Below are 117,978 nucleotides of genomic sequence, written 5' to 3'. Positions count from 1 at the left end.
CTGTCTATATTTGGGGAGTTCGTGGGTCAGATTACCTTTGTTAAAGTCACCAACGACGATTACTAAGGAGTCCGGGTTGGTCCGCTCCACACTCAGTATCTGGTCGGCGAGCATGCGCTGTGCGACCTGCACGTTAGCTTGCGGCGGGATGTAAACACCGACCAGGATGAACGAAGCGAACTCACGGGGGGAATAGAAAGGCTTACAGTTTATGATGAAGGATTCCAGGTCTGGAGAACAGTGCTGCTGAATCACTGTCACGTCGTTGCACCAACCACTGTTGAGGTAGAAACAGATTCCTCCACCTTTCGCTTTGCCGGAGAGTTCCGTGTCTCTGTCCGCTCTGTAGAGCTGGAATCCTGCCAGCTGCAGCGCAGAGTCCGGTATTAATCCACACAGCCACGTCTCCGTGAAGCACAAAACTGCCGATGAATAAAAGTCCCTGTTTTTCCCCAACAACAGTTGTAGTTCCTCCATTTTGTTGGGAAGTGAGCGCACGTTAGAGAGAAATATTCCAGGTAGGAGATGTTTTTTACATAATTTGAACCAGGTAAAGCTAAAACTATGCCAGTTGAGTTCTGGATAGAGCCTATTTACAGACAAAAGGTTTTTCATCTTGAATGCAAACATATATTTTTGTACAATTTTGGCCTAATTATTGCTCTGAGTGGGTTGTTCTTTCAGCAAAATGCATATTTTAGAGTCTGTATTCTACAGTTAACAATTATTCAATTTCTAAATTTGTTGACAATTCAGTAATCGATTTAATCAAGGTTAATTGTTTCAGCCCTAATTAAAAGTTCCAACTTTAGAGGTTAATGGATCACATCATGGGCTTCACAAATTCAAATTTGTGAAGCTTAAACACATTTGAGAAAAGATCTAAACTAAAGATATGCTCTCATTATCTTTCAATCATTCTTTAGTTTACATAAAAACTAATAACTAAACAGCTGAAGTAAATTTCCAACCTAGAAAGTCAGTGGTTCCGCCTTAAGACTGATTTTAAAACACAACATGGTTGCCATCCATGGTTCATAATATTTACCCCAGAACGACGATGAAGGAGTGACATCATCCCCAACATAACTTTGTTAGAGTTGCAGGTTGGAAACACATGTGGATTTGATAATTGTCTTTGCCTCAGCAAAATAAGTTTATGATAGGATATTTTTCAGCATTTAAACACTCCAAGAGCTTGTTACGTCACTTCTTTAATAACCGCAAACAGAATTACAAATGAACAGTTTATTTCCGAAAACTTTTCAGACATTTTGACTTTTAAGCACAAATGAACCTACCATACTAAGTCAGTGACACATAGTACTGTACAACATCCATTTGTGAATATGTTCCTTTAATGTTTGAATGCTTAAAATACAGAGAAATAAATAGTTACTGGCGTATTCTGCTAGCATGTCATAATAATCAGATTTTCCAGTTTGGAATAAAGAACATGTATATGTTGGGTGTCTGACCCATTTGAGCTCCAACATCTGGATGCAGCATATAATCCGGATTTACATTTTAGTCGGCAGGGTTGTCATTTTTAACTATGTTTATAAACTTTAGTTTTAAGTAAACACCATAATCTGAATACCAGCCCTGTGTTGTTTAAAACATTTTTTAAAAAGTGAAATGCACAGGATCGTACACCCCCTGAATTATTGTTAATGGAAAACATTAACAAAAGGAATGAATACAAAATTAATATTTAACTTTACTATTGTAACACTGAGTCATGCTGGCTTGTATTTTCAGTGTGTTTTTCCTCCTGTTGAACCAGTTCCTCAGTCTCTACATGCTGGCTGCAGATCCTTTCCCTCTGTTTCCCTTCTGTCACTGAACCCAGCAACAGCAATTGTGCTGCTACATAAAATGTTGAGCCTTCTGTTGGTTGTTTCGTCCCAAACGATTCCAGATTTAGTTGTAAAATGTTTCAAATTGTCTGCAGTTATACTTCTCCAGCCTCTTTAATGCTACTCTGAGATTTTTTTTCAGCCTATTTCTAATACATGCAAATGTTAATGATGAAGCTACAATAACCCCAACCTATAGTTATATTATTCAAGCATAAAATTAGTACCTGACCTAATCATTACCAGCCTTTTTTATGTCTATCAATAACAGACAACCAAGCAAAGAAGATATTATTTAAAATTAACAATATTGACATTTGGCATATATAGCGGTAGCATCCTTTCTCAAAGAGATAATTTTTCGCATCTCCAAAATTGTCATAGATGGTACAGTTTGTAAGGCATAAAACAGCACAGTGAAAATCACCGCTGTTTTAAATCACACAATAATATAATCTGATGGGTAAATTAGTCTCATATATTTAACCATTATTTAAACCATTCTAATTATGAATCTGAAGTGAATTATTTTTTTCTTTCCCATTTAAGTCTCAATTATGTAATGATTTTCCATCTATATTTGTTGAAATTTCCGGAAGAGAAACTCTCCTCGGCTCTGTGTGGGAAAGTCTACTTCTCTTTTCACTTTAGCTCGCAACGGAAGGGGAAGAGGGTAAAAAGTATTTGACCATCAAACAACAGCAAACTGAAACATGAAAGCTGTCAAAGAAAAGAAATATTATGGTATGAAGATTTTTTTTAATTGCTTGGTTCAAAATCATATAATTATATGAAACATCACAATAATTTGCTTAAACCTGTCAAAAAAGTAACGGTTTCACATTCTAAATTTGTCAGCAAGCAATAAAGGATAGATAGATAGATAGATAGATAGATAGATAGATAGATAGATAGATAGATAGATAGATAGATAGATAGATAGATAGATAGATAGATAGATAGATAGATAGATAGATTGATTTTCGGATTTGAACAGAAACGCGACACCTGGTATACGTCATGACGTCTCGGTCTATGCGTAAACTCCAAAGTGTATGATGTAGCAGGACGTGGCTAGCAAGGAGCTAGTGACGGCACGTCGTTCTAAACACTCAAAAATCTTGATAAGAATTAGATGTACTGAATGTCGGAGTAAGTACTTCAGTCGTTTTTTAGATTAGCTTCAACATGATTGACTATAAACAGCCGCTTTTTCTGTGTATGTTTTCCAAACTGAGCTCAGGTTGCTTAGCTCGCATGCTAATTTCGTAATTGCTAGTAAGGCTAGCTAGTTAGCTGACGGTTCGGGACAACCAAGCTTTTTGGTGTCTCACCTCAAACTTTTTTTAATTTAATTTCATTCATTTTTTTCAGCAAGTCCCCGTTTTTAGTGGCATAAATCCTTCAGCCATTTGATTTATTGTTGGAAACAAATAACCATCCACGTAGATAACATTAGCCTCGGCGTTTAGCTAACTTGTGTTGGGTATGCTGGGAAAGAAGGTGGAAAAATCTCTGTAAATGGCATCCTGGCCGGGGTGTGCTGTTTCTTCCCAAACTGGGTCGGTTACCAGTAAACTAGGACAGTACAGAACATGATGGGGATGTCCTTGAGGAGATGCACATATGGAGGAGAGTGTCACACGACCACGTACCTTTGGTTCAAGGGTGTCGTGTGAATGTGACAACGTTGCCATTGCAGGATTTTTGAGATTGTGCAGAATTTTAGCTCCTACAGTTTACTTTTAAAAGTACTTATACCGTGTTACAGAATAAAATACTACTTAAAGTGACAGCGGTTTTAGCATGTTTCTGTAAATATACGTTTTTGCAAAAGTACAACAGCTTATTTTGCTTTTTGCTTTTTAATGCTTCTAGGTTCAGAAAATTTGATTTTAGACTGCGATAACCAGAGTAAATGGAAAAAAACTGTTTTCATATTAAGGGAATAAAGCAATCCAAACCAGCGTGGCCATATGTTAAACATTTAATTGCCCCTTTGCTTCATCAAGATGTTTCAGTGTTTAACAACTAAAGATCAGTTCAATTTCACTTGCAATAATCATTGCAAGACTTTTAGAATCAGGAAATCTCTTCAATAGAACCTGTCTGACAACATGAAGTAGACTAAACAACTCCAGAAGCAATTAATTGTTCTCCAATCCAAAGATATTCTAAGACATATGACCAACAAAATCTATTACTCTAGGATTGCAAAGCTGAGGTTGCAAAGCTGTTTTCTAAGGCATTAGTGAACCACAGTGACAGTGAGTATCCACAAATGGAGAAGACATGGGACATTCATAAATCTTCCCAGGAGTGGCAGGCCCACCAGAATTACTAAAGAAGAACCCAAAATGACATCCAAATTACTACAGCCCTCAGTTGCCTTAGTTGAGGTTCACAATTCAACGCTAAATAAGAAACTGGGGATTAAAATGGCAAAGGTAAACAGCAAATTTAAATTTAAACGCTGCCTTTCATATATCAAACCTCATTTTCAGGTTTCTTTGCGCACAGCAATAACAAGCTACCCTGCTGTTTAAGGAAGCGCCTGTCAGTAGAATCCTTCTTTCTGGAGTGCTTTTGAAGCACGAGTTGAAAATAAATGCGTGACGTAGTCAGGAATTGACGTGTAGGGTCGTTCTGTGGGGGTGGAGTGGGGTCAGTCCATGTAGCAGATGTTTCCTGCTCAGGTGTTGCCACATTGAGGACGTTTTATTTTGGAATTCTAATTCAGTATTGCAGTACACGCACTGCTCTGTTTTCTTTTCTGTAAAGTTTAAAGTGATCCCACCCTTCGACACTGCCGTTTTCTATGCGCTTCTTTTGGCCACTCGCCGTCTTCCTCCATAGCTGAAAACCGTATTTGCATCCACGTAACAGCAGTGTAGGCTATCATTAGTGGACCTGATGGCGAACACAAACAACTAACTGGCCAGAACACAGTACGCTGAATAGTTAAACGAAATTTAACAAAGCCTCGAGACAGATAATTAGCCTCAAGGAATTTTAGTAATCGAGTTACTCGAATTTTCCAGTATGAAAACGTTATTTTAAACATTGTAAGTCCAAAATCTGACTACAAGCCTTAAAAGTGACAGTAGGGCCTTTTTATATTTACTCAGGTTATCTTTGGCTGATATTAGAAATTCGTTTTTTCCTTCTGAAACATGTGCGACACAAAAGCAAAATCCAAAGGAAGAAAAAAAAATATTTTTCTGTACTGTATGTGTCTTTTTTTAGGAGATAAATTGCTTTTGCCAGATGTGAGGCATCAGCAAAAGAAGCAAAAGCTGAATGGAAACATTTGAGGCCTTCTGTGTGTGAGGTAGGTACAAGCAGTTGTTGTGCCAGTTCCTTAGGGCTGAAGCAATCGGATTAATCGTGATTAATCGATTATAGAAATAATAATTTAGGAAACGGATAATCGTTAACTAGAGTATAGACACCAAAACATGCGGTTTCCTGAAAGAACAACCCACTCAGAGCAGAAATTAAGCCAAAATTGTACAAAAAATGTATACACTTTGCATTTAAGATGAAAAGCCTTCTTTGTCTGTAAATATGCTCAGTCCAGAACTCATTAAATGGTTTTAGCTTTATCTGTTTCAAATTCTGTAAAAAAAAAAAAATCTCCTATTTAGAACCTTTTGCTATCCGATCATTGATGGATTAATAAATTAGCAAAATAATCGTTAGTTGCAGCCCTACAGTTCATCCTTAACAAGACCTAGTTCTAAATTCGGTTCAGCCAAGTTATTGAATGAATGAATGAACATCTTCCACAGTCAAAATAACACAGTAATACTGAATAACTGACAGATACTCGAAGTTGAAGGAAAAAGGGGCAGAAGCTTTTACTCGGGGCACATTTATAAAGGTTTTTACAGCCAAATAAATCTCAGTGGCCAATGTGATATTTTGACAAGATAAGAGGTAAACACCACAATGTTTCTCTTATAATCCTGAGTCTATTTAAACACATTAGCCTCAAAATCGTGTAAAAGAATTAAGTGCTACTTACCTGTATGAATGTCTGTGAGGAAAGAGCCTCTCTGGTGGTCTGTTTCTCCCACCTGTAAACAAAAAATTGAAAACTGCACTCATGATGTACAAGATGTTTGTATGTACAGCAATATTATTGTACTGCTTATGGTAATAAGAAATGGTAGAGCTCTTTTGTTTTTGTTAAACGTGTAAACGGTTTAACATTATTTTATCTAAGTCTTTGCTGTGTGAGTCTTGTTTTCAGCTAAATTTGTGACGCTCTTTGGCCCTTCATTCACCTGCAGTTTTGGTCTCCTTCCTCCATACTTTTGTGGGGACAAAAAGGAGCGTCCTGCTACAGGTGGTGCATCTTTTCTTAGAAGCTGTTGGGCTTCTTTGTGCTCACTTTGACAGATGAGATAAAATAATCTACAGTAATAAAATCTACAGCTTGGAAATAGGGTTTGTGCCTCTAATAAATATTAATAACCAGCAGCAGATTGCTTGCAGTTATTTAAGTTAAATCAGGGTTAAGGTTGTACAATACTAGAAATGCTGTTGCAATAGCATCGTTGAATATTGCAACAAGGATATCGGTTGCAATAAAAGACATTTCCCTTAGTCTTCTTTATCTTAATTCCCGTTTCTTTATGACCTTGTTCACCTCTGTCCCTTAAATCTGTATAGGGAGGGCAGCCAGGCCCAGGGAAGGTCCATCCAACTGGCCAAATATATTATTGGTTTGTAGAGAGTAAACCCTTGGTACTTTGACTTTATAGCCGATCAAATATTGAATCCAAGGATTCCTTTGCAGCTTTGCTCATATTGATGGTGTGCTGACGAATGTGATTCGGTGTATTGTGCAGCTCTGATCACCTGTCATAATCTGTCATTTGGCCCAAATGAGAAGAACCACAGTGGAAATGAGCTTTAGGCAAAATACAATAAAATAAATATTAAAATGCGTTTACATCTCAGTGATAAATGTTGGGGCTTGTAATTTGTTGTTTCACATGACATCACAACATTACATAAAGACTTACTCATAAAGTACCTGAGGCCAAAACCGAGGATTTAAAAGAAAGCAGTAATTTGGTTGGGGACACGGAGGAACACGATCCTACAGATTTAACAGATAAAAGACAGCAAATCATCATTTCTGTCCACTTTATCTGAACCGTTACTGGTGTTTTAAACTTACCTAAAAACTATTCTTTGATTAATTTCCATTTTTGTTTGCTTGTTCAGGAGGTTGTGGGTAGTGTACCATGGGGTACGACGTTACGAGGTTCCAGGGTGAGGTGGATGAAGACCTCCTTTGTCCCATATGTAGTGGAGTACTAGAGGAACCGGTGCAGGTAAGTCTTTGTGTCAAAGATCACCCATTTATAAAGCTGAAAGTATTGTTAGTCACTGTATAAGATAAAGCTTTCCCTGTTGTAGGTGAGTTAAACGGCAGAATGAGAATTTCTTTAAATTCAGACGTTTATGTAGATTGAGATTAACGTCACTACACAATTTGGAACATTTAAATTAAATGGACTCATGAAAAAGGTTGTGGACCTCCACTTGTAAGGTTCATCCTTAGGTACAATTTCCAGATACCTACCGCGGCCACATTCATCTCTTCAAACAACTATATGCACGTATAAACGGCATTTGGATGTCCAGCCATTATACCGTTCAAGAAGGAGACGGGTTTCGTGTGCAAAATGTGTACCAGCCCCAGAACAAAGCAAAAGACCTGTTGAAGATGCTTGGTACGGCAGATTGGAGAGTATTGGCATCCAAAGTGAAACCAGTGCTGTACCGACATGAGCTGAAAGGCAACTTAGAGGCCAAGAGGTCATTACTCCAAGAGAAATAAAAAAAAATAAATAAATAGATTTCAGTTTGCAAATCCCCTCACTGATGTCTTAAACTTGTAGAGACCTGTCCTGTGGGCTAAAGTAGAACTGTTTGGCTATCATGACCATTTTTACATTTGGACAAAAAGGAAGAATCTTATAGGCCTGAGAACACAGCCCCCTCTGTGAAGCACGGAAGTGGCAGGGTCATGTTGTGTGGATGTTTTTTACTACAGGAGGGACTGGTGCATTCTAGAAAATAGATGGCCTCATGAGGAAAGAACCTAATGTGGAAATATTGAGGGAGCATCTCAGAAGCTCAGCCAGGAAGGTGAAGCCTGAATACAAATCGGTCTTCTGAATCGATTTTCCTTTAGCGTATGACTCAATATGTTGCAGACTCAAAGTTAAAGTTAAGGACAACCAAGAGAATAGTTTGGATCGCAAAGTCTTGATCTCAAACCTGAAAAAGTGTGTGTGAGCAAGGCAGCCTACAAACTTCTCCCAGTTACCCCAGTTCTGTGGGGAGGAATGGGCCAAAATTCTGGAAAATGATTGTGAGCAGCCTTTGGAGGGATACCCAAAATGTTTGACCCAAGTATGTAAAGGCAATATACAGAGGAAATGTGTGTAAAGAGAGTAATATAAAGAAGTTATCTAACTTTTTGTTATCATTATTCTGGTATTTGGCAAATAGGAAAAATGTTGATAATCTTAATTTAGCTGAAAAAGAAAATATTTGGTTTCAACTGTATTTCTTAATCTGCAATTTTGAAATTAGTTTTAAGTTCTGTTGTAATTTAGCATTAAAATGTGCTCTATAGATAAAGTTGCCAGGGCACACACTTATTTATTTTTGCTTTGTATATTTTCAACTTAGGCTCCACACTGTGAACACGCCTTCTGTAATGCCTGCATAACCCAGTGGTTTGCCCAGCAACAGATTTGTCCTGTTGACCGCACAGTAGTGACACTAGCGCACCTCCGGCCTGTGCCTCGCATCATGCGCAACATGCTGTCCAAACTTCAGATCAACTGTGACAATGCCAGCTTTGGCTGCACAGCTACACTGAGGTTGGACCAGCTGCAGTCACACCTCAAGGACTGTGAGCACAACCCGAAAAGGCCGGTCAGCTGCGAGGAGGGATGTGGGTGAGTAGCTGCCGCTAACCAGATAATGGGTGTTGTTTTCTATTAGTTGAGAGCATCTGTCAATCATTTGGAAACCATGAACAAAGTGACAAATCAAGGAAAACAAAACAGAGTAAAACAATTGTTGTATTAAAATGTTTTTTTGGAATAACAGTACTGGTGTATGAATGCTTGTAAGTATAAAACCCTGTTTTTCTGCTCTGTTAGGCTGGAAATGCCCAAGGATGAGCTGCCCAATCATAACTGCATCAAACACTTACGGAGCGTCGTCCAGCAGCAGCAGACCAAGATTTCAGAGCTGGAGAAAACTGTGGTAGAACATAAGCACCAGTTGGGGGAACAAGTGAGAGCCGTTTACTGACACATTAACACAAAGACCAGAGAACCTTTGACCTAGATAACATTGACCCAGTACAGATTAAATATGTTTGAAAAATCTGCTGAAATTGGGTAATATTAACTAATAATTACAGTTCCTTGCAAAACGTAAATAAACAAGTTGAACTTTTCCACGTTTTGATCCATCAAAGCTACAAATGCATCTTATTGGGATTTTTTGTGATAGACGAACACAAAGAAGGAAAAAGATGCATTGTTTTGAAAATATTTTTAGGAAAGGTGAACCTCTGTCCCAGTCTCAAGTTATTTGCAGCCTCTAACAGGTTTTCATCCAGGATTGCCCTGAGGTAGACCGTCCCCACAGCATGATGCTACCATGTTTCAGAGTGCAGATTGTGTGTTTAGAGCTGTGTGCAGTGCAAATTCTGTCTAGACCAGAGAACCTTCTTACAACCGTGTCGTGTCCCTTATATATACTTCTTATGGCTTTCTTTCAATAATAGACTTTTTTACCAACTCTTCCATAAAGGCTTTGTGGAGTGCATGACTAATAGTTGTGCTGTCCACAGATTCTCCTACCTGAGCTTTGGATCCCTGCAGTTCACCCAGAGTTGCCTGTTTGCCCTGTCGGTTTAGGTGGAAGGACTGTTTTGCTCGAGATTAAATTACACTCAGGTGGACCATTTACTTGTAAGGTCACTTCAGAAGTCTGTTTCTTGCACTGAATTTTATTTAGGCATTTCAAAGTATCTGAATACAAATGTGCAAAATAGTATTCAGATTTTTGTAAAATATTTTTGAAATTATGTCTAATGTCCTCCTTTCCTCTTTGTGTTGTTCTGTCACATTGACTCCAAAATATAATCCTGGAAATGTGTTGTTGTAATGTGACAAATGTGAAAAAGTTCAAGGTGTGTGAACATTTTTGTAAGGTTATGTGTATCTGAGCAACCTGGATGCATGCACATAATGCTTCAGCAATACTGTGTTAATCATGGTTTTTAAAAGTGTGTTTATTGGGGCTCTTTTTTGTCCAGAAACGAGACATTCAGCTGCTAAAAGCGTACATGAGAGCAATCCGCAGTGCAAACCCAAACCTGCAAAACCTCGAAGAGAGCATAGAGTACAATGAGATCCTGGAGTAAGTGAAGTTTCTGTTTTCCTCCAGCTGGTCATGTAAAACCCAACCAGTTTCTTATTTTCTCACGGTTTTCACCTCATTCATCTCTTCAGGTGGGTAAACTCCATGCAGCCAGCCAGAGTGACCCGCTGGGGCGGCATGATCTCCACACCCGATGCCGTGCTACAGGCGGTCATCAAGCGCTCCCTCATCGACAGCGGCTGTCCCCTCTCGATCGTGAACGACCTGATCGAGAACGCCCACGAGCGGAACTGGCCGCAGGGACTGGCCACTCTCGAGACGCGGCAGATGAACAGGCGCTACTATGAAAACTACGTTGCCAAGCGCATTCCTGGCAAGCAGGCGGTGGTGGTGATGGCCTGCGAAAATCAGCATATGGGGGAGGATATGATCCTGGAGCCTGGCCTGGTTATGATCTTTGCACACGGAGTGGAGGAGATCTTATAACCCTGCAGCTCGCTGCACCCATCCAGAGACAAGTGGGGATGTTTTGCTTTCACTCAGAGGGAGTGGTAGAGGGGATTTTTTTTATCCTCTTTAAAGTGAAACCTACAAAAATCTGGCTTATTTAAAACAAAATCTTAGGCTCACTCCTAAGCTTGATACTAATGCCTTAAAGTAAGGACAAATACTTTATGAACCTGGCAAATATAAACATAATCTGAGGTCTAAGATGAAAGGTGAGATATGTTTACAAGGTTTATATTTAGTGCATTATATGATCTGATTGTTCTGCTACTAATATAGTAATAAGCTTAAACCCCCATTTAATGCCCTCGCTTGTACAAATGCTTGTAAATACAAAAACTATATTGAATTCTAATTGTAATACTCACCACTGTAATTAGGTTGTGATTTGTTTGTCTCGGTTCTGTTTGAGCCCGTGTTGCCATCTGGAGGGACGTCGCCTCTGAAGATTTTTGTGCGCTTGCTTTATTGTTTAGTTTCCTGTGAATATTTCACAAGACGTCGTGCTCTCCAGATTAGATTGTTCAGACCTTCTGTGCCATTTGTTTTATTTATTGTGTTGCCTTCTTCTTGCAAACATGATTGAAGATGTTACCATTTAATGTGTGGGAAACTGCCTTCGGTGAATTTGAAGTTTGTTGCTGGAAGTTTTTAAAAAATTGTCGTTTTCTTTGTTGCCTCTGTTGTACATATGGTCTGTGTTAAGTCCGGTTGAGGTGTTTAATTTGCAGTTATCATTTGAAACGTCACTCAGTGCTATCATTTTGAAATATTAAAAAGTTTCACTTGATGCTTTGTGATTTATTTTCATTTTGAAATGTAAAAATGTAGGTTTTTACAGTTGGCGGCCATCTTTTAGTGACACACTGCAGCAAAACAGAATTTGGAGATTGTATAAATATTTGTGAAGTCCATCTTAATGCTTTTGAAAATTTACTTACTGCTGTAGTAAAAGGAACCAAACTTAAGATGATGGTTTAAAAGCTCTTACAGGCAGACTGTGCCCTTCGCTCTCTTCCTTGTTAATGTTTTAATTTTGTCTGTAATGTACGGTGTTGTACAGACAAGTAATAAAACTTTAAACCTAATGGTTGTTTTTATTTTAATCGTATGAATTTGCATTTAATGCTTAATGTAATGCTAACCTTTACCACAGCATGTCCTCAGAGAACTGTTAGTTCCTTAAGAGGACGTGAGATGAAAAATATTTATTTTAGTCAGTAGACTGAGAGCGTTGAGGAGAGGCAGTGTGAGGTTAAGTGGTGCTGGCTGGATTATAAAACTAAAGAGGACAGTTGAACTCTGAGAGGTCTGACCTAACTCGTTCTCCTCTTCGCTGTCTATCCCAGACACCCACACGATTCCGGTCTGTCATCCTCTTCTGCCAGCTTCGTCCTCATTGTGGAGCCTAATCCCTCTATTGTGATCACTGGAATGAGAAATCATGTGCTTTACCAAACACCGAGGCTCCGTTGTTCTCTACCGGCATTGTTAACATTGTTCATCAGCACAGTTCTCGCTTGTGCTGATGAACATGTTGCCTTGCAAAAATTTCAGCACAATATTCAAAAGTAGCAGCTGTTGGCAGTAAATCAAACAAGGTACAATTGATATACTTCAACACAACTAATATTGCAAGTGGTTTCTCGAAATTAATAGCAAAATACTCCTTACAATGACGACTGCAGTTTGAAAATTATACAACACGTTTCTAAGAAGCATCTTCAGGTCAAAAGACCTGCTGTAAACATGGTTCATAGTCAGACACCAGTTTCTGGAGAATCTTAGCCTTGTTCTCATGGAAAAAGCCCTCCAGTTCACTAACATTGGATTTGTGTGCTTCAACCACCTTTTTCAAACCCCATCAGAGACTTTCAAGAGAGTTTAAAAGTAAAATTTTATTTCTGCAGTTAAAAATAGGGCCTATAAATTGAATTCATATAGCAACCACAGAAATGTATTTATTTACTAACCATTTACTAACCATTACTATTTACAATGACAGAAACTAGAAACACTCTGTAAAAAGTTTGCAGTTTTGTTTTTCAGTTAATTAGTTTATTTCAAACATGATTGGAAAACGAGTAAAAGGGAAAAAAATGAAATGTATAGTGTTAAATAACACATAATCAACAGAGATTTCACACCATTTCCAGTATAACACCTCAACGTTATGTTCAAAACGGAGTATAGGAAGAGGTATAAACGTATTAAATTCTAACCCCGAGTACCTCAAAGTCACAACTGTCCTTTGATCCGGTTGGTGGATCCGTCAGAAGCCATGAGGCAGTAGTCTTTAACTTATGTCAAAATGGTTTTATTATGATGGATATTCATCCATCCATCCATTGACTATGCCCACTAGTCCTTGCAGGGTCGCAGGGCGAGCTAGTGCCTATCTCCAGCGGTGATTGGGCAAGAGACAGGGTTCAACCTAGAAAGGTCACATTTTTATCACAGGGCAACACAAAGACACACAGGACAATCATGCAAACACACATTCATATGTAAGGGCAATTTAGAGTTAACAATTAACCATTATGCTTTTGGGCTGTGGCAGGAAGCCAGAATACCCAGAGAGAACCCACACATGCATGGGGAGAACATGCACACTCCATGCAGAAAGATCCCCGGCCCGGATTTGAATCCAGGACCTTCTTGCTACAAGGCAAGAAGGCAAGTGCTCAGTTATGTTAAAAAAATTAGAATATGCGTTTCAATGTGACTCGTTTGTCAGATTATAAGTATCTTTGGAAAACTAACAACCTCTAAGGAGGTATTAAACATTCTTTTCATTAAGTCCACATTCCTATATAATATGTTAATTTGTCTTATTATTGGTCTGATGTAATATTCTAATCTTAAATGTCATGTTTTCATCAACTATAAGCGGAAAATCATAATTAAGAGAATTGAAGGCTTGGGTCTAATTAATCTACAAAATCTATTAAAATCTATATATATATATATATATATATATATATATATATATATATAGGAGTTGGACAATGAAACTGAAACACCTGTCATTTTAGTGTGGGAGGTTTCATGGCTAAATTGGACCAGCCTGGTAGCCAGTCTTCATTGATTGCACATTGCACCAGTAAGAGCAGAGTGTGAAGGTTCAATTAGCAGGGTAAGAGCACAGTTTTGCTCAAAATATTGAAATGCACACAACATTATGGTTGACATACCAGAGTTCAAAAGAGGACAAATTGTTGGTGCACGTCTTGCTGGCACATCTGTGACCAAGACAGCAAGTCTTTGTGATGTATCAAGAGCCACGGTATCCAGGGTAATGTCAGCATACCACCAAGAAGGACGAACCACATCCAACAGGATTAACTGTGGACGCAAGAGGAAGCTGTCTGAAAGATACGTTCGAGTGCTAACCCAGATTGTATCCAAAAAACATAAAACCACAGCTGCCCAAATTACGACAGAATTAAATGTGCACCTCAACTCTCCTGTTTCCACCAGAACTGTCCGTCGGGAGCTCCACAGGGTCAATATACACGGCCGGGCTGCTATAGCCAAACCTTTCGTCACTCATGCCAATGCCAAACGTCGGTTTCACTGGCGCAAGGAGCACAAATCTTGGGCTTTGGACAATGTGAAACATGTATTGTTCTCTGATGAGTTCACCTTTACTGTGGAGAAGCCCCAGAGAAGCGTACCACCAGACTGTTGCATGCCCTCACTCGTGAACAAGATCCCGAGATACTTAAACTCCTCCACTTGAGGCAGGAACTCCCCTCCAACCTGAAGAGGACAAGCCAACCTTTTCCGGTCGAGAACCATGGCCTCAGACTTGGAGGCGCTGATCTTCATCCCAGCTGCTTCACACTCGGCTGTGAACCGCCCCAATGCATGCTGTAAGTCTTGGCTAGAGGGGGCCAGCAGGACCACATCATCTGCAAAAAGAAGAGACGAAATCCTCTTGTCCCTAAACCAGACCCCTCCGGCCCTTGGCTGCGCCTAGAAATCCTGTCCATAAAAGTTATGAACAGGACCAGTGACAAAGGGCAGCCCTGCCAGAGCCCAACATGCACCAGGAACAGGTCCGACTTAGTGCCGGCAATGCGAACCAAACTCCTGCTCTGCTTGTACAGATGGCCCCTAGTAAAGGGCCCCCGATTCCATACTCCTGGAGCACCCCCCACAGGGCATCACAAGCGACACAGTCGAATGCCTTCTCCAGGTCCACAAAACACATGTGGACTGGTTGGGCAAACTCCCATGAACCCTCGAGTACCCTGTAGGGGGTATAGAGCTGGTCCAGTGTTCCACGGCCGGGACAAAAACCACACTGCTCCTCCTGAAGCCAGGGTTCGACTATCGGCCGGATTCTGCTCTCCAATACCCTGGCGTAGGCCTTACCAGGGAGGCTGAGGAGTGTGATCCCCCTGTAGTTGGAACACACCTTCCGGTCACCCTTCATATGTAGGGGGACCACCACCCCAGTCTGCCAGTCCAGAGGCACTGTCCCCATCCGCCACGCAATGTTGAAGAGGCGTGTCAACCATGACAGCCCCACAACATCCAAAGATTTGAGGTACTCAGGGCGGATCTCATCCAACCCCAAAGCCCTGCCACTGCGGAGCTTTTTACCCACCTCGGTGACTTCAGCCCGGGTGATGAAACAGTCCAACCCTGAGTCCCCACCCTCTGTTTCCACCAGGAAATGCGTGATGGCAGGATTGAGGAGATCCTCGAAGTACTCCTTCCACCGCCCGATAATGTCCCCAGTCGAGGTCAGCAGCTCCCCACCCCCACTGTAAACAGTGTTGGTGAAGCACTGCTTCCCCCTCCTGAGGCGCCGGACGGTTTGCCAGAATCGCTTCGGGGCCAACCGGTAGTCCTTCTCCATGGCCTCACCGAACTCCTCCCAGGTCCGAGTTTTGCCTCTGCCACCACCCGGGCCGTGGCACGCTTGGCCCCACGGTACCGGTCAGCCGCCTCAGGAGTCCCAAAAGCCAATATGACTCCTTCAGCTTGACGGCGTCCCTTACTGCCGGTGTCCACCACCGGGTTCGGGTATTGATGATACGACAACAAAGTCGATCATTGACCTCCTGCCTAGGGTATCCTGGTGCCAAGTGCACTGATGGACACCCTTATGTTTGAACATGGTGTTCATTATGGACAATCCGTGACTAGCACAGAAGTCCGATAACAAAACACCACTCGGATTCAGATCGGGGAAGCCATTCCTCCCGATCACGCCTCTCCAGGTGCCACTGTCGTTTCCCACGTGGGCGTTGAAGTCCCCCAGCAGAATAATGGAGTCCCCGGGAGGGGCACTATCCAGCACCCCCGACAGGGACGCTAAGAAGGCCGGGTACTCCGCACTACCACTCGGCCCGTAGGCTGAAATGATAGACAGAGACCTCTCCCCAACCTGAAGGCGCAGGGATGCGACCCTCTCATCTACTGGGGTAAACCACAACACGAGACGGCTGAGCTGGGGGGCGACAAGCAAACCCACCCCAGCCCGCTGCCTCTCCCCGTGGGTGACTCCAGAGTAGAAGAGAGTCCAGCCCCTCTCAAGGAGATGGGTTCCAGAGCCCACGCTGTGCATGGAGGTGAGCCCGACTATTTCTAGTCAATATCTCTCGACCTCCCGCACAAGCTCAGGCTCCTTCCACCCTAGCGAGGTGACATTCCACGTCCCTAGAGTCAGCCTAAGCATCCGGGGATCGGGCCGCCGAGGTCTCCACCTTTGTCCGCCGCCCAATCCTCTTTGCACCGGTCCCTCATGGTTCCCCCTGCAGGTGGTGGGCCCACTGGGGGATGGTCTCGCGTCTTTCGTTTGGGCTTGGCCCAGCCGGGTCCCGCAAGGAGCAACCCAGCTACCAGGCGCTCTCTGACGAGTCCCGACCCCAGGCCTGGCTCCAGGATGGGAACCCCGGCTCCGTCGTACCAGGCGACGTCACGTGCCTCGATTTTGTAGTCGTCATCAGGGGTTCTTGAACCGCTCTTTGTCTGACCCGTCACCTAGAGCTTTTTTGCCATGGGAGACCCTACCAGGGGCATTTAAGCCCCAGACAACATAGCCTCTAGGATCATTCGAGCACTCAAACCCCTCCACCACATTAAGGTGGCAGTTCAAGGAGGGGTGGCTACTTTGAAGAACGTAGAATATAAGACATATCTTCAGTTGTTTCACACTTTTTTGTTCAGTATATAATTCCACATGTGTTAATTCATAGTTTTGATGCCTTCAGTGTGAAGCTACAATATTCATAGTTATGAAAATAAAGAAAACTCTTTGAATGAGAAGGTGTGTCCAGACTTTTGGCCTGTACTGTATATATACAGGGGTTGGTCAATGAAACTGAAAGACCTGTCATTTTAGTGTGGGAGGTTTCATGGCTAAATTGGTAGCCAGTCTTCATTGATTGCACATTGCACCAGTAAGAGCAGAGTGTGAAGGTTCAATTAGCAGGGTAAGAGCACAGTTTTGCTCAAAATATTGAAATGCACACAACATTATGGTTGACATACCAGAGTTCAAAAGAGGACAAATTGTTGGTGCACGTCTTGCTGGCACATCTGTGACCAAGACAGCAAGTATTTGTGATGTATCAAGAACCACGGTATCCAGGGTAATGTCAGCAAACCACAAAGAAGGACAAACCACATCCAACAGGATTAACTGTGGACGCAAGAGGAAGCTGTCTGAAAGGGACGTTCGGGTTTTAACCTGGATTGTATCCAAAAAACATAAAACCACGGCTGCCCAAATCACGGCAGAATTAAATGTGCAACTCAACTCTCCTGTTTCCACCAGAACTGTCCGTCGGGAGCTCCACAGGGTCAATATACACGGCCGGGCTGCTATAGCCAAACCTTTGGTCACTCATGCCAATGCCAAACGTTGATTTCAATGGTGCAAGGAGCACAAATCTTGGGCTGTGGACAATGTGAAACATGTATTGTTCTCTGATGAGTCCACCTTTACTCTTTTCCCCACATCTGCGAGAGTTACGGTGTGGAGAAGCCCCAAAGAAGCGTACCACCCAGACTGTTGCATGCCCAGAGTGAAGCATGGGGGTGGATCAGTGATGGTTTGGGCTGCCATATCATGGCATTCCCTTGACCCAATACTTGTGATAGATGGGTGGGTCACTGCCAAGGACTACCAAACCATTCTTGAGGACCATGTGCATCCAATGGTTCAAACATTGTATCCTGAAGGCGGTGCCGTGTATCAGGATGACAATGAAAGATTGGTTTGATGAACATGAAAATTGAAGTTGAACATCTCCCATGGCCTGCACAGTCACCACATCTAAATATTATTGAGCCACTTTGGGGTGTTTTGGAGGAGCGAGTCAGAAAACGTTTTCCTCCACCAGTATCACGTAGTGACCTGGCCACTATCCTGCAAGAAGAATCGCTTAAAATCCCTCTGACCACTGTGCAGGATTTGTATATGTCCTTCCCAAGACGAATTGACGCTGTATTGGTCGCAAAAGGAGGCCCTACACCATACTTATAAATGATTGTGGTCTAAAACCAGGTGTTTCAGTTTCATTGTCCAACCCCATGCCCCAATATATATATATATATATATATATATATATATATATATAATATCTCCCATCACCCAAAGAGTCGAGGGAAAGACAGATGGGGCTAAAAACATGGATATTCTTGAGCAAAACGTGACAGTGTACCTGTGATTTGAGACTGGGACTGAGGTTCATCTTCCAGCAGGACCTGAAGCATACTGCTAACACAACACTCAAGTGGTTTAAGGGGAAGCATTTAAATGTGTTGGAATGGCCTAGTCAAGGTCCAAACCTCAATCCAATTGATAATTTGTGGTTAGATTTGAAGATTGAAGTGAAAACCATCCAATAAGAAGGAGCGGAGGCAGTTTTGCCTTGAGGAATGGGAAAAAATCCCAGTGGCAAGATGTGGCAAGCTCTTAGAGACTTATTCAAAGCAACTTGCAACTGTTATTGCCAAAAAAGGTGGCTCTACAAAGTGCTGAATGTAGAGGGGTGCGAACAGTTATGCACGCTGAGGGTTTCTGTTTTGTCCTATTTGTTGTTTGCTTCACAATAGAAAAATACATCTTCAAAGTTGCAGGCATGTTCTGTAATGGAAATGGTGAAAACTGTCAAACAATCCATGTAAATTCCTGGTTGTGATGCAACTAAACATGAAAAATGCCAAGGAGAGAGAGAGAGAGAGAAAAGAGGGGGTTGGGTGAATACTTAATGGCACTGTACCATAGTTGTTTTCCAAAGATATTTGATAACTACAAGCATTAAATTTATTGATTTTCCTACGTGATCTAATGGTTGTTTTAGCGAGCGTTACTTGACGGTTTGAGTGTGTGTTGATTCCTGAGGAGGGGTGTGCATGCAGGGAGCAGCCGAGGCGGTGCTTATGGAGGGATATTCTCACTCACTCTCTGCCCTGCACTAGTTCACCGCTTTCACTCCCCCGACCTGCAGCCTCCGTTTGAAGCTGGCTGGCCGCTCTGCTCCTCGTCTGAAAGAAAGCAGAAAAGATAAATCCCAGGATTTGGACCCGGCTGCAGGGCTGCACCACGACGGGCTCGAAAACAACGGAGCGTCGACAGAAAGGTAAACTACCCGCTACCGACTGTACACGTCCGGACTTGCGCTGATTGAAGTTTTCGCTGCGGCAATGTGTGCGTTTTTATAGCGGCAACACCAGCCACGCACCGGAGGTTTATTTGAACAGAAAATGTTCTGCTGTACCGTCAGGAGCTGCATATAGATCAGTTCTGCACAAAATCATGTGGTGACAACAGAACAACAAGCATCAGAGCAGACTTACTGTATATGAATGCACTGTTCTGAGCCTCATTAAATGAGCAAAAACAGCCATTATTTCAGTTCCTTTTTCAGGCTGTCATGTCTACTTGAGTTACATTTGGTCTTCTCTGCTCATGTGCTCTGACATGTCTGATTTCCCTGGGACTCAACTGTAGGTGTTGATCTGAAACCTGTCAGTGTGATTTACACCGCAATATGTCACTGGCCCACTAAGCAAACAGGTTATTTTCCCCATGTGATGGGATCCTCATACGTGTCTGTTGCAGGATATGGTGCTATACTAGCTGCAATACTGAAACCTCAACCTAAACACTCATGAAACACCCCGGGGGGGGGGTGTTTGTCAGAACTGAGGTGGTAAAACCCTTCATGGTGGTAAGGGGGCGTTTGTGCGTATTGCCACTTCTGTGAGGTCATTGTTTACTCAGAGCTCCCTTTTCAGTGTCTTTTAACAGTAAACGGTGAGTGTAAGTTTCAGTCCTCGCATTAACTGGAAAAGATAGACATTTAATCTGGTTTGCCCCAACCCCCTTGCCTTTTTTAAGTTTTTATGTCCCGAGCAGACAATAACAAAGATAGTCTAGTTGCTTTTCTTTATGAGAGTGCCTTGTGTGAGCTGACAGCTCAACCGTTGTATTTTATATTACTCCATTTGAGGTTATATGGCTTAAAATGTTGCTTATTTTGTGACGTGGTCCTTTGTAAACAGTTAGAGATGTGAAACAGACGCGATCTGAGAGATATCAGTAGTAGCTATGTATATGGATTAATTCACCTCTAAAAATAGCAGGTCTATGTTACTTTTAGGCCTATTCCTCACTTATTATATCATATCACCATTCAGTTTGAATTATGTGTTGATTAGTAACAAAGATTTAGGCCTTTACGAGCTGGGCCAGATTGAGAGGGGCAGTAGCTCATGGCTACACGTTTTGGAGGATTCCCAAAGATTAATAAATTTTTTAAATGAATGTATGTTTTGCAAATATTGTACTTTATATGAAACTCATAGGCCCGTGACGGATGCGGTGTTTGAATATCGTTGGATTTTTATAAATATAAACAATTCTCAATTATTTAAAAATTGTGAAGTTATAGCCTGTTGTTGACCAAACCCCAGGGACAATAAATGAAACAACAGCAGGATTTAAGAGCAAATTCCACATCTCCTTGGCATTTGGTGCTTTTCAGTGATTGCACTGCATCAACACAAACAGGCCTGGGTTAACCTTTTGGGTCATGTATATGCATGGATTAAGATATTTCAAGAAAGGGTTCTGCTGGTCCATTTTTGCTATGAAGGGTACATCTGCTAGGGGAATGTTTAAACTGACCACGCATCAATTCTTAGCCGCTGATGTGTGGTCCTACCTCGCTATTACTTTGCTTTACTTTACTTTGGATGAGTAAAATAAATTTGTTTGGGTAGGGCATCAAAACTGACTCCAGCTCAGACACGTTTTCACACTGTTTTTCTCAAGGGGTTTCTTTTTAAACAGCTGCTTTTTAGCAAGGTCTTGTTTGTAATAATGTAATAAGTTTTCTTCTCACACGATTGCATTTCTGATTAATTAAAAAAGACTTTAAATGTTTTGTTTTCACTTAGTGGATTTCTGAGAAAACCGGTTAAACCCAATAAAAAAGCTGTGTTGTGGTTGTATGACACCATGTTACCTCTCAAGTCTGGTCAGGTCTTGTTTTTTTTTTCCCTTTTTTTTTTATATCTGTGAGCAGCTTGCTGTTCTACAAGGCTGCCTCCACAGAAAAGCGATTATATAAGTCACATTCAAGTCTGAACTCAGAGTGATGGGCAGTCCTTACTTTGAAGCTGTGGAGTGAGTAAAGCCTCGCCTACATTTTCTAAGAAATCTGTGATTCATACTGCCGTGGACGTCGTCTTTTTTCTGTTTTGGTTTGTTTTAGAATCTATTTCTGTGGCGTTTCACTTTATCTGTTGTTTCTACTAGGTTGAGCTTGTAGTTTGCATAACATTGAATTCCTCAGATAAAACCATGCAGTAACAAACATGAGGAAGTCTTGTTTATTACGTTATACTCAGCTTTGACTGCACAGTATTGATATATTTAAATGTAACTATTTAGATTATTCCAAAACTGTATTATTTGTAAATATGAGCTGAAACCTTAAATAAAAATGCCATGATTTCATTATATCATGGTATTAGCAAGCAAATGTGGTAATTGTGCAGAATAATATCCCCTTTGCTGATAATTTAACTTGGCTGCGTAGCCAGTTGCAAATTTTCATGAACTAGTTCATGAAAATTTCATGAACTATAGTTTTAAAAAAAGCATTATCCTTATTAGATTGATAGGTGGCACTCCTGTCACTCTAGCATCTCATTAAAATAACTTTTGACTATAGAAATGGTATGATGGGAAAATCTTAGAAACCATACCTTTCTTAAAACCCCTGCATACCTTGATGCTGGTAATTTATCCATGTTTATTTATAAATAAAGTGTGCTATTTTTTTAAATAAAAAATGTGCTTATCCAGGCATCATTTAAGACAATTAAGCAATTTGAATCAACAATAAAAATAGGGCCAACATTACATTTGGCAGTATTACAGTAATTAAAGCAATTAAAGATATTAAAAACAGCACAACTAGTGGTTCCCCAGAGCTTCTAGGAGTAGCTCATATAAAGGTATAGAAGTGTATATTTTTCTCTTCTGGGTTAGTAGCTTCTGGTTTAACCTGTAAAGTGACCCACTGAGTAAGCAGACCATTTATAGTAAAGGAGTTTTCCCATGTTAGTGCAGTGACTCACAGTAGCCTCTGCAAGCTGTATGCAGTTTAGAGCATGGACTCCATTTTTGAAGGTCTCTGGCATGGGAGGTTGCGTAGTTGGAAGGGAAAGACTCAAAGCTAACCATTGGGCCCCCCTCTCCCTCCCTGAGCTGGCTACCTCCCTTCCAGCCTGTGGATCCTCCTACCTGTTAGTGACCCGTGGCAGTGCTTTGACGAAGAGCAGCTGATGGAGGGAAACACTTTCCATAGCAACCGTGCATGTTGGTCCTTCCCCTCTATTAATCTGATGCAATCTGCGCACACTTCACTGGAGAGAAGTGTTGTAGTTTCAGGACAGAAACAAAAGCCCAAGACTATTTCTAGACGGCATTTTTTTCTTTTTTTCAGAAAACCCAAAACAGTCTTTTCCAACCACAGGTTGACAAGGGTGATGAGTTACACCCTGCAAGAGTTGCAAAAAGGCAGATTTCCTTGACAAAAAGCGTGGGGGTTGTGCAAACTTGCACAAACAGTCACCCCCGTTGGAAAAAAGGTTGTCCCCAAGTGAAGGGAACTGTTTTTTTTTTGTTGTTGTTGATCATTTAACAACCAAGTTTAATTATTGTGTTGCATAAGTTTTTATAAGCGTTGCTCCTCAGGGTGTTTGCAGCTGAACATTCAGATACATGTCAGGTTTTTCACAGTAATGAGTTGCTGTCATGAGCTGTTGCGTACTGCTATAATATCTAGATGTTGCTGCTCTTCTGTACCGATTACCTGGGGCAACAACATGTTTGAACAAAATCACATCTCAGATCGTCTGTCAGCAGAGAGAAACAAACTACATGACAGACTTAGAAGGCATCTAGATCTTTGACGTCTAGAGAAACCTTTCCACATAAATGTTTCTATAAAGGAACATAAACAGTTCCCTCATAAAGTGTCTGCCATTTAACTTTCAGTCCAACAGTGTGCCCGTACTGAGAGAGTCGGTCTAACACTCCGTATTTAGTCTTATCAAGCTTTGGCCTTCTTGAAAACTCCTGAAATATTTAGCTTGCCTCAGTGTACTAATTTAGTTGATGTTTTCAGAAGTCTCTTCTGTGTTTGTGAGTGCAGACAACCAGCTCTGAATATATTACTCTGTTCATTTCTCCTCTAAGTACATGGAACGCTTCTTCCTGTGCTCCGTGTTCTGACCGGTCCTGATTCCCCCCAGCATCGAGCATGCAAATCATTATCTAATCAGGAAGGGAGGAATTGAATTACTCAGATAGGATCAAGATTGTGTTGAAGTAGACAAAAATGATGATGATGCTCGGTCGGTCGGTAAGGAGAAACCACATATTTACAGACACTGTATAAAAATCTACCTTTTCTTCTCACAATCTGATATCAAGTCAAAGTTCTCCATTTTTCCTTATTTTCTCTAAAATCAAAAGTTCACATACACTTTGAATGCTATGCCTTTAAACAATTTAGGAAAGTCAAGATGTTGATGTTTTAGCTTTAAATGCATCTGATTGAATCTTTTTCAACATTGCCGTTAATTTGACGCACAATTGTCGATGTCTTTTAAGGCAACACCTGAAACACACCAGTTTCCTGTGTGACATAATGGAAAATGAAAAGAAAACAGGCAAGATATCATGCAGAGAAGTGTGGACCTCCATGAGTCTGGTTCATATCTAAGGAACAACTTCCAGATGTCTGTAGATGTCCCGTTCATCTGTTCAAACTAATTTATGCAAGTATAAGAACCAGGGATTAATGTGTTTTCAGACAAAATGTTTGTTTCAGCCCTAGAACAAAAACCAGTAGAGCTGAAGTAACTGAAGTATGGCATTGGCTGAAATATCACTCAGACAGGAAGAAGCCATAACTCCAGAAGCAACATCAAAAGAGAAATTAGAGCTTGGAAATGCACAGTGACAAAGCTTAGGTTTTGGAGAAATGTCCCATGGTCTGATGAAACTCTAAAATTGTAAAGTCTTTGGCCATATTCATCGTTGTTACATTTGGAGGAGGAAGGAGAAGCTTGCAAATCATCCCAAATGAGAAGTATGGGGTTGGCAGCATCATATTGTGGGGGTGTTTTGCTCCAGGAAGAACTGGTTTACTTCTGCAAATAAATGCATCATGAGAACCTATGTGGAAATACTGTAGATACCTCAAAATGTCAGCCAGGAAGTTGAAGCTTGGGCCTCCCCGAAGACGTGTGTGTGATCAATGCGGCCTACAAACTGGACCGGGTTACACCAGCTCTGAGGGAAGGAGTGGGCCAAAATTCAAGCAAACTGTTGTTAAGCTTATGAAAAAATACTCAAACATTTGACCAATGTAATATGGTTTAAAAAGCAGTTCTAACAAATACTAAAGAAATGTATGGAAGCTTCTGAATTAGAAAAAGACTTTCTGTCTCATTACTCTAGCATTTAGCAAATAGAAATAATTTCTGTAAGCCTAACTGACCTAAAACAGGGAAGTTTAGTCTGGTTTATGATGACAAAAACTCCATGTGCCTTTTTTATACAGTGTATGTAAATATATGGTTTTAGCAGTAAATCCAGTTTTGCTCTTGGGAGAAACAGAAAAGGAAGATCATGCAGATGTTCCTAAAACAAGAAATCCACAGTAAACCTGGAGGTCTATTTTTAGTTCATTTATGAGTTTGTTTTTGACGATGGAGTCTGGAGCACGTTTTCAGGGATTAGCAGTCTCAGGCTATGATCAGAAGCAATTTGATTTTCATGATTCCTACACGTGTCCTGCTGTCAACACAAGGCCCAGCCCACCTCATCGGGCCAGAACAGAAATGCTAGGCAACGCCTCTGACCTTTTGAGGGAATTAAGTGAGGACAGTGTGAACCTTTCAGAGTCCGAAGAGAGTAAATGGATCCAAATAACCAGGTATTCCACATTATTTCATTGCTTTCTCAGTACATTCTTTGTCCTTTGAGTAGTCTGATTGTGTGTTCAGTGCAGGCACCCATCACTGATTCGTGCACCAGGTGCAGTTGAATGTATGATAAAACCTGGGGACAAAAGTGTGAACGAAAGCTTTACAGTGAGTTTCTTTTCATGAGCCTGGACTTAAAAACATCATGCACTTTGCTTTCATTTTGTACCTCTGATGTTGGCTATATTGATATATGCAGAGATAATAGATTTATACAAAAGGTTGTTTTCATTCCAGTTGTTACAGTTGTCGTATAAAGAGTTTGTCATGTTTCTTTTATGAACAGTCTCATTGATTTGTGTAAATGTCGTGGAACTGATACTGGTCATTAGCCTGTAGGCAAACAGAAGGTTGATTATAGCTTTATAAACTTTACATTACTTTAAATATTTTTAGACCAGCTTTAGAGTTCTGTACTCTGGATCTGTCTTTAAATTTGTCTTCCATGCTTCTAAGTGTCTGTTGCCGTTTTGCTTTATGCAAGAATTTATGAATATTATCGTTATTATTTAGATTTAGTTTATCTTCATTACATGGTATGCCTAAAGAGACTTTTTGCTGTTTTTGCTGCTATAATTGTCTATTTCCCGTTTATGGTGAGTCTAAAGTTTTGATTGGTTTGAAATATTGTAGTTTAATGCTTTTAGTGCTAATATAATACAGACAGATTCTCATGCAGTTTTGTTTTAATTGCATAAATAAACTAACCTTTAACCACAACCGAGCTTCACAGCAACATCCACACCTGCAGTTAAAAAGGATCCACTAGAAGATGCTAAGCATACAGAGGAGAAATGTTGTTGTTTATCTTAAAATATTTAATTTTCTCCTAGTGCACATTTTAAAACTAATATTAGCTCATTAATTTCTCATTGTGCATATATAGCCCTGGTGAAAGATCACATTCCTTCAGCAACTTAATTGTATTTTAACTCCATTATGTATCCCATCAGTTCTGTGATGACTATATTTTTCATACTGATCTGTTTTTATGTTTCTTCTATGACAACAGCATGATGCAGGATGTTGTTAGCTGTCCATTAATTCGTTTCATCTTTTCTTAATCATTAATGATGTGTATGTTTTACTGCCTCCTTTCCTGCTATTATAGTTTCCTTCCATTAGGGTTTAAATGCACACCTAATGCTGGTGAAAGCATTCGTAACAAACATCCAAGTGCTCATCTATTCTTCGTGCTCCCACCTTGTAAACTTTTAGGTCAGTTCATGTTGCACTCATGAGTCCTTCACTGTGTCATATTCAAATGTGTTGTACACTCATGACTTTGTGACATTTAAGTTTCTTCCTTTTCAAATACAAGGGGAGGCCCCTCTACCACCCAGATTGGTTTTTGTAGCCTGCGACTGATAAGTTATTGTTTATCTCTTAATTCTCACAGACCCCACCACTGCTTGACACTTACTAAACCAACTGCATCTGATGTTCAATGTTTGTTTGAAGCTGATTTAGGCCAGAGAGCGTATGAAACAGATTTTGGGTGCAGAGAATCCCTAGAGTGAAAGTATCATGGGTACTGTTCGGCTGAAATAATTTCTGCCTGACCCAGTTTTAACTAGCTAGCTGCTTGTTTTGATGGTGTGGGGTCCAACAAAGACATTTTATTGGCATCCGTATGCGTATTTTTTTTAAATTTGTTGTGAGGCTCCATTATCTGTGGAAAAATACACAAATACATACAGTCACTTTCAAAAAGTATTCATACCCCATTAACTTATTGATATTTTTTACTTTGTAACCACAAACCTCAATGCATTATATCAGTGGAAAGATGAATAGCTTTCAAAATGTTTTACAAATACAGAACATCTGAATAGTGTGTAGTGCATAAGTATTCAGCCCCTCTAAGTCAATACTTTGTATAACCACCTTTTACTGCCTTTCCAGCTGCAGATGTTTTGTTGTACATCTCTACCAGCTTTGCACATCTAGATGTTGAAACGTTTGTCCCATTCTTCTTCACAAAATTGCTCAAGCTTGATCTAATTGGATGGAAAGCATCTGTGAACATAACTTTGTCAATGTTGTCACAGAATCTCAATTATATTTAGGTCCGGACTTTGACTGGGCCATTCAAACACATGATCATGCTTTGATCCAAACCACTCCATTGTAGCTCTGGCTTTATGCTTATGGCCATTGTCTACTGGTGAAGAAGAACCGTGTAGCCTCTAATAGGTTTCCCTCCAGTATTGTCATGTATTTAGCTCAATCCATCATCCCATCAGCTCTGGTTAAATTCCAAGTCTCTGCTGAAGAATAGCTTTACCACCCGATGATGCTTCCACCACCATGTTTGGCTGCAGGGATGGCCATTCAGGGTGATGTGCAGTATAAGTTTTCCACCACACATACTGTAGCAATGTGCATGTAGGCCTAAAAGTTTTGTTATCATCTGACCAGATAACATTTTTCCTCATTTGCTGTGTTCCCTATGTGGCTTGTGACAAACTGTGAATGGGACCTCTTTCTGTCAGCAGATTCTTACACCTGAGTTGTGGATATCTGTAGCTCCTCCAGAATTAATATGGGCTTCTTGGCTGCCTCTTGTTTAATGCTTTCCTTGCCCACCCTGTTTAGGTGGTCAGCCATGACTTTATAGGTTTGAGGTTGCGCCAGACTCTCTCCATTCTTGGATGATGGGTGAACGGTGCTCTGTGAGATGGTCATAGCTTGGGGTATTGTTTTATAACCCAACTCTGCTTTAAACTTCTCCTCACCTTTCTCCCTGTCTGCTGTGTTCCTTGGTCTTCATAATGTTGTTTGTTCTCTAATGTTCTCTGTCAAACTTATGAAGCCTTCACAGAACAGCTGGGGATACGTATAGGATGTCTTCTAAAGACAATTGGGTGCATTGGACTTTATTTAGGGGTACCAGGGTAAAAGTGGTTCAATTTGAACACATGCAACAATTTCATTTTTTTCCCCATCTTATGTGTAAAAACTTATTTTGTTCATAACCAAAATTGCTGTATATACATTGCTGTATATGTGAAAAGGTCTGAAGTAATACTACAATAATTACTTATTATAACAGATATGTTTGTGTGTGCAAACCTTTCTTGCAAAGTTTGGAGGTAAATTGTCTGTTGGGCTGGAGTTCTGGATTTCAACATTGTGAGGTGAGGAAGATGCTATCTCTTCCTTGCAGCCATGCTTTTATGTTTTACAAAGAAGCAGTCTGCTGTTCACCCACCTTCTCTTTTCTCTCCGTCTACATCTAACTGTTTCTCTCGCCTGTGTCTACACAGGCAGGCAGTTAGTGCAGAAGTAGACACCATGTCCGCCCCCACAGACCCAGAGGTGAAGGAACTGAACCCTGTCGACTTCATCCAGCTTCAGCAGTATATTGAATGTGAGTACAGACAGACAGGCAAGCAGGCGGCTTCTGCAGCGCTTAACATCCCTCCCTGCACACACTTCCACCCACACACACTCATTTACCCTCGCTCATGGTTTCTCATATCTAGCGGCAGCAGTAGTCTACAATCTTCTTTTTTTGCAACTTAAAATATGCACTTGTACTCTACTTAAATGTATTTCAATGTATTATTTAAATAAAGAGCCACAGAGGATTCAAGCTTTCATCAGTAATTACAGTGTACATGCAGCCCTGTGTGACCTCTGTGTTTCTGCTTCCAGACTGCAGCTTGAAGGTGAAAGACGTGCTGAGGGAATTTGATAAAGACGGCCGGCTGGCCCAGCACAGACATGGAGAGGTGAGGGGACGGTGTGTCCTCTTGCACTCAGTCGAGTCCTCACAGTGGACTCACTCACAGAGATGTTAGCTGCATGAGGAACAAAATGATTGCGCTAAGCGCAGCTGTTTAGTGTGAAAAGGCACTATGATTCATGTATCATGTCAGTTATTATTAATCATGTGCTGCTTAATTAGAATTCCAACCTATCGATCAAGTCGTTAAGCTGTTGCAGTTGAGATTTGCCCACACAGCAAGGCCCCGTGAAACACTGAGCTGGTTTTCCTCATGCTGTGCGAGCACAAACGTAAATGATAAAAGATCCTTACAATAATATACATTCATGTTTTTTTGCTCTTAACTAATCTATGCAAAAAGCAAAAGGGGTCATTGCTTATGACTTACATTTAAATGTGGGTTTTACAATAATGGTAAACCTAGAATCAGTTAATATATGTTAGGGAAAACAATAATAAACTTATTTATTAGATATGGATGGAGTGCTAATTTTTTTTTTTCTTTTTGTGATTTAACTGCCTTGATGGAGCTTTAAGTATTACTGGGGCATCCCTGCAGGAAAAATATTAATGTGAAAGGGATTTTTGGTTCACCGTCATCAAGGGAACACAGCTTGTTTGCCCTGCAGCAAAATATTGTGTGATTCCAGTCCATCTGTCAGGTCAAACAGATGGACCACAATCTTGAATTAGGAGCTACTTTTTGCTTTTTTATGTCATTGAAACATAAAAACAGTGCAGTAACTCCAGTTTTTATTAGATGTTTCTCTTTAGGAATAATGTTATAAAAATTACAAAAGCATTTACATCCAATGACTATGGTATTTTATTGGCATTTTATGGCATATACTAAAAAAAGGAGTGCATTCTTGCAAGCAAGGAGAGCATTAATTTAAAAAAGCAGCTAAGAGGCCCATAGTAACTCTAAGGGAGTTTTATTGTCTGGTGACAGATTCTTAAGAAGAAAGTCATATTGGGAGCAAAGCAAATGTGGTAAAATGTCAATACGGCTCAGGTGACACCAAATTTGAACCTTTTAGCCTACATGCAGACCCCTTGGTCTTTAGGAAAACTAAGAATGCACATCACCCTGAACACAACACCACCACACCCCATTTTCCACTGGCTCTGTTTATCCCAGCTTCACTCCACTTGGCCTGCTTTGCGAGCGTTTCCATTACTGTTTTTTCTATGCCGGTATCTAGTTTTTTGGTCTCTGCTCCTGAGCAGTTATGACTGGGGCTGAGTAGGGACTACAGACTGCTGTTCACTGATTGATGGGACCAAGACGTAGTCTAGGTAAAGTTAATAAAACTCATGAACAACACCAAAATATTTGACTGCCTGCATTCTCCTGCCACACCCCCCTCACCTCAGAACCCCTTAGCCTGTTTTTATAAGTTCTGGCTGGGTTGTGGTCCAGATAATTATCCCAGTTTATTTGAAAAGGAAGAAACTTAAAACATATATAAGACATTCTTGCATGTACAATGATACAAACATTATTAGTATTTAGTTGTATCGGTATTTCGTTTATTTGTTTTTATTTTCTATTTATTTTCTATTTACTTATTATTTTTATCGTTTCATGCAGATAAATGTTACAATGTCACACAATAACGTTAATAGCACCACAGCGAACTACAATGAAGGCTGGAGGTGAGGCTTCTAGCCATAGCTCATCAGTGGGTCAGTGGAAACACAACAGGGTCCGTGCTGAGTAGAGAGAGACCGAGTGGAGTAGAGCCGTGAAACCTAAGCAGAGCCAGTGGAAAAGGGGCAACAGTGGTGGCAGCATGATGCTGTGGGGATGGTTTTATTCAGCAGAGAGAGAGAAGCTGGTCAGAGTTGATGGGAAGATAGATGGAGCTAAATGCAGAACTATACTGGAAGGAAATCTGTAAGAGGCTGCAAAAGACTTACTGAGGCAGAGGTGCACCATCCTGCATGAAAATAACCCTAAACCTACAGCCAGAGCTTTAATGGAAGAGTTTAGATAAAAGCATTATGATTGTATTAGAATGGTTCATTCAAAGTCCAGAACTAAATTCAGTTTAGAGACTGTAGCAAGACTTGAAGTGATGTTCACCGATGATCTCCATTCAACCTGACCGAGCTTGAGCTACATTCGAAAGAACGGACAAAAACTTCAGTCTGAAGACACGCAAAGATACCCCCAAAAGAAGGTTTTATAAAGTATTGACTCATGGTGCACTGAATAGATATGTACACCACACTTTTGAGATTTGTATTTAAAAAAACAATGATGCACTGCTGTTTGTTGGTCTATCACACATGATACCGGTAAAATACATAGAAGTTGATGGATGTGAATACTTTTGCACTTTACATCTGAGGCTTTTGAAGGCCTTTACACATAAACCACAAAGACTCATCTAACACACTTCAAGGTTAATATATTGATATGGTTACAAGAATTGTAGCAGTTTGTGATGATCTTCTTCCCTTATTTTCAGAGGAGTTGAGTTTGAAAAAAGGAAGTTGACAACTCAAACATATGAGGACAGTTGAGCGTTTTTATTTTATTTGTCTGTAAACCACTAAACACAAAGCATACCTCTCTCATTCATTTTGCCCTAGTGCATCAATGAGGAAGGCTTTCGTGAGTTCCTAAAAACCTACCTAGAAGTGGATTTCCCTTCGGATCTCTGCCAGCGACTTTTTCGCTCCTTCCAAAACTCTGAACCCACCCAGGAAGACAGCACCAGTGAGATTATTTTTACACTGTGCATTCAAGCAACTCATTGCATGCACTTTACAGCAGGCTGTTATCAATTTACATTATGGCCTATTTGGCGCAGAGTCGTTTATCAGTGGATGTCTGTTCAGCACTGTTTGTGCAGATATGGTAACCAGAGTATTTACAGCCTTCTCTCTTTCCTCCCATCTCCCCTTTAGAGGAGGTCTTCCTCAAGGATGTTTCATGTTATTTCTCTCTGCTGGAAGATGGCCAACCCAGGGACAAACTAGAGTGTAAGTTGTTAGTTTCTTCGCTCATCAGAACCCGCAGGCTGGTAGTTCCACTTTCATTTCCTTTCTCTCTCCAGTTGCTTTTAGGCTTTATGACAGAGATGGCAATGGAGTCCTTGACAGCTCTGTAAGTTGTTGAATAAATTGTTTACAATATTCTTTAATATCATCATTTCATCATTTCAGGCATAAACGACTTTTCTTTTATTCAACAGGAAGTAGATCGAATTATTGCTCAAATGATGCATGCCGCTGAATATCTTGACTGGGACGTGTCCGAACTTAAACCTGTAAGTCCCAGAATGGCCTTGCTTTAACATGTAAATGCCCCACATAAATGGACCCATGCACACATGTTGCTTTAAGCTTCAGCAATAAGGTTCATATTTCTAACGGTGGACACATTTACAGTATCTTTACTTGATTATATGCCATTCATAGAAATGACAAGATGTCCTACATAGAAACTCAAAGGTTTATTTTCACAACTAGTTTCAGAAGTGAAAAAAAAAAAGAAAAAGAAAAACATTTCCCCCATACAACTTTCTTCTGTTTTTTGTCACGCTGTTTCAGATCATTAAATAAATTTTAATATCAGACAAAAATAACCTGAGTAAATGCAGAGAATAGTTTTCAAATGATAATTTCATTTATTTAAGGAAAAAAGCTTTCCTGGCCATATGTGAAAAGTAATTGCCCCATAAATCTACCTACTGTTAAGCCCAGAGTTATTCATACTCCTGGTAGATTTACATTTAAAATTTGATTAATTCAATTAGATGTTTGTTTCTGATACGATATCAGACTGATAGGATATCTGTACAACAATGCAAAAGGAGTTTCAATTAAAAAAAAATAATTGTTGCTTTTTTATGTTTAATTACAAATGCCATATATCGAGAATTGTGTCATAATTAATAGGAAAAATTTTATTAGCATTACAGCGATCAAGCTCTTCCTGTAATAGCTAATCAGCTTTTTGCATGTTTTCACTCGTTTTTTGATGATTTACCTTGAGATTTGAAGGCCTGCTTGCCATGACCCTAATACAGGTCCTTCTCAAAATATTAGCATATTTTGATTAAGTTAATTATTTTCCATAATGTAATAATGAAAATTTAACATTCATATATTTTAGATTCATTGCACACTAACTGAAATATTTCAGGTCTTTTATTGTCTTAATACGGATGATTTTGGCATACAGCTCATGAAAACCCAAAATTCCTATCTCACAAAATTAGCATATCATTAAAAGGGTCTCTAAACGAGCTATGAACCTAATCATCTGAATCAAGGAGTTAACTCTAAACACCTGCAAAAGATTCCTGAGGCCTTTAAAACTCCCAGCCTGGTTCATCACTCAAAACCCCAATCATGGGTAAGACTGCCGACCTGACTGCTGTCCAGAAGGCCACTATTGACACCCTCAAGCAAGAGGGTAAGACACAGAAAGACATTTCTGAACAAATAGGCTGTTCCCAGAGTGCTGTATCAAGGCACCTCAGTGGGAAGTCTGTGGGAAGGAAAAAGTGCGGCAGAAAACGCTGCACAAGAAGAGGTGACCGGAGGTGACCGGACCCTGAAGAAGATTGTGGAGAAGGGCCGATTCCAGGCCTTGGGGGACCTGCGGAAGCAGTGGACTGAGTCTGGAGTAGAAACATCCAGAGCCACCGTGCACAAGCGTGTGCAGGAAACGAGAGAACGTTGAGAGACTCAAGACCCAACACTCTGGATGAGCTAAAGGCCGCTATCGAAGCATCCTGGGCCTCCATAAGACCTCAGCAGTGCCACAGGCTGATTGCATCCATGCCACGCCGCATTGAAGCTGTCATTTCTGCAAAAGGATTCCCGACCAAGTATTGAGTGCATAACTGTACATGATTATTTGAAGGTTGACGTTTTTTGTATTAAAAACACTTTTCTTTTATCGGTCGGATGAAATATGCTAATTTTGTGAGATAGGAATTTTGGGTTTTTATGAGCTGTATGCCAAAATCATCCGTATTAAGACAATAAAAGACCTGAAATATTTTAGTTAGTGTGCAATGAATCTAAAATATATGAACGTTAAATTTTCATCATTACATTATGGAAAATAATGAACTTTATCACAATATGCTAATATTTTGAGAAGGACCTGTATTTAGCTCCCTCCACTGATTCTCTACAAGATTCAAGTCAGGAACCAGTCAGGTCAGGCTGGGTCGCTCCAAAAAGTGAATATTCCTTCTAATCACAAGAAACGTATTACCAAAATTTAAAGATTACTTTCAACCTAAATCTGCCAGCGGTATGAATAATTTTGGTCTTAGCTGTAATAACTGGTTGTTCCTCCGTTGGTGGAAACAATCAAGAGTTTGTGGGTGACAGTGAGTCTTTAACGTCGCTGTGGAGGAGTTTTGACCTGCTCTTCTTTGGAGAATTGTTTTTATTCAGCCATAGTCGAACATGAACAACCTCTTTAAGATTGTTCATGTTCAGCATCTCAGTTTCATTCAACTCAAGACTTTGACTAGCACACCAAAATCATTTTGTTTTTTGAGCCATTCAGAGGTGGACTTCTTAGTGTGCTTTGGATCATTGTTCTACTGCAGAACCCTATCTTACTTAAGGTGGTTAAGGTGACGAACTGATGGCTGGACTTTCTCCTTCAGGATATTCGGGTATATAAAGAGCAGAATTCCTAGTGATCCTGAAGCAGTAAAGCAGCTCCGGTCCACCATGTCTGACTGTATGATGTCCTTTTTCTGAAATACTGTTTACTGGAAGACTTCGCCCTGTTATACAGCCCTAACAGGACAAAGTCTTCCAAACAGTTCACTTTTTGTCCCATCAGTTCACAGAATGTTTGACCAAAGTCTTAAAGGATCATTAAGATATTTTTGGCAAATGTGATGGACTTTTGTGTTGTTTTCGGTCAAAAGTGTTTTTTGCCATGGTTGCCTTTTTGCCCAGTCTGTTTCTTATTGTTGACTCATGAACACTGACCTTAACTGAGGCTGCACTCCCTTAGATATTGCTCTAGGTTTTGTGAACTCCTGGGTGGGTCGTAAATGCACTCTTGGAGTAATTTTGGTGAGCCGGCCTCTGCTGAGAAGGTTCCTCCCTGTTCCTTGTTTATTCTGTAGATATTTTCTCTCAATATCGTTCATTGGAGTCTCAAAGGTTTAGAAATGGCTTTGTGATGGATGCCAATGACTCCTCACATCCTTTTGCCTGCTTCATGTTGTCAGTCAGGTTCTATTTAAATCCTGTTCAACAGATCAGGCAGTAATCAGGGTTGGTAGGGCTAGTGAAATTAGAGTAAAGAAATATAGTTAATCACAGTTAATTTATGATTAAACCAGGGGTCAGGTGGGTTTGGATGCTCTTTTTTCTCCTCAATAAATTCAATCACTTGAAAACTGCATTTTGTATATATCTTCAGTATGAGAATCACCTTTTTAATGGCCAAGTTTGTGAGTCCAAACATATATATATATATATATATATATATATATATATATATATATATATAAACATACACATATACCTATTCATGGCAGGTTGTGGCAGTGTAAATATATCTTGGTTATATTTGCCTGACATTAAAATGTGTCTGATGAGAAGTGTTAGAAAATTTACCAAAATAGAAGAAACCAGTAAGCAAGCGAATACTTTTTCACAGCAGTGTAAGCAGAATGGCTAGTAACGACTAAATCTTGTTTCATCAGGTGCTGAAGGACATGATGACAGCCATTGATGCCGACTGCAGCGGCACAGTGTCTCTGGATGAGTGGGTAGAAGGAGGCATGAACAACGTCCCTTTGCTCGTCTTGCTGGGTCTGAAGGTGTTTTAATGGCAGCATGCTTCTTTGTTTATGTGGTTTGGGTTCTGAATGCAGGGCTTGAACATGTTTTAATTTTTGCTGTCGCTGCTCTGAAGCCCTGGCCTTGTAGTGCAGTTCCTCTGTCCTTTACCTCCTCCTCCTCCTACTCCGTCTCTAAGGCCCTTTATGCCGACTCAGTGTTACAGGGTGTGGTAATGTCATCCCCCCTCATGCAAGCCTCTGCACCATCATAATGCCGTGGTGTTTTTCCGCTTACTCGGCACCATCAAAGTGGTAGCATAAATTCTGAACTTTTACAGCCAAGATACTCTATGTAACTATAAAAAAGAGCAATATTAAAGAAGGCAAACACATGGAGATGTTTCTTAGCCCTCTACTGGATCCAATTTCTGTTGTGAGCCTTGCGTTACGCATTGCACTAAATATGAATGTGTTTGCTCGCTCCAGCAATATAAAACCACAAGCTGGACTCTGCCCATTGACTTGGTCTCTAAGACAATGCGAGGGACTTCCCCTCTGGCTATTTCCAGCCATGGATATTTGAAGCCTGGGGTGCATAAATTTAGCCCCCTCACAGTCGCTGTGTGCTGCCCACTATGCCTCATGCTGTGGATGATTGACAGATACATTATGTCGCCTCAGTGGGTAATTGTTGGCAAAAGCTCTGGTTTATCTTTAGGCGGATTGAATCCAATTGTATAATCTTGTGTACAAAAGAAGACATTATTGTTTGATCTGAATGATGTACAGTATACTATTAGAAATAGTGTCATAAGAGTAATTTGAATAAAGAAAGGTAAGGGATGAATGTGGAAAAAACAAGATTAGGTTATTTGTACAGCAACAAATTACAAAAAAGATGTCATATCAAGGCATAAAAAACAGATCCAATTCATATCCATTAATAATCCAATATGATCCAATAATTAAGACCAGGGATGGACAACCTCAGTCCTCAAGTGTCCTGCAACTTTTAGATGTGTCCTGGTCCAGCACACCTGAATCAAATGGCTGAAATACCTCCTCAGTGTGCAGTCAAGTTCTAGTCCTGCTAATCATGTAATTATTTGTTTCAGGTGTGTTGAAGCAGAGACACATCTAAAAGTTGCAGGACACCGGCCCTAGAGGACTGGACTCGCCCAGCCCTGATTTAGACAGATTCTAATTCGGTTAAAACACTTCTCTTTATCCTGAAAATAAACTCGTAATAAAAAGTTTTTTGTCTTAAAACCATTAGTTTTCTATTCCAAATATACACAGTTTTAAACAATAGTCATGGTGTAGCGGGGTAAGTAGGCATCTTTGATACGGGGAACCCAGGTTTGGGTCCCAATTGCGTCAGGAAAGGCATTTGGTGTAAAAACTTTGCCAAATCTGTGTGCGAGTTGTACCAACTTGCTCTGGCAACCCCTGAATGAGGGAGCAGCCAAAAAGACTCCTCCACATGACCTCTGATGTTCATCTCTCTCTGATCAGATGATACAAAAAGACGGGCAGCACCTCTGGAGGATGAAAAATTTTAACAAGCCTGTGTACTGCAACGTGTGTCAGAGCATGCTGCTGGGTTTGAGGAAACAAGGGCTGTGCTGCAGCTGTGAGTACCTCACCTCACCAGAGGAGGGCGACAATGCAATGACACTTATCAAAGACGATAATTTCAAATTTGAGAATATTATTATTCTTCTTTATATAACTCATGCCCACTGAAAGTGGGGCTTTACCTTTACTTGTGTGTCATATTGTGCAGGCTGCAAATATACAGTTCATGGGCGATGTGCTAACAAGAACCCAGCTCCCTGCGCCAGGACGTATGTAAAGTCAAAGAAAGAAACGGGGGTATGCTGGATTCTCCACATTAGTCTTCGCAGTAAAACACAGTCTAAATAGGACTTGAATATTTCATCTTATTGCCTCCCACTTTACAGGTTCCAGTGCATGACTGGGTGAGTGGGAACTGTGATTCTAGAAAGTGTGATAGATGCCAAAAGAAGATCAAGAGCCTCCAAGGTCTCACAGGGAAACACTGTGTGTGGTGCCATACGATGGTAAGGAGTCATTTTTCTGCATTGTGGCTCAGTATCTTTACTGTTGTGATCTAAATTATTCAACTTTCACTCCAAATTAGGTTTATTAATAACATTTACAATCGTTCAAGTGTTTTCAATGAACAAATAAAACTAATATTTAAAAAAAATTTTTTTAATCAAAAATCAACATTAAATCCTAATTTTAATGAATACTGTCTTTATTGAATTATTCAGCCAACTGATTTGAATTATACCCAAGAAGCCACATCTGCAAATCATATGTAAGCTAATACACTCCCTGATGCAACCAATCAGGGTGCTCTTTTGTTGCATCAGGTGTGCTTGAGATAGGACACCTAAAATACTCGGACTGTTGATAATAATGTTTCATTGCACGCTATAAATATTCACATAAGTCAAGAGAGTTGTCCGAGAAGTTTAGAGAAGAGATAATTGCCTTGCAAAAACAAAGGAAATGATACTATCAACAACTGCCACCGGATTTCTGAGGAGGTAGGTAGTCCTCTGACACTGGAAACCTGAAGCATGTGGAGGGTAGGGCGGATTTAATCAAATATCAGGAAATCTAGGCAGAAAATGTCAAGCTCTATCTAAGGAAGCTGAAGCTTGGACACCATTTGAACTTCAAGCTGCACAGTGACCCCAAGCACATCTCAAAATCCACCAAAACCTGGTTTCAGAAGAAGTCCTGGAAGATATTAGAGTGGCCATCACAGTCATCTAAGTTGAACCCCAATTAAAATTTCTGATGGGATTTTGTAAAAATCTGACTGCAGCACTCAAACCTAAGAATATTAGAGAACTGAAGACCATCCCAGTACAACGCTATAGGGTTCCCGTGGATTAAAAAAGCATTTTTACTAATAAATATATTTGAAACAAAACAACTGGGGTAATCTCCCTCAGTAATGACTGATCAGATAAAAAGAAAAACTCTCTGATGATGTTTGCATGTAATTCACAGCTATAAAACAAGAACAAAAATTGAACATTAAAAACCCATAAATTCAATAGCCTGTTGCTGACCACACTATACAAGACCTGATCTTGTATAGTTGATGAAATATGTGTGTATTCATCCAGACATCTGTTTACAACAACCGTCCATCTTCACTGTATGTAAAATAAATGCATTTGGAGAAAATCACGTAAATGGACTGATTTATTTTGTGTTCATAGTTTAGTAAAGAATATCTGAAGAGAGTTTTATGTGTTTACTTTGCGTGTTTTAACCAGAGGTGGGTGGAGTTGCCAAAAATTGCACTCAAGTTAGAGTAGCGGTACTTTAATATATTTTTAGAAGTAAAAAGTAGTCATCCAAACAATTACTTAAGTAAAAGTAAAAAAGCAATTGGTAAAAATTCTACTCGAGTACTGAGTAACCGTTTGATCATACCATCTGATTTAATTTGTGAAAACCATGTAGGGCTGAATCAATTAATCACATTAATTGTGATTAATCGATCACTGAAATAATTGTCAACTAACTTAGTAATCGAACAGTTAACTGGAGTTTACAGACTCTAAAACATGCAATTTGCTGAAATAACAACCCACTCAGAGCAGTAATTAGGCCACAATTGTACAAAACTATACACATTTTGCATTTAATATGTAAGGATTATGATTACTGAGTAGTTAATATTTGTCAAAAATTATAATAAAAAATTGTAATTCAGAAAAATAATTTCTTAACCAAAATCATTACTTATGAATAGAAGTCAGAGATGTCCTCTGGTGTTGTGATTTTTGGCTCAAAGCCCTTAATAATTATAATTAGTGAATTCTCATTAATAATTGATATTTATTAACCAAAAACCATGTCACTGTTTATTCAACTGCTTCACCGAAGGTGGGGGAACTTCGACATTATTTTGACAGATAAATCACTCTTTCACGAAATAAACACAAACGCTTCTCTTAATTATATATATGAAGATTTATTGAAGCCAAATAATCCTGATATAACATTATTCTGGTCCAAAAACCTTCACCTAACTAACAAGCATCATTCTACACAAAGGGAATAAAATGACTACCTAACAATAATAATAAAAGAAAAATATATGTGCATTTAGTGTCTATGAAGATCAAACCAGTAGTTTTATGGACAAAATGTGCAATTTGGGTTAAATGGAAAGAGAAATCCTCCTGGTGCGGATGTCTCGATTGTAGAGATCAGCTGGTAAAAGGTGGGCTGCGCCATTAGCCACTAACAGCTGATTGCCCCGAATCTCGAGCAAAGTGTCATAAAAATCTGAGGTGGGAACTCAGTGGAAAAACTCCAGTAATAAAACTGGAACAAAGGAGTGGTCGGGCGAGGCCCAGACCGCAGTTGTTTTGAATGGAAAACTTTAAAAGTCCAACTTCTAACTCCTGGCTGATTTGGAATCAGCTGGACAAAAACATGAACACGCAACTTGAACAGCAAATCAAAACATTTGAAACACTTCAATCAGTATAGCATGCAACAGGTTGATACCTTGGATTAACTACTGGTGATTCTAAATCACCTTAACTATGCCTCATCTTGCCCAAATCTGTAAATGCACCTATCCGATTTAATATAAAAAAAAGGAACATAATTACTTTGAGGTTGATTTCTTCTCTCCACCGGTTGAGGTTGGATCGGGTCTGAAGAAAAAAGAGGGAGGGGATCATGCGTTCGTGATCAACTAAAAAAACAACGTAAACTTCTCATGCGTCCAAAACGGGGAAAAAAATATGAAGAGCCGTTTAGTCGACTGAATCAACAAGGAGGAAAACTAATCTCCTTGGAAATAAAACCTCTGTGGGTTTCCACCTGCGCGGGTGTCGGCGGGGTCTTCGATCTGTAAATGAATCTTCTGACCTTCTTGTATCAGACAGATTTCCAGCTTTCAAGCTCTTCTGGGAGCGGCCTTGTGGAGGAAAAAGTTTTTGTCTCTCCAGATATGCGCCTCCGATGTGTCGTCCCGTGAGACACACTGGAAATGGCAACGAAAGTAAATTTTCCACGGGTTTTATAATCCCGGGTGATGTCAGAGCTGCGACGTCTGTTGAGCTGCGCATGTTGAACTGCCCAACCAAAATGGATGACCCAACAAAGATGAAAAACCTTGGTTTGTAAATATGCTCTATCCAGAACTCCTCAAGTGGCATAGCTTTACCTTGACCTGGTTCGTATTTTGAAAAAAAATCTCCTTTTGCTATCCGACTATTAATCGATTAGTTGAAAAAATAGTCGACAGATTAATCAATTAGGAAAATAATCGTTAGTTGCAGCCCATAAATGATGTAATCAGAGAGACAAAAATCTAAAGTTATGTATAAAGAATGAAATAAAAAAATCTTTAACATAAATAATAGAAATAACAGATTCAGGCAAAAGAAACACGTTTCCAAATCAAATTTTGTTCACAACACAAAGCTTTTGTTAGCAATACTTGCAGTAGGTAAAATATTTGTTAGAACAGTGCAAAGTACTTACACTGACAATATATACTGTTTACTGTAATTTCACTTGACCTCCTAATGGCAAGCAATGAAGTTTGTGTCTCGTTTTAACGCAAACTTTAAGTGTGTGTCTTTGTCTGATGAAATTTGGGTTAAAACAGGTCTGTTTTTTATTTAGTGAAATAAGTAGAAGTGGGTACAGTTGCCAGAACTTGTACTCAAGTAAGAGTAGCATAACTTAAAAAGATTATTACTCAAGCAGAAGTAAAACGTATGGCTAAAACTACTCCTAGAAGTATACTAGTAACTAGTTACCACCCACCTCTGGTTTCATCAACGTGAACATTCAGCAAATCCAACAGCAGAGAAATCGTTTATAAACTAAGACTGGATTCTGTCAGTCACGACCACTCTGGGGTTTGATGTAACACCTGTTTGTTTTTACCAGCGTCATGATGAATGTGCAGCCCTGGAGCCAACAGAGTGTACCTGTGGGACTCTCAGAGACCACATCCTGCCTCCATGGGCCATATATCCTGTTATAAAGGTACACAGTTATCCTCAGGCACATCTTAAGCACATCAACAGTGCAAACGGCACCTGCCACTCCAATGCAGAGCATTACGTCAGTTAGAGCTTTTTCTTGTGATTAAGTACAGTCTCTGTGTTGCTTTTATAGTACTGTGAATGCTTTCATATGTTGGTAACTAAGTCCTATAAAGGTTTTCTGGTTGATTTACAAATTTTCTCCTTAAAGGAGAGGCCAAACAATATGAAAAACGGCTGCTCAGGGTCAACAGATGACGGTGACCTCAATATTACTCCTGACGGACAAGTGCTTCAGGTAGCTTTCATGAAACAATGCCCACTAACATTACCTCGCACTGCTAAAGTGTTCGACCTTTTCACTTTTGTCAAGTTACAACCACAAATGTATCTTATTTTATGGGGTCGACTAACACAAAATAGCGCATAAATGTGACATAGAAAGTCAAGAGCAGGTGAAGCCAATTGGTTGTGCTGGATTTTATTTAGCAGTATCAGAATACTGGGGTCTGATTACCAATGCATGCCACACCTTTCAGATTTGTAGTTTTTGTAAAAAAAAACAAACAAAAAAAACATTAAATTTTTACATTGTTTTAATTTATCACGTAAAATCTCTTTAAAATTATTGAAGTCATAATGTGTCAAATGTTTATGAAACAGATCAGCCCTGTGCCAAACACCCATCCTCTTCTGGTGTTTGTCAACCCTAAAAGTGGTGGCAAGCAGGGGGAGAGGTGAGCACCACACATATATGATTTTTAAAAAGAGATTTCACTATGAGCACATTGTTGAGCTTGTTTTTGTGTATTTCAGAGTCCTGCGTAAATTTCAATATTTACTGAATCCAAGGCAGGTGTACAACCTTTCAAATGGCGGCCCTGGCGCAGGGTGAGTTATTTCAGACTGTATTGGTGTCTGTCTCAGCTTTGCTTTCAGGCCCTGCTGTTAACAACATCATCTGAATTTCAGACTGAGTTTCTTCAGAAACCTTCAGGACTACAGAATCTTGGTGTGTGGTGGAGACGGCACAGTTGGATGGATTCTAGATGCAATAGGTGAGCTTGTTGGGTCAAAAAAGAGAGCATGTGTATAAATTGTTTTGTTGCGCTTCCTTTATTCTGCTCTTTTGTCCATTTCTTGCAATCAGACAAAGCCAACCTGCTGGTACGGCCTCCAGTTGGCGTCCTTCCTCTGGGAACAGGAAATGATCTTGCGCGATGTCTACGTTGGGGTGGAGGTGAGTGCACTTTCGTACTTTACAAAAGGTGTCACATTTGTGTGTATGAAGTAACTCTGTTACCTCTTGCCTCCATTTTTGCAGGGTATGATGGTGAAGATTTGGCTCGTATTATTAAAGACATTGAGAGCAGCTCTCAGGTGCTGATGGACCGCTGGAGTGTGCAGGTTATACCAGATGAGATTCAGGAGAAGGGTGATCCAGTGCCATATGAAATCATCAACAATTACTTCTCAATTGGAGTTGTGAGTTTCTCTGAAATGTGCCACACAGGGAGAAATGTTTTGTTCGCAGATGGTTGGTTTATATTCTGCATTGTTCATTACTTTTTTTGTGTTGCGTTGGCAGGATGCCTCCATTGCACACAGGTTTCATACAATGAGGGAGAAGCATCCTCAGAAATTTAACAGCAGGTAGGTGTGCTTATTGGACCACGTTCATTTTGTTCCCTTCATCCAGCACAGGATAAGAGAAATCAGTATCCCAATCACAATCATAAGAATACTGTTAAGAAATTAAAATAAAGAAATGTTGGGGAACAGTGTCTTCAGGCTGAGCAACACAGGTGGTGACAACATATGTATCTGTGTCACCTCATGACGTCTCTTCCTGACAGACAAAAGCTCTCTGAATGTAAAGCAACAGTTAAACCTTAAAGACACATTTTTCAAATTTGCAGAATGAAGAACAAGCTGTGGTATTTTGAATTCGCCACTTCAGAAACCATCTCTGCTTCCTGCAAGAAACTCAGTGAAAGTTTAACCATAGAGGTTGGCACAGTTCACTAGAAGCACCAGACCTGCAGATGTGCATTTTATCTTTGAAATAAGCAACCATGAATGTTTTACTGTAGACATTATGCTAATCGCTTGCTCTCTCTTCATTTATCTGTGACCTGCAATGCTTTTACCAGTGCTGTGGTACTCCTCTGGATCTCAGTGGCCAATCTTTGGAAGGGATTGCTATCCTAAACATTCCCAGCATGCACGGTGGCTCTAACCTATGGGGTGAGACCAAAAAAGCAGATACCAAGGGCCAAGCAAGTCAGGAAGAGCCTGAAGTGATTATCAATCCAGAGATCCTGAAAGTGACTTCTCAAGGTATTTTCTCCTTGACAGCATCAGCTCCACTGAGTGGTGAACTAAAACCTCATCACATCATGTGACCAGTGTACAATGTTGAAGTTCCTCTTTGCTCTGCAGAGCCCATTAGCTAATTGCTTTTAAGCAAATCCAAATCCAGATTTCCTGTTGCAGTTGGTATCAGTTTAAAAGCTCCTAAACTGAACATCCAGCACAGACACAGCAGCAAGCCACATACTGACTAAATCAGACAGAAGCGAGTCCGTCTGTGGACCTGTTCTTAAATAGCTGCATGTGAAAACACAAATGTGCACGGCAGACACACCAGACCAGCTTCATAGCACAAAAAAATGAAATGGATGAGTGAATTATTTCCTTATATTAGCGGGAAGGAGGCTCTATTCTGTTGTTCTGTTCTGTGTTCATTTTCATTTTATGCTGCCAGAGACAGGTATGCATATTATTATGAAAACAGTCATCAGCATGGAGCTTCAACCAACATCTCTTAATTGCAGCTTGTGAATCATATCCTGCCTCTGCCCAGGCCACCAGATTATTTTCAGTCACGAGGAGCATTTCAAGCAGAGAATCCCTTACTGAGTGATCGCTATATTTTGTTTCTGTTATAATTTTTGAAAACAAGAAACTTTTTGTAAGCAAAGACAGGTGTAACAGTGGTAACAGTTTGTGCTTTTCTATGTTTAAAGCCTACATTTTTACAACCACTGTAGGACTGCAATTAGCACCAGGACCTAAACTTCCTGGATTATAAAGAACCCTGATGTTTCTTTTTCATCTTAGATGTGGAAATAAATAATTGTTCAGTCAAGTATGAAGCAATTAGCAGGTAGTTTACAAAAATTTATTTGCTATAATATAAAACTTGAACACCCATTCAGCTGATCTAGATACTGTAAACCTTTAAATACTCATTTTTAGCCACATGGGGGCAGAAGACACTAGCTTTTAACACAACACCCACCTTTCAAGTATACTTTAATAGGTACTGGTCACTTTAATAGGTACACCTTACTAGAAAAGGATTGGACACCCTTTTGCTGTCAGAACTGCCTTAATTTTTTAATTGCGTAGATTCAACAAGGTGCTTGAAATATTCCCAGGGATTCCAGTCCTTATTGATATGAAAGCATCACACAGTTGCTTCACATCCACGATGCAAATCTCACATACAAACAAATGTGCTTGTGTTGGATTGAGATCTTGCGACTGTGGAGGCCGTAGGAGTACAGTGGACACTTTGGCATGTTCAGAAACCAGTCTGAGATGATTTGAACCCTGTGACATGGTGCATAGCCTGCTGGAAGTAACCATCAGAAGGTGGGTACACTGTGGTCATTGGGGTGATGGAGATGGTCAGCATCAATTCTCTGGTTAGCTGAGGTGTTTAAATAATGGTTAAAGAGTATTAAGGGGCTCAAGTTGTGCCAAAACATTTCTTCCCGCCACAGTTATGTCTAAATCAGACTTTTACCTCTGATTGTCAGTGAATGTGAAGTGAAAAACACTATTACTATCTTTTTATATAGCGCCAATTCACAACAAATATCGTTAATATTGACAATATCTTCAATTTAATCCAAGTATACAAACAGCTTCAAAGTCATTTACATACATTTTAAGATGATCATAGTTATCAGACAATGCATTTAAGTTCAGTTTATTATTCAAATTGGTTAAAGCAGATTGCATCGAGTCACTGACCTGCAGCATTCAGTCCTCCTGGATGAGCATGTAGCAACAGAGGACTGTCTCTTGCATTGTTTTGTTGACTTATACAGCAGTTTAACAGGAAGAAACCTCCAGCAGAACCAGGCTCGGTGTGATCGGCCATCTGCCACGACCGACTGGGGGTTTGAGAAGACAGAGCAGACACGCACAAAAAACAGAGAAGCATGGATCCAGGAGTACTTTCTATGTGAAATAAAGCATAGAGTTAATGACAGCAGTAGCTCTTTTAGTGGCTTTGTCTAGGAGAGAAACACAACTAAACAGCTCTGAGACAGTTTTCAAGTAAAATATTATCTTTACATCATAGTTCCTGTTATTGGGTGGGATATATTTGGCAACAAATGAACATTTTGTCCTCAAAGGAGATGTGTTAGAAGCAGGAGAAATGGGCAAGTGTGAGGATTTGAGTCAGTTTTACAGCGGACAAATTGTGACGGGTAGACAACTGGGTCAAAGCGTCTCCAAAACTGCGGCTCTTGTGGGGTGTTCTCCATCTGCAGTGATCAGTACCTATTAACAGTGGTCCAAAGAAAGACCACTGGAGAACTGGGGACAGGGTCATGGGCAGCCAGGGCTCATTGATGCTAATGCAGAGCAAAAACTGGCCCGTTTGGTTCGATCCAACTGAAGAGTTACTGTAAGAATCACAGTTTCTTGCTTATTGGGATGCAGACCAGTCAGGGTGTCCATGCTGGACCATGGAGCACTGGGAGAAGGCAGCCTTGGTTCCTGCCATCTATGTGGATGTTACTTTGACAGATACCTCCCACCTAACCATTGCGGCAGACCATGTGCACCCTTTCATGGCTGTGGCCTCCTTCAGAAGGTTAATGCTTCTTGGTGCCAGACACCACCCCAAGCCTTCACTTGAAGTCTATATGGAAGGCCAAAAGGGACAAAATTAAATAAATAAATATAACATGAAATAGTCAGTCATTTTCTACCACTTATTCCATAGTGGGTCACAGGGAAACTGGTGCCTATCTCCAGCAGTCTATGGGCGAGAGGCGGGGTACACCCTGGACAGGTCACCAGTCCATCACAGGGCAACACACAAACAACTACGCACACACTCATACACCTAAGGGCAATTTAGAGTTACCAATTAACCAAACAGGCATGTCTTTAGACTGTGGGAGGAAGCCAGAGTACCCAGTGAGAACCCACGCATGCACGGGGAGAACATGCAAACTCCATGCAGAAAGACCCCCGTTTGGGAATTGAACCCAGGACCTTCTTGCTGCAAGGCAACAGTGCTACCAACTGCACCACCGTGCAACCCTATATCATGAAATAAATTAATGTAAATATTCCAAGAAATAAATAAATGTAAATTTTTTTATTTAGTACATCATTAAAATAATTAAATATACCAATCAATTATGAAATGCAAAAAAATAGTATACCTTTCAAATGTTTCAATTAAATAAATTTTCTTTATAAATTTCTTTTAAAATAAATATAATTGTTTCACTCTACATTTATTTATTTAATGACTCCTGTGCAGCAGTGTCCTTATTAAATAATCTAATATGTCAACTTCACCCATCAAACTCAGTGATAATAAATTGTACGTTTATTTATTTAATGGACATTCACGTTAATTTATTTCATTATATATTTATTAATTTGATTTTTTTCCCTGTTGACCTTCCATAGTAACATGCATGTGTTTTGTTTTTGATACAAAATAACTATGATGAGGATTTTGATCAAACTGAGCTGCTCGTCTTTTCTTTTGGTCTTGTCAGACCTCAGTGACCGCCGGCTGGAGGTAGTTGGCCTTGAAGGAGCCATGGAAATGGGACAGATATACACTGGGCTCAAAAGTGCTGTGAGGCTCGCTAAAACCTCCCAGATCACCATGAGGTATGAACGAGTCTCAAAGATATGTTTTTATCTGTAGGGCCTGAAATCTCAGCGATAATGGCTTGTAATTAAATCAGTTACAGCGAAAGCAGATGCTTTATGTTTAAATTTGCATTTACAATAAAATCTTTTGGTATTTAAACCACATATAGGGATTATAATGGCCCATGCAACTTGTTGATCTCCCTGTATTTCACACTCAGGACAAAGAAAGCCATGCCGATGCAAATAGACGGAGAGCCGTGGATGCAGCCCCCCTGCACGGTAAATAACACGTGGACACATCCATAAAGCTGTAGAGCAACAGGGTTTCTGTAGGGTCTAACAAAAGTATTAAAAAGTCTCTAATTTCATCATCTAAATTTTAGTATGTCTTAGTTATTCTTATTATGTCCAGATTTCCCATTCAAGGTTTTAAATTTGTATGTTTGTTCATTCCTTGCTTCTTCCATTGGCTTCTTTTAATTATTGAAAAATTATTTGGTACAAAAAGGTTTCTGCAGGTTTTTAGAAGGTATTAAAAAGTCTTAAATAAGCTCAGATTTTCCCTATAAATTCTTTAATTGTCTTCAGTGAAGTTTTAAATGTTCAAAATCTGTAGCTTCATTATTTTTTTTAATTATTGAGAAATACTTTCCTGGCATTCATTTGTTCCATGTTCTGTCCTGGCTGCATTTTTACGCTTTGGCAAAGCGGCAGAGTCCTGATTTAGAGCAGGAAACAGCCCTGCTCGAAGGAATTTAAAGCCAGGCATTCTGCCTCATACTATGGTGTATAAGCTATAAGTTAATTTAGTTCTTAAGATTTATTTTTATACTTCTCATAAGTCTAACATGTTATTTCTAATGGTCTAAAAATTAAATGTACCTTACCACAACCTGCAGAAACCCTTTATTAGAGACATTTTTCATCTGCAGTAGTTTAAGTGCAACGTTTTTTTTAATGATAGTGTTAACCACAGAGAGTTTTGATTTTCTGTTTTTCAGATTCATATCACCCACAAGAATCAAGCGTGCATGTTGATGGCTCCTCCAGCCAAACCATCAGGTTTCTTCAAATAAAACTAACAGTCTTAATGCATGTTTACTGTATATTCAGGTCTGACACTTTTTGATATAGAATCAGTGTAGGTTGTAGTATATTTACAGGGGTTGGACAATGATACTGAAACCTGGTTTTAGACCACAATAATTTATTAGTATGGTGTAGGGCCTCCTTTTGCCGCCAATACAGCATCAATTCGTCTTGGGAATGACATATACAAGTCCTGCACAGTGGTCAGAGGGATTTTCAGCCATTCTTCTTGCAGGATAGTGGCCAGGTCACTACGTGATACTGGTGGAGGAAAACGTTTCCTGACTCCCTCCTCCAAAACACCCCAAAGTGGCTCAATAATATTTAGATCTGGTGACTGTGCAGGCCATGGGAGATGTTCAACTTCACTTTCATGTTCATCAAACCAATCTTTCACCAGTCTTGCTGTGTGTATTGGTACATTGTCATCCTGATACATGGCATCGCCTTCAGGATACAATGTTTGAACCATTGGATGCACATGGTCCTCAAGAATGGTTCGGTAGTCCTTGGCAGTGACGCACCCATCTAGCACAAGTATTGGGCCAAGGGAATGCCATGATATGGCAGACCAAACCATCATTGATCCACCCCCATGCTTCACTCTGGCCATGCAACAGTCTGGGTGGTATGCTTCTTTGGGGCTTCTCCACACCGTAACTCTCCCAGATGTGGGGAAAACAGTAAAGGTGGACTCATCAGAGAACAATACATGTTTCACATTGTCCACAGCCCAAGATTTGCGCTCCTTGCACCATTGAAACCGACGTTTGGCATTGGCATGAGTGACCAAAGGTTTGGCTATAGCAGCCCGGCCGTGTATATTGACCCTGTGGAGCTCCCCACGGACAGTTCTGGTGGAAACAGGAGAGTTGAGGTGCACATTTAATTCTGCCGTGATTTGGGCAGCCGTGGTTTTATGTTTTTTGGATTCAATCCGGGTTAGCACCTGAACATCCCTTTCAGACAGCTTCCTCTTGCGTCCACAGTTAATCCTGTTGGATGTGGTTGGTCCTTCTTGGTGGTATGCTGACATTACCCTGGATACCGTGGCTCTTGATACATCACAAAGACTTGCTGTCTTGGTCACAGATGCGCCAGCAAGACGTACACCAACAATTTGTCCTCTTTTGAACTCTGGTATGTCACCCATAATGTTGTGTGCATTTCAATATTTTGAGCAAAACTGTGCTCTTACCCTGCTAATTGAACCTTCACACTCTGCTCTTACTGGTGCAATGTGCAATCAATGAAGACTGGCTACCAGGCTGGTCCAATTTAGCCATGAAACCTCCCACACTAAAATGACAGGAGTTTTAGTTTCATTGTCCGACCGCTGTAGATTACAGGAAAGAAAAGATGATTTTTTTCCAAACATCTTGTCTCTGTAACAGACATTTTAAGCATGGTATCATATGAATACATACAGAATGGTAAGCTATGTTTGCATTGTGGCCAAAAAGATTTTGACCACATTATCTCAGTGTTTTAGTAATACTCTCCATTCCTGCTGTTTTAAACCTTGACAGTAGGTGGAGGTGCTGCTCTTTAGAAACCTCAAGTAAGGTTAAAGTGGCTATTATTTTAAATAGGACAACTATTTGGCTTCACGTGCCTTTACAATCTGTTTTCTTTGGTTATGATTAGATAGAGTTATGTATGTGTTTGCACTTGGAGCATTGACCATGTAGTATTCCTGTTTTGTTACAGCTGTAAATATGCTCTGAAAGCCAAATGTACAGTATGTTCAAGTCATTAGAGAAACAAAGGTGCGGAGAAAAACACACCATTTCAAATTTAGGCTGGAGATATTTAGACTTTTTTTTATTCATTTCAAAAGATACTTGAAAGTATTTGTAGGAACAGAATAGCAAGCGGTTTGCTATTGCTCGCGGTGTTTTCCCAAGTTTTTCTATCTTTATGTGGACCAAATTTGGATTGTCTGGGTTTAATTAAGAGCAGAGAGTTACTCTTCTAGGAACATAATATCAATACACGTTCTTCTCTGAGTGTGTTATTAGTTAGACTATAGATTGGGGCTATTTATTACAGTATATGTAGTCTTTATTTAAATGCTATATCAGCTGTATCATTTCAGTATGTCTAGTGAATGTAAAAGTAATAACTCCATGTAAAGATTTTAATAAATTGTCTGGGATTCAGTTTGTGTTGTGCTTATTTTTAACATATCGTCACCTTCCTAAAATAATGGACTAAATACTTTTTTTGTCAAAGAATTATTTTTTTTGGCTAAATCTTCTCCTCTTGATGCTAGTCACCTCTTGTAAAATCCTAAGTTGAGGAGGTCATGCAGTATCATGCCTGTTGTATAATGGGCTATGTCAAAAGTGTGACTTAGACAGTTTTACAGGCTTCTCAAAATGGTGACCGCTTCAGGAAAAACCCAAATCTACTCAACACTGAAGCTATTTCCATAATTCAGGGCTCATTCCCTATTGGTAAGTGATAAGGATTACCACAATATAGGCTAGGCAATAAATATTACATAGATATTTATTATTTTAATTCTGTCTTTCAGTCAGCATTTCTGTCCACAAAGTAGTTACATTCATGAAGCTAGCATTTAGCAAAGTGTGGAAGAGCTCCAAAACCTGTGGCTGTAACAAGTAATCGTAACTTTTTCTTTCTTTTAAAAAAATTACTACATCAACTGTTTTTCTTTTAATTTTCCACATTACATGATCTAATTGAGAAAGATATGTAGCTTAATAAAAAAGACCATAAGAAATGGCTATGTCAAAACTCATCTGAAAATGTAAATAAATATTATATACTGTTTTTTTGTGTTTCCTGAAAAACGTGAAAAAATGACTTAGGCCATTATTTTAGGAAGGTGACAATATTTTACAGAACATCATGTAATTGATTCATTTTACCTCAAGGGGTCAGAATTCCCTTTATGTCAAATTTGCTTCAATATGTTCTGCTCTACTTCCCCAAAATAACTGTCAGACTTTACTTTTATTTTACAACTCAATGTTTAATATAAAAGATGTACATATATTTACCAACAAGCTGCTGATTTCTGCTGAGGATTGTTTTCTTTTGTGAGAAATTAATGAGAATATAATTTAACTGTCCTGATTTAACACTCAGTTTCCCAGAAGAAAAACCATCAAAGAAGAACATCACTGATACACATACGGTGCCTTGCAGAATAATTTATATCTCTTTAACTTTTCCACATTTTGTCAAGTTAAAATCACCAAAGATACATTAGTTATTGTGATTTTATGTAGTAGACCAACGCAAAGAAGCATGTCATTGTAAAGTGTAACTAAAATTGTTGAATTAAAATGTATATTGAAAATACATGGCTTTCACGTGTTTTATCAAATAAAAATGGGAAAAGCCTGCATCTTTATTAAGCCCCCTTCACTCTATTATCCCTACATAAAATGCAGTGCAACCAACTGGCCATTTAGTAAGTAAATACTCAGAGTACACCTGTACGTAATTTTATGTCCAATTAATTCAGAGTCTTCAGAGAAACTTTAGAGAACACTAGTGAACACACAGCATCATGGTGATAAGGGACACAGCAGACAGGTAAAGTAAAGTAAAGTGGAGTAAAAGTTTATTTAGCACATTTTCACAGACAGATGTCACAAGGTGCTTCACAAGAAGGGTTACCGAACACAATACACAGAAAACGAAACAATACAACCACACATGCATGTCATAAAAGCTCAAGTCTAACTAAAAGAATTAAAATGTCTTTAGCTGCTTTTTCAAAGTATCCACTGGGTCCTCTTGGAAAGAGACGTAACAGATTTGTCTCCTGAACTGATGTTGGAGACCATTAAATGGTTTTTATTCAATGACCTCAAACTATGAGAAGAGGTATATATTTGACCATGTAAAGCTCTGAAGGATAAAACAAAAAATCTAATGTGAAACATAGATCTGACTGGCAGCAGGTGTAGCAACCTTAAAACAAGGGTCACATTAGTTCCTCTGTTTGAGTGAGTCCGTTTTCTCACAGCAGACGTTTGGATAACCTGAAGACAAGCCAGTTCTTTTTCATTGAAACAAGTAAACAAACCATTACAGTATTCCAGTTGTGTAAAGACAAAAGCACCAATTATCTCAGGTTCACTCTTTGACACCATTTATCTAAGTTTTGACAGCTAGAAAAAACAGGTTCCTAAGATCCGTTTTAAATGATGCTCCACGGAAAAAGCTTCTTCAAAATAACACCTAAATTTCTGAGGCTACGCTTCTGCTAGAGTCCTGAATCACATAGTTGCAGTTTAATGTCAGACATGGCACAGTCCAGTGCAGTAATCAAAATTCATCGCTAAACAGGTTTAGCCTAAACCAGCTCAGTTATAGTTGTAAACACACCCTCCATTTCTGCTACCTGTGCGACCCCTTTTCTTTTCCAATGGTTACAATCAGTCTGACATGGAGAGGTACCCCCAATCCTTGTGGTTTACAGTATAACAATGGCCACCAGGGGGTTCTAGATGGACACACTTTATCAGTTTATTTTACTTAGTACCCCTACACATAGCCCATTCTAAAATGGCCAAACTCTAACACTCAGTAGTTTAATCTAACCTCCCCAACAACCCCACACCATTTCAAACCATTTGTGAAGTGCCTTGAAACGTCATCTGTTGTGAATTGGTGCTATATAAATAAGACTGAATTGAATTGAATTATCTGGCCAAAAGGAAGAATATATACTAAAACCAAAAAAGGTCCCATTATGGAGCCCTGAGGAACCCCACGTAGCAGCTCTGTAAATTCATTCTGGTTTGCAGACACACTAAAACTCCTGGCAGATATGTAAGATGGAAACCACTTTAGAGCAAACCCAGACATCTCAACCAGATCCCTCAGTGTGATTATCAGGAGCTGAGGAGAGGTCTAACAAGACCAGAACTTTGTATTCTCCAGAATCTGCTGGACATTGGAAAAGTTTTATATATTTTTTATTATTATTTTATAAATGGTCATGTATGTTGTTTTTTCCTAAGTAGGCTGTAAGTAGGGCAGCAACTGCCTTTTTAAAATGCTCAAAAAAGGAAGATGGACATTTGCCTAAAATTTGGATGTAATGTTGGATCCATGTTGGGTTTTGATTTACTTCCACAATGGCATGTTTTAAAAAGCAGGGGAACTATCATGGTCAAAAGAGAAACATCAAAAAGATTTAAAACCCAAGGCCAAAAGTCTGATAAAGACTCAGAGATAAAGTTGTTGAAAAGTTTAAATCAGGACTAAATAAGAAACCAATATCCCAAGCTTTGAACACCTCAGCAAACTCTGTTCAATCCATCCTTGTAAAATGCAAAAGGTCAAAGAAAACCATAAGAATCCCCCTCTGCAGTTTGATACAAACCATGTAGGGAAGACAGCATGAATGGAAGAAGGTGTTCTGGTCGGATGAGACAAGACAGAAAATAAAAACCGCTTATCACTTTAAACACACCCCAGTGAAATATGGTGGTGGCAGCATCGTCCTGTGGGGATATTTTTATTCAGAGGGGACAAGGAAGCTGGTCAGGGTTGATGGGAAGATGGATGGTGCTAAATAAAGGGCAATCATGGAAGCAAAAGAAAGACTTGAGACTGGAGTGAATTTTCACTTCTCGACAGGTCAACGCATCCTAGCATACAGCCACGGCTACAATGAAATATTAAAACGAGAAAAGATAAGAAAAACACATTCTGAGAATATTTAAGCATGTATTGCACTCATATTTTAGAAGAAATTAGTTAAATTAGAAATAAAGGTGGACCATACACTATTTGCATAGACAATGGCAATGATTTCCATGTAACTGGTATAGAAACACCATTCACAGTTATAAAGAGTGGTAAAAAGAGGGTCTCTTCCTGATGCCAGTGGCATTGTGATGTTGTTTTATTTACTTTTTAAAAGGTGTATTTGAAGTTTTTTGATTTTTGTGAGATCTTACCGCAGAATGTTAGGTTTAGAATGGGATTGCCTACAAACTTTAGATTTTGTGACAGCTTATTTAAAGTTAAACTAGTGTCATGCCTATAGTTTATCTTCACAATGTATGCATTAAAACAAAAGCATTTCTGTCTACTTTCACCCAGTGTTTCTACCACTGATAAATCCAAAAGGTTTTTAGTCACTTCACTCAGATTGAGTGGTCCAATTTACTTTCCAATGTTATTCTAGCAGAAAGGGGCAAAATAGATAAATTATTTTGTCATATTTTGGAGAATTTGTTGCAGTGAAACTAAAAGTATTGATAAATAATTGAAAATTATCATTCGTCTTTTTTGGCTTTACATCTCTTACAAATACAAATACCCATCTTAATTTTTTTTACTTATTAACCAATGGGCTACTTTACTACAACAGCTACAGATCTAGTAGACATAGATCTGCTAGTAGATCTACTGTACTGCTAATCAGCATTTAATTGCATTTTGTTTCAGTTTTAAACATATAGCTCATTTGCTTTCTGTCATGAAACATTGGAAAAATGTTTGGGGGTTTTGCAAGCATCATCTATTAGAGTCTATTTTTATTTTCACAGGATGACAGCTTTTATCCCTGGGATTATTTTCCCACAGTAACTTTGAACAATATGTTATTGGGCATCCCTGTGTTTCAGCACAGCCTTTCTCTAAAAATGATTTAAGTCTTTTTGACCACAATCTCTCACATAAAACCTGTATATACATAACATTTACATATTTGGCCAACAGAAGTTCTGACGCTCAGACCTGAGATTATTTTTCCAATGCAACTACTGGTTGTCGTACAGGACCTGCTTGTTTGAGCCTCAAATTCTTGCTCGTGTTTTATCTGCCTGTTTGATGAAAATAGTGGTGATGCAGGTCCCGCTCCTACTTCATGCCCCAATAAGGCGGGAATCACTTTAGCAGCGGATGACTTGGCATTTTCTGTTCCTTACATTACGCCCCACATCTCTTAACATAGTGGCTGCATTGGAACCCTTCGTTTGTTTCTGAAGTTTAAGATTACATAAAATCTGGCTTGAATTAAATACAAAGCCTTTCCGATGTGTTCCTGTAAACATAAAAAATAAACAATAACAATTAACAATAAATGATAAAATGTTGCTCATCTCTTTAGATAAGCTCTAAACCTTTTGAAATCTTTAAAAACTGCCCTTTTTGTTGAAAATTGTTGTACTGCCGAGTCCCTCTCCAAGTCAATGCTCCAAAAAAGGTGGGAGTCACTATAGCAACAAAATACTGGAAGTTTTCTGGGTCTCTGGTTCATCCATTGCTCAGCATTCGGTATCATATATCCATGGGCGGTTCTAGATAAGGGCCATAATAGGGGCACTGGCCCCTGTTATGGCCCCTGTACTGAAGACATAATTTTAAATCAGTTTCTTATGGTGATATGAGGTGGCACAGAAAGCTTAACTTGTTGGTCTCTTGGACCAATTTTATTTTTTTACCTTTACACATTTATTTTAACGATGAATTAAAAAATGAGGTGTTGAACTTTAAACTTCAGCCATATTGAGATATGACTTCTGATCTGCTAGATCAGGGGTCTGCAGGGTGTAGCTCCAGAACCACAAGTGGCTCTGTGTCTCACTTAAGATATTAAATAAAGAGATTTTATCTTGTTTTTTTATTGTTTTATACTTTTGTTCTGTTTCCCCGGGAAAAAACACTGGCCACACCCTGGCCCCTCTGGTAAATTGGGTCTAGAACCGCCACTGCATATATCATCAGGTTAATAATACACCTTCTTAATAGAGCTAACAGAAGGAACTTGATAGATGCTGGATTTGTTTGGCAGTAGGTGCATTTCTACGCTTTTGATCTGAAATTATCGTATATGAGGTCTCTGTAGATACACATTCTCTGTTTTTTTCCTGTTGAAAAGTAGGAAGTAGTTAGAAATGATACACTGTTGCACAACTCAATTGAAATATTTTTGACCTGTCATATCCCTTAGTCCATTGTCTGTACCCACTTATCATAATAGGGTTGAGGGGTTGCTGGTGTCTGTCTCCAACAATCATTGGGGGAGGGGTGGAGTACACTCTGGACAGGTCCTCTCCAGAGAGTCCTACAAGCAATAACATAGCATGCATGTGGGAGGAAGCTGGAAAGAACATGCAAACTTCTTACAGAGAGACCCAGGGTGGGATTTGAACTTATAGCACCGTCTTACTGCAAGGCAACAGTGCAAACAACTGTGACCAAATGACGGGAATAAACATAGCCGCCAATGACTTAGCATTTTCTTCTTCTCTCTTTTATGCATAACTCTGCAGGTTCTTCTTTTTTATAATTCGTCATCACACATTTGGTGCAAAAAACATGTTGCCACACAAAACAACAGCAAACAATAAGATGTTACTATATTTTATGCTTGATTTTTTTTCAAATAAAGCCTAGAATTGCAGTCTTGTCAGCATTGCATTTCTCCAAACAAATTACCATGGAGAGACAACATTTATGTCCCCACCAGCAGGTTCTTCCACGGATTATTCTTTCACAACATTTTCCTGTGCCACACTGTTAAATTATTGTCAGTGTTTTTTTCTGTTTGATGAAAATAGTGGTGCTGTGGGCTCACCCTCCAACTTTTTTCCCTAAAATGGCGGGAGTCACTTTATTGAACTCTGGTTAATAAATTATTCTCCAGGTTCTTCTTTTGTATGATAATCTATCTTCATATCAGATTATGCGCATTAGCACCGTAAAATGTATGGAAACAAATCGTTACCATATTTCAAATGAAAAAGCATTTCCAGAAATGCTTTTTCATTTTAAGAATGTGGCTGCATTGTTTGACTCATAAATGAAATTAGTAATCAATAATCCTATTTGCATTTTAATTTTCTTCTTCAAGACTGAAAAAAGAAAACAAAGCAGATTCAAAGCGGGTTTTACACCCGCCGCTCGGAATGCTTTTTCGTTTTCAAGTTCTGGGCAGTACTTTGCGGGCAGACCCCGAAAACGAAAAATCAATGTCTGCTTTGCTTTCTTTTTGATTATGGTATAAAATGGGCAGTCGTGAAGAAGAAAATGCAAATGCAAATAGGATGATTGATTACTAATTTTATTTATGGGTCAAATAATGCAGCCACATTCTTAAAATGAAAAAGCATTTCTGAAAATGCTTTTTCATTTGAAACATAGTAACGATTTGTTTCCATAAAAATTGGCCTAAAATTGAGAAATGATTTGTGATTTCAACCTTGCTTAATGTACATAAACATCTTACCTATTTTTTCTGTCAACATGTAAAGCATAAATTACAATTTGCTTTTTTATGGTTTTTAGTATAACAATGACCATCAGTGGGACCCTTTATGGGGTGCCTTGAGACGACATTGTTGTAAATAAGCGCCGTTTAACTAAATAATCTGAACTGAAACTATCTGTGTAGTTATGCTGCTATAGGCTTAGGCTGCTGGAGGACATAACGACCATGTTGACCCTCTTCGCTACATTCTCACACTACTCTCCAATTTTGCATTATTTGCTGTTATTTCAGCTTTTAATCTTGTTCTCTCTGTTCTCTTCCTAGAAGCTACACCTGGCCTGGCTCTGTGTCTACCTGTGACACCTTTCTGGAGAGGGGCATCGTCCAGGCTTCTGCTGTTAACAACTTAATGCTCACCCTCTACCGATGATCCACATAGCCCTGTCATTCAGTGTTTAACCCTTTCTCTCTCCTAGACATGGTGATTGACTGAGCTTAACTGTAACTAACTCTATGTGCTCTCTTTCAGACTCTAACCTTGAAAACTGGCTCAGAGTTTATCTGTTCTTTCTTTCTAGGTGAAACGACTAAAGGAGCTACATCCATTAACATTTACTTTTCCTTCCCATAGAAAGTACTCCTGGATCAGTGCTTCTGTGTTCTTTTTGTGTCTCTGCTCTGTTCTCTCAAACCCCGAGTCGGTCATGGCAGATGGCCGCTCACACTGAGCCTGGTTCTGCTGGAGGTTTCTTCCTGTTAAAAGGGAGTTTTTCCTCTCCACTGTCACTACATGCATGCTCAGTATGAGGGATTGCTGCAAAGTCAACGCCAGTGACTGTCCACTGTCTCTACATGCTCATCCGGGAGGAGGGAATGCTGCAAGTCACTGACTGGATGCAATCTAGATGCAATCTGCTGGGTTTCCTTAGATAGAAAAACTTTTTATCCAATTTGAATAAAATGCTAACTCTGACTGCACTGTTCAATTGTTAGGATTCATTGGAATGTATGAACCTGACTGTTGTGAAGTGCCTTGAGACAACATGTGTTGTGAATTGGCGCTGTATAAATAAACTGAACTGAATTGAATATTTGCAACTCCCTCGGGCTCTAATTTCCAGCGTAAAATGCGAAAGGGAAACGCCCGAAGCTTCGTCGTCATGGCTGGTGGCATTCAGAGCAAAGTCCCCGCCTCCACAGCCTGTTGAGCGGCGAGCCGGCGACACTTTCTCAAAGGACCCGCAGTTACGTTTTTTGAGTTCCACGTTGAGGCTCAGCATCTCTCTCTCTCTGTTGGCTTGTTTCACACTTTGCACCGGAGAGGCCAAAGCTTTACTTTTAATTCCCAGAAACAATGACGCTCAGGAGGCTGAAGAAGGTTAACTCCAGCGGGGTGGACGGAGGACCCGCATCCCAAGACAACGACATTTATTTCCCTTCGTCAAAGTCAGACAGCTGCAGGACTGTGTATCTACCGGGCAACTCCTCGGAGGTTTATAACTACAAGACTCTGGCATATTCTGGGGGGACGCTGCCCAGAAACTTCAAAAGGGTAGGACTAAAAATCATACTTTTCTTATTTTCATACTGTGAAAAATAAAGAATAGTTGCCCGAATGTAACACCTTTCCACTTGTTTCTTTATTATTTTTAAAAGTCAAATCAAAAAATGATGTATTTCTTCTTGTTTTTATTTGATAAAATTAGCCTTTACTAAACTCATAAAGAGTTTATCCTTATCCTTAGTTTTTAAGCTGTTTGATGGTCCCTAAAGGAGCATGTTCAGACCAACCGCACACGTTTAGGACAGAACAGAGGCGGTTCAAGCCCATATGGGGCCCTTAACTTGGGGGGCCTTTAATCAGCATGGCATAGCTAATCAGACATTTTTACATCTAACCAGTGTTGGCAATTTTTCACCTTTGCCCTATTGTACCTTTGACGTTTTGCCAATTTTTGTTTTGTTTGTTGTTTGGTTTGAAATAAAATCATCTGCTTCTTGATGTTTCATACCAAAGCCAGGGTTGTGTTTTTTTACCCCCTTTGACAGCATAAAATTTAAAGTATTTTCTTTACTCTAATAATGGTTTAGTGTAATGACTGTGGCTGTATGACTCAGTGATTTAACCACTTACATTTACAATACTAACTATTATTATAGTGTACAGTCAGAAAGTAATATCAACCACACATCATAAGATCAGATTAAATGACTTTACCAAGCAACAAATCAATTGTTTGTTACCTTTATTGATAAACTGATATTAATCCAAATTTCAAGTGGAAACCAAATGACTTTAGTTTGCCCTTTTTTTCCCCTAAAATGTTGACTAGGTCTGTACAATATTAAGAAAACATGACATTGGAATATTATTGTTGGATATTGAGATGATTATAACCATTCAGTTGAATAAATCATTAACATGCAGAGTTTTAGGACATGGCACAGGAAATGTAATCAAATACCAGATATTGCATCCAAGCAATCCTTTGCAGATGCAATCTTACACAAATTAAGATTGTGATTCACTAAGTTGCACAGCTACAATGGTAACCAAATCTATTACAAAATATTTTACACTATCAAAAAACTTTTTTTCTGTGGTCTTTGGGGGGCTTGCTCTGCCTCAGAGTCTGTTGTCAGGTAGGGCATAGCCCAGTTTCTTGTACTTGATCTAGATTTTGATTTAGATTAGAGTGGTGAGCACGAAATATGAGTCAAATCTAGAATCTCTTTCAGATCTTATCTTGAGAAGATTTTGGTAACTTTTTGTGGATTTTTTAAAAAAATGCTAAAGATTGCTGAGTTCATCTTCCAAAAACACCTGCTTGATCAAGTGTTCTCCTCATGTTGGCTTTACTGGAAGTTTAAATAATGAAGTTTCAAGTAACTGACAGTTCCTTCCATACTGTCCAAGAATGACCTCAGTCTGTGCTGTCTAACACTGGACAGTCAGCACATTTTCTGCTTTGGGGTTTTCTCCAGTTGTTCCAACATCAGTTGTGGGCAAAAAGGAGACATTTAGAGAAGCCTGTTTTCACAGCTTACTGTACAGTAAGATGCTGTTACTAGGAACCCCACCCACTACCAGCCTGGTAAGAGTGGGGGGCAACAACACTGCATTGTGCATGCTCAGGGATGGAGGCCCACTCCTGGCTGCTTGGTGTGGGTACTTGGGAATAAATGCACTCTTTGAGACCAGTGCAGGACAATTCTGTAAGTGTTGGGACATAAAGAAAGCAAGATTTTATTAGGCAGAGAGTCTCTGGCACAAAGAGGACTTTCATGAAAGCAACATTTGAAAGTGACTGTGTTGGAACAGTGGAGGATTGATTTTTAGTGGAGGCATCTAGATAGTTATGTGTTGTTTTTACACAGTAAGGTAGAGCAGGGACTTTACCTCCTGCTGACTTTGGTTTGTCTCTCAATGCACTTATTGTAGCCCAGTGTTCACCACAGTGTCTTGTGTGTTTCTGCTAATAGCCTGGAGTTTGTGTGAACAGCTCTAAATAATAAAAAATGTTAAGATAAATCAACAGTTTGTGTGCTGCAGGGGCAGCTGATCTGCTGTGAAATTGAGGCTAAACTTAGCTGTAGTTCTTCTTTCAAGCACACAAACACTTGAAAGTAAACAAAGCACAGCTCAAACGTGCATGTCTGGTTTAGTCCCATTATTTTTTGAAGCATAATAGATCAGTAGATTAAAGACACAAACACACTTCTTCCCGCTCGCGTGCTACTGAAAGACCTGATAAACCGGTCAAAGCAGTGATGTGTACAGTAAGTGGGTCTCTCACATGACGGGGATTGGAGAATCCCTTGTGAATAATCTTGCACTAACCTCACGCAGGTGTCGAAGATGTTTCATTTCTTGTTTTCGTTTTCTCCTCACAGGGTGGTGGCTCGCAGAAGTGGAAACCCCTAACGCAACCCACAGAACCACAAAGGTACAAACTCCTCAGTTTCTCCTTCAATAAGTCAGTTTTATTTTTGTTCTCTCCCTCTGACTTCATGACTACCTCATCTCTGTCAGTGCCTCTTGTCCGTGAATTTAGACTTTCGTGAGATCCTTAAAGAATCGTAATGAATTTTCATGTCTTTTGCTGGTGAAATGTCCAGCACTGACGTTTTACAGTCTAACAGATCATTGTACTATGTGTCCGCATGTGACGTCCACAAGCTTTTGGACACAGAGGGCATCCTGTGCAGCCAGCAACATGTTCCCCTGTGTGTTTCAGATAAAAGAACCAATTAATCCACATGGCCTATTTCGTTTTGTCCCATTACAACCACAAATGGTAATGCATTATTTGGGGATTTCATGCGATTCACCAACAGAAAGTAGGGCATTATTGTGATGGAAAATGATATATGGTTTTCAAAATCAGAAAAGTGTGACATGCATTTGTGTTTAGCTTTCCAGAGACAACATTTTATCTACTTTGTTTTTACAACAGTTACAGGTCTAGTTATTTTGGGGTATGTCTCAAAACAACTCAAGCTCTCTCAGATTGGGGGAAGATTTTGTAAGACATTTGTAAACAGCAATTTTCAAGTCTTACAACAAATTTGCAATTAGATTATTTGTGGACTTGCAGAACATTTTATTGTAGCTCTGTGTGTATGTTTAGGGTCATTATCCTACTAGAAGATAAGCCACTGCCCCAGTCTCAAGGTTTTTTCTCAGGATTATCGTGTTTTTAGCTCTATCCATCTTCCTATCAGCTCTGTGCAGCTTCCGTGCCCCTGCTGAAAAAAAAAACATCCCCACAGCATGATGCTGTCTCTATTTATTTTAATGTAGGGACCTTGTCTTCTGGGTGATATGCTGTGTTAGGTTTCCTCCACACCCTCTTACACATGCTTGCTGTGACACCTACATGGCATGTGACACATTGGAAATGGGACTGATTACGGCTGACAATGGCTTGATTTTCATTTTTTCAGATATTCCCACCTAAGCTGTGGATGTTTGCAGCTCCTGTAGAGTTACCATGCTTGGCCTGTCAGTTTAGATGGACAGCCATGTTTTGGTAGGTTTGTAGTTGTGCCATACTCTTTACAGTTTCGGATAATGGGTCGAACAGAGGTCTGTGAGATCTTCGAAGCTAGGGAGATTGTTGTATAATCTAACCCTGCTTTAAACTATCCCGCTCCCTTAACCCTGACCTGTCTGATGTGTTCCTTGGTCTTCATGAAGCTGTTTATTCACTAATGTGTTCTACTAAACCTTCGAGGCCTTCACAAAAACAGCTGGATTGATTACAAGGTTAAATTGCACACAGACAGACTCTGTTTACTAATTATGTGACTACTGAAGGTAATAGAGTGCACTAGATTTTATTTAGGGTGTCAGTGTAAATGGGGCTTGAATTCAAATGCATGCCACACTTTTCATGTGCATTTGTAAAACATTAGAAAATTATAATTTTCCTTTGGTCTACTACGAGTGCTGGAGTCAAGTCCTGGAGAGCTTCTATACGGCAACGTATGGATCCATCTCTGCTCCAACACACCAGAATTAAACAGCTGAATTCCCTCCTCAGCAGGCCTTTAGCTCTGCAGGGGCCTGGTAATAAGACATTCATTTGATTCAGGTGTGTTGGAGAAGGGATGCATCTAAACGTTGCAGGATAGTGGCCCTGGAAGACTGGACTCTGGCATCTCTGGTCTACAACATAAAATCCCAACAGAGTACATTTATGTTTGTGGTTGTTGACAAAATGGGAAAATTTCAATGGCTAAACAGCCAATTCACCTCTTCAGCCACAGCTTTCTTCTCAAGAGAAGTTGCTATATGTGAGAACAACTTGTAGATAACTGACATTTATCAGGTTATGTGATAGATGGGCCATTCTTTTCAACTGCGCATTGGTTTTAAATCGTCCTTTCTTTCTTTAGGAAAGTGGTGGACTTGGAGAAAAATGAAGAGGAGGCATTCGGGTTTGAGATTCAGGTAAATTAAGAGGATTAATGAGGGTTCTTAGCTTCAGAACATCTCAGGTGCCAATAGTTGGATATTCATGATCAGCCTGATCTCTACCAGATGGTCTTCCTCTAAGCAACAGAGACAGATTCATCCTTTCCTGCGTCTCTGAATCAGAGTGTTTCCTTGCACCAGCAGCAGTAAAAAGGTCATGAAGCAGTCGAATAACTTCTTAATGTTAATCCCATGACTGGAGTCCTATTTCCCCTTCCTGCAGCATCTTTATTTTAAGACCTGTGGTCTTAAAATAAAGTATTTCGATGTAATACCTGCTGTACTCTCTTCCACCATGCCAGCAGGAGCTTTACTCACATATCTCTGATTCCCCCCAGAACCCCCACCGCGATTTTCCTATTCATTCTTCGAATAGTTTGCAGAAATGATTAAAGAGTTTCAGTATAACATAGATATTATAATGTGCTGGTGCTCACATAAAGTCTCGGGGAGTGAGGTACTTCTTTTAGGAAAAGACACAGTGTTCTATTTACGCTTTCGTTAGGCATTCCTGCCCTTCCTGCCCGGCTGTGGCCAGAAGGAAGTAAGGCCATGAAGAGCAGTTTGATGGTCAGCCGAGACTACTATGAATGTGGAGTCTCTCGTTTCCTGGTGCTTTTCCTCCCTCAGAGTCGGTAATGTGGACGTGGAGCTGAGAATCCAGCATGCAAATGTGTTATTTGCCTTTCAATGATATTTGCATGCTAACATGTTTATCTTGCTGGTTGCTGAGGAGGAAGCCAGCAACTGTAAATACAGGCCAGATCTGAATCATTGCAAATTTCCATTGGCACTCTCATGCAACCTGGGTGCATGCTCTAACTGGAGACACTGGCTTTAACGGCAGGAATGGTTGACATGTGCATCACTTTACAAGGCAGATATGAACTTCTAAGAAGTTGGTCCAGTTTTTTTTTTTCTTTCTAATGGACAATGGCTTCTTTTGCAGCAGCACATTAACTGTCTAAGTGGTGTCTGATATGAGGAAGTGTAATTTTGTCATGTAGCTCTGTGAGCTTTGTGCAGAGACGCTGTGGTCACGAAAACAAGGAAGACCATGTACATACATGTGGAAGTAACCAGGCAAAGTTTCCAAGACAAAAAAATCTAAACATTAACACTGGCAAAGAAGTACAAAGATTCTTTACAGGGAAAAAAAAAACAAAAACAAGGAACATTTTGCATATTTTACAAAACATACAGTGCAGAACTACTGAAGGGCTTTATATAGAGGTTGCTACCAGACTGCTGACCTTTTTAAATGTTCGTTTTTCTGGCTGGGATGATTACACAGCCACTAACTTGAATGATTTTTAAAAACAAGAAACAAGTTAAAAATAAGCAGCCAAAATTATAAATATAGGCTCCAAAATAAATATACACATCCCCTCTAATTGATTTAACGGCACTCTTTCTGTTGCCATGAACAAGGTTCTGTCATATTTTTGCCTGGATATTGGACCAGTTTAGTGGAGTTTGTTGGTTTCCTGTGACAGACCTGGCTTATAAGCATAGTCCATTAATGTTCAATAGGAATGAGGTCAAGGCCATTACAAAAGCCTAATGTTGGCCTGCTTTATCTGTTTTGATGTATGTTTTGGATCATTATCATATCGAGACACCCATTTCATCCATATGTAGCTGAGTTGAGATGAAATTGAAGAATCAGGATTTAGTTCCTCACTTTAATTACCTAAACATTTTTCTGGCAGCGGGACACCCCACATCATGATACTGCCACCGCTGTTTGTACATGCTTCTTTGGTTTGGCAGCCTCACTTCGGCTCCTCCAGACATACTTCCTCATACTTTGGCCAAATAGCTCAATCTTGATCTTGTCTGACCTTAAAGCTTTTCCATGTGGGTAGTTGAAAATTTCAGTCTTAGTTTGACAGTTTGTCTCAGATGGTTGAAACTTAGACATGTCTTTCAATTATACAGTTATCGCAAATATATATCTAAACTGGTTTTGAAATGGATAGAGCAAACTTACATTAGGCTTCTGGAATAGCCCCAATCTCAACCCTATTTATGATTATATCGACTAAATGAGGGTTGCAAGTCAGAAAGACTGACCAGTTTAAATGCAGCTCTACAAATCTGAAAAATTATATGTTAATTTCTGTTTAGACTTGTGAAACTTCACATTGAATTCAAACTTGTGTACCCAATTCTACTAAAACAATCATTATTAAAGTTGTACATTGCATAATCATTCAACCTTGAAAATAGAGCGGTTCAAATTCGTCATTAAATGCCCATGATGAGTTTATGCATTCCCATATCATTGGCACTGTAGTTGATGCAATAATTGAATGCACAAATGTAATTTTATCTTTTCTTCTATGGTTGAATTCTTATTTTTTCTGTTAAATGACACCTGGTCTCAGGTTGGATTATTTAGACAAAAAGTATTCAACGGGACTAAATCAGAAAGAAAAAAATAACAATTAGTCTTGTCATATTTGAACACAAACAAATGAACAACATAAGTGCAGGATTTGTAGAAAGGTGAAGTTACAATGACTCTCCTTTTATTAGACTTGTTTTGGGAGGCGAGAGGAAGCGGACCATCTCATTTGCTTTTGTGCGTCACATGTGTGCGTCCTCTGTGATAAAACTGTCTTTCCGTTTGTCCGTCACAACTTCCTCCGCTTGTGGTTCAGTAGGTTTTCATCTGATGTTTCGTTACCACAGTATTTCAGAACATCCGATGTAAGTCGGGATGTGAAAGATAGACTTTTAAAAAGAGGAAGAACTGTTTATCTTAAGTTTCTGTTGTCTCTTTATCAGACATATGGCCTTCACCATCAGGACCAAAACTCAGTAGAGATGTGCACGTTTGTGTGCAGGGTGCACGAAGGAGGCCCGGCCCAGCAAGCTGGACTTAAAGTTGGTGAGTCAACTTTTTTTTGTTTTCTTTTCTTTTTATCTCAGTGGTTCACTTTTATTTGCTACGGCCTAAAATAACCTGGAATATGCTTGAAATAAACACAAGGGAAGTGAGCGTGACAACAGTTTTAAGCTGAGCTTGACCTTTGTGTTTTTTACATTGTGCACATTATGTCAACACAAAGTGCTGAGTTTCAGCCTCCTGTTTGGTTGTTATGGGAAGTCCAAATGTGACTGTGTGCCTTGCCAGTTTTCAGCTGACAACAACTTATTTCAACTGACACATACAGTGCCTTTTCAAAAGTATTATTACCCCTTAGACTTTTACACATTTTGAAACACACCAGACAGGTCAGGAAGAGGTTTAAAGCAAAGATGGAATAGAAAACAATATCCCAAGCTGTGGAGGAGCTGCACATATCTACAGCTCAGGTAGGAAAGTCTGTCAACAAGGCCATATTTAGTTCTTAATGGCACAAATCTGAACTTTATGGAAGAGTGGCAACAAGAAAGACCACTCTGCAGTTTTTCTACAATTCATATAGAGGACACAAGTGAGACCAATGTTTGACTTTTTTGCCTACATGAAAAACACTGTGATGTAAAACCTGTGGGGGTACTTTTCCTCGGCAGTGACGGAAGCTGGTCAGAGTGGAGGTAGCTAAATAAAGAGCGAGCTAAGAAGAAAACCTGTTAGTTTGCACAAGGTGTACCCTCTAGCAGGACAACGGCCCTGAGCATACAGCCAGAGCCGGGATGGAATACTGTCTGAATGACCTAGACCTACATTTACCTGAGGATTTTTGGCTAGACTTGAAACTTGTTTTTGGAGAAATGTTGATAAGAAGAATTGGCAATATTTTTAATTTCTAAATGTGCAATGTTTGTAGAGGCATACCCTAAAAGACCTCCAGCTGTAATGGCCATGAAAGGTGGTTCTGCAAAGCTTTGCCTCAGGGGGACTCAAGATAAATGCTGGTCACAGTTTTCTGATTTTTATTTGTAAAGAAAACATTTGAAAACCATGTGTCATTTTCCTTTAGCTTAACAATTATGGACTACTTTGCTTTGGTCTTTCATATAAAATCCAAGTAGAATAGACTTAGTGGGCAGTCATAACCCAGATTGGTAGCTGATGTTTTAAGCAGAAGATGTTCAGGAAAAGACAGAAAAATAAATGTGAGCTGACACCAGAGAGTTTCTCTTTGCTTCACTAAATTATCTTTGCTTCTGAATGTCGCCACGGCTCAGTAACAAGCCCGCCTTGCTGAGCATTGCATCTCCACCAGTGAAAAAGGAGAGAAGGTGTTTATCACTCCTGAATCTAAACTGGATGTGTCAGTTTTACTTTTTACATTTTTTGCATGCTATCTGCTGTCTGTGTGCTGCTGTGAACACAATGGCTCTTCACAAAGGCTGCTGAGTACACACCACATCTAATTACTCCGTATGACTCTCAAAGAAGACAAAACTGACAACTTTAGCACCACACATGGGAAATATTTGAGTTGTGCCTTTCACTGTATGGAAATTAGAGTGCAATGACAGGCTGAAACACCACGACTGCACAAGCCCGGTCCTCCACATGTGTGCTTCACATGTGCGGAGATTTTAATGCCTTGGTTGGCTGCATCTCCCAAGAAGTTGCATGGAAGCATTGTGACCTCGTGGCGGCTCGTTAACACATATGTTGTTTTTATGTGTTTGTTTGCAGGGGACACCATCGCACGTGTGAACGAGACCACCGTAGAGGGCTTTATGCACAAGGACATTGTTCAGCTCATCAGGTCCTGTGGCAACACACTCAGGTAAACGCATAAAGGTCAATTGTTTATATATATATTTCTGTTTCTATTGGTTTTCTGAATAGGTTCAGAACAGCAGAGAAATTTGAACAAAAGCTTAGAATATTTTGTACCAAACCTCTTGCTGATGATGGTTGGATGAGCAGAGCACATTCTGTAGCTTCCTGTGCGGAGGGTTAGTTTCAGAGTTTCATACCGAGTTACATGAGTACAGACAGCTGTTATCTATCCCCCATGTCCTGAGGAAGTTCTCAGCTGTGTCCCAGTGTAAACCTGCTGAGCTGCTCCTCAGTAATGTCACCAAACAAGCGTGCAGTTTCTGTAGTTTACCTGGATGAGTTTTGTTGCCAGAAGAACTGAGATCTGAGTTATTGGTGGGGGGAAAAACACTTTACTTTTTTGGTCCTGAGGTTGATGGTCAGAAGTTTTCATACATCATCTTCAACTGAAATTAAATTTATGTTTTTGGTCTTTAGTTTTTTAGCTCTCGACTCGTTTGCTTTAACATTTCTGAAGGAGACAGAGAGTCCAATAAATTCAAACTGGATGTATAAAAAATTACGTTACTAAAATAACACCCATTCTTTGCATAGCCTGGTAATGTCTAATCTGTCAAGATGGATGTCCCTCAGAACTCTAAGTTTTATTTAATGTACAACTCATATGAAACATAAATTTGCCTTAACAAACCATACAGTAATGGCCAGAGTGACATTTAAAATACAATTGAGTTTGATGTCACGGAGGTTACTCCTTCCATTCTTAATTTGCACTCAAGTAATTTTTTCCACTAATTAAATTCCTGATGTTTGTAAATAGATTAGTGAAAAAAATAGAAAGAAAAGAGCTTTTGGGAAGTGGGATTTACCGTTTTTGTTTTATTCCTTGCAGACCGAATGATTAAAAATACCAATGCAGCCCTTTGTTTCCCTTCTGTTTCCATTACATTTATCAGTTTACTCCTTTACAGTATTTAAAAACCCGCCGTGACGTTTGGTTGCGATGAACTGTACACTCGCTACAAAACACACAGAAAAATGCAAAATATTTAAACTATACTTTATAGTATGATGGGATTTTGGCCAAATGAGACAAAAAATGACAAAATGCAGTCCTGTTTGGGGTTCCAGAAGCTCAGTCGTACTTTACAGTAAAAACCTATTCAAAGTTTAAACTTGCCACATAAAGTTGGGCTTTGACTGACTAAAATTATGTTGTGATACCCTTAACGGTTTTAAAACACAATAAGTTTAAGTTTTTAAAAAAATTCTTTTTTTTTTTTTTTTTAGATTTTGCAACAAAATGTTTAAAAGTGTAATGATGTCACACAATAAGTTTCGATCCTAGCAAGGAAAACATCAGAAAGGTTTCGATTTAAACTACCCTAGTGCATTTACTTTTAATCTCTTACGCATTATTTAATACATCCAAACGTTGGCATCTTTGTCTACTTTCACCCAATGGACCTCCCACTGCTGTAGGACTTGGAGTTTTCTGTCAAATCCACCTAGAGTGCAGAGTTCACACACCAAAACTCCAGTTCACTTCCATTATATTTCAACTAGGTTCTCTTTAACTTGTCATATTGCTGGAATAAAACACTGCAGATAAATAAAAATTCGCAAACAGTTCTGACATTCCCTTTAAATAATATTTTGACTCATCGTATAGTTTTTGCACAGCCCCTGTTTGTTTCTTGTTTCGCTGAGCCTGTGGGGTTTTCCTGCCCCTGCTGTCAGAAATGCCCCGAATCACCATAGCAGCTAATGACTCGGCAATTGTGATAAAATTTTCTTTGATGGAATATTTTTTCCGGTTGAGTGTTGGGTCCGGTGCTTGTACTGCTTTTTAAATTTTTGGATGTTTAATTTGAACCCTGCTCTGCTCCTAACCCTCTGTTCCTGCTTGTAAAAGATTAAAGGGACAATTAGTGCAGATAGGCTGTAAGTTTTAGGGGCAACCCAATCAGCAACAGGTTTTACATTTGGACGTCATCAAATTACACCCTCAGCTTGACTTATTAAAACTATTGGAGTGTAAACAAGCTTTGTACTTCGTTCGCCTGCTCCTGATTAAAGAGTATTTGTAGCCCTGAAGTGTCAGAGTGGAAACTATTCATGTTTCTTGTCCTTCCACACTGCTTGTAAACTGCTGCGTGACATCAGACCCATTCCTGTGTTGGACTTATGAAAAGAGTCTTTCATAGAGTTCTTTTAATAGCTGTTTTCTGTCCTTGTAGTTTTTACAAGTGCTTCCTGTTGAGCTTAATAATCCTATGGTCTTTTTGTTTTTTCATTTAAAGGCTGGAGACGGTTTACAGTGACTCAATCCGAAAAGCTGAGCTCGAGGCCCGGCTGCAGTATCTAAAGGTGAGTGGTTTCCCTTAAGCAAAAGTTGTTTTTTTTCTTGTTGCTTGGGAGTGAGTCACTCTGATTATGTGTCCAGTAACATTTCACACCCACACACAGACATTATGTATTATGTTAAATGCTAGGGACCCCTTCCCCTTCCTCCACACCTGTCTCTGGAGGAGCTCCACCTGTTGCTTAGAGCAGTCTGTGCAGCAGATGCAGGGATTGCTGCAGGCATGCTCAGCTCAAGCAGCTTGTATAGTGGCTCAAGTGAGCAAGTTCTCCTCAAAGATTAAAGCAGCTGTCCTGCACTAATCCACTGCAAATGCAATCACTTTTATAGATGCTAGGCCAACATTTTAAAGATCAACCTCCAGTTGAACAGGCTGCATTTGGTGCTGGCATTTTTAGTTTTTTCATGTCATTGAGAATCAACTTGTAAAGCTGTTGTACATTGATTTTCTGTTGTCGTTTTTTGTCAGTAAACTCACAAAACTTTTGTCTTTGTAGCAAACTCTTCATGAAAAATGGGATGAATATCGCTCGCTCATGGTGCAGGAACAGAGGCTTGTCCATGGTGAGTTATCCTAATACGTCACTGGCTTGAGCCTAGGTTGCTTTATGCTCATTAAATAAAATTTAAAGAACCAAGGATTATTTTATAATTGGATCTTGTTCATTAGTGGGTTTTGTCCAATTGAGCAAAGTAGCTGAGATGTTCTGTAGATGGCTAATATTGTACAAAAAATATATTCAAACAAAAATAAAACACAGAAGCTTTTAACTTCTAATTTGATTCTGAACTTTAACAGGATTTTCTGGATTGCTTAAATGTAATTTTTATGTCACTGTCTAACAGCATTTGAGTCAATTATAGTGTTACAGTAAGTAAAGTCTCTAAAAAATACACACAGAGTTTTAGGTGTAGCTGTTTGTGATTCATGTGATTTTCAGGTCATTCATCAACAGAACAGTTGATTCAGGTCAATTCCCAAACAAGTTTTGCAAAATGTACTCTTTTTGTCCGACCATTAATTTTCACGTGCATTTTCAGTTAATTTGCAATATTAGGGTCCAGCAGCTCATGACACATTCATGTGAATGTTGTTACCTGCTGTGCTCACATTGCTCTTGTCTCCTGCAGGTATTGTAATGAGCGATGCTGCACTGTACGAGTCCCTGGAGTCAGCAGGAATCTATGGCAGCCTTGGCGTTCCCAGCCCCGCAGCTCAGAGAGCCCTCCACTGCACCGGCAGCACCAGCAGCAGCGCCAGCCTTCTCAGCACCACTGAGGACGACCCACTCTACCAAACCTGCCTGTATCACTCGGACGGCAACATGAACTCGAGCAGCGCCGACAAAATCAATGAGCAGCGGCCTTCCGAGAGGCAGCAGCGCCTCCGACCGGCCAGCGAGCTCCTAACTGTAACCAAGACTCACCTCACGCGCAGTGCCAGCACTCGCAGCTACGTGAGAGGAACTTTGTCATCCTTGCCGTCTGTAGGATCGGGGGAGAAACATGGAGGATTCGGCTCGCTGCAGAGAAAACCCAAACAGAAGAGCTTCCGCAGGCGTCTCCTCAAGTTCATCCCGGGTTTGAATCGGCCGCTGGAGGAAGAGGAGAGCAAACTGTGAGCAACAAGCAGAACTAAACACTGAAAGAATCAGTGACAGTCAAACTAAACTGCCAAAGACAACAGCAAACACCCTCCAAAGAGTGAAGTCTGAGACCAAAGCAAAGGGGCTGTGTTGCTGGGAAGACCAATGGACTTATATTTCACAGGTGTATATAACTTTTGCTTCGGTTTCTCTTGATTTCTAAGTTATTTATTTATTTTTACATGTTCAATTCATGCAGAACGAAGGATGTTTCCGTTTTTTTCCCTTGCATGGACATTTGTATTGTTTTGACGAACCTGTGATAACTTTAATTGTGCAACGATTAAGAATGACTCAAGCCCTGTTTTGGTTCCTGAAAATAAAATATGTGGTATTTCCAGATTACTTGCTCATCATTGTTTCTCATGCTTGTGTGGGCTGTGGCAGCTGAATGACCCCCAGCTGAATGTGCATCTTTTTCCATGTGATTCTTAAATATAGTCGGCCTTCACAACTTTTCCACCACCATCTCAGAAGGCCATCTCTCATACATTTGGAGGTTGGTGTGTGGCTGCGAACCTTTAAGGCATTTATTGCTGCAAGGTATCCAGAATGAAGGTTGTTGTATCATCTCTGACACGGTTTATTGTTGGGGAAACCAGTGTGGAATGTGTGGAGAAAAGCATGAGCCAAGATTCCAAACACAACTTCTTTCTTTCAGCTCCTGCAGTTCAAATGCCAATTCCTCCTGTTCAACACTCCTGTATTCCCACGGCGGCCTCAGTTGTCCAGGAGCTTGCTGGTTCTGTGGATGCGTGCGTGTTTGTTGGGTGGGGGGTTGCAGGGAGTCTTTTCATTCCCTGTCTCCCAGTTGACCTGTGAGGTCATGGTGGTCACTCTCTACGTTGGCTCTGCAGTGCTGATCCCCTTTGTCCTCGGCTGCTCGTTCACAAATGCATCAGCGGATGACGATGATGGTGAGCGATGGTATGCAGTAATGTGATGTGCTAGAGTCTAAGCTGTGAAGGAGAGGCAGGAGCAGTTGTTTGGAGGGGGTGGTTGTTGGACAATGATATATAGGAGTGTTTAGGCATGCTTGCTGGTGCCTTAAACATCAGTGCATAACGAGGGGATAATTAGCGGAGATGGTTGTACTCTGAAAACAAAGCGTTAAAGAGCCATTTCACTGGGACACAGGGGCCAAACAAGGACCTGCAGCTGATGCTGAACTGTTTGCACAGCAGGAGATCAGCAGGGGTCTGTGGTTACTGTAGCAAACACTCGCCTGCAAAAAAACCTCAGCTGATTCTGCAACAGGTTTTTTCAGTGTTTGCATGAGTATCTGAGCAGAAATTGGTTGACTCTTGGGTATTAGTGTACTTTTTAGTACACTAATGAAACAATAAAACATCTTTCCGCTGTTGGTGTGAAAAATAACTAAAGCTTTTACATCTTTCACTTTATTTTATGTGGGTAAGTTTTAGGACAAAAACGGCAGGTTTTAAGGTGTGCTATGGTGCTTCTTTAGCCATTAAATTAGCATAAAATGGAAATTTCCTTTAACTAACAAGACGCAAAAAATTTTCTTATAATTCAGTTTTTTGGTCAAAAATACAAACTAGCAGCTGTTTTCAATATATAAATCATCCATCCATCCATTTTCTATACTCGCTTCTTCCATAGTGGGGCGTGGGGAAGCTGGTGCCTATCTCCAGCAGTCTATGGGCAAGAGGCAGGGTAAACCATGGATATGTCGCCAATCCATCGCAGTGCAACATGGAGACACACAGGACAAACAACCACACACACACTCATCCACACCTACGGGCAATTTAGAGAGACCATTTTACCTAACAATCATGTTTTTGGACTGTGGGAGGAAGCCGGAGTATCCAGTGAGAACCCACGCACACATGGGGAGAACATGGAAACTCCATGCAGAAAGACCCCCGGCCGAGAGTTGAACCCAGGACCTTCTCGCTGCAAGGCAGCAGTTCTACCAACTGCACCACCATACAGATAAATAAATCAAACCATATCAATTGAAATACTTCAGTACACATATATTATACACAAAACACCAGTTCTAAGGACCAAAGCAATCTCAAAATAACTGAAGCCCTTTTTGACAAGCATCCTTAGTACATAGCAGAGCACCACTTTGCTCTTATGACCTGCTGAAAACATGATTCATAGCCAGACACCAGCTTCGTCTACTCCAAACAACAAACGCCTCCAGTTCAATAATAACTGGGTTTATCTGCTGCAACCATCTTTTTCAAATCCCACCGGAGATTTTAAAGTTCCAGTCACATGACTATGATGGCCACTCTAGTATATTTGATCAAATCTTCTGAAACCGTCTTGGTGGACATCATGCTGTGGTTATGCTTTTCTTCAGCAGGGACGGGAAAGCTGGTCAGAGTTGATGAGAAGATGGATGGAGCTAAAACGAGGCCATTCTGGAAGAAACAAACAGAAAACAAATCTAAACATATAGCCAGAGCTCAACTGGAAGAGTTTAGATCAAAGCAAACTCATGTGTTAGAATGGTCCAGTCAAAGTCCAGACCTACATCCAAGTGAAAATCTGTAGCAGGACATGAACATCAACGTTCCTATTAGTGATTATCAGGGACTGCATCTCTGCATCAGCATAAAAAGGGTTGGACCGCATTCCCTGGAGTTTTCCAACACACCGTACTTCAGAGAAGACCGACCTTTGTATAATAGATGTGCATCAGTTAGGATTCCAAAATAATCTGTTATTTAGGTTTTTAATATTTACCCACTTTGCCAAGATCTGTGACAAGAAACAAACTTTCACCCTAAGTTGTAATGGTGTTGGTTCTGATGGTCAGGAAAGAGTACCAGTCTGCTGGCCCATTGATGTCACAAAAAAGGGACCTGGTTGAATTTTAATTATATTCACTGAATGTGAATCACTGAGAAATCTCTACACTAATGGGTGTAAACGAAAGTGAAAACCAATGATCGATATATTTCCTGTTATTCACATCAGGTTCAAAAATTCTCCTTGCTGGTGAAATTCCAGCCCTAGCTGTAAACTCAGCCTGAGATTTCTCTTCCACTCACTTTGCAGGGTGCATCATTTGTTGACTGATCTGTACGTTAGAGGCCACTTAGAGCAGACCTCTGAGAGTCAGACCTGAAACATGATTTCACTGGGGCAACATCAGCAGAGATGAAAGTGAACGCATCACTGCAACAGTAATTACTGTGAGCATTGTACAAGTTAATCTGAGACTGAGTCGAAACACATAGAGGAGGAAACTATCTTTTGCTCTGCATCTAAGGCTTGAAATCAATCGAGAAAAGCCTCTTCCAACTGATACTTGCAACAGTTGTTTTCTGATAAAGCCATGCATCTGTAACTTCCTTGGTGTTGTGGTGTGTCTGCTTGCATGCAACCTCATACTAAATATAACCTTTTTTGTTCCTCAATGAGTAGGCTGATGTAACAGAAACAGATCACCAACAAGATTGAGTTATTTTTTAAAATTTTGCTCCCAGTATCTCAAATACTACTTCTTCCACAGGCCTCCTTCTGTTAGAAGGGGGAATTAGCAATGATTAAAGAAAACATCCAAAGTTCTGATTGCTGAGGGCACCGTTAGAAAATGAGATATGCATACTAACCCAATCCTGTTATTGGTTGCCAGTGATGAGAAATGAGCCTTAAAAAGAGGAAGCAAGAGAGCCTATTGGGCAAAATTTGCCTCTGCGGTGTAACAGCTCAAGCCAGATTGCTGTTTCTCAAGCATTCTGTGTGTAAAAGCCCACAAACGTTAGGGCCTCTGGTTCAATATAGGATTTAGTGTGTTTCTGCAGCTTCAAAATCAGGAAGTACAATGATACTTTTTTCAATGCTTACATGGCTACTTGCATGCAAAGAACAACACCACAAATGGTGTTCTCAAACAAAAAAAACAAAAAAATCAGCCCGTCTGAAGCACAAAATGTCACCCAAAAAAAGGGGGGCTGTGCCATCGCAGAGCATGGGTGGGCGGAGTGGTGCACTGCTGTCTCACACAAGGGTAAGAGCCTGTGTGGGCTGTCAAGGCCCAGGATGTGGTTGAGAAATGCGTAGGAAATCTACCATAAAGATAAAACAATCCAACAGATGACAGATCTTAAAAAAGACAGCCTTATAGGGTCTCATACACTTGTGGTCAGAAGTTAACAGACATTGGTGATGGGTGTGAAATTCATGCTGATTTCAGACTTTTATTTATCCAGTTGTTTTCCCACAGTGGATTTAATATGCAACAAGCAAACAATTAAAAAAAAGAATTAGTTGCACACATTTGAATTAATTTTCAGTTTCCTCTAATTCACCAAGGTCAAAATTATACATACAGGTCCAAATGTATGTATTTGTATACTGCCACCAATATTTGGTTAATATTTTATATGTATACTGCCACCAATATTTGGTTAATATTTGATACAAAGGTCCTTGAACATGCTGTACCTCAACCAGATATTTTTGTAGCAAGCTTCTGGGATAATTCTGACTGAATATTTGACCTCTGTTCTGGACCGAAAAGTCTGCAAACATTCAGTAGAGTTGAGGTCGGAGCTTAAAGGACGGTCGCTTGTCCATTCCAAAATCGAATTTGATTGGTGATTTTCGTTCTAATTGTATCCAAGTTTCTAGGTAATGTCATGATGACATAGTGTTTTTTTGTGTAGATTGATTGTTAGTCTTTTGCATGCTCTCATGCTCCCTGTAGTTTTGTGTTAATTTGGCCCCCAGTTTTTCATTTATGCATCCCTTACGGCTGTTCCACATTCTGTTAATTAGACTCACCTGTTCATCCTCTGCAGCAATCACTTCTCAACATTTAGGCTATCAGTTTTCAATCACTGCTGCCTGGATTCTGTTATGGATGTATGATTCTGTGGCTTTTTCTAATCTCATTGCTGCCCTAATTAAATTTCTCTGCCCTTGTTGCTTATCTACCACTCCGCTCACTGCTGCACGCTTACACACCATAACCACTGATCACATAAAATGCAACACATAGTCAAGGATAAACTGATACAAGAGCACCCCTTTGGGAGGGTTAAGAACAGGCATAGATAAAAGCAGGACTTGCGCACTTATCTTGGTGTCATTTGGCTCATCCTAGATGTACTAAGTGGAGCCCGGTATCGAAGGTGAATGTCACTCTGTATCTGTTCTTTGGAATATTTTGTACACTGATTCATTTTATTTTAAATCTTGATTTTATACTTAACCATTTTTCATTATTTCACAAGGTAAATACTTTGTTGGTTTTACTGGTTGGGTTCCGGAACTGGAGAGAAACAAACCCGGTAGTGTAAGGAGGGGAAAAGGGCCAAAACTCCCATTATACAATAATTCTTTTGCTGGACTCTGCTGGTCCTGGTTCCAGTTTTCCTGGTGTCCCTGTGTCTGTAATTTCTTAATTTTCTGCTGTTGTTAAATTTCCACACTCAGCTCGATCCTTTGGGTCTTTTAAATCTACAGATCATGACAGGTTGCATCCATCTTGTGTGATGCACCAGTACCGCTGGCAGCGCTTCAACCCCACAGCATGATGCTGCCACTACCAGTAATAAGCTGGTGCGATGTTATTTGTTTGAAAGTCTGACATTGGCCTGTCAAGACATACTTCTCATTGTGGCCAGTTGGTTTGTCTAGATCTCACCTAAGACAAACAATTGAAACCAGATATTGATAGATGCTGCAAAAAAATACACATAACCTTTTTTCTCACTGTTTGACATTAAATCAGATACAATATTTCCTGTTTTAGGTCAGTTAGAAAGAGGAACATTTTTGAGAATTATTTTAACTTTGGTAGCGTTGCCAGGCACTCCCTCAGAGATAGGGTGAGGAGCTCGGCCATCCAGGAGAGGCTCGGAGTAGACCCGCTGCTCCTCCACATCGAGAGGAGCCAGTTGAGGTGGCTCGGGCATCTATACCAGATGCCTCCCGGACGCCTTCCTCGGGAGGTGTTCCAGGCACGTCCCACTGGAAGGAGGCCCAGGGGATGGCCCAGGACACGCTGGAGGGACTATGTCTCTCGGCTGGCCTGGGAACGCCTTGGGCTCCCCCTGGAGGAGCTGGAAGAGGTGTCTGGGGAGAGAGACGTCTGGGTGTCTCTGCTGAGTCTGTTGAGTCTGCTGCCCCTGCGACCCGGTCCCGGATAAAGCGGAAGACGACGAGTATTTTAACTTTCTCCAAATTCTAAAGTTTGCATACATTTCCTTAGTGATCAGTAGAAATGCCTTTCCCCCTGTGTCGCTTGGGTCAAACGTTTAATGTCTCCTTCCACAAACTTCTCACAATAGTTTGCTGCAACTTTGACCCATTGCTCCTGTAAGAACTGGAGTATCTGAGACAGGCTTGTATGATAACTTGGAATTAAGATCAGGGCTTTAAGATGGCTACTCCAAAACATTGACTTTATTATCATAAAGCCAATTTGGCCATATTATTAGGACCACTGTCCTTTGGAAAACCAATTTGCGCCAAAACTTAAATTTCCTTGCTGATTTGCTCCTTCAATGTTTCCACAAAATGTTCCTTCCTTATGATCCCATCTATTTTGTAAAACTCACCAGTCCTTCCTGCTACAAAACATCCCCACGACATAATGCTGCCACCCTCGTACTTCACAACTGGGATGGTGTTCTCAGGCTTTCAAGCTCCCTGCTTTGTCCTCAATATGTAGTGATGGTCATAATGGCCAGAAACCTTTTCCAGACCACAAGACAAGTCTCCAAAAATGTATGTGTTTGTCCCTGACTGCATTTGCGCACCGTAGTCAGGTTTTGTTTATTGCTTCTGGAGTGATGGCTTCTTCATCACTGACTGGCCTTTCAGCCCATGTTGGTACAGGACTCATTTCAACATGGACAATTGAACTGCCTTATCAGCTTCGGACAGTAAGATTTTTTGCTTCTGTTCTAGGGTTGATTTGCACATTTTGCATTAAGACAAGTTTATCTTTGGGACACAGAACCTGTCTCGTTCCTGAATAGTACAATGCCTGGACATTCCCATGGTATTTAGACTCATGTCTAATTATTTTAGGGGAGAAAGTGGCACCTTCAGGCATCTGCAAATAGTGCTCAATGATGACCCAAACTTGTGTTTGTCCACAGTTTTCTTCATGATCTTGGCAGCTTTCTTTTGATTTTCCCATGATGCCACGCATTAAAGCAGAGTTTAGGTTTTGCTTTATGTTCAGAGCTGTGCCTTCATTTAATCCTAATTGACAGAAAAGAGAAAAAAGTCTGTTTTTAATTTCAGAATCAGAATCGGAATCAGCTTTATTGCCAAGTTCGTACATTCAAACAAGGAATTTGACTCCGGTACATTTTGCTCTTTGGTTTTGTTTTTGTATTACAGAATATACATATTTACAATGTACAATATACACATATATAAATAAAAAGGTGCATTTGCAACATCTGTATGCTGTTGTTCTGTACTCTATTGAATGTTCAACAGAGAAACAGCCTGGGGGAAGAAACTGTCTCTGTGGCGGCTGGTTTTAGTGAACAGTGCTCTGTAGCGGCGGCCTGAAGGTAAAACTCTGAACAGTTTATGTGCAGGGTGTGTGGGGTCTGCAGAGATTTTAGCAGCTCTTTTCCTGACCCTAGACCTGTATAAGTCCTGGATGAAGGGAAGGTCAGCCCTGATTATTCTCTCTGCAGTCCTGATTATTCGTTGCAGTCTGGACCTGTCCTGTTTTGTGGATGAATCAAACCACACTGAGATGGATGAAGTCAGGATAGATTGAATGATGGCAGTGTAGAAGACACAGAACAAAACGTTTTTGACATGGTGTCTATAAATCTGGATTAAAGAAAAATTCACCCTTGTACACACAAGTCTTTATTTTAAAAATCACTAAGGTTATTAAAAACTGTTTGTAAAAATCGTTAAAAGCTCAGAGTAAAGAGTTTACCAAAGATAAACAAAAAGTGTGTTAGATGACAGATTTTTTTGTCAAAACACATCAGGCATAATTATCTGCTCAGAAAATCCAAAATGCGGTCAGAATGTTTTATTAGTCGGTTTTCCAGCAGCAGCAGAGATACCTCAGGGGTGGTTTTGTCTCTTTGAGGCAGCAGCGTCCTCTCTGCTGAAGCTAATGCTTATAATTTCCAAACGAGATCCTTTTCATGAACCGGACAAATGACTAATTTATCAAAGCTGATATATATTCCAGTAGCAGCGTGGATACAACAAATCCAATAACACACATTTCAGCACGCAGTAAAATGTTCTTAGTGATAAACTGGACCCACTTTGTCAGTTCGTTTTTCTAAATATATACATTTTTGTGCAGACATACTTTGAGATATTTAGTTTTTTCCCAAACCAAAATAATTTTTTTAGAGTTTCTATGGTTTTGTTGCTGACTTAAAAAAAAAAAAAACAAGCCCTGCTGGATGACATTTGTTTCTGTTTAGTGATAAATGTCAAGCAACATGTGAAATAAAGTCTGATGGCAGTTTGGCAGTTGTTTGCTCGTGTAGCCAGCAGCTGTCAGTGAAATCTGATCAAACACACACTCCCACACAGTCCTGAAGAAACAGATTAGCTGAATTTTAACATGGACTCATTTGCAAAAGAGAGCGAGTCCAGGAGTGTTATGTGATCTGTTGGATTTTATTGGTCAAAAAAATACCCCTCCCCCCTCTTTTCTTTATTCAAGAGTTCTTGAATAAAGTTTGAAACAAAATGAAACATTTCTGAAGGTGGAACTGGGCTTAAATGATAAATCTCTCCAATATAAGACTTAATTTATTGATTTGTTAATGCAATCCAATTTGCATCCAACCAGGATTACAAATAATTAAATATGGATCAGGCTTCACCTTCCGTCTCTGCATGAGAGAATAAAAATAAAAATATTTTTAACCAGTAGATCCTAAGATCTGTTTAAGTTTTTAAGCCATGACTTTCAGCTTGCAGTGGACTGGTATGCAGCCCAGTGCGAAGCAGATGAGGATTGGTTTCAGAGTCAACGTATCTTTATTTGTCTCCCTTAGGAGAAGTTTGCTTTGGACAAAGGATTTTACTGCACTGTCTACACACATTCGTTTTCCAAAGTTGAAAGTTCATGTGTTTATTATTGTTTCCCAGTAGAGTTTCTGTGTACTCTGGCTCTTAGTTGTAATAATAGTTGTAGTAACAGTCTGAGGATAGAAACTGTCTCTATAGTGGCTGTTTGTGGTAGCAACCTGTATCTCCTGCCTGAAGGTAAATGTTTTGACAGATTGTGTCCAGAATGTGTGGGGTCTGCAGAGAGTTTAGCTGCCTGTTTCCTGACTCGTGACCGGTACAAGTCCTGGATGGATGGAAGGTCAGTGCTTCATTGTTCATTGCTGTCTGGTGCTCTCCTGCCTGTGGCTGAGCCAAATCACACAGTGATGGACAAGCACAGGACAGTCAGAATATTGGTGGTGAATAACATGACCAGAAACTGCTGAGGTGGGTATTACTTCTTAAGTTGCCACAAGAAATACTGGGTCTTCTTCCAGACTGTGTCTTTGTGCTTGGACCAACTCAGGTCCCAATAAAATTTGAATTCTAAGAATCTGAAGCGGTCCACAGTGGACACTGTGTTGTTGAGGATGGTGAGAGGGGGGAGTGTGGGGAATATTCTCCAGAAGTCCATCCTCATCTCCACAGACTTGTACAGGTTAAGCTCCATGGGGTATTTTCTGTACCAGTGGACCAGCCGATCTGTGCGCAAACTCATCACTGTCCTGGATCATACTGACGATACCAATGTTGTCTGCAAACTTAAGATGCTTCACAGGCAGGTCTGGTGAGGTGCAGTTATAATAGGAGAACAGCAGTGGGGATGGAACAGTTCCAGTTCCAGTGCTAATGGACTTTGGTATTGAGTAGAAACTGTATGGAGGAACTGGGGCTTTTGTTGCAACTATCTGTCACAATGAAGAAGGAGCTGAGCTAAAAAAAAATACCCTCTTGATTTACCGGTCCGGCAATACTTCAACACTCACTTTTAGTCATGAGATTTGGTCCGTGACAGAACGAAATCCTAGATACAAGCGGCTGAGATAAGTTTCCTCCATTGGCTGCTTGGGTTTCTTCTAAGAGATTGTGAGGAACTCTGGGGGGAATTGAAAACAGAGCAGCTGATCCTCAGCATCAAAAGGGGTCAGGCATATGGATGTGTTCTGGATTCCTCGTTTGAAGCTTTTTGGTGTATATCTCACTAAGAAGATACCCCAGTACAGAACCGGAACTTGCTGGACGGATCATACATCACTTCTGCTGTGGATATGCCTTGGAATTCACCAGAAAGAGCTGGAGAGTTCTGCTGGGGAGATGAAAGTCGAGGTTTCCTTCATGAACCTGTTACCTACATTACTCAGAGCTTTGTTAGAGAACATTTGTGAACAAAAAGCACGATGAAGACCAAGGAACCCTTGAAAACAGAAAAAGTCAGCTGCGGCTTCAGTGTGTAATGTGTCTCTGGAGATATTTGTGTTCATACTGGTCAAAGGTTGTGTATACCTGAGTAGTGAGGGATCATTTACACCTGTGACTTCCTATTTGGATCTGATCGCATAAGACTCCTGCTAACTAAAGGTCTGAATGAAGACAAAGGCTGATGGTTTATGTTTAAGCATATTTTAGCCATGGTACCGTTAAGTTCCTCTTTGCAGTGGTGTTGCTGAAATTTTAAAGAAACTTGTCTGATCTGTGCAGAAAACCTAATGTCTTCAAAACAAAAAACTCAAAAACAATTCTCAGTCATGATGAAGATGAAAACTCACACAGCATGCCGAGAAACCAAACGAACGTCTATGAGACAGTCACAGCAGCTATTTGGAGACATAACAGGTCAACATAACACTAATCAGAGCTGCAATGAATGGATCACCACTTGTACAAACAAGCCTAAAACCTCTGAGTGTCACCCTATTGCTTTGCTTTTTCTTGATGGTATACGGATGAACAGTTCATCAATCTCACAGGCTTTACATTTATGCAAAGAGCCTTTATTTAGCATTAATCTTTCCTTTATTTTGTTTTTCACCCTTTCTGACCCATGCTGATTCATTCTCGACTTAAACTCTAAGCTGATCACAGTTTGTTGGTTTCAAAGTTTTATGATAACAGGTCCACAATTTCAAGGTTCTGATGTTTGTTACCACTCTTGTCTCATGGGACTGCTTGGTTGATTTTTAAAAATACATAGACCATCAAGGAGTACTGTGTCTTATTTGGTAATTATAATGTTTGATTCCTCAAGGCCACTTTTATTCTGCATCTAATCTACATGAGCCCCCTAGCTCAGATTTTAGAGTACTCTCTAAACACATATGTTAATGACACTCAACTTTACATTGCTGTGTCACCATGTGTCCGCAATTGCACTCACTGTGAGTTGTGTGTCCATAATTACAATGAGTGGATAGGTTAGAATTTCCACTAATGCAGAAAAGACAGAAACCATTTCGTCACCACCTTCTAACCTTGTAGATCAGCACTTAACTAGACTCAATGAGGCTAAAGACCACAGAGCATGGAAGAGCTGTTAAGGGCCCGTACCTAAATTTCTACATACACATGATGACTACTGTCTTAACAACTTTGCCAGAATAACATGTTTTCTGTCAAGAAAGGATTCCAAAAAACTGCTGCATACTTTATTCTTTGTATGTTAGATTATTGTAATGATGACTTTACTGGTCTTTTTGAAAAATCAATCAGGCAGCTGCAGCTTATCCAAAAAGTTACTGCTAATATGGTTATTTTAATCTATTTTCTTTACCCCTGTTCCTTTATTTTCCTGTGAAGTAGCTACTTTATGTTACCTTGTGAAAATCGCTACACAAACAACGGTACTTTGCTTTACAAATTATGCCGTTCCGAAGCAGACATATCACCACAGCAATGAAGCACAAAGGTAGAAGTGTGTTAATATAGAGCGGAGAGCAAATTGTTTTTGCTAAAAAGCTCTAAAAAGATAAGAGGATGAAAAAGTAACTAATGGGAAAACTGTTTAGAAATAAGCATTAGTGACTGCATCACTTGGTGATTTCCAAAACCTCTATCCATTCTCATAAATGCTCATATTTTACTCCATTATCTTATTTCCTGTTCAAAGGAGTGACAGCTGTCAAAATCTACGTCTGTTAACACACTTTTCTTTCTCTCTGCGTCTAAAGTATCAACCAGTCATGACCATTTGGTGTCTCAGCCAGCACAAGAAATAACATCTGCCTGTAGCTAACACCTCTGTAAATAGATCTTTGCATGGATGATTAGTTTAAACTTTCACATGTATTGCAAAAAGGTGAGGAGTGTCATCATAACGCGATCTCTGCAAAGTATAAATGTGGATGTGTGAGTTAAAACATGTCCTTGATCTGGAACAAATTGATTGTTTGTCTTTGAAATCTACTCGGTGAAATGTTCACAGAGTTTAGTTGATTTGTCCACAGATGGTTCTGGATGATCTGATAGTCAGCCGTTAAACTGGTTCCTCTTTTTCATGATGATTTTTATAATGTTTGAGAACACAAAGGCAGATAAGGAACCAACGGTTAATGTTTTATTACTTTCAACCACACACAAACACATGAAGACAGACATAGATTGCTCAAAGCTCAGTAACAGCATGTATTCACTGTGTTGGGAGGGAAGCAATAAAGTTACTGCAACCAGTGAGTTCCCTTAACGATGAATTACACAAAATCTATATTTTTCTCAAATCAATAACTCCTGATTTCCAAAACAGATAAATAAAGTCTGTCATTAGGTTTGTCATTTCCTATTTACATTTGAACCTTTCACTTGGCCACAAATTACAAGTTAAATCAAGTTTAAAGAGAATTGGAGAAAGGAGCTGAATCCAGTGGGAAGCTATAATCCAAATAATGAGGAATCCAAGAGGAGCTGAACATTGTCCCAATCAGAGGCTCCAGAGATACATGAGCTTGTTATGGAAGGAGATCCAAGCTGGTATCAAAGTATTACATTTTATTTAGTTTAGTTCATATATGTATCACTAATTCACATTAAATGTCATCTCAAGCCAGTTTAAACAAACCTAATAGTAATAGTTAAAATAGTATTCAAGTAAGCAGTAACCTTTTGATCATAACATCTGAATTAATTTGTAAGAAATTATGTAGTGAGATAGATAATAAATATAGATATATCTGCAACATCAAAACAAAATAACAAATTCAGGCAAAGAAACACACATTTCCAGATCTAATTTTGCTCATGCAATAAGGTTTTTAATACCAATACTTACAGTAGGTAATTTCTATTAGAACAAAAACACTTCCAGTGATAATATATGCTTTTTAATATATGTTCACTTGACCTCTAAATGACTCAGCAGGCTCAGCCGGAACTGCAGACGTGTGTCCGTACTTGGTGCAATTTCCCTTAAATTGTGTTTGTTCTTTACTCAGTGAAATATGGTGGGTACAGTAGCCAGAAATGGTACTCAAGTAAAAGTAGCATTACTTCAGAATATTTCTTCTCACATACAAGTAAAAAGTATAATACAGTAAACTTACTCAGAAGTATTTCCTTAAGTAAATCTAACCGAGTAAATGTAGTCAAATCAATCGAGTCATAGAGACAGTTAAACATTCATTCCAATTTAACCTGTTAAGCCTGACAACCTTAACAGGTTAAGTTATAGTTATATAACTTAACTAGTTATAATACAAGCCTTGCAATTTCAGTTTAATTTGCCAGTATGTAAAATAACATCTATTGTAAACAAAAAGATTCAGATTTCATCCAAACAAGTTTTAGTAATTGTAATATGAGTTTTATTTAATATCAGTATAAATGCAAGTGTTTTGTGCAGGCCTCAGAGGTTTGATAGAGAACATCAGAGTACAAACAGCATCATGTAGACCACAAAACACATCAGACAGGTCAGGGTGAAAGTTGTGGAGAAATTTAAAACAGGGTTAGGTTATAAAACAATGTCCCAAGCTTATAGAGCACATAGAGCACTTTTCAGTCCATCATATGAGAAATGAATGAGTACAGCAAACCAAGACATGGCCATCCACATAAATGTTGTTTTCTGTTTCGGACTTACGCTAAGAGCACAAACTCTGAACAGCTTCAACCCAGCGGGTTTTAAACTTTATTAACTTTAGCAAGTTAACTATATACAGGTCCTTCTCAAAATATTAGCATATTGTGATAAAGTTCATTATTATCCATAATGTAATGATGAAAATTTAACATTCATATATTTTAGATTCATTGCACAATAACTGAAATATTTCAGGTCTTTTATTGTCTTAATACGGATGATTTTGGCATACAGCTCATGAAAACCCAAAATTCCTATCTCACAAAATTAGCATATTTCATCCGACCAATAAAAAAAAAAGTGTTTTTAATACAAAAAACGTCAACCTTCAAATAATCATGTACAGTTATGCACTCAATACTTGGTCTGGAATCCTTTTGCAGAAATGACTGCTTCAATGCGGCGTGGCATGGAGGCAATCAGCCTGTGGCACTGCTGAGGTCTTATGGAGGCCCAGGATGCTTCGATAGCGGCCTTTAGCTCATCCAGAGTGTTGGGTCTTGAGTCTCTCAACGTTATCTTCACAATATCCCACAGATTCTCTATGGGGTTCAGGTCAGGAGAGTTGGCAGGCCAATTGAGCACAGTGATACCATGGTCAGTAAACCATTTACCAGTGGTTTTGGCACTGTGAGCAGGTGCCAGGTCGTGCTGAAAAATGAAATCTTCATCTCCATAAAGCTTTTCAGCAGATGGAAGCATGAAGTGCTCCAAAATCTCCTGATAGCTAGCTGCATTGACCCTGCCCTTGATAAAACACAGTGGACCAACACCAGCAGCTGACACGGCACCCCAGACCATTACTGACTGTGGGTACTTGACACTGGACTTCTGGCATTTTGGCATTTCCTTCTCCCCAGTCTTCCTCCAGACTCTGGCACCTTGATTTCTGAATGACATGCAGAATTTGCTTTCATCCGAAAAAAGTACTTTGGACCACTGAGCAACAGTCCAGTGCTGCTTCTCTGTAGCCCAGGTCAGGCGCTTCTGCCGCTGTTTCTGGTTCAAAAGTGGCTTGACCTGGGGAATGCGGCACCTGTAGCCCATTTCCTGCACACGCCTGTGCACGGTGGCTCTGGATGTTTCTACTCCAGACTCAGTCCACTGCTTCCGCAGGTCCCCCAAGGTCTGGAATCGGCCCTTCTCCACAATCTTCCTCAGGGTCCGGTCACCTCTTCTCGTTGTGCAGCGTTTTCTGCCACACCTTTTCCTTCCCACAGACTTCCCACTGAGGTGCCTTGATACAGCACTCTGGGAACAGCCTATTCGTTCAGAAATTTCTTTCTGTGTCTTACCCTCTTGCTTGAGGGTGTCAATAGTGGCCTTCTGGACAGCAGTCAGGTCGGCAGTCTTACCCATGATTGGGGTTTTGAGTGATGAACCAGGCTGGGAGTTTTAAAGGCCTCAGGAATCTTTTGCAGGTGTTTAGAGTTAACTCGTTGATTCAGATGATTAGGTTCATAGCTCGTTTAGAGACCCTTTTAATGATATGCTAATTTTGTGAGATAGGAATTTTGGGTTTTCATGAGCTGTATGCCAAAATCATCCGTATTAAGACAATAAAAGACCTGAAATATTTCAGTTAGTGTGCAATGAATCTAAAATATATGAATGTTAAATTTTCATCATTACATTATGGAAAATGATTAACTTTATCACAATATGCTAATATTTTGAGAAGGACCTGTACAGCTCAGTCTGGGCTCTCGTGTGTTTGGCATCACACACTTAGATGTGTGCAACATAAACCTAAAACAATAGTTCCTATTGTCACACTAAATTCATAGGCCAGGCAAGGAGAGCAATAATCAGAGAAGCAGCCAGGAGACCCTGGGTAACTCTGGAGGAGCTGCAGTGATCCACAGCTCAGGTGGGGGGTATCTGTTCACCAGATAACTTTCAGGGGTGATCTCCACTAATCTGGCCTTTGTGGAGGAATGAGAAGAAAAAGTCTTGTTTGAAGTTTCCCACAAGCTATGCAGCACATTCAGCAGACATGTAGGAGAAGGTGCATTGGTCAGATCAGTTAAAAATGGAACTGAACATCAGCCTGGACACACTATGCCCACATTGAAACATGTATCATGCTGTGGGGATGTTTGCCTTCAACAGAGTTGATGGGGAAGATGGATGGAGCGAAATACAAAACAGTCCTGGAAGAAAAGCTATTAGAGGCTGAAAAGACTTGAGACTGAGCCAGACATTCACCTTCCAACAGGATAGTAACCCTAAACATATAGCCAGAGCTACAATGAGTGAAGCAAATTCAAGGGGTACAATGGCCCAGTACAAGCCCAGACCTGGACCTATTTGAGAATTTGTAGCCAAACTGTAGCTTTATGTTCAAAGATACTGTTCAGTCTAACTGATCTTGAGGTATTTTGCAACTGGTGACAGGCAACAATCTTAGTCTTTATACATGCAAAGTTGTGGTAGCGACATACCACAAAGATTTGCAGTTACAAATTGAGCATAAGTTATTTCGACAAAGCACCAACTCAGGGGGTTGAATAAAAATGCACAACAGACTTTTCAGAATTCCTTCACTTTAAATCAAGATATAATCAGTTGAGGTTTGTTGTTGTAATGTTACAAAATGCAAGATGTCCAAGGAGTATGAAAACTTCTACAAGGCAATGGAGCTAATATCTAAATGCTAAAGCAGTTTTGTACTAAGTCTGTGTTATATAAAACAACTGCATGTGCGTGCAATCAAGGTCAGAGAAATCTTGAAATACAATAGCAGGAAGTGTCATGGTGGTTTTATCTTTAAACACGAGCCAGGTCACAGCTTCAAACCTCTCACAAATTTAAATAAAAGGTTTCAATTTATTTATTTTCGAAAGCCATCATCTGGTTCATCAAAATACCATCAGATTATACATACTTTTTCACCTGTAGTCTTCCATATGTTGACTTAAACAGTAACAGAGGCTGCTTTAACGTCTTCCTGTCTGCAAATAGAGGAAGTGGAAGGGCTCAGTCTGTTCTGGACATCATATTTTTGCAGATCGAAGAGTCATGGACGGGACAGCACAACTCCTATTTTGCCACCATGTCAGAGAAAAACAAAACGAACGTCTGCATTCGAGAGCCCAGGAGCTGAAGCAGAGAACAGTGTCTGGCCTGCAGGAACACTGGGAGCTGAAAGTGTTTGGGTGACATGAGAGAGGATGTTGACTCACCTTTTATTTTCCAAGAACTAATCTACTGGAAAAATAAGGAGCCCAGAGATACTCTAATGTGTTCCCTGAAAACATTATGAAACCAACCCTGCAAAAATCCCAGTTCTTAGGAAGGAGAGTTATTTGATGCTATGATAACTAGAGAGAGGTAATGGATGGGCCTCTAATTCTCAGCCACTAAGCAAAGCCTAAGCAAACTTGGAGCTCTATAATATTTTTATTTTTACGCAGCACGCGGGATGACACTGTATACAAAGGGGCTTTCCTTCTACTCTCTATTTCTCTGTTCCTTCACCTCAAACTTCTTCCACCTCGATCTAAGACGGTAGAATTAACTCATTTGTAATGATGACACACATACTTTTTATGGTGAGGGGGATGTGAGAACTTGATGACGACTGTGAAAGGCGATACTCTACTTGTTGTCAGACTATGACGCTCTGAATTACAATAGATTAGCACATTTCTTTTCAGCCCCGATGAAACAGGAACTCAGTTTTCTTCGTCATTGCGGTTTAGATGTCAACTTCCTCTTCATCTTCCTAAAGTAAGAAGGCTCTGAAGCATGAACGGTTTGTTGAATATCACGCAATAGCATCTGATGCCAGTATGATGTTCTTTTTCTAAAATGCTGTTAATGTTTAACAGATAAAAGTTCCACTTTTGTCTCACCAATCCACAGAATATTTTCCCAAAAGACTTGGGCATCAATAGGACGTTTTATGGGGAATGTGGGACGGGCCTTTGAGTTATTTTTGGTTTGCAGTAGATTTCACCTCGGACCTTTCCTATTGATATACATTATGCACAGTTTCTTTCTCATTGTTGAATCTTAACAGAACCAAGTGAGGCCTGCAGTGATTAGATGCTATTTCAGGTTCCTTTGTGACCTCCTTGAGGAACCATCAATGCATTTCTGGAGTAATATTGGTAGGTCGGCAACTTCTGAGATGATTCCCCATTGTTCCACGTTCTATCTATTTTTAGACAATGCATCTCACTGTGGTTTGCTGGAGTCCCAAAACCTTAGAAATTACTTGGTAACCTTTCTAAGCTGATTGATGTCAGTGACATTGTTGGTTTGGACAGCTCATCTTTGTCTGATACAAACATTTGTTTCATAAGCTGAAACATTTCAGAGCAACAAAAAACCCCAGAGAAAACTGTAAAGGGGGAGATCCTACACACTCCTATAGGAGTAATTTGTTGTTCTGTTTCAGCACCAAATAAGTGGAGATTGTTCTTTCTCTCTGTGCTGATGAAACCGGGGGAATTCACTGGAATTTGAAAACACACCAAACGTGCACGATGGGGAAAAGTTACCCTTTGTGGCAGTGAGGGTTCTTGTGGTTGACATTTTTCCTCCACCTTCCACTTTAGTCGTTTCGGTCTCAGTCCAATACTGAGAAACAACGCCTTGTATTATTTGGGGATTTCACCTGCACACACTGTACAGCACACAGTCCAAACAGAGTCTATTTACTGTCAAACAAGCCGCTCCCGGCCTTAAACAGATCCAGGAAACTTTGAGACAATAACATCACCACTTCATCCAGCAACTCAATTGGGAAAAACATGAGGAAATTCATCGAAGAGGGGAAAAAAAATTGGGGTGGGTGTTTGGGGGGCAGAGTCAGCCAAGAGCCAGCATGAGTGAGTCAGTGGTGGCGGGAGTCCCAGACCTGGAGAGGAACCGAAACAAAAACAGCAGTAGTCCACTGAAGGTCTGTGAGGAGCTGCTGGGTTTAGGTGAGTTCCTGAAAGGGGCTCAAACGCTGCCTCTGGCTCTCTGGCTGCTGAGACGAGCGCTTGAGGGCCTTGTGTAATGCCTCCTGACTGTTTTCCTGTGGGAACTGTGAAAACATTCCCCACCCTCATTCACTCCTCCGCCAAGAGACAGCAACAACAAACCTAACCACAACGAGGTGCCCTGTAAACCATGAAAAGAAGAGACAGTAAAAGGAGGTGTGAATACGAGCAGAGCTGCTTCCTGTCTGAGGCTGTGACCTCATTGTTGTACTTCCCATTGCTCCCCAACAGTGTTACAAAGTATTCATTCAAGTGGTTGTATCTTTTAGATATTTTATTTTTCAACCAATTAAGCCTCTACTGAGAACTTTTAATTACACCACACACATTTCCCACTGATTTCATTTTCTTAAATTAATGTAAGCTAAATAAAATGTCTAAAAAACACATTTATCCCTGTGGCAAATGGGAAAGGTATTAACCATTGCTTTTACTGCCCTCACCCTACCGCTGTTTTTCCTAGAGGGCTCTGATGTCAAGTTTTTATGGGTGTCAACGATCTCATATAAGTACAGTGAATAAAATCCAGACTGTGAAACTCAGACTGTGAAGAACTACATCACTTACCAAATGTATGCCGATGATAAAACTTTGTATTTCTGTGTCACATAATGACCATAGACCATTACAGTCACTAAGTCAATGTGTCCATAATATCAACGTGTGACTCAGAAGATGTTTTTTGTCCCCGTTGATAATTAATGAGACAAAATACGTAATTTACTGATAGATAAGGGCACAAGAAAAATGCTGCATGGTTTTATTTTCAGTAGGTTAGATTATTGTGATGCCAATTTTTTTTCCAGTCCCTACAAATACATAGAACCATCACATCACAGGTGGGTATGGAAATAAAACACAGAATACATATGTGGGAAATCATCTCATGCCCACTGGTAAGTACGGGGGAGGATCTGTAATGCTGTGGACCTGTTTCTCTTCCAACCGCCCTGGGGACCTTGTAAGAGTGCTTGGCATTATCAACACTGTGAAAAACCAGGGGATTTTAAATACAAATCTGGTGTTCTCTACCAGAAACTGAAAATGGGTCACCATTAGATCGCTCACCAAGATAATAATCTAAAACAAGTTAACACTGAAATGCTTCACCAGGAACAAAATCAGTCTTCTTCCATGATCATCTCAGTGAAAAGAACTGAATCATATAGAACACCTGTGGGGGGAAGAGTAAAGAGCCTAAGAGAGGACTCTGGACAATCTGGAGAGACTGTGCAAAGAGGACTGGTCACGATGTGTCCCAGACATGAAGCCCGGTGCTGGAGCAGTCCAGTGTGTGTGGCCCGCTGAGTGTATGTGGGCAGCTGATGAGGGAGGAATGTGAGAGTGGGAAGATTCAAAAGGAGGGGGGCATTCTTGTGACCTACAAACAGACAAAAGGACAGAGTTGGCCCGCTCTGTGGTGATAAAGACAGACATGAAGGCAGAATTCAAAATATTCTCAGAAGAAATGCCAATGCTGATGTAGTCACCACTTTCCCTTGATGTAATCAGGCCAGAAATCTAATTAGCAACAAAGGCAACCACACTGCTTCCCAAACAGATTCAAATTCAGTTTGAATCATTTCAAATATTCACAGCCAGTCAGGGATTGCATTTCTGATAAGTGGTCCTCAGATGTACAAACATATTGCCATCAGTAATGATACATTTTTCTGAAAGCATGAATGATGCTGTAACATTTGTGTTGTGTGGTCACCTTCCTCTTTTCTTCTCAACCCAAATGTTTCTAATTTCTTCCAGGCATCACGTACAAACCAATATACTGCAATATTCTGGTTATGACTATATTATTTTACATGTCTGAGGTAAGTCTGAAAACCAATTTTCTTCAATCTTTTCCATGTTAAATCTTTATGTCAGCGTATTTGTGCCTAGATTAATTGCACTCAGACCAAGTAGATAGTAAATAAAGAACAAGTAGAAAATAAAGAACATCTAAATGTTTTTTTGTTTGGTTGTTTTTTTTTTTTTTTTTTTTGGTTTTAAAGGCTGTCCGGATGTTTTTGAGTAACCAACAAACATGAGAAAAACATTATCTTTGTGGTGAGTTAAACTCATAAAAATACAAAGTCTAAACATTATGCTTGTTAAAAATGTGTAATATGTTCTTCAATCTACTTGAGGAAAGATGAGACAGTTGGGCCGTGACAGGATGCTGCCCTCTAGTGGAAATTAATCTCAAATACTGGGATTCTGCATTACATATATTCTCTATTTGAAGAGTTTAATTTTATGTTGAAAAAGAAATGTGGGGATTTGTTGCTCTTGATTCACCTTCATGTAGAGAAAAAAACACGAAAAACACTAGCAGCAACAGCTTGATTTACACTCCTACTGACTTAATCAAAATTCATACTGTAATACTACTGACATACTGTAATTTCATGGTTTTAGGTGTTCTGCCGGACTACATTCTCACAGCGTTACATCATCAAGATCCACCTTGGATATTCAATGTTTTTGCTGAATTCCTTATGTTTGCATTTGAATTTCAGAAATGTAGCTTTAGCTCCACTGAGATTTGTTGGTTGCTTGAACCATTCAGAACCATTGGGTCCTTTAAAGAGAGACATGCAATGAAGCGTTAATTTACCATTAAGGTCTTTGTTTCTGGAATGTGCTCATTGAAGACTGATAGATGGGAGAGACTGTTGCAGTTTATACAAGTAAACTAAAGATATATTTGTTAATTTAGCACATTTTGGTAGATGTTTCAATTCAACAGTGGGTCAGCTGATTTAACAGAGAAAACAAAACTTTGGATTTGTTTCCTGCAACTGTCAGAGATGCATATAGCTCCATCGCAAGACCTCCTCTTGGTAAATCAGATCACAACTTGGGTTTCTCTGTTCTCTGTATGAATCCCTTGTTTGAAGGAGACCTGTGATAAAATTACTGTGAGAAGATAGTTGAGGGAAGAAAGAAACTGTACAAGGTTGTTCAGAGGCTACAGACTAGGATACAAAGTAGGATCCATTCTGTCGGCCACATGGAAATGGCATGATTGAGTGTGTAACTATGTAAACTTCTGTGTGGACAACACCATCCCCACCAGAACAGTGTGATGCTTCCCCAATAGAGATGAAACAGTGGTCAGACATGACAGATAGGATGAAGCAGAAGGGGAATCAGCTCAATGGAAATCTGGAAAGAGCCAATAAAGTGATTAGATTTCTCAGTAGGTTCATGTTTAAAACAGGCCCAGCATCCTCCTCTCCTGCTCCTAGCCAAGCAGACCAGTTTCTGGTAAGATATACAAAACATCTGATCTTGAACACAATTTAAAGCTTGGGAATTAATCTGAGATGGATTGTGAGATAAACTATTAAACTATGCTCCAGCATGTCACCATGTCTCTGTTGTTCCTCCTGGTCTGTAAATCCTTGTTAAACGAGTAGCTGTTTTCTCAGGTCCTGCCACCAGATGGAGTTTTAATAATATATTTATTAGACCTCCATCTGTTGCAGATGTAAGCAAAACCCGAAAACATTGATGTGACCGCAGATACAACGAATAACATTTGTTCTTGGACTGAAGCCACTCATGATAAATTGTCTTACAGACTTCTAGATCCTAAAATATTGTGAATCAGCTATTTTGTAAGATATTATAATTCAATTCAAGTCATCTTAACATTTGAAACTGGAAAGTGGAACTCGATAAGGACAGTGGTGACTTAAGCCTTAAGGAGGAATGCAGGGGTGATACAAACAAAGTCATGTGTTGGTTAAGGAAAAAAAAGGGAAGAGTCTCATATAGTCCTCGTCATGTTTTCGTCATGGTTCAGACAGTCAGCACCTCCAAATATGGCATTTCTGCTATTTCACACCATGTTTTACGCTACAGTAGAGAGATAGGCATTGAGAATGTCCCTCTCTTCTGCTTTTTACATAACAGTTTAAAAATAGTTCATTTCATTTTGATTTTAACGTATTTATTATTTACTTTGTTAATGAGAAAACACATTTAAGAGAGAAATAACAAAATATCTTCAAAAAAGTCTTAAACGTAAGAACACCACCTTATATCGAATACACATTGGTTCACATAGAACATTGAAAACACTTCCAAACTGCAAACATTCAGTTCATTTCAATTTGATTGAATTCTAAACTATTCAATTCAGCTTAATTCATTCAATTTAATTTACGTTCAAATAAATACATCCATCTATATGTGCTTTTCCTTGCAGGGGAGAAGCATGGTGGAGCTGATGCCTGTCTTCAGAGGTCATTGGGTTAGGTGTGTGGTAGATTCTGGACAGGTTGCCGGTCCATCACAGGGCATCACAGAGCCCACACAACCAAGCACACACAGTCACTCTTAGGGACAATTGGAGTAATCAATTAATATAGCAGTTATGTGTTCCCACTGTATAAATCAGGGAAAACATACAAACTCCATGCAGAAGGACCCCTCAGGTTGGGATTCAAACCCATGACCTGCTTGCCGCAAGGCAACAGTGCTAACAACAGTGCAACGTTGCAGTCCCCACTTCAGTTCAGTTTAATTCACGTGAATGAATTTAAGCAAAATATAGTTCAATCGCATCAATTCAGTATGGTTCATTTAAATTCAGATCACTTTAATTCAGTCACATTAAGTTCAGTTTATTTATGTAGTGAAACAAACACCATTTCAAGACACTTCTTAAGACAGTTAGGTCAGATTACATCCAGTTCAATTTATTCCAAATCTTAATGCAATACAGCCAAAGAAGTGAAAGGCAATCTATCTATGGATGCCTAGCCAGTTGCTTTAAGTTGTTGACTGCAATCATACCTTCTGAGCAAGCATGTGGTGACTATGGAAAGGAACAGCCCCCCTTTAACAAGCCTAAAACTCTACCAGTAGCAGGCTCACTGTGATGGGTCACCTCTTACAACCAAAGAAACACATAGCTAAGCACAGAGGCACATTGCCAGGAGTACTTTCTATGAGAAAGAAAAATAAAGAGTAAACAATTTATGACACCAATAATCCTACCAATGGCTTCATTCAGGAAAGAGTCCCTTCTTAACACAAAAAATACTTTCTATGGAAAGTAACTCAAAGAGAGTACACACAGGTAATATCAGTGATAGCTAACAGTACTACGGCAAAAAGAAAGTTTCATTTTGAAATTAATGCGATCTGTCTGAGCGATAGGAAAACATGGCTTTTTAGGGCTTCCCGTTGTTTTCCATCAACGCGTAGCTTTCATTTAGGCATGTGGCCACATGTTAAAAAGTTTTGGTTTTTTTACATGGAAAACGCAGATCAGCTATTATTTAGGGAAACACCCAAGAAATTAAATGAATAAACATCCAATATGCTACTTGAAGATCCTGCCTAATGTGAATCACATGATAATGTTTTGTGGCTATTTGCTTTCACTTTGACAGAAAACCCTGTGGAGACACAGCGGTTGGCAGCATGAAGGTTCTGGGTTAAATTTGAACTGGCCCTTTCTGGGTTCATTTAGTATGTTCCATCCCTTGTGCACGAATAATGTTGTCTACAGTTTCTCCAGTTCCCTCAGGTTGTGTTTAGAGGACTCAGTCCCTAGATTTTTCTGAAAGTAATGCATGCCGTTCCCTTCTGACCAAAGAGTAACAGAACCACCCAGACCATTCTCAGTATCAGATCCAAATATAGTATAAGTGTCTGGGATGGGTATGGGTTTGGATCACTGTTCTTGGTAAAGATAATTTTCTCTTCTGTGATTTGACCATTGATACTGAAAAATAGAACAATACATTTTTTTCCAGGGATGTTTATGTATTTTTAAAAATTATTTAAGCATTGCAAACTTTTGCTGTGTTTTGATGTTTTGTCCTTAAAGTTGCGCAGATGAAGGTACAGTTGACAAGCCAATGAGGTCAATAGAAAGGGGCCAACAGATAATGTGAAAACCTTAATTGGAGGAAGAAAGGGACAAACTATTTATCTATCTTTACATGGCCTTATCCTTTTAATTTTTATCTTCAGTAAAGTTCTCCAGCTCCTCCTGGAGGACCCTAAGGTGTTTCCTGTCCAGAGGGACAATACAGTCCCTCAAACGTAGTTTAGACGTCCGAGGCTCTCCTCTCAAAGGGAAATCTCAAAGTTGAAGTTTTCCAAGAGTAATGAAATTAGCTGCTCTCCCTGAAAGGACAAAGCTCAACAACTTTCTAAGGTATAGGGTCTTCCAGTAGTAAACTGGCCTCAGCAAAGAGAACGGTTCATAGGCTTTGATGAAGCAATACTATAGAAAACAGCATTACCTGGCAAAGTGAAATTGAAGCAATTTACTCAGCCTGAAGAAGTAACAGCTTTTTAAAAAAGTTCCTTCAGACACTAAGAGATCAAACAGCCCTTGGGTGCAGAGCAACACTTGTCGCCAGAGGACTTACCTAGGAGTTCAGTGTATCTCCTTGGTCAGAATATCTGTTAATCAGTCACTGTTCAGTCTCCATGGTAGCTGTAATTCTGGCTAATATATATGTCTGTTACTGCTTTGGGTTTTAACTTAGGTCTGTACTGCAGCATCAGGACATTTTGCAAAAAACTTTTTGTTTTCCTGCCTGGACAGAAGGATGTTACCTTAGCTGCCAGCCTGCTATACATCCAGCTGGATTCAGATATGTTTCTTTGAAAATGGTCCAAAACAAAACCATGGCAGTCTCTTTGTTGCAGGTGTTTAGCCAATATTGTTAGCCTTAGGGCAGATGTAAATAATCCATCTAAGGACAAACATCCGCATGAAAAAGTATTGGTATAATTTTTACCTGCAGATAAACTCAAAGTTCAGCTTCAATTACCCAGCCTCTATTTCCATTCAATTCAGTACATATTACTTTGGCCAATTCAGCCAGCAAGGCTGCCCCTCAGAAGTTGGACATACTACCCCTCCTCTACAACAATGCCTTCTTACATAAACATACGCCACCTTTGTCTCCATCGAAACCCCCCCCAAAAAACCCAACAACCTCCGGTGTGGCGCAATCAGCCAAAAAGAAACTTAGCTGTCCTGGAAAAAGAGAGCGAACGAGCAAACTGCTATTCTCGGACACACACGAAACAGGGAAAACATTTTGGAACAGAAGGAAGGAAGTCCCCCTCTAACCTGTACAAGATGTTGCTCAGGTCAGTTGCCATGCAAGGTGGGACAAAGTAATTCCTAAATAGTTTCTTGGTACTGGAATATTTTGCAATGCAAAAACTGTTCATTGTCCCAGCTGTATTAGAAGCATGCAACAGGCCTGAAATACAGGAATAAATGTAAATTCATAGATAAAATTAGGTTTGAAAAACAAAGCATGAATTTTATTTGTTCCTTAAAAATTTAAACAAACAGAGGCCTGCAAAAAGTATGTCTACAACTTAAACTTTTTAACATTTTATCACATGGAAGTCACAAACATCTTTTATTTGGATTTTATGTGATAAACTAACACAAATTATTGCATAATTGGGAATACTTTGTAGAGCCACCATTCACACCATTTATAGCTGCTCGTATTTTGGGGCAACCAACTTTGTATATCTAGCGACAAAACGTTTTTGCCCATTCTTTTTGGAAAAACAGCTCAAACTCAGTAAGATTGGGTGAAAAACATCAGTCTGTAAGTTTAGGGACATTGTCTTCTGGATAGACTTGTGTTTAGCTCCATTCATCTGTCCATCAACAATGACCAGTTTCCCAGTCATTGTGGATGAAAAGAATCCCCAGAGCATAATGCCCCCACCCCCATGTTTTGCTATTTGGATGGTGTGCTCAGGATGCCGTGTCATGCTAGTTTTCCACCACACATAGCAGTTTGCATGTAAAACAGTTGCTTGTGGTTGCATTGCTTGTGGCAAACTGTAAACAAGACTTCTAATAGCTTTTCTCTTGACTTTCTTCCATTAAGGCCTGAATTCTGGAGTACAAAACTAATAGTTATCTCGTCAACAGATTGTTCCCACCTGAGCTGTAAATCTCTGGAGCTCTTCAAGAGTTACCATGACCCTGTTGGGTGCTTCTCTGATTAATGCTCTTCTTCTGTTTAAATGGAGACCTACCTGTGTCCGGGTAGGTTTACCACTGTGTCCCACGGTCTTCCCATTCTCAGATGATGGATTTAACAACACGTTTGTTCACTAATTCAGTTCAATTCAATTCAAAAATACTTTATTAATCCCAAAGGGAAATTAAATGTTGTAGCTCATTAAGAAGGTGTCTTCAAAGAGCCGTTGTAGATGTTGGTGGCTTTTGGCAAGAAGGATCTCCTGTAGCGCTCCGTCTTACAGCAGATCTGAAGAAGCATCTGACAGAAGAAACTCTGTTGCTGTACAACAGTCTCATGAAGAGGATACTCAGGGTTCTCCATAATGTTCTTCATTTAAGAAGAATCCTTCTTTCCACAATGATCTCCAGAGGTTCCAGAGGAGTCCCCAGAACAAAACCAGCCTTTTTTATCAGCTTGTTGAGCTTTTTTAAGTCCCTGGCTCTGATGCTGCTTCCCCAGCAGATGATGGGAGAAGAGATCACACTTTCCACAACAGACCTGTAGAAGATATGCAGCATCTTGCCACAAACACTGAAGAATCTAAGCTTCCTCAAGAAGTACAGTCTGCTCTGTCCCTTCTTGTAGATGGCTTCACAGTTGCATCTCCACTCTAGTTTGTTGTCCAGGTGAACACCGAGGTATTTATACTCCTCCACCACCTCCACCTCTTCTCCCACGATGGAAATAGTTTTTGACTTATTCCTGTTTCTCTTAAAATCTACAATCATCTCCTTTGTTTTAGTCAAGTTCAAGATGAGATGCTCTGTAAGAAACTTCTGAGGCCTTCAAAGAACAGATGGGTTTAAACTAAGATTAAAGTACAATCGTTGGCTATATTTACTAATTAGGTGATGGTAATTGCTTGCGTTGGCTTTTATTTATGGGAGACAGAGTAAATTGGGCTGAATACAAAAAATCCCCACAAGTTTCATTTTCCATTTGTTGGTCTATCAAATTCAATATCAACAAAACACATAGAAATTTTAAGGTTTTCTGGAAAAATATGAAAACATTACCTGGATACTTTTGCAAGACACTATTTGTGGAAGAATGACAGTTCCTGAATTATTCTGATTTGGGATCGCATACCTCATTCTCCATCTTCTCTATTCTATTCATCCAGCATGTACACAGACTAGCTGTCTGGGAAAAATATGTACATATAGGTCCTTCTCAAAATATTAGCATATTGTGATAAAGTTAATTATTTTCCATAATGTCACGATGAAAATTTAACATTCATATATTTTAGATTCATTGCACACTAACTGAAATATTTCAGGTCTTTTATTGTCTTAATACGGATGATTTTGGCATACAGCTCATGAAAACCCAAAATTCCTATCTCACAAAATTAGCATATTTCATCCAACCAATAAAAGAAAAGTGTTTTTAATACAAAAAACGTCAACCTTCAAATAATCATGTACAGTTATGCACTCAATACTTGGTCGGGAATCCTTTGGCAGAAATGACTGCTTCAATGCGGCGTGGCATGGAGGCAATCAGCCTGTGGCACTGCTGAGGTCTTATGGAGGCCCAGGATGCTTCGATAGCGGCCTTTAGCTCATCCAGAGTGTTGGGTCTTGAGTCTCTCAACGTTCTCTTCACAATATCCCACAGATTCTCTATGGGGTTCAGGTCAGGAGAGTTGGCAGGCCAATTGAGCACAGTGATACCATGGTCAGTAAACCATTTACCAGTGGTTTTGGCACTGTGAGCAGGTGCCAGGTCGTGCTGAAAAATGAAATCTTCATCTCTATAAAGCTTTTCAGCAGATGGAAGCATGAAGTGCTCCAAAATCTCCTGATAGCTAGCTGCATTGACCCTGCCCTTGATAAAACACAGTGGACCAACACCAGCAGCTGACACGGCACCCCAGACCATCACTGACTGTGGTTACTTGACACTGGACTTCTGGCATTTTGGCATTTCCTTCTCCCCAGTCTTCCTCCAGACTCTGGCACCTTGATTTCCGAATGACATGCAGAATTTGCTTTCATCTGAAAAAAGTACTTTGGACCACTGAGCAACAGACCAGTGCTGCTTCTCTGTAGCCCAGGTCAGGCGCTTCTGCTGCTGTTTCTGGTTCAAAAGTGGCTTGACCTGGCAAATGCGGCACCTGTAGCCCATTTCCTGCACACGCCTGTGCACGGTGGCTCTGGATGTTTTTACTCCAGACTCAGTCCACTGCTTCCGCAGGTCCCCCAAGGTCTGGAATCGGCCCTTCTCCACAATCTTCCTCAGGGTCCGGTCACCTCTTCTCGTTGTGCAGCGTTTTCTGCCACACTTTTTCCTTCCCACAGACTTCCCACTGAGGTGCCTTAATACAGCACTTTAGGAACAGCCTATTCGTTCAGAAATTTCTTTCTGTGTCTTACCCTCTTGCTTGAGGGTGTCAATAGTGGCCTTTTGGACAGCAGTCAGGTCGGCAGTCTTACCCATGATTGGGGTTTTGAGTGATGAACCAGGCTGGGAGTCTTAAAGGCCTCAGGAATCTTTTGCAGGTGTTTAGAGTTAACACGTTGATTCAGATTATTAGGTTCATAGCTCGTTTAGAGACCCTTTTAATGATATGCTAATTTTGTGAGATAGGAATTTTGGGTTTTCATGAGCTGTATGCCAAAATCATCCGTATTAAGACAATAAAAGACCTGAAATATTTCAGTTAGTGTGCAATGAATCTAAAATATATGAATGTTAAATTTTCATCATGACATTATGGAAAATAATTAACTTTATCACAATATGCTAATATTTTGAGAAGGACCTGTACAGATGCCCACAACATATCCAGTTGCAAGCAAACGTTCCACATGTGGCAGACCCCTTATAGGAATACAAGTGACCTCTTGCAAAGAAGAAGCAAGTGGGAGCAAAGGTACAGTGCCTTGCGAAAGTACTCGGCCCCCCTTGAACTTTTCAACAGTTTGCCACATTTCAGGCTTCAAACATAAAAATATAAAATTCTAATTTTTTGGGAAGAATCAACAAGTGGGACACAATCGTGAAGTGGAATGAAATTTATTGGATGAGTCAAACTTGTTTAACAAATAAAAAACTGAAAAGTGGGGCGTGCAATATTATTTCACTAATCACACCCAGACTAGATTACGGCCAAACCTGTAGAATCAAGAAATCACTTAACTAGGACCTTACTGACAACATAAAGTAGGCTTGAAGATGCTCCACCCCAAATAAATTCAAAAAGTGATGAGAAAGAAAGTCATTGATCTATCAGTCTAGAAAGGCTTCAGAAGCCTTTTCTAAGGCTTTCAGACTATAAACTACACAATAAACCCAGAACAAAATCTAAAGAATGTCATGCCTTACGTTTCTCAGACAATAAGAAAGAGACTGGAAAATGACCTCAATGGGAATGTTCCAAGGCCAAAACCTCTGCTGACCAGAAAGAACACAAAGGCCTGAATACAAGAAAATCATACCTACAACCAAACACGGCGCTGGTAGTGTGATGGTCTGAGGCTGCTTTGTTTCTTCAGAACATGGAGGACTTGTGGTAACTGATTAAAACATGAATTTTGCTCTCTAGCAGAAAATCTTTAAGGAGACTGTTTGGCCACCAGTTCGGGACCTTTACCTAAAACACACTTGCTTTGTAGAACAACGATGTGAAGCACACCAGCAAGTCCTCCTCTGAAACTGAAGTTCAAAAACTGGACTTAAATCCTATTGAGGCACTGAGTTAAACTGTAAACCTATAACAGCTTGGTCATCCTTAAAAATTATCTTTGCAGCCCATGTGCCATTTAAGACCTCTGGTGAACTGTTGAAGCCTCATTGTTCTGCTCTGGAAAAACACGAGTTTGTGTTTTCTAAAATTAACAAATGAAAGCTATAAATTGAATTAGAATGTTCTCCGGGGATTGGAAACATCTAAATTAATAAATGGCAATCATAAGTATAAATTGGATGTGGAATTCTGGAAAATACATGCAAAGCACAGCAAATAGCATCTTCTCTGCTTCATTTACATCTGCATGTAAGCTACAAAGGATCAGACTTCAACTGTAGTTTTTTTTTTTCATCTTGTAGAGCTGACAGGGTTTGGTAAATGCTTTGGTTAAAATCACTTTCTTTGGAGCCCTCCCATCTCATGTTGCATACATTACAAAGCAGAGCTTCTCTGTGGAGCTTCTCACTGTTGTCCTAATGATTTGGAAAGATTTTTAATTACACTTCCAGCCTTTAGGGAACCTTATGTAATGTTTGGAGGAGGTGGTGCACCGAGAAATGGCATTGTATTTATGGCAATACATGATAGGTAAGTACGAGATCAATTGCTGCTACATTATATAATTCCAAAACCTCTTTAGATAGACATTAAAACCTACATAAATTCAACAGACTACCAAATGTTATTGTACTGGCGACAACCTGAAAATAATTGGTTGAAAATGTGCCCAGAGGTCCATCGAGGAAAGGATCCAATTAACACAAACAGCGGCAAGTGTCTCATGATACAGATTAAAAAAAGAGTAAAATTGGTTACTGTGCTGCTAGCACCCCCAAAGTGAAAGAAAACAGATCAAGGGTCTGGAGATCACTTTCCAGTTCAAACTGGTAAAAAGATTTATATTCAAAATTTTGTCTTAAGGCTTATGATCATCATAAAAACCCTGGTTACTTTGGGTGAATTTGACAGCATGAGGACACACAAACACATTAATTGTCCATTATTTTTTATAATTTCTTATTCTTGGAATCACATTTTATAAGTTAAATATTGATGTTTATGCATGTATTTGTACAGTATCTTGCAAAAGTACTCCTACACCTTGAACTTTTTCAACCACAAACATGTATTTTATTGGAATTTTATGTGACTGACCAACTATGTGCAGTGGAAAATGTTGAAGTGGAGGAAATATTACATGTGGTTTTCAAAATCTTTTACAAATAAAATATAAGGAATGTTTGTGGTGTATTTGTATTCAGTTCCCTATGGGTCAATAGTATTTACAAGCATATTTTATTGCAATTACAGCTGCAAGTCTTTTCATGTCTCTCCAGCTTTACACATCTGATGAACCTTATACCTAAGACAACAGTTCAACAATTACTTGGATATTTTTTAAACACTATATAATTTATTATAATATTGACAGAGCTAAAATATATTTTTTGCTTTTTTATAGCAAAACAGCAAATAAACAACTACAGATCATCACACATTTTTTAAATAATGTGTTCTAATGTGAATAACACAAATACTTGTCAAAGTTGATTGCAAAGATTCAGATTGCAAAATTGGCCATCACTATTCTCAACATGGGTCCAAACTTGTTGTTTGATGGCAAACATTTAAGCACAAAATGAATACAGTTTGATTTTAAGATCAGACACCATATCATTACCAACCTTGATTTGATGTGTCATGGGATAAAGTGTTATTTAATACATTTAATGTTATATTTCACTAACTTGTCTGCCATGTTGGCACATGGAATTCAAGGACCGGCATTGTATTCCTGTCTGAAACTCAAGTCTATTGCTCTTTGCAAGGCTATAAATACACAACTGAGTAATACATGGTAAGATGAACTGCATCTTAAGGTACACAAACTAGCTCAGCACCTTGTGGAACTATTAACTGATTTGTTTTAATTATATTCTATTGACTTTATTGCATTCATTTCAGTGAATGTTATTAAGTTTTGACCACAGAAAAATAGGAAATAATTAAGATGTTAAAATTTCAGTATGCTTTTTGTCAATTTACACCAGTATGTGGCATTTCGAGGTATTTCCTCCTTAAAAATCTCTAAGAATTGAAAGAAATACCAGAGACTTCCTGTTTATAAATAATGAAACCATTTCCCCTTTTGTTTCCAGTTCAGAAGTATCACAACATTCAAGAAAAGGAAAGAAAAACTAAAGATTTGCTCAGTTAGAAAAAGTTATATGCAGGCTGCCATCATCTACCTGCAGCAGGAAACGTCTTAATTCAGATTTACTGGGCTTTATCTGTCTCTGGGTCCCGGTCTGGAGGACAATGCTGCGGTTCTTCGCTGAATGCGCGTCAACGGAATCCCGTAGTGCGTCACCAGGCAGCTATTCTGTCTATCTAGCGCTCTGATTGGCTGCGGGTTGGAAACCTCCCCGCCCACCGCGCACGCTAGCGTGGAAACCTCTCAGTGGCGTCATGGAGACACTGAAGTAAAGTATAAGAGCGCAGCTCGGAGCGGGGCGCAGGGACTGCCGCTCTGCTGGGATACGCTCGAGATGACACATGGACGCTTGTAGACGGTTTTGAACACTCGTTCGGACCAGGCAGGTAAGAAACTGTTTTTACATTGGTTCTCATAAACATTAATGCGCAAAGAATAAGCATTAATTTGTGGTTGGCTGCCGCGTTGTGGCGCTTTGCTGCAGATTTCTTTTTGCTCCGGAAAGAAAAGCAGCTTGTATTGGAGATAATTAAAACTGAAAATAACCGCTAGTTGCGGTGTGTTTTTGCGTTAAATATGTCAATGTATAAAGTTTGTGTTGAGCCAACTTGGTGTTCATGTGTTGTGTGTTGCTCTGTGCCCCTGCCTTTAAATTCAACCTCCTTGCACCTTGCGGTGATTTTTACATTTAGTAAATGATTACGTGACTGTTACCATGACCAGCAGTAAACGTTCTAGGTTTTTAGGGTCACCAAACAGAGAATATGCTTCATTCACTGAAACGACTTTATTAACATAAAAATAAACCTATTACTAATCATAGGGAACTCTTAATTAGTCTGAAGTTTTCTTTGGTCGAACGGTTTTATAGGATTTGTGTTGACATGGCTTGATTTGTGTCTAAACACAATGAACTTTGAAAAAAATATTGCACAAATTGAAAATATATTATTATTTCCACATATACAGTGCCTTACAAAAGTATTTATTAACATTTTGTCTCATTGCCACTGCGACCTTCAGTTCCTTTTATTTGGATTTTATGTGATAATCAACACAAAGTAGTGAATAATTGTAAAGTGCAAGAAAAGGGTCCATGGTTTTTAAAATATTTTAGTTAACTATGCTTTGTCAATACTTCGTTGTACCACTGTTTCACTGGTATCACACCCGAAAGTCCTTTTTGTTATGCCTCCACTAGCTTTGAAGAGTTGGAGACTATAATTGTTGCACATTATTATTATCTTTTTTGCCAAAAAGCACAATTAAATTAGATAAAGAGCACATGTAAACATACATTTTTCTGTCATAACACATATGATTGCATTTCCAATAAACGATGACCAGCTATTCTGTCTCTAATTAAGAAAAGTATCCCCACATCATGATGCTGCCATTGCCATGGTTCAATATGGGGATAGATTGTATGTGACAGACCAACACAGAGTGGAGCATATAATTGGGAATTGGAAGAAAAATGATAAGTAAAATCTGAAAAGTGTGCCATGCAAGTGTGCATAAGACTTGACTCTGGGGTGGAAGTTTACCTTACAGCTGGATAACTTTAAACATACTGTCAGGGCAACAATGGAAGGGTTTAGATCCAAACATATTCTTCTGTTAGAATGGTCTAGTCAAAGTCTTCAACTAAATGTAATTATGGCAAAACTTGAAAAGTTATGTTTACCGGTGCTCTCCATCTAGTCTGACTGAGCTTGAGCTACTTTGCAAAGATGAATGAGCCTAAACGTCAGTCACTAGATCAACAAACAGACACATCTCAAAACACCAGGAGCTGTAACTGCTGCAAAAGAGGGTTCTACAAGAACAGTAAATGCAAAAGTACAACAAAAAGCATTTATCATATTTTTTTCACTTTTAAACTTTAAACTTTGAAAGCCATTATTTTCCTTCCACCAATTAAGCACTACTTTGTGTTTGAGCCATCACATAAAATCCCAATCAAATACACTGAAGCATTTGGTTGTAACATGACAAAGTGTAGAAGTTCAAGCTGAATGAATAGTTTTGCAAGGGGCTGGAGAAGATTATCTGACTACAGTTTAGAGGACTTTTAAGAACTACTAGTATAGATTTTTAACTTCATTAACAGTTTTACATGTTTTACAATTTTGCAGCCATGACTTGCACACATCCCCAGCATGGATCCCAGTTCTATGAGAACAACATGAGCAGCTTGGAGTCTCAGAGTGCAGACCTTACCCCTTGGCTGGACATGAGCAACCTCTCAGCCTCTTCTCTGCCAATTGCCAATGGCTTGCTGCGCACACCCGCTGAGGACTATGAAGCCTACTCCTGCCAGTTCACTACAGCACCTGCCCAGGTAACTTCTCCCTCTGACCAGGAGGGACATTACAACATGGAGGAGCTTCAGATTTACGGCTGCTACCCAGGGCCACTTATGCTGAACTACCCGGGTGAAGCCATGTCTCCCAGTGGGTCGGATTATTATGGCAGCCCTGCAGCAGCCTCGTCCCCTTCAACGCCTGGATTTCAGGGCCAGCAGGCCTCAAACTGGGATTCGGTCTTTGGAACATATTCGGCCAGTCCTGAATGTTGGGTGGCTAAGGACATCTCAGGACCAAATGCATCCACTTTATTTCCATTCAGCTCTGGGCCTGTGGAGGATGTGTCTCATTTTGGTCCGTCGCTTTTGCAAGAGCAGGAACTTTTTGCTTTGGCTCATCCTCTTCAATCTGGACTGACCTTCCCGTCTGTTGTGAGGGAGCACGGACTCAGTCTTCATGGCAGCGTACAGCTGGACACAAGCTTATCGCCCAAGCTGAAACGTGGAAATGAGGGTGATTGCGCTGTGTGTGGAGACCATGCCTCCTGTCAGCACTATGGGGTTCGCACCTGTGAAGGATGTAAAGGCTTTTTCAAGGTAAACAGTTGACAAATACATGTAGAAACTGTTCTTGTAAGAAGAAACACACTGCTGTGCCACTCTACTGGACAGGTTCACACTAATTCTGTCTCTTGTTTTACAGCGCACAGTGCAGAAAAACTCCAGATACATTTGCAATGCCAACAAAGACTGTCCGGTGGACAAGAAGAGACGCAATCGGTGCCAGTTCTGCCGCTTCCAGAAGTGCCTCGCTGTAGGAATGGTGAAGGAAGGTGAGTAAAATGTAGGAAATTCTGGGAATTTCTTATTAGAGATCAGCCCAGAGATGACTGGAGAAAATAAAATGACTATGCTGCCATTTTGTTACAATCCCATTGTCATTGAACATGAGGATTTCCTCTTTGTAATACCACAAAGTCCTCTCAGTTCTCCTAACTCCTAACATGAGCTTTTTCCTGCCACCTCCGATAATATGTTGCTTACAAAACTGTGGTGGTTTACTATTAAATTCAAATTAACTGCTTATCCAGGAAAACCTTCTTGCGGTCTGATTTAATTCTGACTTAATCAAGGCTCATCATCCTCATTCCCTGCAGAAATGTATCTTCTTTGCTGATTTAAAGCAAGAACTTCGTGTTATAAAAGTTTCTTTAGTGCATTTGCATCATGCATTAAAATTTTTAAAGGTCTTTTTGCTTATTTGTCATGCCTGAAATGAGATTTTTGGGGAATTTTGCCACTTTTAACAAATTTATATTTTTGGGAATTGCATCAGGTGTTCAGATCAAGTCTCAACTGTTAGGAGAAGCTGGACATGGTGAACAGTATCTGTGTGTCTGGTCAAATTAGGCTTTTTACTGGAAGGACTTTTAAAACCTTTAGAAGTCCTCCTGATACATTAAAGTGTTTTTCAACAGTTACATGAAAAGCATGTTAGTGGGTTTTGTTAAATAAAACAAAATCATGGTGCATCCATAAGTACCATAATTACAACTAAATATGCTAAAGTACAACATTATGTGTACTTAGCATGCACTGTTCTTGGTAAACAATAGAAACAAAGTGAACCTGATTTTTTTCTTTCCTTACAGTTGTGAGAACAGACAGCCTGAAAGGGCGTAGAGGTCGTCTACCTTCAAAGCCTAAAGTGGTTCAGGACATGCCAGCCCCTGTGTCCCCAGTGGACATGATCGGTTCCCTTGTTAGGGCCCAAACAGAGTCAAACCCCAGAATCGGGGCTTTAGATTATACTAAGGTGAGAATGAACACAGTCTTTTCTACATTTTTGAGTTCGTACGGTGCAGTTTGACCAGAGCCTGAGACCTAACATCTGTTTTTTCTTTATTTCTTTTCAGTATGATGACCAGAAATTCAGCACGGACCAGAAGGAAGATGTCATTTATGTCAAACAATTCTATGACCTGCTCACAGCGTCTTTCGAGGCCATAAGGAAGTGGGCGAAGGATATCCCTGGTTTCTCTGATTTCTGTCTTGAGGATCAGGAACTTCTGTTGGAATGTGCATTTATTGAACTCTTCATTCTGCGTCTTGCATATCGGTAACTACAACTCCCAATTATTATTATTATTATTATTGTTGTTGTTTGTTTTTGGGACATTTAGGCATTAAATTTACTCTAAGACATTAAAAAATATATATATCGTCAACCTTTTTTTTTAAAGGTCAAACCCTGAAACAGGGGAACTAATTTTCTGCGACGGCACTGTACTTCACAAAACGCAGTGTGTTCGAAGCTTCGGGGAATGGATCATCTCCATCCTGGAGTTTTCTCAAAGTCTTCACTGCATGAAGCTGGACGATGAATACTTCGCCTGCCTCAGTGCCTTGGTTATAATCACTGGTAAGCTTAACATTCTGACCTCCATTTTAGTTTAAATAGCAATGACAGCAGAGGCAAGAATACACACAGCAAATCTCCTTCAAGTTTTATTATATTTGTGTAACGTAAGACTGGAAGAACAGGTGCATGGCAAAGAGTAACATAGGCTAATTTATGACACAATGTCATATATCGCACCCTGTCAGAGTGAAGGTTAACATGGTGACCCAAGGAGAGGGTGGGAAGGTTTCCAGTGCATCTGTGCATTTTATCAGTTCACAAACACAATCTTTGACATATTTTTGTGGGAATTTATGTGATAGACAATCACAAAGTAGACTTAAAAAGTGTGTCATACATCATCAGTTGGTTAGAAGTCACCTAATTAGTAAATAGAGTCCACTTGTATATCCTAGTATAGGTACAGCTGTTCTGTGAAGGCCTCAGAGGTTTGTTAGAGAAAACAAGAAAACAAACAGCATAATGAAGACCAAGGAACATGACAGAAACGTCAAGGAAAAGTTCTGGAGATGTTTATAGCAGAGTTAGGTTATAAAGTAATATCCCAGGTTCTGATCATCTGAAAAAATGTAGATTGTAGCAGAACTGCAAACCTTCCATTATAAGATCTACATAAACCGACAAGAAGAGCATTAATCAGAGAAGCATCCAAGACACCCATGGTAACTCAGGAGGAGGTGCAGAAATCCACAGCTCGGGTGGATATATCCGTCCAAAGAGAACTGTCAGTTGTGCACTCAGCAAATATGGCCTTTATGGAAGAGTGGCAAAAAGAAAACAGTTTTTCAAAATAAGCCATAACAAATCCTGTTTAGAGTGTGCCACAAGCCATGTAGTTTAGATCTGTGGCCCAGTAAATTTCAGACCTAAATCTAATTGAGAAACAATGGCAAGACTTAAAAAATGATGTACACAGACACTCTCCATCCAGTCTGACTGAGCATGAGTTATGTTGCAAAGAGTAATGGGCAGGAATTTCACTGTCTAGATGTGCAAAGCTTGTAGAGTCACACCCCAAAAGACCTGCAGTTGTCAATCAGTCAGTCAGTCATTTTCTACCGCTTATTTCATAGTGGGTCGCGGGGGAGCTGGTGCCTATCTCCAGCAGTCTATGGGCGAGAGGCAGGGTACACCCTGGACAGGTCGCCAGTCCATCGCAGGGCAACACTCAAACAACCATGCAAACACTCATTCATACACTGAAGGGCAATTTAGAGAGACCAATTAACCTAACAGGCATGTCTTTGGACTGTGGGAAGAAGCCGGAGTACCCGGTGAGAACCCACGCATGCACGGGGAGACCTGCAGTTGTAATTGCAGCAAAATGCGGTTCTGTCACTCATTTTTGATTTTTATTTGTAGAAAAAATGAAACCTTGTGTCACTTTATGTATTACTGTGTTGGTCTATCAAATAAAATCCCATTAAAATGTATATTGAAGTTAGTGGCTGTAATATGACAAAAAAGGGTTTTAGGTACTTTTGTAAGGAACTGGAAATAGTGTAGTGATGGTACAGCAAGAAACATAAAGTCTAAAGAATAGTTGTGTTTGTAAAAGTGCGAAAAACAAAGCTCAGCATGTCGTACTGTTTTGAATTGCAGATCGTCATGGTCTGAAGGAGCCCAAACGTGTGGAGGACTTTCAGAATCAGCTCATCACCTGCCTGAAAAACCACATGTCTGGCTGTGGTTCTGAGTCCTTACCATCTAATTACTTGTCCAGACTCCTTGGGAAGTTGCCTGACCTCAGGACTCTGAGCACGCAAGGCCGCCAGCGCATCTTTTACCTTAAATTGTCAAATCTTGTTCCCCAGCCTCCGATGGTAGAAAAGATCTTTATGGACACTCTGTTGTTTTAAAATGGGGGGGGGGGGGTCTCTTCTGAACCAGGGAATATTGCCAGACCTGTCCCATCGGCCCTGATGTGAACACAAGCAATCTCTGCGCAGCTTTTTCGCCAGGTTGCAAGCAGAAAGCATAACTGTGAGATCTGAAGATTGATTGAATGGATCTGGTTAAACATTGAAATTCTTTTACAAAACCAACTTTTAATCCAAACACTTTCCATTTCTCAAGACGTGAGGCAGAAGTCTCTTAAAGCTCAATTACACTTTATATTTAACATAATGTTTTGGTGATATTTTTGGTAGCTGAAATCTACAAAGTTATTCAGTGGTATCGTTCATGTATCATGAATCAACATTGAGCAGCTAATATACTGTGTATTTTTTTAAGTACAGTCTTACACACTGTGGTTTTTGAATCATCTGAAGTAAACCACAGCTGTTTTGACACATGAAATGTGATGGAATCCCAGCGTACAGGGAGATCTTGTTGTGGTTTTGTTTTTTTATATGTAAAAGTGAAATTTCACTGCTAAAATTGAAATAAATTCATATTAATTTGTCTTTACTTTGGAAACTTGAAATTCTTGCAACCAACACGGCAGAGTGTCAGATTGTGCTTGCAGCTTGTAAACCTGGGTCAAGTACAGAGTCCTCTTTTAGCTCCCAGATGACGACCCCATGCACCTCCCACCCAGTTATGTACTGGTCTCCTTTTAGAAAGCAATGGAACTCCCTGTCTTGTCTTGAATAACCCAGACTGCCGTATCATTATGTTATGCATGTGTGGCATTACATAAACGCACATCTCATGGTGCTTGTAGTACAAAGATCCTTGAAGGAAGTGATGACTGTGTAAAACTGTCAAACAGGAACGAATTAGATCATCAGTGATTCGCAGGAGTAATGAGCATGAAGCATGAGTCAGACTGGAGCACAAAGAAGCCTAACCAAACTCTAAGGACATGGAGACCAGTTTCATAAAATGATGGTGCAAAAACACAGACTTAAGAAAAAAGGTGAATTTATTTCAAAATTATGGGACAACTCCATGATGGAGCAAAAGATGTAAGCATTAATCTCCTGGAGACCCAAAACACCAAGCCTTAACCTGACCAGCAGAGATTATTCAATAGAATAGAATCTGTTTCAAACAGCTGAGCAATGTGGGCTATGTGCAACCTAAAGAGAAATACAGGCAAAGACAAGCTCCCTTTGAGAACAGTTAGAAATATCAGCTGTTGCACAGAATCACCATAGATAATCAGAACTACAGATAGTACATGACCAGTAGCCTAATGTTGGCTAATGTTGACTTATCTGGTGCAAACCCAGTTTTGAGGTTTGTTTGGAGTCATTATTTCTATGTGTCAGCCATCTTGCTCTTGATTTTGGGTGCATGTGAATAATTTACATCTAATCAGTCCTCTTCAGAGTAATTTTGTGCAATCCACAAGCTCTGTTGGCAGCGACCTAGATCCTGGGTAAATGGCCCAGAGGCCGCACAGGTTGTCGGTGGTTCCTTGATTATTTCAGATCACTGTTCCTTTCATGTCAGTTTGGGCCAGACGGCTGAAACTTGAACACAACTGGATGAGTACCTTAACATTTACAACCAATGCATACACATAGCAGTCTACAGTGAATGGCATAACCTGGTGTTCTGTAATGCATTGATTATAGGTTTTTTCTGGCTAAAGATTCCCAAATCCCCAGTCTGGTGCAGTAAGGTAATATAAAAAACATAGATGCTTTCTTAACCTTGCAACCATGTAGAGCTTATGCAACAAGAGAAACTGGATAGTTAGCATCACATTGATTACACAGCCTCCTTGTGTCTGGACTGATATAGATAGCATGGACAGCAGCTCCCTTGGGATCGAGCCAACACCATGCCTCTGCTGTAACTCTGGAAAGCGAGAGCAACATGAACGTGCCTTGTTAGGAATGCAGACAATAATAGAAGATCACAAGCTTCAGGCAGACTCACAGGGCAAGAGGCCAGGTCCAAGAACCTTACTGTTCCTCACACTTTGTGAAGGACTCTTAAGATGAAAAGGGCTGAGCAAGTGTCACTTCACAAAGTTAGACCATCTGAGAGGTATGTGTTTCAGAAACATGCCTGAAAGGTTCTTGTGAAGGCCAAGTAACAAGTTTCATGGTCCAGTCGACCCAGCAGCGTGATTTGAACAGCGTGTACCGTGTCAGTTTATCCTGAGGTGACGCCGGATCAACCATCGTGTCAAAATCACACCATACCTTAACAGTAGGAGATGAACGTGTCACACTGTGATCTGACACAAATGTATTATTAAACTAGTTTCTGCATTAACTAACAAAAATAAAATTAGAACCATTTCAAGACTCAAACAATCCAACAGTATCATGCTTCAAGGTAATTCGCTTCAATGGCTTTTAGTCAACAGGTGAAACTTGTCAAATGTTAATCATGCCCATTTCTGTTGTGCACAGCACAGTGGTGCCTCGGTTGCCCCTGTTGTCAGGTCCTGGGTTCAGATCCCTGTCTGCATGGAGCCTACATGTACTCCGTGTGCATACGTGGGTTCTTTCCAGGTACTCTATTATTTAGTTACTCTAAACTGGCCTTAGGAGTGACTGTGTGCATGCATGGTTGTTCTATGTGTCTCTGTGTTGTCCTGTGATGGACTGTCCAGTGTGTAGCCCACCAAATCACTGCTGTAAAACATTTAACTCACTCTTGTTACTACGAGAATACATTTGTGATTTGTTGGTTACTTCTGTCTTTTAGCACACAGGATGTGAAAGGCTTTTAGGTTTCACTTTACATCTTAGGTTGGGTAGAGAATAAATATGGATTTGGGATTAGATTTCCCACGAAAGGGGGTGGGTTTTAATCAATAACACTTATTTACTCCTCAGTTACGCCAGAGAACACCATGCTCCAGGATCGAGACAGGAAATACAGTACAATAAATGCTGAACCTTAGTTAAACCACATGCTGATGTATTGTAGGTGACTACCTTACAATTTTAGGACAGGCCTCCTGGGGGACAAGTCCTCATTGTACTGATTTCTAAGGAGAAATGAAAACTTATCTTTATAACTACAGCTAAAATAGACAGTCATCAAATAAAATCAATAATGCCACGTAGATATGATCAGGAGGGCTGGCAGGCAGTCCGAGCACTTGGGTTATCTGTCATTGGCCACCCTGAGGTAACACCTAGACAGCTGCCTTCACCAAGAGAAGTTTCACAGCTACAGATTTTTTTCTCATCAGTGAAATCTTACATATTATATTTCATACTCAGTGGAGTTTTTACTTGCAGTAACACTGAACTACTGTTGTAAGCAGCGCCATCTAGTGGTCAGTGCGTTTGGCTTGTCTAGTTTTGCATTTTGTTTAAAGTATTTGGAATATTTATATATTTGATTCCCGTTATGAAATCTATTTAAACGTTGTATAGATTGGGAAACGTATTCATGTTTATTTAAACGTATTCATCCATTTAGTAAGATTTTCTTTATACTTTAATTTCAACCTAATGTTTTTTTTAGCTCAACTCATAATTTACCTGCTGCGTAATTTTTATGTCAGTACAGCCATTTTAGTTTTTGTGTCCCACTGACGCACTTTGTCTTTCACTGGTTCAAACCAATATTTTTCCCACATGAAAGATGTGTTGTAATTTGTGGCATATATTAGAGACACTTTGATAACGTACATTTGAAGAAATCAACACCATAAGCAAGTACAGAAGTACAAACAAGTACTTTTGATGCATCCCTTCTCCAGCCTGCTTAAATCAAGTGAATGCCTCGTTACCAGCGTTCTGCAGAGCTGAAGGACATACTAAGGAGGAAATTCAGCTGATGCATCTAAAAGCTGCATGACAGTAGCTCTCGAGGACTGGACTTCGGCACCCCTGCAATATTTTAAAATAAAGAAGACTAATTCACATTCTGCACCTTTATCCATGTCCCAATGGGCAATTAAGTTTACAGCAAGTCACAATAAAGAAAATAAAGCAACCTTTAACTAGAGGTCAGCTGCAACCATTGGGGGTTAAAAACCAAAGATTGTCCATTAAAAGCATATACAGGTCCTTCTCAAAATATTAGCATATTGTGATAAAGTTAATTATTTTCCATAATGTCATGATGAAAATTTAACATTCATATATTTTAGATTCATTGCACACTAACTGAAATATTTCAGGTCTTTTATTGTCTTAATACGGATGATTGTGGCATACAGCTCATGAAAACCCCAAAATTCCTATCTCACAAAATTAGCATATTTCATCCGACCAATAAAAGAAAAGTGTTTTTAATACAAAAAACGTCAACCTTCAAATAATCATGTACAGTTATGCACTCAATACTTGGTCGGAATCCTTTGGCAGAAATGACTGCTTCAATGCGGCGTGGCATGGAGGCAATCAGCCTGTGGCACTGCTGAGGTCTTATGGAGGCCCAGGATGCTTCGATAGCGGCCTTTAGCTCATCCAGAGTGTTGGGTCTTGAGTCTCTCAACGTTCTCTTCACAATATCCCAAAGATTCTCTATGGGGTTCAGGTCAGGAGAGTTGGCAGGCCAATTGAGCACAGTGATACCATGGTCAGTAAACCATTTACCAGTGGTTTTGGCACTGTGAGCAGGTGCCAGGTCGTGCTGAAAAATGAAATCTTCATCTCCATAAAGCTTTTCAGCAGATGGAAGCATGAAGTGCTCCAAAATCTCCTGATAGCTAGCTGCATTGACCCTGCCCTTGATAAAACACAGTGGACCAACACCAGCAGCTGACACGGCACCCCAGACCATCACTGACTGTGGGTACTTGACACTGGACTTCTGGCATTTTGGCATTTCCTTCTCCCCAGTCTTCCTCCAGACTCTGGCACCTTGATTTCCGAATGAAATGCAGAATTTGCTTTCATCCAAAAAAAGTACTTTGGACCACTGAGCAACAGTCCAGTGCTGCTTCTCTGTAGCCCAGGTCTGGGGAATGCGGCACCTGTAGCCCATTTCCTGCACACGCCTGTGCACGGTGGCTCTGGATGTTTCTACTCCAGACTCAGTCCACTGCTTCCGCAGGTCCCCCAAGGTCTGGAATCGGCCCTTCTCCACAATCTTCCTCAGGGTCCGGTCACCTCTTCTCGTTGTGCAGCGTTTTCTGCCACACTTTTTCCTTCCCACAGACTTCCCACTGAGGTGCCTTGATACAGCACTCTGGGAACAGCCTATTCGTTCAGAAATTTCTTTCTGTGTCTTACCCTCTTGCTTGAGGGTGTCAATAGTGGCCTTCTGGACAGCAGTCAGGTCGGCAGTCTTACCCATGATTGGGGTTTTGAGTGATGAACCAGGCTGGGAGTTTTAAAGGCCTCAGGAATCATTTTGCAGGTGTTTAGAGTTAACTTGTTGATTCAGATGATTAGGTTCATAGCTCGTTTAGAGACCCTTTTAATGATATGCTAATTTTGTGAGATAGGAATTTTGGGTTTTCATGAGCTGTATGCCAAAATCATCCGTATTAAGACAATAAAAGACCTGAAATATTTCAGTTAGTGTGCAATGAATCTAAAATATATGAA

The 117,978-nt window shown here is 39.9% G+C and overlaps 4 protein-coding genes across 7 annotated transcripts; all 4 read left to right on the top strand.

Annotated features, from left to right (window-relative positions):
* Nucleotides 1–2,862: 2,862 nt before the first annotated feature.
* rnf41 (ring finger protein 41) lies at nucleotides 2,863–11,884 on the top strand. 3 transcript variants are annotated; one of them, XM_047375961.1, is made up of 7 exons: nucleotides 2,863–3,011; nucleotides 5,106–5,190; nucleotides 7,098–7,207; nucleotides 8,577–8,848; nucleotides 9,056–9,191; nucleotides 10,225–10,328; nucleotides 10,421–11,884. In XM_047375961.1, exons 3-7 carry the CDS (start codon nucleotides 7,118–7,120, stop codon nucleotides 10,773–10,775), a joined length of 957 nt encoding a protein of 318 aa, XP_047231917.1. In that variant the 5' UTR covers nucleotides 2,863–3,011; nucleotides 5,106–5,190; nucleotides 7,098–7,117; the 3' UTR covers nucleotides 10,776–11,884. The 3 variants fall into 3 exon arrangements, with proteins under 3 accessions (XP_047231917.1, XP_047231926.1, XP_047231932.1); XM_047375970.1 differs by lacking the exon at nucleotides 5,106–5,190 and having other exon boundaries at nucleotides 2,873–3,011; XM_047375976.1 differs by lacking the exons at nucleotides 2,863–3,011; nucleotides 5,106–5,190 and adding an exon at nucleotides 5,389–5,798.
* A 7,328-nt stretch (nucleotides 11,885–19,212) lies between these two features.
* On the top strand, nucleotides 19,213–49,119 carry dgkaa (diacylglycerol kinase, alpha a). The gene is made up of 24 exons (XM_047369172.1): nucleotides 19,213–19,399; nucleotides 28,598–28,701; nucleotides 28,989–29,065; nucleotides 31,663–31,789; nucleotides 31,981–32,055; nucleotides 32,130–32,179; nucleotides 32,268–32,342; nucleotides 35,769–35,885; nucleotides 37,362–37,479; nucleotides 37,633–37,721; nucleotides 37,811–37,930; nucleotides 41,817–41,915; nucleotides 42,126–42,212; nucleotides 42,578–42,651; nucleotides 42,731–42,805; nucleotides 42,887–42,972; nucleotides 43,065–43,154; nucleotides 43,239–43,399; nucleotides 43,503–43,567; nucleotides 43,834–43,924; nucleotides 44,068–44,254; nucleotides 47,737–47,854; nucleotides 48,058–48,118; nucleotides 48,841–49,119. The coding sequence occupies exons 2-24, from the start codon at nucleotides 28,626–28,628 to the stop codon at nucleotides 48,913–48,915; spliced, it is 2,193 nt and encodes a 730-aa protein (XP_047225128.1). The 5' UTR covers nucleotides 19,213–19,399; nucleotides 28,598–28,625; the 3' UTR covers nucleotides 48,916–49,119.
* A 10,159-nt stretch (nucleotides 49,120–59,278) lies between these two features.
* tamalin (trafficking regulator and scaffold protein tamalin) lies at nucleotides 59,279–73,168 on the top strand. The gene is made up of 8 exons (XM_047381478.1): nucleotides 59,279–59,691; nucleotides 62,034–62,086; nucleotides 64,041–64,095; nucleotides 66,913–67,015; nucleotides 68,726–68,819; nucleotides 71,119–71,185; nucleotides 71,678–71,744; nucleotides 72,312–73,168. Exons 1-8 carry the CDS (start codon nucleotides 59,494–59,496, stop codon nucleotides 72,800–72,802), a joined length of 1,128 nt encoding a protein of 375 aa, XP_047237434.1. The 5' UTR covers nucleotides 59,279–59,493; the 3' UTR covers nucleotides 72,803–73,168.
* Nucleotides 73,169–106,078: 32,910 nt separating this feature from the next.
* Nucleotides 106,079–112,969, top strand: nr4a1 (nuclear receptor subfamily 4, group A, member 1). Of its 2 annotated transcripts, none has more exons than XM_047371642.1 (7): nucleotides 106,079–106,213; nucleotides 107,966–108,732; nucleotides 108,839–108,968; nucleotides 109,788–109,951; nucleotides 110,052–110,254; nucleotides 110,379–110,557; nucleotides 112,160–112,969. In XM_047371642.1, the coding sequence occupies exons 2-7, from the start codon at nucleotides 107,968–107,970 to the stop codon at nucleotides 112,414–112,416; spliced, it is 1,698 nt and encodes a 565-aa protein (XP_047227598.1). In that variant the 5' UTR covers nucleotides 106,079–106,213; nucleotides 107,966–107,967; the 3' UTR covers nucleotides 112,417–112,969. The 2 variants fall into 2 exon arrangements, with proteins under 2 accessions (XP_047227598.1, XP_047227607.1); XM_047371651.1 differs by having other exon boundaries at nucleotides 106,084–106,209.
* The last annotated feature ends 5,009 nt before the right edge of the window (nucleotides 112,970–117,978 follow it).

This window comes from Girardinichthys multiradiatus, chromosome 1, assembly GCF_021462225.1.
Source record: "Girardinichthys multiradiatus isolate DD_20200921_A chromosome 1, DD_fGirMul_XY1, whole genome shotgun sequence".
NCBI classification, from domain to species: Eukaryota; Metazoa; Chordata; class Actinopteri; order Cyprinodontiformes; family Goodeidae; genus Girardinichthys; species Girardinichthys multiradiatus.
Note: the sequence above shows the minus strand (reverse complement) of the source record. Positions and strands in the feature narration are given on the sequence as shown.

Coding starts and splice junctions, on each gene's coding strand:
- rnf41 (XM_047375961.1), top strand. CDS start 7,118: ATGGGGTACGACGTTACGAGGTTCCAGGGTGAGGTGGATGAAGACCTC. Junction 7,208..8,576: donor TACTAGAGGAACCGGTGCAG/GTAAGTCTTTGT, acceptor TTTTCAACTTAG/GCTCCACACTGTGAACACGC. Junction 9,192..10,224: donor AGCACCAGTTGGGGGAACAA/GTGAGAGCCGTT, acceptor TTTTTTGTCCAG/AAACGAGACATTCAGCTGCT.
- dgkaa (XM_047369172.1), top strand. CDS start 28,626: ATGTCCGCCCCCACAGACCCAGAGGTGAAGGAACTGAACCCTGTCGAC. Junction 43,568..43,833: donor CCTCAGAAATTTAACAGCAG/GTAGGTGTGCTT, acceptor TCAAATTTGCAG/AATGAAGAACAAGCTGTGGT. Junction 44,255..47,736: donor CCTGAAAGTGACTTCTCAAG/GTATTTTCTCCT, acceptor TGGTCTTGTCAG/ACCTCAGTGACCGCCGGCTG.
- tamalin (XM_047381478.1), top strand. CDS start 59,494: ATGACGCTCAGGAGGCTGAAGAAGGTTAACTCCAGCGGGGTGGACGGA. Junction 59,692..62,033: donor TGCCCAGAAACTTCAAAAGG/GTAGGACTAAAA, acceptor TTCTCCTCACAG/GGTGGTGGCTCGCAGAAGTG. Junction 71,186..71,677: donor CCCGGCTGCAGTATCTAAAG/GTGAGTGGTTTC, acceptor TTGTCTTTGTAG/CAAACTCTTCATGAAAAATG.
- nr4a1 (XM_047371642.1), top strand. CDS start 107,968: ATGACTTGCACACATCCCCAGCATGGATCCCAGTTCTATGAGAACAAC. Junction 108,969..109,787: donor TGTAGGAATGGTGAAGGAAG/GTGAGTAAAATG, acceptor CTTTCCTTACAG/TTGTGAGAACAGACAGCCTG. Junction 110,558..112,159: donor TGCCTTGGTTATAATCACTG/GTAAGCTTAACA, acceptor TTTGAATTGCAG/ATCGTCATGGTCTGAAGGAG.